Genomic DNA, 144,179 nt, shown 5'->3' with positions numbered 1-144,179 from the left:
ATCCAATGCGATATGAAATTCTGCTTATGTATAATTAAGTGAAGTTGGTTAGCTTTCGTCTTTGTGCCAGCACATTTGGGATGCTAAATCCCAGTACAGTTGTAAGGGAAGAGTACCAGGATTAAATAAAATAATGTCGCAAAAATGTACAAATCAAAATTTACAGTTATGCAAAATAAGAGAAGTCTGCCCATAATTCTACTAGCAGCAAATTTTATAAATCATACTACTAAAGACAGTTTTAAAAGTGAAATATTGGTATACTGAAATGAAGCTAACAGTAACCGGCCAAATGAAATTTTATTATTTTTAAAAAATAAATTTTAAATACATAGAGCCACGTAATCCATATATATCTACATTAAAGGAAACAGTCAGTGTTGTTTTGCAAATGTTGCATTACATTGTATCATATCACATTACAATACGTCGGTTTTCATGCATACTCTACACACTGACCGCCTTTTCAAAATCGAAGTCATTGCGAGATGGGCCTTCATTATTAAACATCAGAAGTTTACTAATTACTTCTGCTTTTATATTGTTCGTGCAACTGAACTTTCGTTCCCTGTGAACTCTGTGTAGGGAAATACTAGTGGCGTGTTCTATAATTAAATCCATAAGAGGGACTTGTTCACCCATCTTACTAACATAAATGAACTCTACCAGCTCTTTGAAGTTCATTCCATTTCATCTACTGTTCAACACCATCTTAAACAATGCTCACTCCAGTACCAGATCATTTAAATTTATAAATGTGGCAGAACTATTTAGTGCATGTATTTCTGTTATTTGCTTATTGCCATTTTCTCTGTTATTTCTGTGGTTTTTAGGATACAATGTACTAAATACTACTATCTTATCTAGTCTCTCACTTAAATTTATAAGCAAGTTATCTAAGGTTTGTAAATCGTGTACCTAATAATACTTCTTTGCTGCAGTGAATCTTGTGCTATGTTTCCACGAAACTCGAAACCACCTTCTTGAAATTCTGGAGGTACCTTATCAAGAAGAGAACCTTAATTTGGACCAGGTTAGGACACGATTAGAGAATTTGTTATTTATGATAAGGTTTTGGTTGTCTGGACATGGCCCATCTGTGATCTCGATGATCACAATAACGTTTGAGTAATAATTAAAAAATGCATATTGTCTTTTTAGAACGATGGTCTTTACATTGGTGTCCCTCGATGGAATATTTGGACATTATGCCTAGTGTGGTTACGTTCTTCATATATGTCCCACGACAAGCTATTCATAAGCTATACTGTTGTATCCTTTCATTGACGATATGATGCTTATTATATTAAAAAACTGGACGTAATGTGGTGAGAGATATTTGTTATGTTTTGTATATTGTAAACTCTGTATCCTGGTATTCTTCGATCTTTGAGATTAACGCCATCTGACGCCAAACTGAAGTAGTATGGTTCTCGAGTTTGCTGCCCACAGTCTGGCAAGCGACGTCTCAAAGTAGCGTCTTTTGAAAACACGTTTAACGGCAATTGCACATGAGTTTGTACATTTTTCTTGTATTGGTCAATTGTATGAGCTTTTCTAAGCGTGTTGTAAGAACTTATTCGTTTTTGATGTTTGATTGGTTTTGTAGTATTTATATATAAGCATTTCTAATTTTGCCTTGTGTTAATTTTGACCACATTTGTCTGATGATGATTACTCGAAACACGTCATAAATAAAGTATTTAGCGATCAACACGTTTTCAAAGGATTACTGCACGCCAAGTCTGAATAGTCATATATTTTAAAAATGGATGACTTCATCAGTCAAATGGAAGTTTTGTATTTTCATTTTCAGTTTCACTGGGGCTGCGAGCTTTCCCCTTTCTTCCTTAAAACCAATTTATCCATCACTTCTTAAAATGAACAAACATTTATAATGCGCGTTTGACAAGAATATGTGAACCACGCAGACAGATCACCATGAGATCCATTAGTTGGGAGGGAAAGCGGAATATCGTTTGATTGACGATACTGTTGCGGTCTGTTGCAACCTGAAAGGTTGTGTTTTCAACTTCTATTGTTTGGTCCTGTGGCAGATTGTTGACGCATTCTGGGAGTGAAGGCAACTTTTCGTTAGTTTCTGTAACAAATGGCTAAGGCTTGTTTGCGTTTATAGTCCAGTGCCAGCTTTCGCAATGTTCGAAACAACAAAGTTCTACAAGCGCCCACTCTCTGCTGTTGGAGACGGAATGAAAGATGAGATACAAAAATCATTTGTTTCTGTGACAGGATGTTTTGGAATTTTTGCTAATGCTATTCTAAAGTTCGTCGCATTCTTCGACTTCGAGTAGTAAAAACCAGCAAATGAGACTGTGGCTTAAACCACCAACAGAACCTCTACAAGTTGGTATGTAATATCGATGATGCCAACAGTGCACAGTGGCGCATGCAGAAAAAACAGAGGTTGTATGTGATGGGAGCAAAGCAGCCGTATACGGTCAATAATATTTACAATATTTCCCGGATGCACAATAATATTGACCCTCTAAGGGTGAGATTGAGAGGCTGCGCAATGATACTGAGAACATCAAGTACTTTTATTGGATACCTGGGAAATATTGTGCTGTCTGTGTGCAGTATTGACAATACTGGTATACAAGGAGTAATCAAAAAGGTTTCCAGAATGAAATTTTCACCCTACAGTGGAGTGTGCGGTGATATGAAACTTCCTGGCAGATTAAAACTGTGTGCCGGACCGAGACTCGAACTCGGGATCTTTGCCTTTCGCGGGCAAGTGCTCTACCGGCTGAGCTACCCAAGCACGAGTCACGCCCCGTCCTCACAGCTTTACTTCTGCCAGTACCTCGTCTCCTACCTTCCAAACTTTACAGAAGCTCTCCTGCGAACCTTGCAGAACTAGCACTCCTAAATGAAAGGATATTGCGGAGACATGGCTTAACCACAGCCTGGGGGATGAAATTTTCACTCTACAGCGAAGTGTGCGCTGATATGAAACTTCCTGGCAGATTAAAACTGTGTGCCGGACCGAGACTCGAACTCAGAACCTTTGCCTTTCGCGGGCAAGGTCCCGAGTTCGAGTCTCGGTCCGGCACACAGTTTCAGTCTGCCAGGAAGTTTCAAAAAGGTTTCCGTTCGAGACCGTTGCTGCAGCGTACATGCAACGTAGAGTATAACATGAGAAGTATATAAGCAACGACATGTAGGCAAGGGATTACTGTGGTATTCGTGTCTTTCCGAACTACGAACAGTAAATGCGGAAACGTGAACTATGGCGACGTTATTACCAATTGTACCAATTGCGTCTAAACAGGACCACCGCGCTGTTAATTCTTTTCTTGGCTTCCTAAATACAGATACCGGTAGACATCCAGCAGACAATGAAGAATGTGTATGAGGCAGCATGCCTGTGGAAAACCACCATTGTGGAATGGTGCGACTAGAGGTGCTGCCACCCCATATAGCACATATCGTAACGCAGAAGTTACGCCAACTCAAATGGGAGACATTCGAGCATCCGCCATATAGTCCTGATATGTCACCTGTGATTATCACGCCTTCGATCCCTTAAAAAGACTTTGAAGGGTCGACTTTGCCTGTCGGATGAGGATGTTCTGCAGGCAGTTAAGGACTATTTTACGCAGCAGGACACGGTGGTTTACCAAACGGGTATCTTCAACATGCTGCGTCGGTGGGATGATTGCCCAATGAGAGGGGCAGTGACAAGGGGGGGGGGCTATGGAGGCTATAGACCCCCCCCCCCCCCGCCCAATGGAGTATCATATTACACTAGATAAAATGACTTCTGAAATCAGCGAATATATTACTTCAACAGATTCAATGATTTTTTTTAATAATTATGTAACAATATAGGTTGCAATCTATTTCAAACATTTTAAGAAAATAATAAGAGTGGCAAATAGCTTACTAACTAAACCAATAAATATCATTTAACTTAAAATGGGCATCTTATTATTCATTAATATACACTGGATGGACATTAATGTACGATTACCACTTACAATACTCAAGAAAGCTAAATATGCCGGGTATGCCTACAAACACTCAGATTGCTGACCCCCAGACAAAAACTTGGAAATCGCCGGACATCTGGATCAAATCATATTATTTTCCCGGGCACACACATTCTGAAGACACATTTTTACCCTTAACTCCAAAACAGTTACCAAAAACTACTTTAAGCAAAACGAAATTTTACCAATTTGTAGGTGAAGGACCCCATCTCTCCTTTTGTTTAGCGATATTCCATTCCCCCAATACACCTACCCCCTGCCCGCTGCCCCCTGCCATTAGCGCCCCCCCCCCCCGCCCCCATCCTCCTTGACCGACTTCTAGAATCGCCCCTGCTCAATGATCACCACTACTTTGCCTGAACGGCATGCCCATTCAGGACTGCACGGCCTTGTAACGGAAACTTTTTGATTGACCCCTACAAATCAGATATGTACACGGGTTCAGGTGATTGTTCTATGGATTTGCACCCTGATGATATAGGCACGACTACGAGACAAAATACTGCATCCCGTTTTTAGCAATTGATCGCACAATTGTGACTAGATGGATAGAGCAAAAATCGGGCAACGTCATACTCACATCCCATATAAATTACGCCATCCACTGAGTTCACAGTATCATAATGTCACTAATATAGCGTTCAGTTTATCTTTAGTGTATTTGTACTGCTTCCTACACGTAAATCTCATACGCCTTTAAGTGAGGGAAATGTCTATATGTCTACATCTTTCTCTCTCTTTCTCTCTCTCTTACCATCGCCGTAGTTAATAAGTACTATTAAGAAATTCTGACTTTCTATCACGTATCTCAACTAAAAATACAAAAAATATTTAAATCCAAACACCATGTTCGGCAATCTGCAATGAAGAGTAATTTTGCAATATGTAAAGGCAAACATGCATTGGCTTTTTATGGGCTGCAAGGCAGCATATGATTGGCCTTTATTGTACATCGACGCGCAGTTAACCTTCATGGCACACTTTACACATGTATCAAAAAAATGGTTCAAATGGCTCTGAGCACTATGGGACTCAACTGCTGAGGTTATTAGTCCCCTAGAACTTAGAACTAGTTAAACCTAACTAACCTAAGGACATCACAAACATCCATGCCGGAGGCAGGATTCGAACCTGCGACCGTAGCGGTCTTGCGGTTCCAGACTGCAGCGCCTTTAACCGCACGGCCACTTCGGCCGGCACACATGTATCTAAAAATAAATTTGTGAAATACTCTTGAGCACAATTTATCACAATTTTTGTAAACTGATTCTTTCATGTTCTGCTTCATGAAATAATGTTGATCTCGTGGACGAAAATGTCGTCTCTTAAGAGGACTGATACACAATTCAATACAACCGAGTGTAATCCTCTACTAACTAGTAATCTCAACAGATTTTGAAAAACCTTTCCCTTTCCCAGAGAACACCTAACGTCTAACCAAGTGCTATTGCGAAAAATAATCCATGTTTCACACAACAGAGCTGAATAAATCTGAAGCCGGCCGCTGTAGCCGAGCGGTTGTAGGTGCATCAGTCCGGAACCTCGCTGCTGCTACGGTCGCAGGTTCGAATCCTGCCTCGGGCATGGATGTGTCTGATGTCCTTAGGTTAGTTAGGTTTAAGTAGTTCTAAGATGTTATTTAAGTCCCATAGTGCTTGGAGCCATTTGAACCATTTTGAATAAATCTGAGTTTACTTTCTGGAAGCACATACAGCATCACAAGGCGAAACATGAAAATCTTCATGTTGCATTATTTGCGCCTTGGAACGTGTTTTCGACAAGAATAGACACATGAGAGTACAGCTGAGGCCTTCACATATCGTCTACTCCGAGACGGAAAGATGCCTTACCTACTTACCGTTACCCACACATGACTATATCCAGGTTTGTGAGCCGATTTCACTTCCTACAAACTTCCTTTCATGTAACTTTAAATTTCTACACTTCTTTTCAATGTTTCTGTTTGACTGTCGATGTATGTTCGATGCCTGTAACACTGCTCTGCTTCAAATATCGCATCAGACAACCACCGTATGATTCTGGCAGTTTTTTCGTCGCAGCAGGTCCACCTGCGGTATCCGAAGAAGAATCGCCAACAGCAATAAGGAACCTAAAGACATTGGAGTCCATGTTCAATATTTCTGTATGACTGTCGATGTATGTTCGATGCCTGTAACACTGCTCTGCCTCAAATATCGCATCAGACAACCACCGTATGATTCTGGCAGTTTTTTCGTCGCAGCAGGTCCACCTGCGGTATCCGAAGAAGAATCGCCAACAGCAATAAGGAACCTAAAGACATAGGAGTCCATTGTCTCAGCACAGTCTCTACCTCAATGTAGTGTACAGTTTCTTTCGGAAGACCGATCAAGATTGGAAAGGCTTGCTTTCAGTTCACTGAATTATATACTTCTTTAATTAGATCACTACTTCCGAGATCGCGTCAGACGTGATCGAAAGTATCCTCCTTCGAGTGACCTCGTTGTCAGCTGGGAAACAAGTTTTCGACGCTAATTTCTGTTTCGCCATTGATTGCCGTGACGATGGTCTGTGAGATTATAGGCAGAGCCTTAGGAAATGACCAGTATTCAAGAAGTCACTCAGTTTTGTGAAATATTCATTTTTTCTTCTGTTGTTTGAGGCAACAAGTGAATAAAAGATAGAGTTCTGGACGAGAAACATCTCAAAAGTATATAAACACAATGCTTAGATCACAGGAAAAACAGCACTGCAGTTTATTACTAATTAACTAGAGGCTACTTCTCGGCTCCAATACGCAATTACATTTTAACTTATTTGATCTTCTCAAAATATCGTAATACACAGATGACTCGCTCCTAAGTCGGTATCTCAGCACAAGATACATCTATTTGTAACTTGAAAATGCCATTATGGAAGCAGTCGAATTTTGCTTCCTGTGCATGCGAATTCTCAGACCAGAAAGATGAATATCGACATAAGCGCGAAAAAGTCTCGCATCGTTTAAGGCAAACATTTGGCGACGGACTTGCGCCAGCGATGTATTTACAGTAGTAGCTTTTCATCGTCGACGATTAATTTACTGGATTAAAATTACATAATTTACATAAAAAATACTCATGAGTACTACACCATTCTCACACTGCCGGAGTAGTTACTTTTCAACGCGCCTTCGTAGTATTTGTACTTCATTTCCTTCGTTACTTAATTTGTCTGTAGATAAAACGTAATACGAATTTTCCAAAACAATTTACTCCTCACTTTCTGCCTCAAATCTCTTCATTCCGTGCTTTAATTCCTAACTTAATTTTCAACCTTCTTTTGCAGTTTCGTATATCTAGAAAACCTCCAGAACTCTCAGTACCGACGGTTCACTTTCATAATGAACATTTGGAGAAATGTAATTTTCTGAAACTTCTTTTCAGCTAATTCCCTGCATAAAGAGTGTTCCAAGCTGCTAAACGTATTTTAAATAATTGTGGAAGTGCCGATTTATGACAGAGTTCAGAAAATATACGATACTAGAAAATTTCATTTAGAGAAAAATTCTTTCCTTCCCTTGTGGTGTCTAAATTAGTAGCCCAACTTCTGAACATAACATCGGATGTAGCCGTACCCGATTTTTGACTTGGCAAGTGCTATCGTTTCTAAGCTGCACTCTCTTCTTCGCTTGTAACTGGTAGCCCCTCAACATCTTGGGTCTTCAGTTGGATGGGGGTAGGAGCTAAGATGTTATTTAATTAACTCACATCAACACTACACGTCGCTCAACTCAGAATAGTAAAAACAACTAACCCATCAGTCCACTACTGAGACTGACCAAGCCCCAGTACTAGGGCGCCAAAATGTTCTGGTGAACCAAAACATTACGACCGCATGCGTATCAGCGTGTTGGTCCACCTTTAGAACGCATTATAGCCTGCGTGGCATGGAATCGACAAGACCTTGGCAGGTTTCTGGAGGTACGTAGCTACGCACAGTTCACGCTTGGTGGCCAAGACACAATGTGAGTTTACTCTCATACTCCTCAAACAACTGTAGCGCGGTACTGACCTTGTGACACGTACAATTATCCTGCTGAAACAAGCCTTCTGTGTCGGAGAAGACATCAAGCATGAATGGATGACATGGTCCGCAATAACATTCACGTAGTCCGCAGCTGTCATAGTGCCTTTGATTACTACCATAGGTTCGATGGAAGCCCAGATGAAGATCACCCACAGCGTAATACTGCCCCCCCCCCCCCCCCACTTGCGAAGTTCATGTTTCGAGCAGCGGGTAGCCTGGATGAATTCTTGGTTTATAAAACCTAGCTGACTTTTAAAATCCCTGAAAATTTTTGTCGTCTGAACTTTCTTCTTTTTCTTTTTCTACTTCTTTCTCTTTGTCATCATCGTTGTCCTCTTCACATGTAAGTTGCTCTTCATTACCACCGAGGGCGTTACTTATGCCGCACTTCTTGAGTGATTCAACGATAATGTCTGATGTTTGATGGTAGGTCGTTTTAAGGTTACCTTCGGCGTAAATTCATATTGGGTTTCATCCATCAATCATTTGTTCCATTCCTCTCTCGTATACACTTTAAATGGTTTATTTATCGAGACATCAAGAGATTGTAGTTGTGAAGTAAGTCCTCCCTAAATAACAGCAAGCTCTGTATTTCCCTGTCTCAGTTTCTCTTTCACAGAATTTTACAGATGACTGCTAAACTGATCTAGCACACGAAGGGAACTCTTCTTCGATAAAGCACCTTTCCTTCTCTCCCACACTCCGTTTATCTATAATTTCATACCAGCCTCATCCATCCAACCCTTGTGATGTACGTTAACAGCAACACCTGGCTGAATTTCAAAAGGTTTTGGCATTGTTTTGCTTGAAAATGATAACTGGACTAAATTTAATACCGTCAGCACAATATGAAAGGACAACAGTATAGTGCATTTTTTCTCGTCTACTTGTTTTTATAGTTACAGTTTTAGAATCTTTCATGGCAACAGCTCTGTTACTGGGTACATTAAATGTCAGAGGAGTTTCGGCCATATTCGCTATTTGGCTTACTTCCACACTGAATTTCTTTCGATGTCGAAGAATAAAGAGAGAGAAAGATAATATTTCCTCTTCATACTGTTTTGGTTTTGGTTGGCGTGATAAGTCCACCACGCTTCATAAACGTGTAGCATCAACTAACTCCACCCTTAAAGTCTGTCAAGTTCCACTGTAGCGCTAGCTTAGGAGCTGGTATTTGAATCGTTTTTGTATTAATTCCAATACCGTTTTGACGATGTCCTTGAATCCATTTCAATCTTCATCTTCTCGTTTTGGTCATTTTTCATTCAGTCCTTTATCGCACATTTAGTCTACCTCATTTATTCAGTTCTTGTTTACTATCCTCCCAATGGCGAATGGCTTTTTCTGTTGATGAAGGGCCGAAATGCCGCTCAGCTGCTTTGTTTCCATATTCTTCTGCATTGCTATTACTTTCAATTTATAGCCCTTATTTTATGAATACATTTTATCTCTTTCCGTTACGTAACTAGCTACTATCAAAAGCCGCGCGGGATTAGCCGAGCGGTCTAGGGCGCTGCAGTCATGGACTGTGCGGCTGGTCCTCCCTCGGGCATGGGTGTGTGTGTTTGTCCTTAGGATAATTTAGGTTTTAATTCAAGTTTACTGGTAACGTAGACTGCAATGACGCATCATAGGCTAGACAGTATTCTGGGTTTTTGATGACTGGGTGGGGGAAAGACGGTGTTAGCAAGCTTGTGAATTCCCTTAACTCATGTTCGTCGCATCGGTGTACTCCTGCTGCCAGTTGTACCCATTTTTGCCAGATGGAGATCGCGGAATCGAATATATGGCTATTTTAAGACCGTCGGGAGTCTTAAATCAAACACTGGATATTCTTACATTAATTTGGAGTGTAAGGCGCACCTGAATTTTGGAGGCAAGTTCTCGAAGAAAAAAATGCATCTTATAGTTCGTAAAATAAGGACAAAAAACATGATTCATGCGACCAGCCGACACGTTTACAATGATCGACGGTCCATTCTCGATGTTTCCGTACCCAGTGCAGTCGTGACGACAATGTCGTTAGGTCAACATGTGAACTATCTGCAGCAGATCCCATGTTCGCTAACGTGGGCTAAAAGGTGTGCTCTGAAGCACTTGTGGCTGTAATTGCACAGTACTCTGTCGTGATGTTTAGTACAGATCGCCACCTGTCGTGCTTAACAGAGCGGGAAGCCCTCCCACTTCCATGTTCATTGATCTGACGTGGGCGTCCAACGCCTTGTCGCCTACTCGTGAAGTCACCGTTCTTCAACCACTTTCCACAGACGCTCACGACACCAGCACACGTCTTCGCCATTTCCTAGGCGCTAGTTCCCAGGCTCTTTGCTAAAGTCGTTTATGTCAGTGGATTTCGACATTTGCGGCCTCTATGCTCGCTAGAATGATTCCCCATTCGTCCTTGTCCCGCGTTTATGCTTTCCTTACCACATAACGTGCCCGGAACGCCACCGGGGAGGCATTGCTCATAACGTTTTGGTTAACCAGTATAGTACACTACATGTGCATTTTTCAGTACGATCTTTTGCCTGAAAAAATTTCATTCGCAGTGCCCCTCCCGTCCGCTTTCCCCCTTGAATCCAAACATAATCTCCAGATAAACTCAGTATCAATGATACCCTAAGGCTTTTCAAATCCTATTATTAAGCATGATGATTTATTGTGGGGAACAATGGTACAAGAAATGATCTACCATCGGGATAGTGCTAGATAAAATTACTTCGCTTGACTCAATTTAATTACTGTGGCGCGTCACAGGGGAGTGTTATGGGACCATTGATTTTCACAATATATATAAATGACCTAGTAGATAGTGTCGGAAGTTCCATGTGGCTTTTCGCGTATGATGCTGTAGTATACAGAGAAGTTGCAGCATTAGAAAACTGCAGCGAAATGCAGGAAGATCTTCAGCGGATAGGCACTTGGTGCAGGGAGTGGCGACTGACCCTTAACATAGACAAATGTAATGTATTGCGAATACATAGTAAGAAGGATCCTTTATTGTATGATTATATGATAGCGGAACAAACACTGGTATCAGCTACTTCTGTAAAATATCTGGGAGTACGCGTACGGAACGATTTGAAGTGGAATGATCATATAAAATTAATTGTTGGTAAGGCGGGTGCCAGGTTGAGATTCATTGGGAGAGTCCTTAGAAAATGTAGTCCATCAGCAAAGGAAGTGGCTTACAAAACACTCGTTCGACCTGTACTTGAGTATTGCTCATCAGTGTGGGATCCGTACCAGGTCGGGTTGACAGAGGAGATAGAGAAGATCCAATGAAGAGCGGCACGTTTCGTCACAGGGTTATTTGGTAAGCGTGGTAGCGTTAGGGAGATGTTCAGCAAACTCAAGTGGCAGACTCTGCAAGAGAGATGCTCTGCATCGCGGTGTAGCTTGCTGTCCAGGTTTCGAGAGGGTGCGTTTCTGAATGAGGTATCGAATATATTGCTTCCCCCTACTTATGCCTCCCGAGGAGATCACGAATGTAAAATTAGAGAGATTCGAGCGCGCACGGAGGCTTTCCGGCAGTCGTTCTTCCCACGAACCATACGTGACTGGAACAGGAAAGGGGGGTAATGACAGTGGCACGTAAAGTGCCCTCCGCCACACACCGTTGGGTGGCTTGTGGAGTACAAATGTAGATGTAGATGTAGATGTAAAAGCGAAAAATTGTGACGTCCGCTAACCGGTCTGAGACAAATTGTGATCACAGCGCATTCTCATTTATCTATTACAGTTTATTCACGGGGGACGAAATGTTCATGAATATTCGGTAAGCTTCCATTATGAAAGTTTGTCAATAGTGGCTCGGTAATGCTGTTCAGTTTCACCAATTACAGTCACTTTTTTGTCGACAGCAAAATGAGGCAGGTGGACAGTCGCTATTAAGAGGCTAGCAAAACCGCTGGCCAACTCTCAGAAGAACACGTTGTGCAACTTTCCACGGAATGTGGATCGTTACTTCGCAGCCCACCCACGCAGAGCTGTTACCGAATTCCCTCGCGATACTCGCTTTCACCGAGTCCATAAAAGTGTTGCGACCTGGCCACGTACCTCTCTACCGCACAATTTGGATGCTGTCATCCAACTAAACTGCAATACCGCTCAGCTGTAATTCCGTTCAGAAGTTAAAAATTAACTTCCCAAAAAATACCAAGAGTGGAGGAAAATAACGAATTAAATATTACTGTTGCGGTCTTCAGTCCAAAGATTAGATTGATGCAGCTCTCCACTCGGTAATGCTGCATACCCTCGGTTGTAGTTTCCCCTTTCTTTCAGTCGTTCGCAGTACGAGCATAGCAAGGCTCTAATGGCTAATTTAAAAGCGCAGGTACGTCAATCATACAGACTATTTGCTGCCCCTGCAACTTCTGGAAGGGCTGCTGTCCCTCTTGACAGATCAAATGTTAGTGTGACCTCTCTACGGATACACCTCCGATTAGGTTGCACCTACGTTGCCTCTATCTCACTGAATTCCGCAAGCCACCCTAACAACTCTGCAGCGTCCATAGTTCGTGGGCGTGCGTATTAAATAACATTTTTAAATTACGCGCCTGTAGCTGAACGGTCAGCGTACGTGAACGCCACACACAAGATCCATACACGGCACCTGTTTCCACCAGAGATTTCCCTCGTGGATCATAGCACACAGACTAGTGACAATAGCTGTCTGACGGAGGGAGCAGTAGCAGCGTACGCTTGCTGTAAAAATTTATCTCCAAATTAAAATACTGAATGTTCCTTTTTTTGAAGAACTTTCTCCTCATGTAACTTATGCTCTGGATATCGTATTCAACTGCTGAGTAATACGGACTATTGGTTGGCCTGTGTTGCGCATGTGAACAGTGTCATGTAACAAAATTTTAAACTTAGTGAAATACTGAATTTGAAATAATGAAAACTAATCTAATTAAATGCCAAAAGTAACTAAATGTGTGCTCAGTGAAAACTATTTAACTGAAACTCAACACTGAAGTACATTATGAAAGCAGCGTGGCATGAAGCGCAATTTCCGACCTGCAATGTTCACAAAAATAAGATACTGCTCTCATCAGAAGAAAAATATCTGTTTGCAGTTATCAATATTGTTCACTGTAAATTAATCTGTTTATTTAGCACAAGACCTGATAATTCTGACTGCGAACAGTTTTCTTATCACAATTCAAAGTGAGATTTGCTCTGAAATAAAAGTAACTTATCTCATGCTCAGCCTTTTGTTATGTGTATGGAGTACAGACGTCGAAAGTAAATATAAATCAACAGATGCAGCAGCTAAAGGAAACAACCTGTGGCTTCGTGTGCCGTAAGGTGCAATGCACGCAGGCCAAAACATTCAGAACTTTACTAAGAATGACGGAGGAGTATTTTGCTTTAAAGAAAGCCATTTCTGAAAATTTGAAACTCTAATTATTGTCAAAAAACACATTCCAACCAGTTGCGTTATTTGTGACTTGTGACATAATGAAAACAAAGAGATGTAATTAGCGCTAATCATGAATGTTATTAATTAGCTGATGGACAAACATTTCCTTCAATTAATAGTTCTGACAATAATTTCAGTCTTGCGCATGCGTTGGTTACCTTAAAAAATTGTCCCAAAAACTCTTATCCGTAAATATAATCAATAATATAGCTTTCATTTCCATCATAAATTATTTCAGATAATATCTCTGAGTCACAAATATCAAATCTGCTTCTCTAATAACTCAACTGCTCGCTAGTATGCTTCAAAATAATAAGAATATCCCAAAGGCGCACAACTGAATGATGCTCAAGCGCACCACAGGATACATTCAATACAAGTCAAGAACTTATTTGCCGGCCGTTGTGGCCGAGCGGCTCTAGGCATTTCAGTCCGGAACCGCACTGTTGCTACGGTCGCAGGTTCGAATCCTGCCTCGGGCATGGATGTGTGTGATGTCCTTAGGTTAGTTAGGTTTAAGTAGTTCTAAGTCTAGAGGACTGATGACCTCGTCCCAGAGTGCTCAGAGCCATTTGAAGAATCTTATTCACTACTCATGCAGCGCGCTCATTCATGTTTGTCCCAGTACAGTAAAGGTGAGTTATTTACAAAGGCAGAAATCATATGAAAACCTTATAGCGGTTCTGTTTCCGGAAGGCACCTTAATGATCAGAAGTGTTGATGTCATTGGCTATAACTTACAAAAATTAGCTTAATTTGTCTATCTGCCCACTGGCTGACGTAACACGGGAAGACTGGCTGCTAGGCTGACGGCTTGAGAGCTGTGTTGAGTGGTAGGGCGCCGGCGGTAGTCTTGGTATCCGGGCTTTGAGTCTGGCGTGCTGCTGGGACGAATGCAGCCAGTAGAGGTGACCGCAAGTGATCGGCGATACGTACAGACTAACCATGAAGATTGTTTTCGACGAACTGGCTGATCGTTGAAGATGGGCCGCGTTATATCGGCAGCTGCCGCTCATGCGGCTTCCATGACTGGCGCTGTTTCTTCCATTTCGACACGCTCGTGTCCCCTCCCGAGCAACACGCCACACGGACCTCAGAACAGGTGTTAGTACTTGGCACTGGTCTCTGGCGATTCATAAACAAAAATTCAAAAAAAATCTTCAAATGAAACCACCACTGCCGGTCCCAAGTCCGGGGCCTCATTTCGCAAGTGATGAGGAAGGAGGAGGGGGAGGAGTAACACCTCGTTAAAAAAAAACCTGGGTCCATCTGGCTCCGGATGGTAGCACCCTGTAAGGACCCCTGCCTAGGGTTACTAGGTGAAACCTGGTCAACGGTCTCAAAGGCGGAAGAGGAAGTTCAGATTCCCAACGGCGGAGAGAGCGGAAGAACTACCTCCAGGACTCACAATCTTGGTTGTACATTTTGTGGCCTTTGGGCCACACCCAAAATAACTTTCATCAATCATGGAAGTGTGTGGTGTAAACTATTTTACCCCAGGTGGACGATCCACCGTACGCCAGTACGTCAGCAGACATTCGGATTCTGGGGAGTCTGCAACATTGCACAAAGACAAGTCGGAGTGTCTTGGAATCTCATCCAAATTTCAATATAGGCAATCAACGTACCTAGCAACTTTCAATGCAAACTCATTGTTGAAAACCGGAAAACTAAAACATCTAACAGATACGCTAAAGAACCACAACATACTCATAACAGCCATTCAAGAGACACGATACATGGATACAGATACCATCGATTCCGAAGGTTTTAGGATATACAAAGGGAAAGTGGGACCGAGAGTAATGAAAAATGTACCACATCTTGGTACAGCCTTTATAATCAACAAACAAATCTTGAACTCAATAGTTGGCTTTGATTCCCAATCAGAAAGAATCTCAAGTCTTACATTCACAAGCACAAACAAAATCTACACAATTATCAATGCACATGCCCCTATAAACGAGGATAACAGGAAAAACAAAGAAAAAGTGGAGGCCTTTTGGAATCATCTAGATGACATTATTCAGAAAATTCCAGATAAAAACATCATCATTCTTCTTGGAGATTTTAATGCACAGATTGGTAAAGGAAAAACATACAAGAAAATAGTTGGAAACTATCCTGCACACAAGAGAACAAACAGAAATGGTGTGAGACTAATAGAACTTTGCCAAGCACACAATTTAATTCTTAAATCCACAGCTTTCAAAAAACTACCACGAAGACAAAAAACATGGGTATCCCCAAATCCTAGCCTTGGGGAATTTCAACTTGATCATGTGGCAATTAAGAAGATTTCTAGCAAAGAAATCATGAACGTTAGGGTACTCAGGGGTGCAAACTTGAATTCAGACCATTACCTTTCTAAAATTAAGTTCAAAGTCATCCCAAACAGGAAACGCAGCATGAAACAAATTAAGGGTCGGAAGTATAGCACAGAAAAGATATTAAAATCAGATGAATTCACAAAAGCAACAGAAACCATTCAGACACAAAGCTGGGGGGATATCAAGGAAAACCTCATTACTACAGCTGAACGGATAGCACCTAACAAAAAAAGTAAAAAACATGCCTGGTGGTCGCTGGAATGTGATGCCCTCATTGAAACGAGAAAACAGGCATGGCAAAATTGGCAATCACAGAAAACAGAAGAAAGTAGACTGAATTTCATTACAGTTAGAAAACTGGTAGATAAAAATATAAAACGGATTAAGAAGACACATGAAAACAAAACTCTCCTCCAAATTGATGAAGAATTTGCTAAAAACAACACAAGGAGTTTTTACAGAACTTTCAAACAAAGGTTATCAAGATACAAAGCACCCACCCTCCAATTTCGAGATGTAAATGGGACCATCGCTCACAACAACACGGAAAACTGCAAAATACTAGCAGGCTACTTTGAGAAACTCTTGAATTGTGAACCCATCCTTGAAAAATTTGAATCCATTCCAAACAACCGTGAGAAGCCGGATTCAGAACCACCGACGACTGAAGAACTACAGAAGGTCATCTCAGAACTTAAAAACAACAAGGCGTCCGGAGAAAATCAAATAGTGGCCGAACTATGGAAAAAGGCTGACAAAAATGCAGTTACATCCCTAAAGTGTGTTTTCGATCAAATCTGGAAAGAAGAAGAGATCCCCGCAGAATGGAGAACAGCTCTCATCCACCCTATCCACAAGAAAGGTTTGAAGACAGACCCCAACAATTACAGAGGAATATCACTGCTGGATATAACGTACAAGATTCTTTCTAAAGTCCTTTTGAACAGGGCAGAGCCGCAATTGGATCCGCAAATCGGGGAATACCAGGGAGGTTTTAGAAAGGGTAGATCATGTTCGGAACAAATACTAAACCTCAAAAACATCATTGCTTACCAAAAATCAAGGGCAAAGACATACGTAATCTCCTTCATTGATTTCAAAAAAGCATATGATTCGATTGATAGAGAATCTCTGTTATCAGTCCTGGAAGAAATGGGTTTGGATAAGAAAACAACTAATATTATAAAAGCGACCCTTACGAATACATTTTCGAAAGTTAAATTTGTGGGCGAACTATCGGAACCCTTTGAAATAAAAACGGGAGTGCGACAGGGCGATGGGCTCTCACCGTTGCTGTTCAATTGTGCTCTTGAGAAAGTAGTCAGAGAATGGAACACAAATATTAAGAGTGGTATAAGACTGGGTTGCAAAAAGAAGAACCTTAAAGTAAATTGCATTGCTTTTGCAGATGATATGGCCCTGTTTGCTGAAACAATGGAAGAAGCACGGGAGCAAATCCTTGAACTAAAGAAACAAGCAGCTAAAATTGGTCTTCACATCTCCTCTGAAAAAACTAAGATATTGACAAACATCAAGCACTCATGTAAATACCTCAAAGCTCAAGAACAGAAGATTGAAATAGTAAAAGAATTCAAATATCTCGGAGAATGGATTACTTGGAATGCTGGGGAAAGCAAAGCAATGGAATCCAGAAAAAATAAACTTGAATTGGCCTTCCAACTAACAAAAAATACATACAACAAAAAATCCCTTTCATGGGGGTCCAGAATTACACATTACAATACAGTGATTAAGCCAGAAGCACTGTATGCAGCAGAAACACTTAACATGAATTTCAAAGGCCAAATGGAGAAACTTGAGATAAAGGAAAGAAAAATTTTAAGAAAAATCATTGGGCCAAAATTTCAAGACAATAAGATTATATATATTAAAAATGAAACTCTCTACAAGAAAATTGAAAAACTTTCAGATTCTATGCGAAAAAGGAGAATAAATTTTTATGGTCATCTTCTCAGAATGAATTCCAACAGATTAACTAAACAAATCTTTGACTTCTTCCGTAACCGAAAAACGAAGCCCAACTGGTTTAAAGAAACTGAGAAAGACCTAGTGGAATTAAATATTTCAGAAAATTCACTTATTGATCGAACTGCTAAATTAATTACTAAAGATGAAAACATAAGGTTCCAAGACAAATCCACACAAAAGTCCAAATCCTTCATCTCGGAAGAAGAGAGGAGAAGAAGATCAGAAAGAATGAAGAAATACTGGGCCCTAAGAAAAGAACAACGCACAAAGAAATGATTGATCCAGCGTACCCCAAAGAGGGTGAAACGAAAGAAGAAGAAGAAGAAACCACAAATGTTGCTTAACTGAAACAGTAACAGTAACCAAACCTCAATCTAGATAACAGTACCTTTACGCATAGCACTGTTTTCAGGTATTTAGGAGCATTTGCCAGAGGCTAAAATCACTCACAATATTGCAGTTGATTGCACTGCCATCCACAACTTGCGCTTGATGCCTATGAAACTATTCTACAGTACAATCCTGACTGCCGTGGTTGGGTTTACGGCAGGTGAATGGGACGACACAGAATAATCGTAAGACGTGCACTTCAGTGAATCCACCTAAGGATGACGAATGTCTCCAACGTAGCGGACGGTATACTGTGTACTCAGTCTCCTTCATAACATAAGAGAGGCTACAAATGAGTCACTTCAACCTCAGCAGGAGTATAATTAATTTTATAAGAGAATATAGCCTCTACCATCAAAACTATACTGAGTGGGTTAGAGATAGTCAACATTGTGTGATTGAAGTAGTTGAGATTCCCTTGAGCATGTTGTTTTCAGGTGCACTCCCCAAGCGTAAGCTAGGAAGCAGTCCCTGCTTAGGGCGAAACACAGTAATTAACGAGTATCGAGATTTCCACTTTACTCAACCATGTAACAAACATAATATCTAGGAATAAACTAAACAAGTTCAGAATGGATATCAACAATGTTGAAAAAAATATAAGTTTGAAAGATGTTAGTAGAGGAGGAGAGGTGAGTGGAAATTTAGGTTTCACTTATGTAGAGATATAACTAGATGTCGGTAGTATCACTGGTGATGTGACATGCCGATTGCGAAAACGTGAATGAACATAGGTTAACAAGTTATGGAGACACACTGTGACATCAGTGAAATGTTATGTGTGTTATACATCCACCTCTAAAAATGTAGCCTAAGTAAGTATTTCCTGTTTAATTATTACTATTTTTTCTGAAATGTAATGCAAATTACGAAAGATTTTTACTGGAAGCCTTTATTGGTCTTTTTACATGTATTAAAGAGCTAAGAATTAGAAGCGTAGTTGTGTAGACTGTAGGGAATATTCAATATATTGAATGTGTTGTACCACTTGCTGTAGAAAAACCATAGAGCAGGATTTCAGAAAGCAACAAGTAAATAAAATATAAAAGTTATGTATCTTGAGCATTCTCTTGCTATTGTACTCACTGTTTTATTACAGTGATGCCCATATATTCGGTTCTACTTGATAAATAGACTGGTGTCCTAAAATATGGCAACAAACCGTTGTTTCCCCGTCCTGTTTTTAAATCACGATCTGATCATACAATCTGTCAACAGATGTCCGTACGGGTGTTCTGCACGGAAGATGGCATTTCGGTCAACGGAAAACCATGCCAACCATGATGTCAGGGCACATATCAAACGGAGTAGTGATTGTCGGTTTAGTCCCACATCCACAATCGCTGTGTACACAGTCACAGACGGTGCAGTATTGCACAGAGAAGACGCCTCTGCAATGGAGGACCAAAAGAAGAATGGAAGCAGGACATTTGCAAACTTATATGACACGATGGGTTAACGTGAGCTGTTCTGTTGTTTCTCGGATGTGGCGACAGTTTATAGAGACCGAAATTGTATCCTAAAGACCAAGGCACGGCCGACCACGAGTGACATCAGAAAGAGAGGGCCGTTATTTGGCTCTAAGATCACGACAGTACCGCTTAGTACTGCATAGCAACTGGCATCGGACCTTGCAGCCTCCACTGGGCGTCCTATATCGAGGCAAACGGTGTAGAGAAGGCTCCGACAGAGTGGCTTTTATTGTCGGAGACTTACTATATGTGTGCCTCTGACGCGCCTTCACGGAAGGGAACGTCTAGAGTGGAGTCCTCAACATGCCACCTGGATGATGAGAATGACACTCATCGAAACGTCGCGGATTTTCGACGCAGCTACCCGGATGGAAGCCCGAGAAGATTTCATCAGCAGTATACACCGGGAAAGTCTACATTCACGTATTACAAATATAGTGCCAATGTTAAAGCTGTGACTGTGTTGAATTTTATAATTTTAAAGTTGAAGTGCATTACTATTTCTTCTGCTTATACTTTCATTCTAAACTTTAAGACATGGTTTATGTTATTCTTAAAGTTTTGTTCGTTTCTCAGAAAATTCTGTTTTGTGCATGGTTCATACAAATACTGATAAATATCTATTAAAATAGATATCTATTGTGACGCATCCCTTACGTAGATGAAATTATCAGTTGGATGTAGCTTTGCTCTGCGATTATTTTTATAATTTGTTGTGAAAGTTATTTCTAGTACTAGATGTAGATGTAGACGTAGACAGCGATTTCTGCTTCTCCAGACAGTTTTTCTTGTGAACATTATAACAATATTTGTTCACTATGTGGCAATTTGATTGTGCGTGTCTTATTTTTGTTCTTTTTTTTGCAGCAATTTTAACGGAGTTCTTCACATTTCTGTTAATTTGTTTGAACCTCTCGACTAAATATCGTAGCGCGAATTGTGCATGTGCTTTGTAACAGCACTCTTGAAATTAAATATTGATTTCATGAGAATAACATTTTTCATAGTTTGTGCTAGCTTCGTAGTGTTGTTGCTATTAAATTTATGTGTAGTGCGTTCTGTTTCAGTATAAATATTGACCCTGGACCGATTCTAAAAAAAGTCTATAACTAACAGAGTGAGATTTCCCTCTCTTGTCATAGCGTGATCATAAAATTTAGTACCTTGTATTCCAAGTTTTCCCTGAAGCATTCCATCATTGCAACACTCGATGTAACCGGCGGACAGCAACATCAATTTATTAATTTTGGACCCATCTTTTGCAATGACTTGCAGCTGACTTCGTATTTATCTCATTAGAAATTACTAACTTCTTTAAGGCGATAAAAGCATCAGTAGTATGCAGTCTCTCATCGTGATAAATTCTCTATCTGAAATTTAAGATTACACCCATATTTATCTTAGTTTTTAGAATTCTATTCAAAATATGTTACAGGCGATACTTATGTCAGCAAAGTCAGAGTAATTCCGGGATGTTATCCTGAAAGCCTCTGCAGTTAACTAGTATTAGCTTTATGTTTCCCTTTCTGAAGTGCGCAGAAGTCGTTACTACTCTATTAAAAGAAAACAGAAGTGGTCACCTCTTCATCTACTACCCCCAAGCACCCTCTGAAATGAACAATTTCTCTAACGTGTTAAAAACATAATGACCAAGTCACGTCTAGTCTGCTACCAAGAAACTGTTTCCTGTAACGTGAACGATTATAGGGCAGTTTGTAATTCTGACCCACGTGACTAACACCCGAGACGACAAACCTAGTGTTGATCGGTCATGGATAATTGAGAATTGTACAGCCATGTCACGCACCTAGGGTCAGGAAGTGGACTGTTTGAAACATGAAAAGTGTAGACACGGACCTTGCGACGGCGTGAGGAACACCATGGATTGTCAGCCCGGAGAACTTTTTTGCAACTTCCCTCGACAAGGCAGTGGTGAGCCTAACGACAACACTGGACGCAGGAGAATCACCGCGTCGTCTTTACAAACGAATCCTGGTTCAACGTACAGCATCACAACGGATATGTGTGTGTGGAGGCTCCAAAGAGAATCAAGGTTTCCGGGTTGCGATCATCATCATATTGGCCGAGCATCTGGCGTGATGGTATGGGGTACCATTGGTTATACAACAAGGCACCTCTTTTTCACACAGCCGGTAATTTGGATTGAAACCGTTACATTTCTGATGTAAAGCCAGCGACGTGTCCTCTGTTGCTGTCTCCCTGACAGTATCTCTGAACAATATAGTGCAAGACTGCATGATCCTCGTGCTGTCCCGACCTGCCGTGACAAGGGAGGTGTTTGATTTTTGGCCTGTCCTCTCACCCACTGAAAACGTCTGGTCATGAGTTACGGAGAAACTGGAACTACGATTAATCAACTCTGGTACAGAGCTGAAGTAGCATGGAATAACATGCCCCTGTATCATCCGAGCTTAGTTCAACTTTACGCCTAGCCAGGATAGACCTGTTGTTGCTGTCACGGGTGGCAACTCTTTGTACTAAGTTTCGCAGCTTGTACACTCCAAAATTACCTACAAATTTACTAATGTAGCCTATTCTTCTTACTACAATTTACATGTACGATAAATAAAATTTCGCTATTTCGTATTCTTCCTGGTGTTGCAATTTCAATTGTTAGCGGTACAGAAGACTTCGGTGAGGTTTGTGGCTAATGCTACAAATCGCAAGGTTTGCCGCTAACTTGCAAGCAAGGATAGCTGTTGTTACTATTGTTAAATGTCGAAAGGAATAAAGACTGAAGCCCGGAAGCAGGTGATAACATCCGTAGTGGGAATGTGAACCACTGTTTGCAGTTGGTTGAAACCTAAGCCCCCAAAATCTGTCAGAAGAGCCTTCTCTATATTTCGGATGAGAGTCCCACGTAGGTTTCTTCCCTGATGTCACTGAGGTTTGCACTGGTACTCGTCGGCCTTTCAAAGGAGCACCAAGTAATAAGAAATCCCTCTATGAGTTCAGGACTATCCCTTGCCAGAAGATAGGCCCAATATGTGTTCTAAGACTCTCGAGATGGCCGTAGCAATAATATCAAGAGATCTACATCCCTCACAAGACGCTTTGCCTAAGACTGCGTCTGACTAGTGTTCCAACGACGGTTACTAGACTATCATCATCTCGACAAGTCCTTTATACACATCAGACAATCACAAGTTTCACCAGTTGTGATGACTCGGCCTGATGAAGGAGTGTCATCAGCAACAATCAGTGTCACATGTCTGTTGTTAAGGTGAACAGCTTAAGCCAGGCGACTATGCCCATGTTGACAGTCGGTCCAGAAATCCGTACGTGAACCGCCGTTCACCGTGTTCTAGTATATGTGCGATATTAAGATATGACAGGTGATCCTAGCTATTGTAAACACACATACAAGTAAATAAATCGAGCTACCTTAAAGAAACACAATGTAAAATATGATAGGTGCAACTACCTGCAATACGCCAAAAAATTTTGTTGCGATTTTCTCGTTGTGCATTATGTAATAGAGCCGACTCAACATAGTCTCGACAAGAAAATGGATGTTTAAACTTTGTAAAAGATGTGTTTTAATGTGTATTCCTTTGATATGTTATAGTATTTAGACCAAAAGAAAAAGCTGACGGAAGCCAGGTCGCAGTCAGAGATGCTCCATCACCAGAGCGAGTGGTTAGCAGCACGAGTAAGTGACGCTATTAACTACTGCAGCTGGCCACCAGAAACGTTACCGAAGGTCACGAAGAATGGACTTCACATGTTCAAGGGATAATCACCGTTCTAAGATTGTTCGAAAAATGGTTCTTAGTTCGATCCTCGAGGAAGGAAGCATGAGTAGTCGCTGTTATGACGCAGACGGGTGACGGTTTGTCGTAGTGGTGTATAACAGGACACTGACATTGTACCGATACACGGTACAAAATATTAAATCGTGCGACGACAAGTCAGATACAAAACAAAGTAAAATGAAAATTGTAAAAAAAAACTCTAAAATGCGCGTGAAATTAGCTGTCATAACGGTAATTTATAATGAAGTAAAAACAAAAGTGATAAGATAGCTGTACAGGATCTTTGTGGTAATTAATTGTTTTTTTACTCGCTGGCGAAATAAACGAAATAGACCAGCGTTATTACTCACTTTCTGTTCTAGTCTCGAAGCTAACGCACGCTACGGCGGCCATTTCGCATCGTAAGCTGTAAATTTTAAATAAAATATGGTAATTTATGCTGATCGTGCATTTTTCTTTCACATGCCTAGTGACCTTCATGAAGGAGTAAAAATGTTATTTGTAAGGTTTTGAGCACGCGAGATAAACTACAAGAACGGTCGAACAATCGACCAATCTTGGCAGACATCTTGCGTAGGAAAAATTGCATTATGATCATTGCGTTCCGCCATCAACGGAGGCTTTAAAAGACTCGTAATTAATTAGTAAGTAAAAGAAAGTGAATATATTAATTTATGTTGTATTAAGGTAAAAACTAAGAACATTCAGTTAAGTTCAGACATTGGCCGATTCTCGGCAAGACGAAGATTTTTTTTTTTTTAAAAAAAGGGGGAAATACTTTCTTTCATTAAAAGATTTCTTTTAATTAAATTTCACTACAGTAAAGATATCCTGCACCAGTATTTTAATGTGATAACACGAAATGTAACTCCTGAGATTACGTTTGGTTTTTTTGTCGTTATGAACGCTCCACGCTATCAGTTTTAACAAATTCTAAGACCTCGCGCTATCCTATATTAATAAGGCAGTGAGTCGCGGTGCTGAATAATCATAGCTCAGAGAACTATTTTACGAAAATATAGATTCCGGTCCCACATATTATCATGGTTCTTTCTTGTGTCCGCTTCGCCAAATAAGTGCTCTGTTCACGCACTTGCCGGGCGTTAATATCAGTGAAGTTAGGCCGTAAGATCTTCTTACACTCTTTTCGTCACATTCGTTGTGTACACCGTAAGTATGCTTGAGACGGTGTCCGGACCGGAGCGGTAGCGGTACAACGTGTCATAGTTTGATTCTAAATTCTCGTTCGTCATCAGTAATGATATACTCCGACAAGTTAATTGAAATTAATTTGTTGAAGATTTGGCAACCAGTCTTGAGGTCGGGAGTTTAATCGATTGGATTAGTACTGAGAAGTGTTGGTGTCTGCGTGGCAGCCCAACGCGAATGCTGGAGCTCATGATAATTTAGATTTGGAAGATAGATAGGTGGGCGTCCGTGTAACGCTACGCACTGTGGATTATAAGTACGGAAATACCGTACGCGATTATATGGTAGATCTGTTGATGAATTTTGAAGAATAGTTGGTCGTGCCGCCTATTAGATATTGTGGAGGTTTCTTGTCTTTAGTTAGGAATTTATGTGAATGTTGGAGAACTTATCCGTTAACTATCCAATATTTTGGAGTACTGGTTGCGTGCACCATAGAAGGTGACACAGCTGATTTAATAGTGGGTGTAAAGTAATACGGAGTGAGTATCGGCCAATTAGGATTATTATTATTGTGTGTTCTAAGGTATTTGAACAACGGTTGAGAATCCTAAGACCACCTACTAAGGTGAGACTTGTAGTTTTGAGGTCCGTACGGCGCAACTTTATGTCATTGTACGCTAACATACACCGCGATTGTCTTTGGAAACAGACTATCTTCCTATATTGTGGTAGAGTCAAGACAGAAAACGATCCAATCAAGAACCATTTAAAGGAGGGACGAAAGGTGATTATCTTTTACGATTCAAGTGCTGTAATTGATTTAGTAACTTCAAAATGCAGTGGGTATGCGAATGTCAACGCCTGAAGAGATCTGAATTTTACTAAAATCTTAAAATAGAATACAAAGTGGTCGTGACACGTTTTTTGTTTGTATATTTTGCGTTTGCTTTCCGATTCGAAGGGAACTAGTTTATAAACAGCACTTGGACCATTGAGATTTTCAATACAAAAATAAAGTTGTTTGGTTATGCGTAAGTTTAAAACTGTTTTCTGCGTACGGCTTTAGTAGTACAGAGAAAGTACTAAAGAAAGTTTTTATTCTTTTAGTAAAGAGAAAGAACGACAAAAAGAGACTAAATTAAAGAAAGAAATCGAGAGAAAAGGGGATTTTTTTTAGTTGCTTTAGGGAAAGTTAATTAAAATAAAGTTAATCCCTTTTATTGGACTTGGCAAGGGCCAATAATATAATATTACGTAAACGTAGTAAACCAAAGATTTAGCTATACTTTATGAGAGAAATAAATAATAGTAACTGTATTGAGAAGAAGGAATCTTTGGAAAGCAAAAGATAGTACAAATACTTAAAGAGAAGCGACATTACGAAAGAATAGGTTCGCAATAGATTTGGAACACTGAAATAAAATGATGAACTCTCAGGCTGCGAATAATGTCGCTGGTTCGCAACGGACTGTATATAAGACGTAATAATAATATCGTTGCGTCATTAGAAACTAATGGCATAAAAATGCATAATATTTCATGAAAGTACAATGCGCCTGTAGGATTCTTAAACAAGGTTGTGTATGTTCATATTGAATTGAAACAGTACTCTACTGGTGTTCGTCAATTTAGTTTCGTACTAGAAGGACGTCATTGTTTTATTTGTGCGAGTTAAGCAGACGACAGCATTGTGGTGGAATCAGCCACAGTGAAAGTTACATTTTGTTATCACTAGTAGTAAAAGTTTGTTGGTGGTAGTGGTGCATACTAAAACTCAGCAGTGCTAGATAATAGAAAAGTAAATAGAGCTGTTGGTTAATTTCATATCAGTTGATCGCTGTTAGCGTGTGTTTCATCATAATATTCGGAGAGTGACGTTGATACGAGGTATCTACGTGTCGACGTGAGTTGGTATTTTATGGACTACGAAAAGTTACGTGCTAATGAGGAGAGCATACTCAGGTTTCAACGTCGTTGTATTTATTTAATGCCTGCCAAACTAGTCTCATAGGTGGTGGTTATCGTAGGAACTCTGGAATTCTTTTTGCTAATTAAAATCAGGTGCGTTATCCTAAAACTTTATCACCCACGATATTTAACATAGGCCATCTAGTCCGAAATTAGTACATATTGTGTCAAGGTACAGATTAGAATTGTTTGTCAGTGGCACTCTTCCTTCGGAGATCAGCCATTAGTTACGTCGTTGGTGAACTCTTCGTTGTAAACGAAATGACAACAGTTCACTTTTGGCCAGGATATTACAAAAGTAGCTCGTCTAACAAATCGTAACTGATCTTCCTACAAGTTCCATCGTACGCAGTGCTGTGTACAATCCATTGTTCGTTGTCAATTGGACTGGGTGTACCAGGATTGAAAAGGTGGATTTTTTTTAATCTGACAGCTGCGACACAGGGTGTCGATACAACCTGACGGCGCACTGAATATCCCACCAAATAGCAGTAACCAAACTGGGTGCAGTGAATACATAGACATTAAAGGTGCAAAAAGAAATACTAGTAATTGTTCACCATACATACGCACGTAATAAAGTAACTAAACTTAATGCTTGGCAGCAGCTGTAAGGAGCATTATCTACGGAAATTATGTTGAAGTCCAGTGTCTTATAGTACGATGATGCGAAAGAGGTAAGTTTCTTTTTATTTTTGTTATCTTCAGGTTAAGGCGTTGTCTTAGAAGGCTAGTGCGTTATTAGCTGTACCACATATAACATTACTGACAGAAATAGAGAAATGAAATGATTCGATACTGTGTGCCAGCACCTCTCAGCAACTGTAGCTCAAAAAGCATATAGACGATTCGAATAAATATGGTGGTTAATATATCACCCATGAGTGGTCAGTTTAGATAAAAGTTCTTTATTTTCCATTTTATTTTCCATTATTAGTTACAGGACAGAGGGAAGTAGGTACTGTTTTTGATAGAATACAATCGTTGTCATATTGCAACGTGCTACAGATTAGAAACACCACAGGTGCTGTTAATGACCTAGAATATCTTCACAGTCTTACAAAAATTTTCTTCGAAATTTCTTAATCTCCTCTTTGTCCAAAAAATTTTATTTGAGTTACTTACAGGCCACCTCTAGCTTTCATTGTCTGAAGGACGTAAGTGTAAGAAAATTTTATTGCTTTCGTTAACCTTATAGGAACATGCCTTAGTGAGGCGATCTCCTAACGTGGTAACATTTTGGGAGTCAGTATTCTGAAACTGGTTCGTGTATTGGTAGTAGAAAAGCATTCAGCATCAAAATTTGCTGTAAAACTATGAAAAGTGACGGCACTCGATAGTTGGTGTGCTTATTGCGTATAGTTGCATACCAAACGTCTCCGTGGGGTCCCGTGGAGTGAAGGCATGGGACTCCGTTGATGGTCAGCCGTCAATGGGATGGGAACTTGAAGATCGGTGGCCCTCTCTTTGCCTTTTGAGAGGTGTAGACTCATTTATGTACTGACACACTCTCACTTCGATCACTGCCGTAAACATGACAATCGCAAACATCACACGCACTCGCTCCGCAAGCAAACAGTGGCAAGAGAAATATTGCGTTACAAATGGGAGCAGTCTCATCACTTTAAGTGTCGAGGCAGTACATTAACTTCATATTTAAGAAACCCTTTACACTTAATTTAGAAATCATAGTACGAAAGAAAGACTGCATAAAGAATACGTGTCACTGCATTCTGTAATGTAAATGCGATGCCGGTAGCTAGTATCTCCGAAATAGTCGCGACTGGCTGTTATCCCTTGCAACATAGTTTCGGATTTTTTGTGAATGCAGTAATCACGCTCTTCAAGTTTGATGTGGAGTTTCACAGTATTACGCTTGATCTTCAGATACTTATTTTTGCTTTATTATATATCATGTAACGATTAGAAGAAAATAAAAAGGAAAACAAAGAATAACAATGCAAAACAACAGTAGGATTTAAAAAGAAATGCAGACTACATATACAAAATTGTGCAATTTAAATCTCAGTTTAAGATATAATTGACGCACTTCACGAAGTCTTCAGGAACACGAGGCCATGCTCTTACAGTAGACTCTTCAACAATTTCTCATGTATATCTGGGAAACTGACTACTGTACGATGTGGAGCTACATAGGGCTCATAACAAAGTTCCAAGTACAGCACAGTAAACGTTGCCCAGACAGTCGTTGTGGTCACCTGGATACATATACAGCAAGAAGCAAAATTTAAATACCAAACTAAACACCTTGAACTTTGGCGCTCCTTTGTCAGCCTGGTACACGAGTTTTTAATAGACCTGGCTTCCATGTCCAGAAAGTAAGTCTTAAGAGTACCACGTGCTGTGGACACGACTATTCGCCAGCACTGGAGAAGAATGTAACAGCAATGACTGTTAAACAAAGTATAGCACAAATGTATTGTACACTTCCTCTCTGAATAAAAATATCATTAATGAAGAACATGTTTTCCTTTTGAGTCATCATTGTCACGAAATTTGTGAAAAGATAAATAACACGCAAAAGCACAATAGCTATTGCAAATCTTGTTGTTAGATTGGTCAAATCGATGATAATATTGCACTTTCTCTCGACAGATAATATTTGAAGAGGACAATGTACAGGATTTACCGCTACGCTGTACAAAATGTTAAATCGTACGCCAAGAAGTCGGACACAAAACGAAGTAAAATGAATATTGTAAAACTATAAATTATTGAAAATATCACGCGGGCACTCTGAAATAACAAAAAAAGCGAAAGACCCTATACCATAACTGTATACAGTCTATGTAGCAATGTATATGAGCTTTTACTCGCTGGTGCAAGAAACCACAAAGACCAGCATTATTACAAAAAGTCTCTGTGCTAGCCTTGAAGAAAACTCACGCTACGGCGACCATTTCGCGTTGTAAGTTGTGAATTTTAAAGAATATATCGTAATGCTATGCTAATTGCGCATTTTTCTTTCATGTATATAGTGACCTTCGTGCAGAAGTAAAAATAACGGTTATTTTTCAAGGTTTTCAGTACGCTGGATAAACAACAAGAACGGCCGAACAATCTACCATTCTTGGCGGACATCTTGCGTAGGAATAATTTCATTATAATTCCATTGTGTTCCGTCATCAACGGACGCTTTAAAAGACTCGAAATCATAATTAGCAAAGAAACGAAACTGCATAATTTAATTTATTTCATATTAAAGCCAAAACTAAAAACTTCCAGTTAAGTATACAGGGTGGTCCATTGATAGCGACCGGGCCAAATATCTCACGAAATAAGCATCAAACGAAAAAACTACAAAGAACGAAACTCGTCTAGCTTGAAGCGGGAAACCAAATGGCGCTATGGTTGGCCCGGTAGATGGCGCTGCCATAGGTCAAATGGATATCAACTGCGTTTTTTTAAATAGGAACCTCCATTTTTTATTTATTACAAATTCGTGTAGTACGTAAAGAAATATGATTGTTTTGGTTGGACCACTTTTTTCGCTTTGTGATAGATGACGCTGTAATAGTCACAAACGTATAAGTACGTGGTATCACGTAACATTCCGCCAGTGCGGACGGTATTTGCTTCGTGATACATTACCCGTGTTAAAATGGACCGTTTACCAATTGGGGAAAAGGTCGATATCGTGTTGATGTATGGCTATTGTGATCAAAATGCCCAACGGGTGTGTGCTAGGTATGCTGCTCGGTATCCTGGACGACATCATCCAAATGTCCGGACCGTTCGCCGGATAGTTACGTTATTTAAGGAAACAGGAAGCGTTCAGCCACATATGAAACGTCAACCACGACCTGCAACAAATGATGATGCCCAAGTAGATGTTTTAGTTGCTATCGCGGCTAATCCGCACATCAGTAGCAGACAAATTGCGCCAGAATCGGAAATCTCAAAAACGTCGGTGTTGAGAATGCTACATCAACATCGATTGCACCCATACCATATTTCTGTGCACCAGCAATTGCATGGCGACGACTTTGAACGTCGTGTACAGTTCTGCCACTGGGCACAAGAGGAATTACGGGATGGTGACAGATTTTTTGCACACGTTCTACACTCCTGGAAATTGAAATAAGAACACCGTGAATTCATTGTCCCAGGAAGGAGAAACTTTATTGACACATTCCTGGGGTCAGATACATCACATGATCACACTGACAGAACCACAGGCACATAGACACAGGCAACAGAGCATGCACAATGTCGGCACTAGTACAGTGTATATCCACCTTTCGCAGCAATGCAGGCTGCTATTCTCCCATGGAGACGATCGTAGAGATGCTGGATGTAGTCGTGTGGAACGGCTTGCCATGCCATTTCCACCTGGCGCCTCAGTTGGACCAGCGTTCGTGCTGGACGTGCAGACCGCGTGAGACGACGCTTCATCCAGTCCCAAACATGCTCAATGGGGGACAGATCCGGAGATCTTGCTGGCCAGGGTAGTTGACTTACACCTTCTAGAGCACGTTGGGTGGCACAGGATACATGCGGACGTGCATTGTCCTGTTGGAACAGCAAGTTCCCTTGCCGGTCTAGGAATGGTAGAACGATGGGTTCGATGACGCTTTGGATGTACCGTGCACTATTCAGTGTCCCCTCGACGATCACCAGTGGTGTACGGCCAGTGTAGGAGATCGCTCCCCACACCATGATGCCGGGTGTTGGCCCTGTGTGCCTCGGTCGTATGCAGTCCTGATTGTGGCGCTCACCTGCACGGCGCCAAACACGCATACGACCATCATTGGCACCAAGGCAGAAGCGACTCTCATCGCTGAAGACGACACGTCTCCATTCGTCCCTCCATTCACGCCTGTCGCGACACCACTGGAGGCGGGCTGCACGATGTTGGGGCGTGAGCGGAAGACGGCCTAACGGTGTGCGGGACCGTAGCCCAGCTTCATGGAGACGGTTGCGAATGGTCCTCGCCGATACCCCAGGAGCAACAGTGTCCCTAATTTGCTGGGAAGTGGCGGTGCGGTCCCCTATGGCACTGCGTAGGATGCTACGGTCTTGGCGAGCATCCGTGCGTCGCTGCGGTCCGGTCCCAGGTCGACGGGCACGTGCACCTTCCGCCGACCACTGGCGACAACATCGATGTACTGTGGAGACCTCACGCCCCACGTGTTGAGCAATTCGGCGGTACGTCCACCCGGCCTCCCGCATGCCCACTATACGCCCTCGCTCTAAGTCCGTCAACTGCACATACGGTTCACGTCCACGCTGTCGCGGCATGCTACCAGTGTTAAAGACTGCGATGGAGCTCCGTATGCCACGGCACACTGGCTGACACTGACGGCGGCGGTGCACAAATGCTGCGCAGCTAGCGCCATTCGACGGCCAACGGTTCCTGGTGTGTCCGATGTGCCGTGCGTGTGATCATTGCTTGTACAGCCCTCTCGCAGTGTCCGGAGCAAGTATGGTGGGTCTCACACACCGGTGTCAATGTGTTCATTTTTCCATTTCCAGGAGTGTATTTAGCGACGAAGCGTCATTCACCAACAACGGTAACGTAAACCGGCATAATGTGCACTACTGGGCAACGGAAAATCCACGATGGCTGCGACAAGTGCAACATCAGCGATCTTGGCGGGTTAATGCACGGTACGGCATTATGGGAGGAAGGATAATTTTCCTCCATTTTATCGATTTCCTACATCATATTCTACCGATGTTACTACAAGATGTTTCACTGCATTGCAGAATGGCGATGTACTTCCAACATGATGGATGTCCGGTACATAGCTCGCGTGCGGTTGAAGCGGTATTGAATAGCATATTTCAAGACAGGTGGATTTGTCGTCGAAGCACCATATCATGGCCCGCACGTTCACCGCATCTGACGTCCCCGGATTTCTTTCTGTGGGGAAAGTTGAAGGATATTTGCTATCGTGATCCACCGACAACGCCTGACAACATGCGTCAGCGCATTGTCAATGCATGGACGAACATTACGGAAGGCGAACTACTCGCTGTTGAGAGGAATGTCGTTACACGTATGGCCAAATGCATTGAGGTTGACGGACATCATTTTGAGCATTTATTGCATTAATGTGGTACTGAAACATCCACGTAGATAACAGTACATTTCCATTTTTATTACAGATACATATATTAATACATTTATATTTTTTATTTTTTTATTGGGATTGTTATTTATCATGTTTTTGGGACAGATGTCCATGTTCGGTTTATCTAACCGGAATGTTGCTCATAAGAGCATTTTAAATGACTTTGTAATGAAACCGCGTACGTAAATCAGTACACATTCAGATTTCGCTTCACTAGTGGTGAAAGCAGTTTATTTTATTATTTATTTATTTATTTTTTCTCAGTCACACAGCTCACACACCACCAACACTCGCTACGTGTGTGGGACTACATGACTTAATCTTATGAAAATATTTTTGTTATATCCATTCTTACACACGAACAAATATACTATTTAAGCATTTTAATCATTCCTATGCTACGTATAGAAAGGTAAAATTCCTCACATTTAATGCAACAACACTCAAGTGTTTATCAGGTTATTGATCCCTTTTAGAGTAAAAATACATTTAATATGGGGAGTCTCTACTCCTTGTTCAAATAATTCAAGAACATTACAGAGTAATACTTGACATAAAAGCTTATAAACTAATACATACATAATACTATCACATTATTACTGCTAATTATTTTACCATAAACATTATATTTACAGTTATGGTATAGTGCACTTGCACTTCTGATTGGTCCTTTGTATATTTACATCGTTTTTCTTAGTCCAGGGGACCGAGTAAGATGCTCTGCAATAGGTCTCGTGCGGATGTACTTTCATATTATACTGGTAATCTTTTATGATTCCAGGGCGCTCAATGAATACTTCGAGGTATCCGGATAATAATTCTGTTAATTGTCTAGCCTCCGAAGCATTAATGCAAGTTGCCTCCTGTACTTTCTCTTATATTGTTGTGACGATGTCACTTACGTTGCTGGGTGCATCGTTATTTCGATTTTTGTGACACATCTGTGGGTGCTTATGATCCAACACTAACAACTTCTGTTTGCTGACAGAAAGATTCATTTTTTTCATCAGCGGAAGGTTCGCACCGAACTCCCGATTCAGCATTAATGTTATGGGTCGCTGTTGGTACTTAAGTGCACATGTCCCACGGGCGAGATCAATTACAGCTTCCCTTTCCCGAAGGAACTCAAGACCCAGAAGCACCGGTACTAACAAGTTATCCATTAGTAGGAACGTGCATAATAAGCGATCATTTCCCAAGGAAACTTCCACCTGTGTCTGGTATTTTATACTCTGTGCCTTTTTCCCCAATGCCCCTATAACCTTACAATTTGCAACCGGCAAAATCGGCAATCTCCTTATCTCTGATACCTTCTTGAAAAACTGCGTGTTCATAACTGATACATTAGCACCTGTGTCAAGAAGAATAGTAGTTGTCACACCATTTACAGCTCCGGTGACACTTGCTTGGATATTTTCCCTTTGTGGCTTATCAGAGACAGCAGGTTCCTAATATAGCTCATCTTCGATCCTGTTGCCATCCTGATACCGTATCATGTTTATTTTTTTGTTCTGTCGACCTATTGCCTTCATTGTTGGTCTCGGTCACCTGGCGAAGGCCTACAGGGACCGAAATTAGTTTGTTGGCTTCTGAGTGTTTTGTTTTGTTTCCGAAGGTACCTCCACTACTCTAACATTTTGTGAGTTTTCAGTCGGAGGAGGCCTGCTTGTATCCCACCACAGTGGATATTGATTGCTTGGTATAGGCATAGCCTGTACATAATTTATTGGCTGACCTGAATTGATAGAATTTTGCTGCGGCAGCCAATGACTTGGCCCTGGCTGTCGCCAATATTCACTGTCACCCCGTATATTTTTAGGCTTGTCTTTATATGGACTGTGTGACCTGTCGTCATTTCGTCTCTTTCGGTTGCTCGGTTGCTATTGTTATTGTTTGGGTTTTCGTTGTGGTACGGCCTCTGATTACCATTCGGTTGTTGGTGTTCTTCGGCCTTTTGTTAATTACCGTTATTATTATTAGGATAACCAAAATTTTGGTTGTAGGGATTCCTACTACTATTATTATTATTGTATTTTCTATTATTACAAGCTTTACTTTTATTTTTCTTTGGACTACCTTCGCCCCTATTTCCATTATTTCCATTCCATGAATTTTTTCTATTAGGACTATTATTATTGCTGATCACGTCAGAATTTTTTCTGGCGTCTTCTTGCACTAGATCCAGAGAATCAGTCTTTCTCTCTAATATGTATGGGTAATCTAGCTTTCGGCCTCCCCCCTCCCCCCCCCCCCCATGAACCATGGACCTTGCCGTTGGTGGGGAGGCTTGCGTGCCTCAGCGATACAGCTAGCCGTACCGTAGGTACAATCACAACGGAGGGGTATCTGTTGAGAGGCCAGACAAACGTGTGGTTCCTGAAGAGAGGCAGCAGCTTTTTCAGTAGTTGCAAGGGCAACAGTCTGGATGATTGACTGATATGGCATTGTAACAAAACCAAAACGGCCTTGCTCTGCTGGTACTGCGAACGGCTGAAAGCAAGGGGACTCTACAGCCGTAATTTTTCCCGAGGGCATGCAGCTTTACTGTATGATTAAATGATGATGGCATCCTCTTGGGTAAAATATTCCGGAGGTAACACAGGCCCCCATTCGGATTTCCGGGCGGGGACTACTCAAGAGGATGTCGTTATTAGGAGAAAGAAAACTGGCGTTCTACGGATCGGAGCGTGGAATGTCAGATCCCTTAATCGGGCAGGTAGGTTAGAAAATTTAAAAAGGGAAATGGATAGGTTAAAGTTAGATACACTCCTGGAAATGGAAAAAAGAACACATTGACACCGGTGTGTCAGACCCACCATACTTGCTCCGGGCACTGCGAGAGGGCTGTACAAGCAATGATCACACGCATGGCACAGCGGACACACCAGGAACCGCGGTGTTGGCCGTCGAATGGCGCTAGCTGCGCAGCATTTGTGCACCGCCGCCGTCAGTGTCAGCCAGTGTGCCGTGGCATACGAAGCTTCATCGCAGTCTTTAACACTGGTAGCATGCCGCGACAGCGTGGACGTGAACCGTATGTGCAGTTGACGGACTTTGAGCGAGGGCGTACAGTGGGCATGCGGGAGGCCGGGTGGACGTACCGCCGAATTGCTCAACACGTGGGGCGTGAGGTCTCCACAGTACATCGATGTTGTCGCCAGTGGTCGGCGGAAGGTGCACGTGCCCGTCGACCTGGGACCGGACCGCAGCGACGCACGGATGCACGCCAAGACCGTAGGATCCTACGCAGTGCCGTAGGGGACCGCACCGCCACTTCCCAGCAAATTAGGGACACTGTTGCTCCTGGGGTATCGGCGAGGACCATTCGCAACCGTCTCCATGAAGCTGGGCTACGGTCCCGCACACCGTTAGGCCGTCTTCCGCTCACGCCCCAACATCGTGCAGCCCGCCTCCAGTGGTGTCGCGACAGGCGTGAATGGAGGGACGAATGGAGACGTGTCGTCTTCAGCGATGAGAGTCGCTTCTGCCTTGGTGCCAATGATGGTCGTATGCGTGTTTGGCGCCGTGCAGGTGAGCGCCACAATCAGGACTGCATACGACCGAGGCACACAGGGCCAACACCCGGCATCATGGTGTGGGGAGCGATCTCCTACACTGGCCGTACACCACTGGTGATCGTCGAGGGGACACTGAATAGTGCACGGTACATCCAAAGCGTCATCGAACCCATCGTTCTACCATTCCTAGACCGGCAAGGGAACTTGCTGTTCCAACAGGACAATGCACGTCCGCATGTATCCCGTGCCACCTAACGTGCTCTAGAAGGTGTAAGTCAACTACCCCGGCCAGCAAGATCTCCGGATCTGTCCCCCATTGAGCATGTTTGGGACTGGATGAAGCGTCGTCTCACGCGGTCTGCACGTCCAGCACGAACGCTGGTCCAACTGAGGCGCCAGGTGGAAATGGCATGGCAAGCCGTTCCACAGGACTACATCCAGCATCTCTACGATCGTCTCCATGGGAGAATAGCAGCCTGCATTGCTGCGAAAGGTGGATATACACTGTACTAGTGCCGACATTGTGCATGCTCTGTTGCCTGTGTCTATGTGCCTGTGGTTCTGTCAGTGTGATCATGTGATGTACCTGACCCCAGGAATGTGTCAATAAAGTTTCCCCTTCCTGGGACAATGAATTCACGTTGTTCTTATTTCAATTTCCAGGAGTGTATAATGGGAATTAGTGAAGTTCGGTGGCAGGAGGAACAAGACTTCTGGTCAGGTGACTACAGGGTTATAAACACAAAGTCAAATAGGGGTAATGCAGGAGTAGGTTTAATTATGAATAGGAAAATAAGAATGCGGGTAAACTACTACAAACAGCATAGTGAACGCATTATTGTGGCGAAGATAGATACGAAGCCCACACCTACTACAGTAGTACACGTTTATATGCCAACTAGCTCTGCAGTTGACGAAGAAATTAGAGAAATGTATGATGAAATAAAAGAAATTATTCAGATAGTGAAGGGAGACGAAAATTTAATAGTCATGGGTGACTGGAATTCGAGTGTAGGAAAAGGGAGAGAAGGAAACGTAGTAGGTGAATACGGATTGGGGCTAAGAAACGAAAGAGGAAGCCGCCTGGTAGAATTTTGCACAGAGCACAACATAATCATAGCTAACACTTGGTTTAAGAATCATGAAAGAAGGTTGTATACATGGAAGAACCCTGGAGATACTAAAAGGTATCAGATAGATTGTATAATGGTAAGACAGAGATTTAGGAACCAGGTTTTAAATTGTAAGACATTTCCAGGGGCAGATGTGGACTCTGACCACAATCTATTGGTTATGAGCTGTTGATTAAAACTGAAGAAACTGCAAAAAGGTGGGAATTTAAGGAGATGGGACCTGGATAAAATGAAAGAACCAGAGGTTGTACAGAGTTTCAGGGAGAGCATAAGGGAGCAATTGACAGTAGTGGGGGAAAGAAGTACAGTAGAAGAATGGGTAACTCTGAGGGATGACGTAGTGAAGGCAGCAGAGGATCAAGTAGGTAAAAAGACGAGGGCTAGTAGAAATCCTTGGGTAACAGAAGAAATATTGAATTTAATTGATGAAAGGAGAAAATATAAAAATGCAGTAAATGAAGCAGGCAAAAAGGAATACAAACGTCTCAAAAATGAGATCGACAGGAAGTGCAAAATGGCTAAGCAGGGATGGCTAGAGGACGAATGTAAGGATGTAGAGGCTTATCTCACTAGGGGTAAGATAGATACTGCCTACAGGAAAATTAAAGAGACCTTTGGAGATAAGAGAACCACTTGTATGAATATCAAGAGCTCAGATGGAAACCCAGTTCTAAGCAAAGAAGGGAATGCAGAAAAAATGGTTCAAATGGCTCTGAGCACTATGGGACTCAACTGCTGTGGTCATTAGTCCCCTAGAACTTAGAACTACTTAAACCTAACTAGCCTAAGGACATCACACACATCCATGCCCGAGGCAGGATTCGAACCTGCGACCGTAGCAGTCGCAGGGAAAGCAGAAAGGTGGAAGGAGTATATGGAGGGTCTATACAAGGGCGATGTACTTGAGGACAATGTTATGGAAATGGAAGAGGATGTAGATGAAGATGAAATGGAGATACGATACTGCGTGAAGAGTTTGACAGAGCACTGAAAGACCTGAGTCGAAACAAGCCCCCCGGAGTAGACAACATTCCATTGGAACTACTGACGGCCTTGGGAGAGGCAGTCCTGACAAAACTCTACCATCTGGTGAGCAAGATGTATGAAACAGGCGAAATACCCTCAGACTTCAAGAAGAGTATAATAATTCCAACCCAAAGAAAGCGGGTGTTGACAGATGTGAAAATTACCGAACAATCAGTTTAATAAGCCACAGCTGCAAAATAATAACACGAATTCTTTACAGACGAATGGAAAAACTAGTAGAAGCCGACCTCGGGGAAGATCCGTTTGGATTCCGTAGAAATACTGGAACACGTGAGGCAATACTGACCTTACGACTTATCTTAGAAGAAAGATTAGGGAAAGGCAAACCTACGTTTCTAGCACTTGTAGCCATAGAGAAAGCTTTTGACAATGTTGACTGGAATACTCTCTTTCAAATTCTATAGGTGGCATGGGTAAAATACAGGGAGCGAAAGGCTATTTACAATTTGTACAGAAACCACATGGTAGTTATAAGAGTCGAGGGACATGAAAGGGGAGCAGTGGTTGGGAAGGGAGTAAGACACGATTATAGCCTCCCCCCGATGTTATTCAATCAGTATATTGAGCAAGCAGTAAAGGAAACAAAGGAAATATTCGGAGTAGGTATTAAAATCCATGGAGAAGAAATAAAAACTTTGAGGTTCGCCGATGACATTGTAATTCTGTCAGAGACAGCAAAGGACTTGGAAGAGCAGTTGAATGGAATGGACAGTGTCTTGAAAGGAGGATATAAGATGAACATCAACAAAAGCAAAACGAGGATAATGGAATGTAGTCGAATTAAGTCGGGTGATGCTGAGGGAATTAGCTTAGGAAATGAGACACTTAAAGTAGTAAAGGAGTTTTGCTATTTGGGGAGCAAAATAATTGATGATGGTCGAGGTAGAGAAGATATAAAATGTAGACTGGCAATGGCAAGGAAAACGTTTCTGAAGAAGAGAAATTTGCTAACATCGAGTATAGATTTAAGTGTCAGGAAGTCATTTCTGAAAGTATTTGTATGGAGTGTGGCCATGTATGGAAGTGAAACATGGACGATAAATAATTTGGACAAGAAGAGAATAGAAGCTTTCGAAATGTGGTGCTACAGAAGAACGCTGAAGATTAGATGGGTAGACCACATAATTAATGAGGAACTATTGAATAGGATTGGGGAGAAGAGAAGTTTGTGGCACAACTTGACCAGAAGAAGGGACCGGTTGGTAGGACATGTTCTTAGGCATCAAGGGATCACCAATTTAGTATTGGAGGGCAGCGTGGAGGGTAAAAATCGTAGGGGGAGACCAAGAGATGAATACACTAAGCAGATTCAGAAGGATGTAGGTTGCAGTAGGTACTGGGAGATGAAGAAGCTTGCACAGGATAGAGTAGCATGGAGAGCTGCATCAAACCAGTCTCAGGACTGAAGACCACAACAACAACAACATCTAGCTTTTAACACTCGCAATAAGTCTCTGGTGGTTACTGGCTCATCCCAGTACCGGGTCATGTTAATATATTTTTCAAAGTACTTTCTTAAGGAACCTGACTTCGGATTGTACATTTCTGTATTGTAAACAATTTTACGGAGTCGCTCTTGAGTAGACGCTGACCAGAATTGATCAAGGAACGCCTTCTCAAAGTCGTGGAAAGTTTTGCAAGTTTCTGCTGCATTTAATGCCCAGAGCAACGCATCACCAGAAATATGTGAAATCACAAACTGTATTTTCTGTTCTTCCGACCATGATTTTGGAGGAACACTTTTGAAGTTTCGAATGAGAACTACTGGATGTATCCAGAATGAGATTTTCACTCTGCAGCGGAGTGTGCGCTGATATGAATCTGCCAGGAAGTTTCATACTGGATGTATGTTTTTCTTGCTTTCTTCGTTAAATATTTGAAACTGTCTATGCTTAATTAAGCTTTCTTCATGCATTTAAGTAGTTAAGTGCATGGAATTGCTATCATTTGCAGGTGGTGTGGTTACTTTATTACAAGTACATACCGTTTCACTATTATTGTTCCTTGGTGTCACATATTGCTCTGGTAATATCGGTTGATTACCAAAATTTGTCTTCCTTCTGGTGCATTAAAATTCACAGTTAGATTATCTGCGATCTTTTCCCTGTCAGTACCAGTGTTGTCATTACTGCATACTGTCAGATTTTCAAAGTTTTGATTTTCAGAGTTCAGCATCCTGGCTACTTCTGTTCGGACTTGCTTTCGGATTTCCGAGGGAATGTCCTCCTGCATTGTTTCCACAGCGGTAGCCAAGGCTTTGAATTGGTTCTCTAGTCTATCTACTTCAGTTTGAAGACTATTGACCTGAACTGGAATGTTGGTTAACGGTTCAATAGTGGTTTTTACTGCATCGATCTCCTGCTTAAAATGAGCAGTAATAGCATAATCACGATCGACCAACACTTGATTTATCCTACGGACAATTTCTTTATCACTTTCCAGAAAAATATTGTTTATATTTTTAATAAATTTCTTTTCCTTTTCTTGGTCCCTGAGCTCCTGTTGCTGTTTTTCTATAAGCTTTTCCTGTCTACGTTTTTTCTTTTCCTGCTGACGTTGTCTTTCACGCTCCCGCTCTTTAATAGTAAACTTTTCAAAAAATGCTGTTGGCATATCCTGTATCGACATAGCTTGAGCATTGCTAACTTCTGCCCCTAGCTAAGAACAAATATTTTCATTAATTCCTAACTGGTTGAATGCAGGAGTGTCAGTTTGTTTTGGCAACTCCTCGGTTTTACTATCACTCGGGACATCAGTTTCTAAATTATCATTCATAATTAGATTTTCTAATAATTCATCAGAAATATGGGTGGATTGTTCTTCCTGAGACTCTGATGTCATCTCTGCATCAGTATGCTCATTCAGTTTATTTTTCTTTTGTTTAACCATTCTATCACCAATATAGCACAACAAATATATAAATCACTGACAAGCACCAGTTGACACAAAATGATCTTATAACTAACACATATACACAAATAACACTCAAAAATATTATTTTCGCAGCCAGAATATTCAATTATTACTACTTATGGCTGCAGGTATTAATTTTAATTTAAAATTGCACATACAGCGAATGTTGTTAGTGTACTGCTATGTAATTACGGGACATGAACATCTGTCCCTACCTGTGTGAGTGGTGGACTGCACTTCTTAAATGAAGTTACTCGTGCGTCTCGCACCAGCGCAGATACACATTCGTACAGCAGTTCGATAGGAAGATATCAATGCTCATGAAACAAGTAAATAAACAATAATTAATAGTTAGTTCGGTAGGAAGATGTCAATGCTCATGAAACAAGTAAATAAACAATGATTAATAGTTTGTTTTGGTACTCCGTACCTGTAATAGATCACAATTTCAATTATTAAAATGAATAAATGTGCATTGGTGGCCCCACGTTGGGCGCCAGTGTGGCGTTCGCTGGGTTATTCAGTGGTTTGGTATTTAACTAATTTGTAAATGGAAATGATAATCTTATATATTAAATTGAGTAATTACTAAATAATTTTTCTCCCGGCTAAAGATTTGATCGAGTTGCTAAAGAACTCCAAGTTAACGTCGCGTTAAAGTGTTGTCTGTAAGTTGTGTAAGTGTCACTAAATCACAGTTCATACAACAGATTCTATACAACTATTGATTATGATGGAAACAGTTATCTTCAGCAAAATGATTATTAAAACCACAGAATATCAGCCGCTCACAACACTGACGTATGTTACCTGAAGCAATATTCTTCGCAACTCGTGCGTAATTAATTTCGGCTCCATACGTCAGCTAGAAAAATTTGTTATAAAGATCGTGCTATGAGCACTGTTTTTAAAGAACCAATCTGATTCGAATTATTTTCATTAAAATGAGTTCGGGACCACCGGTGCACATTTATTTTTACACATTTGTATTACGTTCAGCATTTATGTCTGCAGAGTTGCGTAATTTGAATTTGCCGCTGTGATAATTGTTAAGATGGCGGCAGACAATTGATAGAGACTTTCTATTGTTAGAGAAAATAAGTAAATATTTAAAATGTTTATTAAACGCTATAAACTATACTTTCATATTGTGCAGTATTTAGACCTCATCAAGCAAACATTTGATTTATTTCTAAGGAAAACACAGACAAAAACGCGATACAAATCGCTATCGTCAATGGCTGCGCTCGTTGCAGCGGAAAGAAATAATTGACACAGATAATGCTTACTGAGAGAGGACTTAAAGTTACAAATAATTATTCACTCATATTTATAATAATAATGAACTCTATTTTCAAGAAATAATTAACAAATATTTACAGTTTATTAACAGACCTCAGTTTCATATGCGTCCGCAACTTACAAAAGCCAACCAACAAAAGGTAAAAACAAAAGACAACAATCGCAGATCATAAAAGCAATTTACAATTATCATCGTCGTTGTATCATACACATCGATATGTCCAATTATATCATAGAATATTATATAAATAATTAATATTTATAAGTTTTCACTGTTTTTTCATACGTCGAATAGATAATGTTTATAAATGTTAGAGGCATAATTTCCTCTCGTCGCACTGTAGCCACAAATTTATCACGTGGATGTTACAGTACTTACAGGTAATCACGCTGTAACAGCATGCGTTCTCAGAAATGATAAGTTCACAAAGGTACATGTATCACATTGTTGTGTTGTTGTTGTTGTGGTCTTCAGTCCACAGACTGGTTTGATGCAGCTCTCCATGCTACCTTATCCTGTGCAAGTTTCTTCATCTCCCAGTACCTACTGCAACCTAAATCTTTCTGAATCTGCATAGTGTATTCATCTCTTGGTCTCCCTCTACGATTTTTACCCTCCACGCTGCCCTCCAATGCTAAATTTGTGATCCCTTGATGCCTCAGTACATGTCCTACCAACCGGTCTCTTCTTCTCGCCAAGTTGTGCCACAGACTCCTCTTCTCCCCAATTCTATTCAATACCTGCTGATTAGTTATGTGATCTACCCATCTAATCTTCAGCATTCTTCTGTAGCACCACATTTCGAAAGCTTCTATTCTCTTCCTGTCCGAACTATTTATCGTCCATGTTTCACTTCCATACATGGCTACACTCCACACAAACACTTTCACAAACGACTTCCTGACACTTAAATCTATACTCGATGTTAACAAATTTCTCTTCTTGCCATTGCCAGTCTACATTTTATATCTTCTCTACTTCGACCATCATCAATTATTTTGCTCCCCAAATAGCAAAACTCCTTTACTTCTTTAAGTGTCTCATTTCCTAATCTAATACCCTCAGCATCACCTGACTTAATTCGACTATATTCCATTATCCTCGTTTTTCTTTTGTTGATGTTCATCTTATATCCTCCTGCAAGACACAATCCATTCCATTCAACTGCTCTTCCAAGTCCTTTGCTGTCTCTGACAGAATTACAATGTCATCGGCGAACCTCAAAGTTTTTATTTCTTCTCCACGGATTTTAATACCTACTCCGAATATTTCCTTTGTTTCCTTTACTGCTTGCTCAATATACAGATTGAATAACATTGGGGAGAGGCTACAACCCTGTCTTACTCCCTTCCCAACCACTGCTTCCCTTTCATGCCCCTCGACTCTTATAATTTCAATCTGGTTTCTGTACAAATTGTAAATAGCCTTTCGCTCCCTGTATTTTACCCATGCCACCTTTAGAATTTGAAAGAGAGTGTTCTAGTCAACATTGTCAAAAGCTTTCTCTAAGTCTACAAATGCTAGAAACGTAGGTTTGCCTTTCCTTAATCTTTCTTCTAAGATAAGTCGTAAGGTCAGTATTGCCTCACGTGTTCCAATATTTCTACGTAATCCAAACTGATATTCCCCGATGTCGGCTTCTACCAGTTTTTCCATTCGTCTGTAAAGAATTCGTGTTAGTATTTTGCACCTGTGACTTATTAAACTGATAGTTCGGTAATTTTCACATCTGTCAACACCTGCTTTCTTTGGGATTGGAATTATTATATTCTTCTTGAAGTCTGAGGGTATTTCGCCTGTCTCATACATCTTGCTCACCAGATAGTAGAGTTTTGTCAGGACTGACTCTCCCGAGGCCGTCAGTAGTTCTAATGGAATGTTGTCTACTCCCGGGGCCTTGTTTCAACTCAGGTCTTTCAGTGCTCTGTCAAACTCTTCACGCGGTATCGTATCTCCCATTTACTCTTCATCTACGTTCTCTTCCATTTCTATAATATTGTCCTCAAGTACATCGCTCTTGTATAGACCCTCCATATGCTCCTTCCACCTTTCTGCTTTCCCTTCTTTGCTTAGAACTGGGTTTCCATCTGAGCTCTTGATATTCATACAAGTGGTTCTCTTATCTCCAAAGGTCTCTTTAATTTTCCTGTGGGCAGTATCTATCTTACCCCTAGTGAGATAAGCCTCTACATCCTTACATTTGTCCTCTAGCCATCCCTTCTTAGCCATTTTGCACTTCCTGTCGATCTCATTTTTGAGACGTTTGTATTCCTTTTTGCCTGCTTCATTTACTGCATTTTTATATTTTCTCCTTTCATCAATTAAATTCAATATTTCTTCTGTTACCCAAGGATTTCTACTAGCCCTCGTTGTTTTACCTACTTGATCCTCTGCTGCCTTCACTACTTCATCCCTCAGAGTTACCCATTCTTCTACTGTACTTCTTTCCCCCACTGCTGTCAATTGTTCCCTTATGCTCTCCCTGAAACTCTGTACAACCTCTGGTTCTTTCAGTTTATCCCGGTCCCATCTCCTTAAATTCCCACCTTTTTGCAGTTTCTTCAATTTTAATCTGCAGTTCATAACAAATAGATTGTGGTCAGAGTCCACATCTCCCCCTGGAAATATCTTACAATTTAAAACCTGGTTCCTAAATCTCTGTCTTACCATTATATAATCTATCTGATACCTTATAGTATCTCCGTGATTCTTCCATGTGTACAATCTTCTTTTATCACATTGGAAAAACCAAAATAAAATGTTCAAACGTACCTACGTTCTGTATTTTAATTTAAAAAACCTACCTATTACCAACTGCTCGTCTAAAATTGTGAGCCGTATGTTTGTGACTATTGCAGCGCCATCTATCACAAAGCGAAAAAGTGGTCCAACTAAAACATTCATATTGCTTTACGTACTACACGAATACGTAATAAAAATGGGGGTTCCTATTTATAAAACGCAGTTGGCATGCGTGACCTATGGCAGCGCCATCTAGCGGGCCAACCATAGCGCCATCTGGTTTCTCCCTTCAAGCTAGACAAGTTTGGTTCTTTGTAGTTTTTTCGTTTGTCGCTTATTTCGTGAGTTGGCCCGGTCACGATCAATGGACCACCCTGTAGATATTGGCCGCTTCTCGGCGAAACAAAGAATATTTTGTTTAAAAAGGAATTACTTTCTTTAATTTAAAGGTTTCTTTTAATTAATTTCGCTACTGTAAAGATATCCTGCAGCAATATTTTCGTGTGATAATGCGAAATATAATCCCTGAGATTACGTCTACGTCTTTGTCTATATGCACGCTTCACGTAGACATCAATTTTGCAACAGAGCCTCACGCAATCCTATATTAAGAATCCCTCTGCTGGGATCTTCTTCGGGATGTTTCAGTGTCCACTATTGCTAGAACACTATTGCTAGTGTCGAAACGTCAATTATTTTAGAAGAAAATACGGTTCGGCCTAACAACCGAGAAGATTGTAACTTTAGTGACAACGTCCACGAAAGCCTGCACACTTACATAAGCTGGAAGTTTCGTTTGTTTTAATGTGTGTTTGTGTAATGTAATTTTTGTAATTTCAATAATCCTTGTATATAATAATAGTAAAATTTTTGTATAATTATTATTAATTTATAATTCAGCTCATTCAATTTAATATTTTACTTTTGACTGGTAAGTGAAAGGGGCCTCACAACGCTGATTCGTCGTCGGAGTTGTTTTCGCCTAGCGCCGACACTGTTCGGGAGCACGTTTTCATCTGGAAAGGAAGTTTCTTGTAGGCTGTTAGACAATAGGCGGAAAAGTTGAAAATCTGAGGGCGCAAGGTCAGGTAAGTAAGGTGGGCGCGGAATGACTTCAGAACCCAGCTCCTGTATAGTGTTTTCTGTCAGTGTAGCAGAATGAGAGCGGTCGTTATCGTGGAATAGCATCACTTCATGCAGTCTTCCTGGTCGTCGCCCCTGGATTACGTCGGTAAAGCGTCTCAGTTGTTGGTAGTAAATGTGAGCAGTGATGCTTACACCTCGGGGAAAGAATTCGTAGTACAACACACGTTTCTGTTCCCCCAGAAGCGTAACATTATCTTTTTTGGATGCGTGCAGGTCCTTGTACTGGAAGTTGCTGCTTTGCTTGGACCCAACCACTACTTTCTTTTCCTTATGTTAGCATAAAGACATCATTTCTCGTCTCCAGTAACGATGCAGGATAGGAAAATTCGGTGTTGTTCACTAGCCAATTGATCACGAGCCAGCAGAGATGCATACATGGCCACCCGCCGATTTTTTGCTTCTGGGTTAGAGCACGCGATACCATACACCCTATTTTTCAACCTTCCCCATTGTATGCAAATGTCACACGATAGCGGAGTGGTCACAGTTCATCACATTTGCCAGTTCTCCAATACACTGACGTGGGCGTTTAAACGATCTTCATCGAACTTGGAATGTCTTCCTAGAGTCACTAATGTCAAAACAGTTCTCCAACAAACGAGAAAACCACTTTCCTGCCATGCTCTGTCCAATGGCAGTATCCTCATACACGGCGCAAATGTTTCTGGCTGTCTCCGTTGCTGTCACCCGTGTATTGGCCCCGAACAGAATAATACGTTAGATATATTCTGTAAGTAGGCTGTTTAGGTTTTTATGCCGGTAACGCCACGTAGCGCTCTATATGAAAATCACTGACTGTGCTGTGTGAAGTCTGTGGCTGGTTGGCATTGTTGCAATAGTCGCTATTGTAGTGTTGGGCAGTTGGCTGTTAACAGCGCGTAGCGTTGCGCAGTTGGAGGTGAGCTGCCAGCAGTGGTGGATGTGGGGAGAGAGATGGCGGAGTTTTGAGAGTGGATGATCTGGACATGCGTCCATCAGAGACAGTAAATTTGTAAGACTGGATGTCATGAACTGATATATATATTATGACTTTTGAACACTATTAAGGTAAATACATTGTTTGTTCCCTATCAAAATCTTTCATTTGCTGACTATGCCTATCAGTAGTTAGTGCCTTCAGTAGTTAGAATCTTTTACTTAGCTGTCAGTACTGGCGCTCACTGTATTGCAGTAGTTCGAGTAACGAAGATTTTGGTGAGGTAAGTGATTCATGAGAGGTATAGGCTATTGTTAGTCAGGGCCATTCTTTTGTAGGAATTATTGAAAGTCAGATTGCGTTGCGCTAAAAATATTGTGTGTCAGTTTAAGCACAGTCATTTATACTTTTTCAAAGGGGACGTTGCAATTCCAATTTCTCGATTTGACACTCGTTTTTCTAGCGTCCGCAGCTCCACTCACTATCCCGAAATGACAATATGTAAAGTCAGATAGCAACAGTGAACTGCAAATGAAAAATGACAATCGTTAGATAAACCCATAGCAACCGCAATACCAAGATGCAAAACAAAAACGCTACGAACTTATGCACCACCCTAATAAAAATAGTTTTCTCTCTTGTTAACTCTACTTCAGTGGCTATATTGTTGAGTGGTACAATTTAGTCTATTGTTTTAAAATATCATGGTCTGGAGCATTGTACAATACATGCATCGCTACTTTAGCGGCAGTATAGGCTGCAATGAAACGTACTTTACCTACAGTTTTAAAATATCGCGCTCTGGGACAGTGTACGGTACATACACTGAACGAAGGACGCCGTGGTAAAGCGCTGGACTGGCAATTGGGAGGAACGGGATTAAAAATATATTGAGGCAACGATGCCACATACGCGGGTGAGAAAACGATGTGTGTGTGTGCCCTGGTCTGGTAATTCCCGAAAGGCGGCCACAGCCAGGGGGAAAGAAAGTGGCGCCGTCAGCGATCGTGGGCGGCATTACAGCACGGGCGGCGCGCGGTCCATCGCGAGCTCTTGTGCAAGAACTGCATCTCCCACGCAGGCGGTGGGCGCGGTGGGTCACCAAACCGCTGGACCTGCGCACCTCTTCCGCCTGAGCCGCTGTCAGTCCACAGACGGCCGCCACCATGGACGTTCGGGTGAGTACGCGCGACTGGACCGCCACGGGGCCGCTTGCTAACGTCGTCGACTGTGCAAGCACTGAAAACTTCTAACATTTCAACCTCCTGGAGCAAATTAACGAACCTCGTCTCAGAATAGTAATAGCGCCCAACATCTTCAGTAATTTATTTGATGTATTCGAATGCGCTTTAGTTTTTCCCCTCTATAGCTTCTCTAATATGACAGACGTTATTCCCTGATGCCTTTAACATGTCCTATCATCCTTTCTCTCCTTCTTCTCGGTGTTTTTAATATATTACTTTCTTCGCCAATTGCGAGGAGAACCTCCTCAAGGCTTACCTTACCAGTCATTCTACTTTTTGAGTATCCATCTGTAGGACCACATCTCAAACATTTCGAGTCTCTTCTTCTTCGCTTTACCTACTGTGCTCCTAACGTACATTCATAGACATTTCTCCCTCAGATTAAGGTCGACGTTTGGTACTAGAATAGTTTTCTTGGTTAGGAATGCCTCTCTTACATATACTAGTCTGCTCATTGTCTCCTCTTTGCCTCGTCGCTCCGTGCGTTACTTTGCTGCGTCGGTAGCAGATTTGGTTCAAATGGTTCAAATGGCTCTGAGCACTATGGGACTTAACTGCTGAGGTCATCAGTCCCCTAGAACTTAGAACTACTTAAATCTAACTAACCTAAGGACATCACACACAACCATGCTCGAGGTAGGATTCGAACCTGGGACCGTAGCGGTCGCGCAGTTCCAGACTGTAGCGCCTAGAACCGCTCAGCCACCCCGGCCGGCGGTAGCACATTTGCTTTGAAGCCATATTCTGTAATCATTAGACTGTTTAGTCCGTTCAACACGTCCTGTAATTCTTCTCCACTTACGCCGATGGTAGCAATGCCATGTTTACCATTGATATCCTTTCACCCAGAATTTTAATCCCACTCTTGAACCTTTCTTTCATTTCCGTCTTTGCTTCTTCTATGAGCTTGAACAACAGGAGCGAGAAACCCTAGTATCACGTACTTTCTAAACCGAGTACTTCGTCCTTGCTCTTCCATTCCACTTGTTTCCCCTTGGTTCTTGTATATACTATACACGAGCCATCTTTCCCTATAGCTTACTACCACTTTTTTTCAGAATTTCGAGCTTCTTGTAACGTTTGTCGAACGCTTTTTCCGGGTCGACAGACACTATCAACTTGTTTTTATTTTCTTAAGGATTGCTTCCATTATCAATCAAATGTCACAATTGTCTCTCTGTCTGAAAGACAAAATAAGCATTATCTAACAAATCCTCAATTTTCTTCTCTGTTCTTCTGTATATCTTTAGAGCTTATACCGACAAAATCCGCATCCAACAGCATCTCTTTCCCGGTGCCGGCAGGGAGTTCTGACTTTAGGTTATGTAGAACTGTTTGTTTGTTACACGAATTCGTGTTCCTTGGCGACGGTTTTTTATGTGAATAATACACAGGAATTAATCAGTAGCATATTCTTCTGCTGCATGTATCAGCCTTTCTCTCTACTGAAATAGACTTTTCATCCCACTATTGAAGAAATTTTATGATTTTAGTCGTCACTACAAATTTGAGATTAATCTTCAATTCCCGGAATATTATTCGGTGAGAGGTTAGAAGAAGTTAAAGGCCGAAAATGCAAACATACGAATGATTCCAATCACCTCTTGGGAAAGTTCCTGGATAGGTGCTTTCAGTGGCACGTGCTCATGTGTTATCGTGTTGTGCTTCACGTGCTCCAGTATTTTCGACCTTTTTTCAGTTATGTTTTTCGTTACCAAACCAAAGTGTTGGAAACGTTTCGGGACTATGAGGTGCGATTCCAAAGCAAGTCGCTAATAGAGCATTTTCAAAGCACTGTTCAAGAATACGAAGTAGTGGTAAAGTAGACATGAGAGCAGACATCGAATGACTTCAGAGAAGCAGTGCGAGGATCAGCTCAGAACAACCCACACTGATGAGATTCTCAGGGAACTTAAACGGAAAATTTTGGTAGAAGGAAGCTATTATTCCCGCGAGATGCTGTTGGGCAAATTTAAAACAGCGGTATTCGAGGACGACTGTGCAAATGTCTACTGTCTCCTTCGTGAATCACGTGCATAGATCGTCAGGGTAAGATAAGAGACAATAGGACATGTATTGATAGTCATTCCTCCCCGTTCACAAGGCATAAGGGAATGAAATAGGAAAGGAAGTCGGGTGATATATAGTTATGAAGACTCCCCCTGTTCCCCTTCACGCAATGTGCAGTATCTGATGCTGTGGATATACACTCTAAGAGAGAGAAAAAGAAGACGCACCACGAAGGAATTATCCGAATGGGACGGAAATAGGTGGAAGTGATGTACGAGGGCTATCCACAAGTACATTACGTTTTGGAATTAAAAATAAATAAAGGATTGGAAATTTTTTTTATTATATACAGATGAAAGCCACACTTCAATACTACTTTTCTACATAGTTGCCATTTAAATTAAGGCACTTATTGTAGCGATGGACGAGCTTGGAAATTCCTTCGTCGTAAAATTCGGCCGCCTGCGCCTTCAACCACCTGGTTACCTCTTCTTGAAGCTGTGCGTCGTCATCAAAACGCTGCATAGCCAACCACTTCTTGATTGCTGGGAATAAGTGGAAGTCGCTCGGTGCCAGGTCGGGACTGTACGGCGGATGAGGAAACAACTCCCACTTTAAAATATTCGAGAACTTCACGAGTGGCATTTGCCGTGTGAGCCCGGGCGTTGTCGTGAATCAGCAAGATCTTTGAGCCAAACTTTCCCCTGCGCTTGCTTTGTATTGCTCTTCTGAGGTGGTGCAGAGTTCGGCAATACCTTTGAGAGTTTATTGTAGTGCCTCTTTCCAGGAAATCCACAAAAATCGTATTTCTACCGGGTTACTGATTAACCACATGGTTGAAGGCGCAGGCGGCCGAATTTTACGACGAAGGAATTTCCAAGCTCGTCCATCGCTACGATAAGTGCCTTAATTTAAATGGCAACTATGTAGAAAAGTAGTATTTAAGTGTGGCTTTCATCTGTATATAATTAAAAAAATTTCCAATACTTTATTTATTTTTAATTCCAAAACGTAATGTACTTTGTGGATAGCCCTCGTACATATACAGAAACACTTACAGCACAGCGGTTCGTCGACGTATTCTACGTCCCGTTTTGTTGCCCTTCATGGCAAGCCATCCTGCCCTTACATTTAGGCAAGATAGCGTCAGCCAGCACACGGCTAGAGTTTCTACTGCTTGTCCTCATGCTTGCCAAACCCTACCTTGGACAGCAGCAAGGAGTCGCTGGATTTCTCCCCAATTAAGAACGGTTGCAACGTTATGGACTGGGCCCTCCAATCAACTCGAGATTTTGACCATCTCACGCGCCAATTGGTCAGATTTTGGCAAGATATCCCTCACGAGGACATCCAATAACTCTGTCAATCAATGTTAGGCGAATAACTGCTTGCGTAAAGGTTGGGTTGGGCTGTTTGGAGGAAGAGACCAAACAGCGAGGTCATAGGTCTCATCGGATTAGGGAAGGACGGGGAAGGTAGTCGGCCGTGCCATCCCGGCATTTGCCTGGAGCGACTGTCTTGTGACAGCTAGAGTGAGAGCACCAGCAGCAGCGAGTACTGTTTGTATAAAGCGTTTTTGTACTTATTTGCTGCGCTTAGCTTTTAAATAGTTTTTCTGGGAAAACCTAGCGTAGTTTTCGCGTCTCGTATTTCAGTGAGTGTTTCTTGATTATCAGAGTAGCTCATCAGAAGATTATCTTGGGAATTTGTCACCGTATAGAGAAGGGTAAACATAGTCATGTGTAGGGACTGTGGTTGTTGTGAGCGGACACAAGGAGAATTGGCCACTCTTCGGGGGCAGGTGGTTTGTCTGTTAGGCTCATCGAGCTCGAGGCGCAGGCGTCGGCTCGTAGTGGCGTTGGGGCAACTGTGGTGAGACCTATGCCTACTTCGGTGGCCTTGGAATCACATGGAACCCCTGATGTCGCTGCGTCTTCCGGCAGTGAGCATCTTACCGGTCAGCCATCACTCCAGGGTGAATGGCGGACAGTGGTGGGCTCGCGCGTGCCTGGCCGAAAGGCAAAGGTGGGATCTGGCCGCGTGGCAGCTGCCTTACCCCTTTCCAACAGGTACGGGGTGCTTCCTAGTGGTGATGACATCGTTTCCGAGCCACCACAGGATGCCTCGCCTGTTGGGCCAGTGGCCGATTCTCCGGCAAGGTCCCGACAGTCACAGAGGGCGGGCCTATTAGTTATAGGGAGCTCCAACGTTAGGCGGGTTATGGAGCGCCTCAGGAAAATAGGGGGTAGGTCGGGGAAGAATGCCAGTGTGCACTCGGTGTGCTTGCCGGGGGGTCTCGTCCGTAATGTGGAGGAGGCCCTTCCGGCAGCTATTGAACGCACTGGGTGTGACCGGCTGCAGATAGTAGCACATGTCGGAACGAATGACGCCTGCCGCTTGGGTTCTGCGGCCATCCTTGGTTCCTTCCGGCGGCTGGCTGATTTGGTGAAGACAACCAGCATCGCACGCGGAGTGCAAGCTGAGCTTAATATCTGCAGCATAGTGCCCAGAGTCGATCGCGGTCCTCTGGTTTGGAGCCGTGTGGAGGGTCTAAACCAGAGGCTCAGACGACTCTGCGACTATAATGGTTGCAAATTCATCGACCTCCGTTATTGGGTGGAGAACTGTAGGGCCCCCCTAGACAGGTCAGGCGTGCACTACACACCGGAAGCAGCTACTAGGGTAGCAGAGTACGTGTGGCGTGCACACGGGGGTTTTTTAGGTTAGAGGGACCCCCCCTTGGGCGAAACGATAAAATACCTGACGGCTTACCAGAGAGGACATTATCATCGTTGATAAAGAACGTCCGTCCTCAGAGACCAAAAACAGGAAAAGTTAACGTAATATTGGTAAACTGCAGGAGTATCCAGGGCAAGGTTCCTGAATTAGTATCTCTTATTGAAGGAAATAGTGCGCATATAGTATTAGGAACGGAAAGTTGGTTAAAACCGGAAGTGAACAGTAACGAAATCCTAGACACAGAATGGAATATATACCGCAAGGATAGGATAAACGCCAATGGTGGAGGAGTATTTATAGCAGTAAAGAATTCAATAATATCCAGTGAAGTTATTAGCGAATGCGAATGTGAAATAATCTGGGTTAAGTTAAGTATCAAAGGTGGGTCAGATATGATAGTCGGATGCTTCTATAGACCACCTGCATCAGCAACCGTAGTAGTTGAGCGCCTCAGAGAGAACCTGCAGAACGTCGTGAAGAAGTTTCGTGATCATACTATTGTAATAGGGGGAGACTTCAATCTACCAGGTATAGAATGGGATAGTCACACAATCAGAACTGGAGCCAGGGACAGAGACTCTTGTGACATTATCCTGACTGCCTTGTCCGAGAATTACTTCGAGCAGATAGTTAGAGAACCAACTCGTGAAGCTAACGTTTTAGACCTCATAGCAACAAATAGACCGGAACTTTTCGACTCCGTGAATGCAGAAGAGGGTATCAGTGATCATAAGTCAGTGGTTGCATCAGTGACTACAAGTGTAATAAGAAATGCCAAGAAAGGAAGGAAAATATATTTGCTTAACAAGAGTGATAGGGCACAAATCGCAGAATATCTGAGTGACCACCATCAAACGTTCATTTCTGAGGAAGAGGATGTGGAACAAAAATGGAAAAAATTCAGAAACATCGTCCAGTACGCCTTAGATAAGTTCGTACCGACTAAGGTCCAAAGCGAGGGGAAAGATCCACCGTGGTATAACAATCATGTACGAAAGGTACTACGGAAACAAAGAAAGCTTCATCATAGGTTTAAGAGTAGTCGAATCATAGCTGATAAGGAAAAGCTGAACGAAGCGAAAAAGAGCGTAAAGAGAGCAATGAGAGAAGCATTCAACGAATTCGAACATAAAACATTGGCAAACAATCTAAACAAGAACCCTAAAAAGTTTTGGTCATATATAAAATCGGTAAGCGGATCTAAATCCCCTATTCAGTCACTCGTTGACCACGATGGCACCGAAACAGAGGACGACCGAAGAAAGGCAGAAATACTGAATTCAGTGTTCCGAAACTGTTTCACTGCGGAAAATCGTAACACGGTCCCTGACTTCAGCCGTCGCACGGACGCCAAAATGGAAAATATTGAAATAAACGATATCGGAATAGAAAAACAACTGCTATCACTTAGTAGCGGAAAAGCATCCGGACCAGACGAGATACCCTTAAGATTCTACAGTGATTATGCTAAAGAACTTGCCCCCTTTCTATCAGCAATTTATCGTAGATCGCTGGAAGAACGTAAAGTACCTAGCGACTGGAAGAAAGCGCAGGTCGTTCCCATTTTCAAGAAGGGTCATAAATCAGATGCGAATAATTATAGGCCTATTTCGCTTACGTCAATCTGTTGTAGAATAATGGAACATGTTTTGTGTTCTCGTATTATGACGTTCTTAGATAATACAAATCTCCTTCATCATAACCAACATGGATTCCGCAAACAGAGATCATGTGAAACTCAGCTCGCCCTATTTGCCCAAGAAATTCACAGTGCCGTAGACACTGGCGAGCAGATTGATGCCGTATTCCTGGACTTCAGGAAGGCATTTGATACGGTTCCGCACTTACGTTTAGTGAAAAAAATACGAGCTTACGGAATATCGGACCAGGTTTGTGATTGGATTCAGGATTTCCTAGAAGAAAGAACACAACATGTCATTCTTAACGGTTCAAAATCTGCAGATGTAGAGGTAATTTCGGGAGTACCGCAGGGAAGCGTGATAGGACCTTTATTGTTTACAATATACATAAATGACCTAGTTGACAACATCGGTAGCTCCGTGAGGCTATTTGCAGATGACACGGTTGTCTACAAGAAAGTAGCAACATCAGAAGACTCGTACGTACTCCAGGAGGACCTGCAGAGGATTAATGCATGGTGCGACAGCTGGCAGCTTTCCCTAAACGTAGATAAATGTAATATAATGCGCATACATAGGGGCAGAAATCCATTCCAGTACGATTATGCCATAGGTGGTAAATCATTGGAAGCGGTAACGACCGTAAAATACTTAGGAGTTACTATCCGGAGCGATCTGAAGTGGAATGATCACATAAAACAAATAGTGGGAAAAGCAGGCGCCAGGTTGAGATTCATAGGAAGAATTCTAAGAAAATGTGACTCATCGACGAAAGAAGTAGCTTACAAAACGCTTGTTCGTCCGATTCTTGAGTATTGCTCATCAGTATGGGACCCTTACCAGGTTGGATTAATAGGAGAGATAGACATGATCCAGCGAAAAGCAGCGCGATTCGTCATGGTGACATTTAGTCAGCGCGAGAGCGTTACGGAGATGCTGAACAAGCTCCAGTGGCGGACACTTCAAGAAAGGCGTTACGCAATACGGAGAGGTTTATAATCGAAATTACGAGAGAGCACATTCCGGGAAGAGATGGGCAACATGTTACTACCGCCCACATATATCTCGCGTAATGATCACAACGAAAAGATCCGAGAAATTAGAGCAAATACGGAGACTTACAAGCAGTCGTTCTTCCCACGCACAATTCGTGAATGGAACAGGGAAGGGGGGATCAGATAGTGGTACAATAAGTACCCTCCGCCACACACCGTAAGGTGGCTCGCGGAGTATAGATGTAGATGTAGAAACCTAAATCTGGATGGCCGGACGCGGGATTGAACCGTTGTCCTCCCGAATGCGAGTCCAGTGTGCTAACCACTGAGCCACCTCGCTCGGTTGCGTAAGGGTCATAGGTGGATCAACGCGTTATAGGCTTGCTCAATTTGTGAAGCTCTTTTTCCTGAATAAAGCATCCAATTTTTCTGAAATTGTAATCAATTGTCTATGAGCACATGTACATCACATCTACCGATTTCCGTCTCTTTCGGTTGATTCCTTCGTGATGCATCGTTTTATTTTACTTTTTTTCTTTACTTAGAGTGTATATATATGTGAGGCGGATTAGACAGGCAATCGCAAATATATCCATAATGAGTAAGTATACCGAGGTGCTGTTTTCTCCAAGTTATAGCAAAAACATATGGCGAATTTTCTCACGTTCGCAAGTAATTTTTATGTTTATAGTCCACGAATTACGACACCGACTTTGTTTTCTTCTAATGAGACTATAAACTTTTTCTGTGGTATTTGAAAGAAACTTCTAGGAGAACCGCAGCTGTATAACATTTACGGATGAGACTTGATCAAATAATATCAAGATAACAGCGCCACAAAACAGGAGAAGAGGTTGCAGAATGGTCTGCCTTATTATATCAAATATAAGCAGCCATGTAACACAGATTCTGTTGGTGTGTTTGTTATCACGGCTGCTATACCAGGTGCTCAAAATGTTGACCTTAAGCATTGCTACACGCTGTAAAGTGATTCTGGAGGAACAATACTCCCTTTTCAATTTCATCTGGAGTTAATGGCAGCACAGGCTCGTGTTATATGGCATTTCATGCCTTCTGGAGTCGTCGGTATTTCCTAATAGATCGTTGTTTTAATTTTCGCCACAGATAAAAGCACTAACTGCTACGTTCGGTGAGTATGCAGACCGTTTTGCGTTTCCTGAAAGATCGTTCCAATGCTCTCCAAATGTTCTCTTAAGAGGGTCTGCCACTACACGTACCGAAGGAGAGGAACACCTGTCATATTGTTGCCACTCTGACTGCCCTGTGTCCAGTGGGACGCCTTACAATAACTGCGGCAGCAGCATTTCTTAGGAACTCGAGATACTTGAGTGTATTTAGATTTCCATCAATAAAATGGGGGCCAATGGAGTGGGTCTTAAAAAACACGCACAAATCGTTGGTATACCAAATGGTTGTTTTTATCCACTTCTTTGAGTCCGCGCTGGTTTTCAACTGATGATTAATAAATATTGCTAAGATTGACTTCTCCATGGCTTGTAAACAATGCTTCTTCCTTAAGCAAAATTTTGCATAGATGTGCCACATAGCTTTGCACTTCTTGTAATTAACATTCGGAGAAGTGTAATCAATTCTGGAAGTCATTGCCACAAAGCTGTACATGCAGTGGAATGTGAAGAGGATGAAATGCGATGGAATGCAGCTTTCGCAGAACACTTGTTTGTTTGATCCCCCTCGTACTTCCGAGATGCCTGTTAGTGACATTTTCAATGTGTGTTACTGCTGCTAAAATGTTAGTTTCGTTTCTTTCAGAGCTACTCCTCTTTTGCCTTGGCGTATTTTACTCTCCACACTTCCATTTTATAGAACTCTTTTTATAATGTTTGCAAAGACAGATCGTGCATTCTTCTCAGCATTCAACCGTACCACGTCTCTGATAGTTTAGTGACGTTCGCCATAAACGATATTCACTTTTTCACTTTCATATACATTATGAATGTCTCAGTAGTAATTGCTACAAAAGCAAGTTGCAGGAAGATCCGAATCTTCCTCATATGATATTTTAGGCTCTCCAGAATCCGATGGCCTAGTTGCATCAATGTTTCCAGTGATGAAGGATTGTTTACCTCCAGGAGTGCTTTTCCATTTAGTGTTTACCATCATGCCTTGCTTGAAAGTAAATTAGGAAAGGGTGTCACATCTGTGATCGAGTCACCAGACTGGTCTTAACAGGCCGCCAAATATGGGGACAGACACCTTTCGTAGACGACCACTTTAGTGACAGACGCTACTGATTTTTTAAGCCGCCGCCAACATGTAGATGGACGCTGATCGCGCAGCCGCTTGTTGCGTCAGACGCGACGTGAATTTTTGTTCTGCTAAATCCGCCGTACAGAATTCCATCCTCTCCGTCTTTACTATCGTTGAGGTATCACTGTCAGGAGAAAATGACACATCGGCCTTCTCTGAACGTTGACATTAGTATCTCATCGTCAGAATTCAGTGGAGCTTCGTAAGCGTGCAAGTCATCGGCGGGTATGTGAAAGTTTATACTTGCAATTCTTTGTGACGGGTGGAATGGCCACCAGAGTGCGTTAGTGTTGTTCGTGTTTACCGTTGTCACAAAGCCTGGTAGCGTATACAGGGTGTTTCAGGACCTCACCGAAAATCCTTGACGAATGATAGGTCGCAGAAAGAAGATCACTTTCTATCAAGGAACATATAGTCTTAAATGCGATCTTAATAACGAAAAACTATAACTGACGGAGAATACCGTTTATTATTATTAAACATATTGTGACTAATTTACATCAGTCTTTCAAAAAGTTCGCCCTGTTCCTCAATACATGCTGTACGCTTTCGTATCAATGCCCGTACAACTCTGAAGAATACACCAGGATTGGTTCAGATTTGGCGCAATGCTTTTGACACGTCCCTAAAAAAGGTAAAGGGTGTGAAGTCAGGCGAAAGCACGGGTCACGCAACTGGTTCTCCTCGTCCTATTCAGTGTTCCTCAAAATCGACAGTTAACTGTGCTCACACATCAACGCCGAACTGAGCTGGCGCTCCATCGTGCTGGAACCAGAGCCCTCTACGCACAGCAAGCGGTAAATTGTCCAGCAGTTCCGTGGTCTGCAGGAGCTGTAAGTAAGCCGCTCCAATAGGTGCCACTATCACAGGTCGTAGAACAGTGTTCCACAACCTTTGTTAGAGTGCAACAAGATCTTAGACCAGTGTTTCCCCAAGCTTTTTTAGACCATCATCCCTGAGCGCAACCAGATCTTAGACAGTAATCGTAAATCATGCTCCAGATCCATTCAGTTATAACAACAATATTATACTTCAGTCCTGGACTTTGCAATTACTTGTTTCTATTTTCATTGCTATCATAGACAAAAATCTGTTTTCACATCTATAAATCTAGACTCCCACATTTCTTTTCCGCGTTTCATGTGTTGTGTTCAGGTAACGAGAGAGAGAGAGAGAGAGAGAGAGAGAGAGAGAGAGAGAGAGAGAGAGAGAATGATGAAGTAATTCCGAGTGCATTTCAAGTACTAACTACCTTCTCAGATAAGAAAGCTAACTAGTGACATTGAGGGTAAGCACTTGTTACAAAACATGCTTTCCCTGCACTACTACTTTCCCTAGTGGCACTTGCTTCTCCTGAACCTCCATTTAAAATCAACCAAGTTAAAATGTGTGCACTATACCTACTGTTCGTAATTAGCTTGATTGCTGTAGTCCTTAATTCTGAATTAGCAGAAATTGGAAGACTTCGGACGGTTAACGCTTTGTGTCTGTCCACTCTAATAATTATTATCAATTATATTAATACTGTGTACAGCGCTATAGTAGCCTTATATAAGATGTTGCAGAGGAATGGCCAATATTCAGGGATATGATAGGAGTGATCATTCGGAGCAGAAAAGTCTAGTAAACATGAGGTTTGCCTTAAGAACTATAACCACTTCTTCATTTTCGATACTGAGGAACAAATATCTATCCATGTTTTGGGAGGAGACAGTATGGACCAAAATAAGAAAGAATTGTTTAGTACACTTGAGCTCTAGAATGCATAACTTAAACACTATGGGCACTTGTTCACCAGGAGAGATGTGTTCACACTAGCAAAGATAAGTCAATGTCATAGCTCATAAGGTATACATTTTACAGCCCTTATTTGCTGAACTTTTTTTCTTGTTTTGCTTCATACTACCACCTCTCAGAATATGGAAAGCAAAGAGCTTGCAGTAGAAGAGATGTGCTTCACAGCATCGAAGATGAAGAAGTGCTGATAGCTCTTAAGGTATGCATTTTAGAGCCTCTGTTTACTACTTTTTTTGTTTCAGACGATTTTTCCAATCATATCCCTGAATATTTACCTTTCCTCCTGGGACACAACTGCATACTGTTATCGTGCAGTCAATTAGTTTATTTGTCTCTCTCTATGTGAGCAATGAAGCAGTTTCTGGTCTACTGCAGAAACTATCTACAACGTGGAGAGGACATTTTCATGAGATTTTGCATTTGTTATATACAGGGTGTTTCAAAAATGACCGGTATATTTGAAACGGCAATAAAAACTAAACCAGCAGCGATAGAAATACACCGTTTGTTGCAATATGCTTGGGACAACAGTACATTTTCAGGCGGACAAACTTTCGAAATTACAGTAGTTACAATTTTCAACAATAGATGGCGCTGCAAGTGATGTGAAAGATATAGAAGACAACGCAGTCTGTGGGTGCGCCATTCTGTACGTCGACTTTCTGCTGTAAGCGTGTGCTGTTCACAACGTGCAAGTGTGCTGTGGACAACATGGTTTATTCCTTAGAACAGAGGATTTTTCTGGTGTTGGAATTCCACCGTCTAGAACACAGTGTTGTTGCAACAAGACGAAGTTTTCAACGGAGGTTTAATGTAACCAAAGGACCGAAAAGCGATACAATAAAGGATCTGTTTGAAAAATTTCAACGGACTGGGAACGTGACGGATGAACGTGCTGGAAAGGTAGGGCGACCGCGTACGGCAACCACAGAGGGCAACGCGCAGCTAGTGCAGCAGGTGATCCAACAGCGGCCTCGGCTTTCCGTTCGCCGTGTTGCAGATGCGGTCCAAATGACGCCAACGTCCACGTATTGTCTCATGCGCCAGAGTTTACACCTCTATCCATACAAAATTCAAACGCGGCAACCCCTCAGCGCCGCTACCATTGCTGCACGAGAGACATTCGCTAACGATATAGTGCACAGGATTGATGACGGCGATATGCATGTGGGCAGCATTTGGTTTACTGACGAAGCTTATTTTTACCTGGACGGCTTCGTCAATAAACAGAACTGGCGCATATGGGGAACCGAAAAGCCCCATGTTGCAGTCCCATCGTCCCTGCATCCTCAAAAAGTACTGGTCTGGGCCGCCATTTCTTCCAAAGGAATCATTGGCCCATTTTTCAGATCCGAAACGATTACTGCATCACGCTGTCTAGACATTCTTCGTGAATTTGTGGCGGTACAAACTGCCTTAGACGACACTGCGAACACCTCGTGGTTTATGCAAGATGGTGCCCGGCCACATCGCACGGCCGACGTCTTTAATTTCCTGAATGAATATTTCGGTGATCGTGTGATTGCTTTGGGCTATCCGAAACATACAGGAGGCGGCGTGGATTGGCCTCCCTATTCGCCAGACATGAACCCCTGTGACTTCTTTCTGTGGGGACACTTGAAAGACCAGGTGTACCGCCAGAATCCAGAAACAATTGAACAGCTGAAGCTGTACATCTCATTTGCATGTGAAGCCATTCCGCCAGACATGTTGTCAAAGGTTTCGGGTAATTTCATTCAGAGACTACGCCATATTATTGCTACGCATGGTGGATATGTGGAAAATATCGTACTATAGAGTTTCCCAGACCGCAGCGCCATCTGTTGTTGAAAATTGTAACTACTGTAATTTCGAAAGTTTGTCTGCCTGAAAATGTACTGTTGTCCCAAGCATATTGCAACAAACGGTGTATTTCTATCGTTGCTCGTTTAGTTTTTATTACCGTTTCAAATATACTGGTCAATTTTGAAACACCCTGTATATGTTTCACTTTTACCATGATCAATGTTTGGTACATAGCACAAAGTATCTGCGCAGTAGTTGGACTATGTGAGAAACCTGTAATCTCCACAATGCTAGTAACTGAGAAAAATAATTATTGATAACTTTTTCTTTGGGGTCATCATTCTTCTGATTGGTTTGATGCGGCCCGCCACGAATTCCTCTCCGCGCCAACCTCTTCGTCCCAGAGAAGCACTTGCAACCTACGTCGTCAGTTATTTGCTGGTTGCATTGGAAGTTTACATAGTCAATATTAATCTCACAAAATTGTGGTAGTAGTGAAGATCTTTTAAAAATAATTTTAGTTTCATTACTGAATCAAAATCAAATCCTTCTGTTTTTACCCCTCAGAAAATTTCATTTACCCCTCAGGGGGTAATTACCAGTAGGTTGGGAATCATTGTCCTAGAAGATGGTCGGCCGGGGTGGCCGAGCGGTTCTAGGCGTTACAGTCTGGAACCGCACGACCGCTAAGGTCGCAGGTTCGAATCCTGCGTCGGGCATGGATGTGTGTGATGTCGTTAGGTTAGTTAGGTTTAAGTAGTTCTAAGTTCTAGGGGACTGATGACCTCAGAAGTTAAGTCCCATAGTGCTCAGAGCCATTTGAACCTAGAAGATGATTATCCATCATTCCCGCCCACACGTTTACGGAGAACTTTCATTGGTGCACTCTTATGAGTAACCGCATGCGGGATCTCATAGCCCCAGTTGTGCCCGTTGCTGCTGTCAATGTCCCCGACTCGTCTAAAAAAGGCCTCGTATGCAAATAAAACGTGTGTGGAATGCATCATTCACTCTTTAATGGACAAACCACTGTACAAACTGCGAACGTTGTGGATAATTAACTGGTCCTAAAACGTACACCCTTTGAAGATGGTACGCGTTTAGGTTGTACACCTTCAATACTACCCACACAAACACGTTACCTTTTCTTGTAGCTTGGGCTATGGCACGCAACTACCTGAAAGTTCACTACCAAATCTATGGATCGCTTCACCCTCGAAATCTAGTGTTCTCACGACACGTCTGCTACCACCAATATACTGAGGGCGCAGATTCCTTGTTTCTCGTAAGCGTCCAAGAGTTGCAGCAAAGGTATTGTGATTTAGGTGTCTTTGTTAGGGACCCGATTTTCGTAGGTACAGAGAGCTGCTCTTCCACTTCCCCAGCCTCGCCTTAACACATAATCACGTTAGTGAGCTCATCAAATCCGTAATCCATATTTCACTGAGCACTAACAGCAAGAAACCTGAATTCATGACTAGTAAGCTGCATGACAATGAAGATACACTTTTACAACAACACGAGCTGAATGCAGCACTGGTGAGACACACACCACTGAAGATGCAGTATTACAAGACAGTCTGAGTGACAAAACTGATTTGACTCCACTTAAGAAAGCTTACTCGGAGCGGCGCAGCTGGTCGTTAGGTGGCTTTGCGCATCATGACCACACGTGTTATTCGTAAACGTCGGACCAAACCATACACAGGGTGAATCACCTAAAACTTGGACCGTAACTATTGCGGAAATGGAAAGTGCTATTGGCGTGTGGCTTCTACAGAATGGGTTGGTAATCAGGGGCACATATTGTTAGCCAATAAACAGATTGTAATAATACCTAGGTGCACCTTTGTGCAAAACATACACTTTTTTAAATGGAACAATGCCTGTTGACATTAAAAGACTAAACATAGGGCAAATTAGAATGTCAGTGGTGTTGGTTGCAGGATTCTTCTACTAGTCGTTTACGAGATATCGTATTTTAAAAAGGTTCTACACCCGCACTTGTTGTGCCATTCAACCTGCGTAGTTGCTAGGTACGATGTTGTTTCGTTTTCTTACAGTGCGCTTCTGTACCTTGAATGTATTGCGACTTGTTGGTCAGTTAGTGTGTTACAGTCCAAGCGGTACGTCGTGAGTGGGCGATGGGGTTTACCACTGCACAAAAAGCCGACATGCTCATGACGTACGGAGAGTGTAGGAAGAATGCAGTTCGTTCCTGTATGGTGTATGCGGCAAGAAATCGAAATAGACGATCTCGGAAATTATTTATTAATCTCTTCAACCTGATACATGAAAGTGGTGGAGTAACACCTAGACAACGTAACAGAAGGAGACAAGTGACGACAGAAAGAGGAAATTAATGTTCTTGCTGCTGTTGCAGTTGATCCGCTCGTTAGCATGAGTTAGGCAAGTGTCATACACATTATCCATCGACATAGGTTCGATCCGTATCACATACCTCTCAAAGAAGAGCTGCACGGAAACGAGTATGAAAACCGTGTTAACTTCTGTACATAGGCATTAAGACAGGATACTCCAGAAGTATCATGTATCTTGTTTGGTGGTGAAGCCACGTTTACCAATCATCGCCAGTTAAACCGCTGAAGTGAGCACTATTGGTCTGTTGACAAACCCCGTTGGCTTCGTCGGATGGAACGTCAGCGTCCATGGAGTGTAAAAGTGTGGTGTGGGATAGTGAACCATCAGCTCATAGACTTGTTTTTCATAGATGAAAGACTGAATGTGCACAAATGTAGCATCCTCCTAACGGACCACCTTCCATGGATGCTAGAAGACATTCCCCTACAGACTAGGAGAAACCTGTGGTTCTAATACGATGGTTGTCCAGCCCATAGTGCACGAAGTACTACAGCAAGTCTTCACGAATTGTTCCAGATCGGACCCAGAGGACCCGTACCTTGGCTAGCTCGTTCCCCAGATTTGACACCTGTAGACTTTTTTCTGTGGGGAAAGGTGAAAGACGCTCTCTACAAGGATATACAAACTACACCCGATGATATGCAACTACGCAGTACTGCAGCCTTCTCGGAGACCTCCGCTGAAACGCTAGCACATGTGCAGCAGTCGTTCCACACCAGACTGGAAGCGTGTATTGCCCCCGGCAGTGATCATTGTCTCTTTACTGGTCAGACTCCACATAACTAGAGTTGTTTTTTAGTGTGTGGTACCACAGGTATTGTACAAGTGTCAGTGTGGAAACTCTTCGAAATACTATATATAGTAAACAAGTCGCACTGGAATCCTGCAACAAACACCACTGACATTCCAATTTACTCTACTTTTAGTTTGTTAACGTCAATAGGCACTGTTCCATTTAAAAAATGTATGTTTTCACAAAAAAATACATTTTTTAAGTATTATTACAATCGGTTAATGGCAAACAGTACAACCCCCTGACTACCAGTCCCATCCATGAAAACCGCACATAAACAGCACTTTCCACTTCTACAATATTTGCGGTGCAAGTTTTGCGTGATTTACACTGTATTTTTCTTAACAAAAAATGACTAGTTCTGTGATCTATCATCCCTCAGAGTTTGTCGGTGAGATCGTGAAACATCGTGTGCAAGGGACATGAAGAGCCAAATGTTGAGTGATCACTGTGAAGAACATGGAGACGTATAGTCTTGTGAGACAACGTTTCGGCACCTGACAGAATTTGAAAGCGATTTCGTTGTAGGTGTTCATTTGGCCAGCCAGTCGAATCTTGTAATATTCATATTTGTGGGACATTCGGATGTGACAGTGGCCCGATATTGGAGTGCATGTGAAGGTGGGATCAGTCAGACTCGTCATCAAGATTCCGGTCGACTTCTTCTGACCAGCATAAGAGAGGATGGCCGTATTGTGCACAGAGCACATCATAACCCCTTGACGTCTATGCCCACCATTCGAGAACAAGTAATAGACTCCTTTCAACATTCCGTGCTATCCCACACCGTTGGTCGAAGATATGCAGCGACCAGATTAAGGAATTACCGTCCCATGCGTAGGCTACAAATAGTACCACAACACAAACAGCTGTGCTGAAGAGTAGCCGTTATGCTGACGCACATACCGCTGACGAATGGACTCGCAATGTGTTCAGTGATGAATCATGTTTCTGTGCTACCCAGGGTGGCCATTGTCGGCGGGTATTGTGGCGACCTGGGAAGAGGTGCCACTCATCTAATGTTTTGGAGAGGCACAACGGTGTTTTAACTGACGTCACGGTGTGGGAAGCCGTCAGGTATGAGGGCTGGAGCTCTGAGAGGACAATTGTGTCGCAGTTCTCGTATTTAATGGGTTTTTAATTGATTAGCTTTAACTAAAAACTGTTTCAACCTTCCATTCCCGAGCACTTCGCAAATAATATCGTTATGGAGCGGGTGGACCGTTAATGAAACAGAGGCCTAACATAAAATTCCCCGATAATTCGCAACAGAATATTACTCAAACGTCTTCTTGTGGCTCTGAATGAGCACCTGACTGTGAGCATACATGTAATTCCTACCATAAGTGTAGTTCAAATGTCAAAGAGCAATATCACTTTCAAAAAGTAATAAATTCTCTCTACTATGAAACATAGGAAAACCGGATTATAGCGTAAATTAGTAAATTAATCATCACATCTACACATTGTCACTCAAATACTGTACTTCTGTGAAGTAGAAGTCTTGTATTCGAACACTACTTGTGACATATATTCTGAAATCAGAAATACACTCAATGCGCCTTCTAATCCCCATCTCCGTATTAATAACGTTTCGTCAGTCTCACAAGAATACAATACTATGACTGACCCACTGAAATTTTACTCATGAGTTCCTTGTTTGAACAGCTACCTTCTGTACTCTCTTCGCGGTTGGGCCGATTGTCAGACTGCCCCTTACTGTGCTCGATAGAACAAGAATGGGACCACCTCGGGCGTCAACAAGGCCCCATTGCCGGTATTCAGGGTATAAAGCACCAGTTATAACAATCGTGGGCCAGCTTCCCTCAGAAGAGGACACAACGGCTTAATGACACGCTTTCCAACCGAAGCAGCGCAGCATCCAGGCCAGAGGCGGTGCAACATCATACTGATAAGTGGGCTCTTATTGCCAAGTTCTTTGTAATCACAACCGTCTCGACCAGTGAAGTTTCATATTGTTTCCTCCTGCACTTCTGGGTGCTTCACGTTTTTGCCAGCCGGCTTTATCCATTGTGGTTACAGGTGAAGTCGAACACAGTAATGACACATTTACTCTTATTTTCTTTGTACGTGGTGTATTCCAGTTAATAGCGAAAACTGATACAGGTGAAAGTATACGTAACCGGAAAACATAGGTCCGCAAACAATTCGTTTACGAAATGAATGTTAGTGCGTGGCTACGAACCGTCACTAACTTCAGATTGAAGTATTGTCCTAGACAGTACAATTCTGTTCGAAATTTAAGCTTTTGGATTAAGTCCCCACATAACTGGAGTCTAAATACGCTCATGGCTTATTATTCTCAGGGAATGTGGTTCATGCGTATATATGATTGCAGGCTTTCCCGGCGTATTTCAGCTATGAAATCTTCTCGGATTATCAGCCGAGTGGAGTCGTCGTCTTGTCGCAACGTTTCAGTGGATTCCGTATCCACCATCTTCAGGCGAAGTCACGGATATGGATACGGAATCTACTGGCTAATATTGCGCGCGAGAAACGTCTATGACAGAACCATGGTCTTTCTCTTAATCTGGAACGGTTTGTTATCAGCTCGTTGGTATAGGGATGCGACCTTATGACCTTTTGTGTTCCAGTTACGTAGCTGGACAAAAGTGTTCATAGGTTAGGCAGTGGATAGAAGGCTGTGAGGTAAGTTCATTAACCGAATCTAATGACTGTCTGTTCAGTCACTGTACCACTTATCGCAAAGAGTCATTACGAGGAACATGAGTCAGTGGTAAAAATAATTGTTGTTCGAGTTTTAGCAAAAGAGGATGTTAAACTGCCAGAAATGTTAAAAAGATGACATACTTAGCTCGGTATAACACATAAAGCAAAAGCTAGTTCAATCATTAGATGTGCCGAATCTTTACTACTGTGATGCAATAACAATCAAAGACGTAGCCCTAAGAATCCACAGTGTCAAGAGTGTACCGAGAATACCAGATTTCAGGCATTACCTCTCACCATGGACTACGCAGAGGCCAACGGCCTTCACTTACCGAGCGAGGTGGCGCAGTGGTTAGACACTGGACTCGCATTCGGAAGAACGACGGTTCAATCCCGCGTCCGGCCATCCTGATTTAGGTTTTCCGTGATTTCCCTAAATCACTCCAGGCAAATGCCGGGATGGTTCCTCTGAAAGGGCACGGCCGACTTCCTTCCCTAATCCGATGAGACCGGTGACCACGCTGTCTGGTCTCCTTCCCCAAACCAACCAACCAACCAACCAACCTTCACTTAATGGCCGAGAGCAGCAGCGTTTGCGTAGTGTTGTTACTGCTGACATACAAGCAACACTTCGTGAAATAACTGTAGAAATGACGAACGTATCCGTTAGGACAATGTGACGAAATATGGCGTTACTGGGCTATGGCAGCAGACGACCGACGTGAGTGCCTTTGCTGATAGCACATCGCATGCAGCGTCTCTCCTAGGCTCGTAAAATATCGGTTGGACAATAGAAGACTGGGAAACCATGGCCTGGTCAGATGAGACCCGATTTCACTTTGTAAGAGCTGATGGTAGGGTTCAAGTAAGGCGCAGACTCCACGAAGCCATGGACCCAAGTTGTCAACAAGGCACTGTGGAAGCTGGTGGTGTCTCCATAATGATGTTAAGCTGTGTTTACGTGCAGTGAAATGGGTCTTCTGGGTGTTCAGCTACGAGGAGACCATTGGCAACCATTCATGGACTTCATACTCGAAAACAAAGATAGGATTTTTACGGATGGCCTCGCAGCATGTCGCTGAGCCGCAATTGTTCGTAGAAGAACAGTCTGAAGAATTCGAACGAACGGTGTAGCCACCCAGATCGTCCGACATGAATTCCATAGAACATTTACGGGACACAATCGAGAGGTCAGTTCTGCACAAGTTCCTGCACCGGTTCAAATGGCTCTGAGCACTATGGGACTTAACCTCTGAGGTCATCAGTCCCCTAGAACTTAGAACTACTTAAACCTAACTAACCTAAGGACATTACACACAACCATGCCCGAGACAGGATTCGAACCTGCGACCGTAGCGGTCGCGCGGTTCCAGACTGTAGCACCTAGAACCGCTCGGCCACCCCGGCCGGCTCCTGCAGCGGCAACACTTTCGCAATTATGGGCAGTTATAGAGGCAGGATGGCTCAATATTTCCGCAGGTGACTTCCAACGACTTGTACAGTCCATGACAGGTCGAGTTGCTGCACTGCACCGGGCAAAAAGAGGTCTAACACGATATTAGGTGCTATCTTATGACTTTCTGTCATCTCACTGTACTGTACTGTACTGTTCTGTCTGTTTCTGGAGCTTGATGAGCATTTCCATGGTGCTCACGGGCTTAACAAACGAACCCGCAATGGTACAGCCTGCTCTTCTTTGCTTCTTCTGTATATTCTCTACCAATTCTGCCTGGTAAAGCATCTGCGTTCGCGGTCAACTGCCAGTTATTGCACTAGGCGCCCATTCTCTGCAGGTTTCCTGAATTTTGCAACAATTCTCTTTCATAACGTCCCTTTAGCCCTGTGCACGCTCTCAACCTTGTTTCCTTGTGTAGCCGCGTCAACTTCTTTGGAACTCATCTTGCACATGGTTTGCGGTACTTCAGCTTTTTACAGATAATTTTATGAATTCTACCAGTACTAACTTGAACCTTGTCAACTATCATTTACACAGTCACACGGCGGTCGGCACGAATTATGTCATCAATTCGACTTTCAAGTGGTCAAAACAGACTCCTGCATCTGGTCGGCCAGAACGGTGTTCGTCACTCACTGAGTCCCGACCATTTTTGAACTGCTCTACCCACTTGTAAAATTTGCACGATTCATACGACCTTCACCATAAACTTTAGACATTGTACAGTATATGTTCACTGGTTTCTAGCCTTCAGCAAGTAAAAAACGAATAACAGAACGTTGTTCAACTAATGTGGACGTTTCAAGCGGACTGGTCATCTTGAAATGTATTTTTGAGATTATAAACAAAACACTGTCGATACATCAGCTGATCAGGGCTCATCCCGGTGATGCCAACGTGAAGCCATAAAAGTACCAAACTTGCCATACTGGCAGTTTTTTTTCCCAGACCAATTTGTCTCTTTAATTATTGAATGACCCTCGTACTAAAGGGAATCTAATGAATGTAGGCTGCGGTAGCTGGGAAGGGATAATGAGATTTGTACAGGACAGACGAGATGGCAAACTTCTGAAAACCCCTCGCTCGTGGGGTTCACCCTCTGTCGAACTTGTAATTGCCTTCTGTGCCTCAGATCCAGCGTGAGGCCTCGAAGTTGTCACTTTGTCGGTCATTGAAAGCCGTTGAGGTTTGCTGTCTGTGTCTGCTCTTCCTCAGGGCGTCCGAGAATCCTCCCTAGACAAAAAAAGTATTACTGGAGTTCTGTGGCAACAGGACACAGCTGAGGCATTACGGGCCTAATACATCGTTGTCCTATATCTTTGAATCACGTGGCTATTCGAAGCATAGGATGCTTCTTTCCAGGACATAAACACGATTCCAAAATTTGAGCAACTCTTGTCGATGATTCGTACTGATTGTTCGCTTTTCATCCTACCGCTCGAATTTTAGCCTTTCAAGCTATACGAGGTGCATTCAAGTTCTAAGGCATTTTTTTTCTAATTAACTACTCACCCGAAATCGGCGAAACTGGCGTTACTTCTCGATGTAATCGCCCTGCAGACGTACACATTTTTCACAACGCTGACGCCATGATTCCATGGCAGCGGCGAAGGCTTCTTTAGGAGTCTGTTTTGGCCACTGGAAAATCGCTGAGGCAATAGCAGCACGGCTGGTGAATGTGCGGCCATGGAGAGTGTCTTTCATTGTTGGAAAAAGCCAAAAGTCACTAGGAGCCAGGTCAGGTGAGTAGGGACCATGAGGAATCACTTCAAAGTTGTTATCACGAAGAAACTGTTGCGTAACGTTAGCTCGATGTGCGGGTGCGTTGTCTTGGTGAAACAGCACACACGCAGCCCTTCCCGGACGTTTTTGTTGCAGTGCAGGAAGGAATTTGTTCTTCAAAACATTTTCGTAGGATGCACCTTTTACCGTAGTGCCCTTTGGAACGCAATGGGTAAGGATTACGCCCTCGCTGTCCCAGAACATGGACACCGTCATTTTTTCAGCACTGGCGGTTACCCGAAATTTTTTTGGTGGCGGTGAATCTGTGTGCTTCCATTGAGCTGACTGGCGCTTTGTTTCTGGATTGAAAAATGGCATCCACGTCTCATCCATTGTCACAACCGACGAAAAGAACCATTCATGCTGTCGTTGCGCGTCAACATTGCTTGGCAACATGCCACACGGGCAGCCATGTGGTCGTCCATCAGCATTCGTGGCATTCACCTGGATGACACTTTTCGCATTTTCAGGTCGTCATGCAGGATTGTGTGCACAGACCCGACAGAAATGCCAACTCTGGAGGCGATCTGTTCAACAGTCATTCGGCGATTCCCCAAAACAATTCTCTCCACTTTCTCAATCATGTCGTCAGACCGGCTTGTGTGAGCCCGAGGTTGTTTCGGTTTGTTGTCACACGATGTTCTGCCTTCATTAAACTGTCGCACCCACGAACACACTTTCGGCACATCCATAACTCCATCACCACATGTCTCCTTCAACTGTCGATGAATTTCAATTGGTTTCACACCACGCAAATTCAGAAAACGAATGATTGCACGCTGTTCAAGTAAGGAAAACATCGCCATTTTAAGTATTTAAAACAGTTCTCATTCTCGCCGCTGGCGGCAAAATTCCATCTGCCGTATGGTGCTGCCATCTCTGGGACGTATTGACAATGAACACGGCCTCATTTTAAAACAATGCGCATGTCTCTATCTCTTTCCAGTCCGGAGAAAAAAAATCGGAGGCCTTAGAACTTGAATGCACCTCGTACATACAACAACCGTTAGCTCACTTCAGCTTTCCAAACAAAAGTTATTTATTTGCGCATAACGTTGCATTCTCTTTTAAAGTCATCATGGATCAACACTACAATTTTTTTATCAGTAAAAAACTAAATTTTTAATAGGAGTTCGAGATTATGTCCGTTTTTTTATTCCAGTTTCCGTCTAGACTGCACTTTCAGTTCATATGAATATATGGAAGAATTCTGAGGTGTTTAATTTCATTTGCAGTATCTGACGACGGCTCTACGCCGAAACATGTTCTGTAATTGGAATTTAAAAAGTTAAAGATGCAGTTTAAACGGAAATAAGTGTTAATGTTGCTTTTTTTTTTTTGCATTTTGTGGTTTTTAATTTTTTCGCAGCGTCTGATATTTGCTATTAGGCGATCATAAAATTTCTACTGCAGTTGAGAGTTAATCATTAAAAATGTTTACTAATGGAATTGATGAGAGTAGCAATATCACAAGGAAAGACGGAAAGTTTTGATAAAGAAGGTGAATTGAATTAAGGTTATACTTCAAAATCGACATAGTGGTTTTCGTGGTCATTTATTATTAATAGAGTATTGCTAGACCGTTTACAGGATTAAAGGTTGAGTCACCAATGCTAGCGTGCATAAAAATGCATACAACAACTTGTAGTCAGACTTCGCAATCATTAAAAGCTAATGAAGGCAGCTGCTATGATTGGTCATGCAAATTTGTATATAGGCTGCTACAATGGTGGCCGATCAGTTGCATCACCTTATTAAGACTTCCACGTCGCCTTGTCTCAGACTAATGCTGAAACAGATCAATACCAGTTGGGACAAAGTAGATGCAGTAATTTACTTTAAATAAGGACATTTCAGAGTTTAACTGGTATAATGACACAGAATCTCTACATTAAAATATCGCACCTCCTAACAAAGGCGCGTCTAAATCGCAAGCTAAGACAGAAAAGTGTGGATGAAATAAGATTCGTCGCTAAAGAAACTAGAATCATTTCTTTCAGCAGACATTAGTTCACATTTTCTTGCTACGTCGCGCGTTCCATCTGCGGGGCGATAGGTTATTCAATTAATTTCGAAAAAGGTGTATCACACGATACATGATATATAGTTAAAATTAAGTAAGCTAACGTTGCAATCTAGGCCGGTAATTGGCATAAAGATTAGCACAACTGTTATGTGAAACCTTTTCTGTCAAACTGGCATGACACAAATGTCTGCTTGTGTATAATGTATAGCACCAACAACATTAAGCCACCAAAAATCTCACAAAACCAAATTAATGCATGGGAAGAGCCATGTGAATACAGTATATCACAGAGACGTTCTCAGCATGTATAATATATGAATTGCGGCATGTATTTGTTGATATACAACAAACGAGATGATTAGTAAGAGTGCTTTAAAATGATAGTCATTACTTTATTTCGTTGTTAGGAAGAGCTAAACCTTACGGTGCGTCTGAATCATTTCTGGAATCGAAAACACTTACACGGCGTTTAGGGAAAAGGAATTTATTCCTACCCCAGTGTTAAGCCCAGGTGGTAGTTATTTCTGTCGTTCTTTGCTTTTCCTGCGGCTACAACGTCACATTGATCGAAGGGGATTTGTGTCGACGTGTGCAATTGCTTTCTGTGTGTTTTATGGTGGTGAAGAACCCGTCCATCTTTCGCTTAAATGTATGTGGTAGAGCGCAGAGTCACCAGTCAGATTGGCCGGCGTACCAGGCCACCCGTTGTTAATCTGGCACACAGGTTCCATTCCAGTCATGTTATTTACCCGACACCAAAGCTGATCGTTTTGTGACTATGTTTGTTCCGGAGAATGATTACAAAGTTAAATGTTCAACATTTTCGACCATAATAACTAGCTATATACGAAATTTGATCAACAAATAATAGAAATTAAGGTATTGTGTACTTTTTCGGAGCTTCCAAGTTTTTTGTTATTTTCCGAATGTTGTCAGGTTTATCGAACGAACGGGAGGATAAAAATATTGGATACTCCTGGTACTGCTACGAATTTTAGATTTGGTTCTCGCGAAACACCTAACTCATATTCAAGAGTAAAAATTACAAAATATCACTTTCTTCATTATCTATCAACTCACAGAAAGCATAAGGGACGTACTCCAGTGTAATAACCGTGGCGCATTTCACATGATGGCAGGCGAACACTCAAGCTCGTGTAAAGATCATTATTCGAACTCCACGCAAAAAATTCTACATTTCTCTCTTTCTTCCTGTTTTGATTTGTGACAAGATCGATCTAAAAAACTGATTCAATAGAACGCCTGAAACTGTATGTGGGAGGAATAGAAAGGACACCATAGTCTAACAAAACAGCATTGTGTGTAATGAAACGATAACATTACTAGAAAGAATTATTAGAACAAATTATACATGTCAACAGGTGCTGCGACAGATTTAACGAGTTAAATTCCGTCATAAAATTAAATTTTTGGCTGTTGAATCTCGTAACAGATTCGAAACATACTGTTTGACGGATGTTTACTTGACAACAGAGGTTTCAAAAGTTTTGGGAAGACAACACATATGTTATGAAATGTTCCCTGCATTGAGAAACTCAGCTCCACTGTCTTTACATAACTACATCCATCATAACATTCCGTCGACCACACACATACTGATCGCGGAATCCTATTAAAATGAGGCGTACACTTCCCGTGCAGTCTCACATCTTGGAAAATTTCGTTACTGCAGGTACTGAAACTAAATGTTGTGACTTGGCAAGACAGCCGAGCCACTATGAGCCGAAAGGCACGCGTTTAAGCTCGCGCAGGCTGGCGTGAGGTCTGGAACAGTTAAAGGAGTTGAGTCTAGTAAAAAAAGTAAGGAGCTTCTGGAAATACTTAACTTTAATCCATAATTGGTGAACATCGGTCTGACGGTACATGCATCACAAGATAAATAGCAAATGATAATGGCGCCTTGCTAGGTCGTAGCAAATGACGTAGCTGAAGGCTATGCTAACTATCGTCTCGGCAAATGAGAGCGTAATTTGTCAGTGAACCATCGCTAGCAAAGTCGGCTTTACAACTGGGGCGAGTGCTAGGAAGTCTCTCTAGACCTGCCGTGTGGCGGCGCTCGGTCTGCAATCACTGATAGTGGCGACACGCGGGTCCGACGTATACTAACGGACCGCGGCCGATTTAAAGGCTACCACCTAGCAAGTGTGGTGTCTGGCGGTGAAACCACACTAAACGCTTCAGTATACATTATTATAGTAATATAGAGATAAAGGCCGCAAAGGCGTAGGAAAAGAACATCCGCGCAAATATTACGGACAGCTGGTCAGTTGCGGATGGTTGTAACACTGACCCTTCATAACAGAAACTGATTCCACCACGTACTGTAGGAAGCCCTTGAATTTTCATACAAGTAGGAGACAAGGTACTTACTAGTACAGTGCATCTGCAGATCCGGTTTCAGACAGAAAGGAGAACCAGGATCTAGTTAAACGACTTTCTCCTTGGTTGCCCTGCACTCGCTCGCAGAATTGCCCGGAAACACCCGCCAGAGACGCCTTAGGTGGAGGAGTGAGCTCTATCAATGCATCTGAACGAGCTGCTTTTTTCGCCGAGTTTCTGTCCGTTCGCGTCGTAGCGACTGGCGCGTGACACATGATCTAGGTCTACTTTCTCTACAGGAAGGTGGTTCGGCTAATACGAAACCAGCCGCAGTTTCCGCGTGTATTTGCTTTCCCGACAGTCTCTCTCTGTACGGGCAGTGCGTGTGGCCACGGAAGCCGATTCGTTTGGTCATGACAGCGCGCTAGGAATTTTCCTTGCGTAATCGTGTGGACCAAGATCGCTGCAAAACGTCTCTCGTTCCATGTCTATCCGAGCACTCTCTGAATAAAGCGTTCATATAGGCCGTAGGTGCATCACAGTACTTCTGTACACGATGTCACTAAAGTCATATGGCCGTTAGCCACTAGTCACTTGAATCAGCAGTTGTCTTGTGACAGCCAGAGCGAGAGCACCAGCAGCAGCGAGTACTGTTTGTATAAAGCGTTTATTTTGCATTTTGTTTACGACCATCCACTAAGGAAGGGATTCTATTTGTGTTTATCTGCTCTGCATAGTAACTAACAGTTCTTGATAAAACTTTACGTAGTTTTCGTGTTAGATTTCTTAGTATTTTCTTGATCGTTTAGAACAGAAAGCGCCCTAAAACCGTCTTTTGTTTGTTTCGCGGCCGTTAGCCACTAGTCACTTGAATCAGCAGTTGTCTTGTGACAGCCAGAGCGAGAGCACCAGCAGCAGCGAGTACTGTTTGTATAAAGCGTTTTTGTACTTATTTGCTGCGCTTAGCTTTTAAATAGTTTTTCTGGGAAAACCTAGCGTAGTTTTCGCGTCTCGTATTTCAGTGAGTGTTTCTTGATTATCAGAGTAGCTGTTTGTATAAAGCGTTTTTGTACTTATTTGCTGCGCTTAGCTTTTAAATAGTTTTTCTGGGAAAACCTAGCGTAGTTTTCGCGTCTCGTATTTCAGTGAGTGTTTCTTGATTATCAGAGTAGCTCATCAGAAGATTATCTTGGGAATTTGTCACCGCATAGAGTAGGGTAAACATAGTCATGTGTAGGGACTGTGGTTGTTGTGAGCGGACGCAAGGAGAATTGGCCACTCTTCGGGGGCAGGTGGAGGCTTTGTCTGTTAGGCTCATCGAGCTCGAGGCGCAGGCATCGGCTCGTAGTGGAAATGGGGCAACTGTGGTGAGACCTATGCCTACTTCGGTGGCCTTGGAATCACATGGAACCCCTGATGTCGCTGCGTCTTCCGGCAGTGAGCATCTTACCGGTCAGCCATCACTCCAGGGTGAATGGCGGACAGTGGTGGGCTCGCGCGTGCCTGGCCGAAAGGCAAAGGTGGGATCTGGCCGCGTGGCAGCTGCCTTACCCCTTTCCAACAGGTACGGGGTGCTTCCTAGTGGTGATGACATCGTTTCCGAGCCACCACAGGATGCCTCGCCTGTTGGGCCAGTGGCCGATTCTCCGGCAAGGTCCCGACAGTCACAGAGGGCGGGCCTATTAGTTATAGGGAGCTCCAACGTTAGGCGGGTTATGGAGCCCCTCAGGAAAATAGGGGGTAGGTCGGGGAAGAATGCCAGTGTGCACTCGGTGTGCTTGCCGGGGGGTCTCGTCCGTAATGTGGAGGAGGCCCTTCCGGCAGCTATTGAACGCACTGGGTGTGACCGGCTGCAGATAGTAGCACATGTCGGAACGAATGACGCCTGCCGCTTGGGTTCTGCGGCCATCCTTGGTTCCTTCCGGCGGCTGGCTGATTTGGTGAAGACAACCAGCATCGCACGCGGAGTGCAAGCTGAGCTTAATATCTGCAGCATAGTGCCCAGAGTCGATCGCGGTCCTCTGGTTTGGAGCCGTGTGGAGGGTCTAAACCAGAGGCTCAGACGACTCTGCGACTATAATGGTTGCAAATTCATCGACCTCCGTTATTGGGTGGAGAACTGTAGGGCCCCCCTAGACAGGTCAGGCGTGCACTACACACCGGAAGCAGCTACTAGGGTAGCAGAGTACGTGTGGCGTGCACACGGGGGTTTTTTAGGTTAGAGGGACCCCCCCTTGGGCGAAACGATAAAATACCTGACGGCTTACCAGAGAGGACATTATCATCGTTGATAAAGAACGTCCGTCCTCAGAGACCAAAAACAGGAAAAGTTAACGTAATATTGGTAAACTGCAGGAGTATCCAGGGCAAGGTTCCTGAATTAGTATCTCTTATTGAAGGAAATAGTGCGCATATAGTATTAGGAACGGAAAGTTGGTTAAAACCGGAAGTGAACAGTAACGAAATCCTAGACACAGAATGGAATATATACCGCAAGGATAGGATAAACGCCAATGGTGGAGGAGTATTTATAGCAGTAAAGAATTCAATAATATCCAGTGAAGTTATTAGCGAATGCGAATGTGAAATAATCTGGGTTAAGTTAAGTATCAAAGGTGGGTCAGATATGATAGTCGGATGCTTCTATAGACCACCTGCATCAGCAACCGTAGTAGTTGAGCGCCTCAGAGAGAACCTGCAGAACGTCGTGAAGAAGTTTCGTGATCATACTATTGTAATAGGGGGAGACTTCAATCTACCAGGTATAGAATGGGATAGTCACACAATCAGAACTGGAGCCAGGGACAGAGACTCTTGTGACATTATCCTGACTGCCTTGTCCGAGAATTACTTCGAGCAGATAGTTAGAGAACCAACTCGTGAAGCTAACGTTTTAGACCTCATAGCAACAAATAGACCGGAACTTTTCGACTCCGTGAATGCAGAAGAGGGTATCAGTGATCATAAGTCAGTGGTTGCATCAATGACTACAAGTGTAATAAGAAATGCCAAGAAAGGAAGGAAAATATATTTGCTTAACAAGAGTGATAGGGCACAAATCGCAGAATATCTGAGTGACCACCATCAAACGTTCATTTCTGAGGAAGAGGATGTGGAACAAAAATGGAAAAAATTCAGAAACATCGTCCAGTACGCCTTAGATAAGTTCGTACCGACTAAGGTCCAAAGCGAGGGGAAAGATCCACCGTGGTATAACAATCATGTACGAAAGGTACTACGGAAACAAAGAAAGCTTCATCATAGGTTTAAGAGTAGTCGAATCATAGCTGATAAGGAAAAGCTGAACGAAGCGAAAAAGAGCGTAAAGAGAGCAATGAGAGAAGCATTCAACGAATTCGAACATAAAACATTGGCAAACAATCTAAACAAGAACCCTAAAAAGTTTTGGTCATATATAAAATCGGTAAGCGGATCTAAATCCCCTATTCAGTCACTCGTTGACCACGATGGCACCGAAACAGAGGACGACCGAAGAAAGGCAGAAATACTGAATTCAGTGTTCCGAAACTGTTTCACTGCGGAAAATCGTAACACGGTCCCTGACTTCAGCCGTCGCACGGACGCCAAAATGGAAAATATTGAAATAAACGATATCGGAATAGAAAAACAACTGCTATCACTTAGTAGCGGAAAAGCATCCGGACCAGACGAGATACCCTTAAGATTCTACAGTGATTATGCTAAAGAACTTGCCCCCTTTCTATCAGCAATTTATCGTAGATCGCTGGAAGAACGTAAAGTACCTAGCGACTGGAAGAAAGCGCAGGTCGTTCCCATTTTCAAGAAGGGTCATAAATCAGATGCGAATAATTATAGGCCTATTTCGCTTACGTCAATCTGTTGTAGAATAATGGAACATGTTTTGTGTTCTCGTATTATGACGTTCTTAGATAATACAAATCTCCTTCATCATAACCAACATGGATTCCGCAAACAGAGATCATGTAAAACTCAGCTCGCCCTATTTGCCCAAGAAATTCACAGTGCCGTAGACACTGGCGAGCAGATTGATGCCGTATTCCTGGACTTCAGGAAGGCATTTGATACGGTTCCGCACTTACGTTTAGTGAAAAAAATACGAGCTTACGGAATATCGGACCAGGTTTGTGATTGGATTCAGGATTTCCTAGAAGAAAGAACACAACATGTCATTCTTAACGGTTCAAAATCTGCAGATGTAGAGGTAATTTCGGGAGTACCGCAGGGAAGCGTGATAGGACCTTTATTGTTTACAATATACATAAATGACTTAGTTGACAACATCGGTAGCTCCGTGAGGCTATTTGCAGATGACACGGTTGTCTACAAGAAAGTAGCAACATCAGAAGACTCGTACGTACTCCAGGAGGACCTGCAGAGGATTAATGCATGGTGCGACAGCTGGCAGCTTTCCCTAAACGTAGATAAATGTAATATAATGCGCATACATAGGGGCAGAAATCCACTCCAGTACGATTATGCCATAGGTGGTAAATCATTGGAAGCGGTAACGACCGTAAAATACTTAGGAGTTACTATCCGGAGCGATCTGAAGTGGAATGATCACATAAAACAAATAGTGGGAAAAGCAGGCGCCAGGTTGAGATTCATAGGAAGAATTCTAAGAAAATGTGACTAATCGACGAAAGAAGTAGCTTACAAAACGCTTGTTCGTCCGATTCTTGAGTATTGCTCATCAGTATGGGACCCCTACCAGGTTGGATTAATAGAAGAGATAGACATGATCCAGCGAAAAGCAGCGCGATTCGTCATGGGGACATTTAGTCAGCGCGAGAGCGTTACGGAGATGCTGAACAAACTCCAGTGGCGGACACTTCAAGAAAGGCGTTACGCAATACGGAGAGGTTTATTATCGAAATTACGAGAGAGCACATTCCGGGAAGAGATGGGCAACATATTACTACCGCCCACATATATCTCGCGTAATGATCACAACGAAAAGATCCGAGAAATTAGAGCAAATACGGAGACATACAAGCAGTCGTTCTTCCCACGCACAATTCGTGAATGGAACAGGGAAGGGGGGATCATATAGTGGTACAATAAGTACCCTCCGCCACACACCGTAAGGTGACTCGCGGAGTATAGATGTAGATGTAGATGTATACAGACGGCAGTAGTATCGCGTACACAGGGTATAAGAGGGCAGTGAACTGGTGGAGCTGTCATTTGTACTTAGGTGTTTCACGTGAAAAGGTTTCCGACGTAATTATGGCCGCACGCCGGAAATTAACAGACTCAACGCAGAATGATATTTGGAGCTAGACGCATGGGACATCCCATTTCGGAGATAGTTAGGGGATTCAATATTCCGAGATCGGCAGTGCCAAGAGTGCACCGAGAATACCAGATTTCAGGCATTAATGACCGACAGCAGCGGCGTTTGCGTAGATTTGTCAGTGCTAACAGACAAGCAACACTGCGTGAAAACACAGGAGAAGTCCATGTGGTATGTACGACAGACGCATCCTTTAGGACAATGTGGCGAAATTTGGCATTAATGGCAACAGGAGATCGACGCGAGTGCCTTTGCTAACAGCGTGACATCGTCTGCAGTTCCTCTTCTGTGCTCGGGACCATATCCGTTGGACCCTAGACGACTGAAAAACCTTGGCCTGGTTGAAGAGTCCCGATTTCGCTTGGTGAGAGCTAATGATAGGGTGCGGGTGTGTCGCAGATCCCACGAGGCCATGGACCCAAGTTGTCGACAAGGCACTTTGCAAGCTGGTCATGGCTGCATAATGATTTCCGCAAGGCGTTCGATACAGTTCCCCACAGTCGTTTAATGAACAAAGTAAGAGCATATGGACTATCAGACCAGTTGTGTGATTGGATCAAAGAGTTCCTAGATAACAGAACGCAGCATGTCATTCTCAATGGAGAGAAGTCTTCCGAAGTAAGAGTGATTTCAGGTGTGCCGCTGGGGAGTGTGGTAGGACCTTTGCTATTCACAATATATATAAATGACCTTGTGGATAACATCGGTAGTTCACTGAGGCTATTTGCGGATGATGCTGTGGTATATCGATAGGTACAATGGAAAATTGTACTGAAATGCAAGAGGATCTGCAACAATTGACGCATGGTGCAGGGAATGCCAATTGAATCTGAATGTAGACAAGTGCAATGTGCTGCGAATACATAGAAAGAAAGATCCCTTATCATTTAGCTACAAAATAGCAGGTCAGCAACGGGAAGCAGTTAATTCCAGAAATTATCTGGGAGTAGGCATTGGGAGTGATTTAGAATGGAATGACCATATAAAATTAATCGTCGGTAAAGCAGGTGCCAGACTGAGATTCATTGGAAGAATCCTAATGAAATGCAGTCCTAAAACAAAGGAAGTAAGTTACAGTACACCTGTTCGCCCACTGCTTGAATACTGCTCATCGGTGTGGGATCCGAAACAGATAGGGTCGATAGAGAAGATCCAACGGAGAGCAGCGCGCTTCGTCACAGGATCATTTAGTAATCGCGAAAGCGTTACGGAAATGGTAGATAAACTCCAGTGGAAGACTGCAGGAGAGACGCTCGGTAGCTCGGTACGGGTTTTTGTTGAAGTTTCGAGAACATACCTTCACCGAGGAGTCAAGCAGTATATTGCTCCTTCCTGCGTATATCTCGCGAAGAGACCATGAGTATAAAATCAGAGAGACTAGAGCCCTCACAGAGGCATACCGACAATCTTTCTTTCCACGAACAATAAGAGACTGCAATAGAAGGGAGAACCGATAGAGGTACTCAAGGTAACCTCCGCCACACACCGTCAGGCAGCTTGCGGAGTATGGACGTAGATGTAGATGGTGCGTTCTGTGTTTACATGGAATGGACTTTGGTCCAGCAGTATCGATCATTGACTGGAAATGGGCTGTGTTCGGGTGCGTGTTCCCAAACAACAATGGAATTTTTATGGATGACAGTGCATCATGTCAGCGGTCCACAGTTTTTAGCGATAGGTTTGAATAACATTCTGTACAATTCGAGCGAATGATTTAGTCACCCACGTCTCCCGACACGAATTCCATCGAACATCTATGGGCGTAATTGAGAGGTCAGCTCGCACACAAACTCTGCACCGGCACACTTTCGTAATTATGTACGGCTGTAGAGGCAGCTGGCTCAATATTCTGCAGGGGACTCAAACGACTTGTTGGATCCATGCCACGTCGAGTTGCTGTACTACGCCGGGCAAAAGAAGACCCGACACGATATTAGGACGTATCCCATGACTTTTCTCACTTCACTGTTCTCAGCCAATGCTTTCTTCGTAGTCTGTAATTTCTCTGTAATAAGGTTTCCGAAAATAAAGGTAAAAGTGTTACACCTTTCATTGCCTTCATAGAGGTGTACTATGCCTTCAATAAATCTCTACATCTCTGAAGCTATATAAGCTAGACGGGACTTATCGTCTAATTAGAAATGAGTTGATGAAAAAAAAAAGCCTGGCATCGAAAAGACGATATTTCTGTCATATGACCTTTGAGAGTCAGTTTCTCTTAAAAAGGAGAACCTTCAAGCTAGAATTTTCTAAGTGACTCTGACCGTGGATTTAGATATTCGTCAATGACTAAATTTAGGTTTACTTATAGGTGAAGAGAGTACAATGGTTTAACAAGAAGACAGATTGACCACAAATGTGCGAACAAAAAACGTATTAACATCTTAGAATTATAAATGAAATAAAGACCCAAGGACTCCTACTTCATAAAGATTCACAACCATAATGGACACGCCTTCATTTACATCTCAACTGTCTCAAAAGCCGGCCGGGGTGGCCGAGCGGTTCTAGGCGCTACAGTCTGGAACCGCGCGACCGCTGCGGTCGCAGGTTCGAATCCTGCCTCGGGCATGAATGTGTGTGGTGTCCTTAAGTTAGTTAGGTTTAAGTAGTTCTAAGTTCTAGGGGTCTGATGACCTCAGAAGTTAAGTCCCATAGTGCTCAGAGCCATTTGATCCATTTTTTGTCTCAAAATGAAACACTGCCCTGAGCAACTTGGCTTTTATGGGCTGTTGCAGACTGTACGCAGCAGTGAGTAACAGGAAAGAAAGCATTTGAGCTACAACGCCCAGTTCCGTTCCAGGGAGGCCAGTATGTCAATATGAAAGTCACGTACGGTACTTTGCTGAAGCACTTACGAAAAACTAACATGGATTCAGTCCTCTTTCCAATAACTGATAGGAACAGCATCACCTTTTGAGAGACACGTAATGGTGCAGAGTCGAGCACGTGAACGTTGGTATTTTATTCAGATGATACGTTCCCTGGAATTAGTCTCGAGTACACCAAGAGCGGCCTTCGTTGAAGTCACTATAGACAAATACCGTACATACAAAACCCGAAAGTGTGTTGCTTCCAAGGAACTAAGAACCGAATGGTATTCTCTATTGTAGCAACTTTCGTGGTAACGACTGGTCACGCTTCACATACACTTGCAGCTAAGTACACGGTATTGCAAAAAAGAAAAAATAACAACCCAGTTTCAGTTGTAAAATCTCTTCAGCACACGGCAATTGCATTTTTTCTTTTTTTCTTTTTTTTTTTGTAATTAGTATACGTAATGTTCGGAACTCAAGTATCAACAAATATCATTCTGCAAAAGCAGTTAATGTGCAACTCTCAAGAATTTTCGAGCAAACAGAATTTGTAGTTTTCCGAGCTTCTGTAATATTTTAAGGCCAGGTGTACTTTTCGACAAGTAGCGTGGCTCCGTGGCAGAATTTTCGCTAGCTACATACAATTCCCGGTTTCGATTATCGGCCGACGCAAATTTTTAAACAAAACTTTATGTTCAATGAGCATTTCCGTGAAGCATAAAATACATAAAGACGGAAAGCTCAAGGCTGATAATCGCTGGAACACTGGTTCGAGTATCACTTCGGTCATTATCTTTTTCGTGTCCTCCTCTTTTCAGCTTGAATACCTGCATCATTTAAATATATAATTAATCGAATATACGCTAATTAACGAATATTTGACTCCCGGTTTTAGGAAAAATGGAAATATCCACATCGTCTTATTTCTAGTTGCATACTGCATACAAAAATCCAGTTTTCTTTGAAAATATAAATTCTTAATTATCAGTCTTTTATAAAAGATTGCAATAAAGATTGTTTAAATTAAAAACATTACAAATCTATTTTTTCATCTTTCTTCATAGGAACAAATTAACACAGTAAACACAGGATTGGTTCAAATGGCTCTGAGCACTATGGGACTTAACTGCTGAGGTCATCAGTCCCCTAGAACTTAGAACCACTTAAACCTAACTAACCTAAGGACGTCACACACATCCATGCCCGAGGCAGGATTCGAACCTGCGACCGTAGCGGTCGCGCGGTTCCAGACTGTAGCGCCTAGAACCGCTCGGCCACCCCGGTCGGCAAACACAGGATTATTTCTCGAAGTATATGAAAACTCATTACAAATAATGCACCAAGAAACAGAGCCCAGCTCATGCAGTAGTAACAACGATGAGCTCTCTCAACTGGAGCACGAATGATGGTTGGCGGAGCCTCGACTTGGGGGGGGGGGGGGGGGGTAGAGTTTGCGTAACGTCACGTAGCGAAGAGGCACCAAGTGCGAGTGGGCTGTTTGGCTGCCGCCGGCCGTCCTATACTTTGTTTTTGTTTTTTTTGTAACTTTCATTCCTTCACCAGATGGGTGCAAGCGGGCTCATGTCCTTTGCAACCTTAGCTTAAACTTACGTCTTGCTGTTGTGGCACTCTTTATTTGTTAGGTTGGGTAGGGACCTCCCTATTATCTGAACCTACCTTCCTGCTTACTCTCCCACTCTCTCTCTCTCTCTCTCTCTCTCTCTCTCTCTCTCTCTCTTACTCTGCCTGCTTTGACGCCCTTGGGGTGGTATCGATACAAGATACCACGTTAAAGATGTTCAGAAGAGTTCAAAGTCGATTTTTTGAGGTTTTTTGAGAGAGGTGCAAATTAATTGCTTACGCAATTAATTTACACTTCCCTCAAAAATTCTTAAGAATTTGAGGTCGATTAATATTTCAGTTCTGAACTTCCCGTGCCATAAATATACAAAATTACAAAAATCCGATAGCCGTGTGGTCTCCTTGTTAGACGTAGATTGTTTGTCATGCAACCAATTTATATACGTGACGGTTAACATGACACCTCTATCAAAAGCTCATTATTACACGTTTGTGTATGGTAATATGAAATTCTTTCCGTGTTGTATAAGTCCTGGTTGACTGATCTCAATTTTTTCTTTCATCACTTGAAGCAACGAAAGGTTTTCATTTTCCACTATAAAATCAAATTATCAGAATCATATGTTAGGTTTGTGAGCTTGTTGTGATATTCTCGTGTGTCGTCAACATCGGCACCAGACTAGTGCGCACACTCTGCCATGCCTCCTGAACTTAGTGCTCGCTGAGCTTCTGACAGGCGTTCGACGGAGTGTCTGTGTACTTGCCATGTTCCATAAAGTGCCTTTAACGTTATTTGAGACAATTAGACAAAATATTTTCATTCAACAAAATTACGTTTATAGATAAAGTGAGCTGTCAAGACACTGATTAACCTGACAGAAGCATCGCGGACGAACTAAAATCCCTTATCCCGTTTTTCTGTCTGTATGTGAAGGCTAATCTGAGGAACTACTGTAAAGATTTTGATACGATTTGCGCTGATAGATACACTGATTTACGACGCTGGTTTCTGTACGTAATTCATTACTGCTACGTCAGACAAGTCATCCGTCAGTAGATGCTTAGTGCCACCCGTGTGAAGCTGCGGCAGATCGGTAGTTACATTGTAAAGAAGGTTCTACAGAGTGAAAAAGTCTAGAGAATAACTTAATAATCACAATAGACATAGTATGTTTTAGGTCTAATTTTCGTCACGATAATTATTACTTAAAACACGTTTGCGTTTTACTGATCGGAATAAAAGTTGTTATTGCTGTTGGCACAAATGTCCCAAAACATGTTATGTGTTAGAGGATAGTTGTTTGTATAACAGATGACCCGAAATTCTATAAAAGGTGCACATGTTGGACAACGGCTTCTGTTCCACGCAACTGTTATGTTATTCTGGATGGTAAGGCCACATACCGGTTGTGATTGTCCAGGAAAGGACATGAAGAGACTAGTGCTTCTTGACGTCGGACATGTACTTCACATACGACAGTTACCCACTGAGTGGCAGAGGTGAGACACGCTAACGTCGCGCCTCTTGCCCATCTCCCATTCGGCTGTCACTCTGACGGCCAGCAGAAGATCTGACGGCATCCCAGTCATCTAAAATATCGAACCATTCCATTCATTATAGCGATAGAAGTACTCTCTCCAACACGCAGGCTGTCTCTAATTCAGTTGACCTTGAAGTATAGATTTTCTTTTCGGCTATATCAAAGCGGCTGAAAGTGGGAGTAGTACAGTAAAAGCGGAAGTGCTTAACTCCCTTTTTAAAAGTTCCTTTACCCAGAAAAAATCCAGTTCAATACTCGTACCATTGAAAAGATGAACAAACAGATATCAGTGTCAGTTGAGTAGAGCAACAGCTGAAATAGTTAAAACTAAACGAAGTTCTAGGGCCTTATGGTATCCGTATCAGATTTTGTACTGAATCTGCAACTGAGTTAGACTCTTTTTTAACTATAACCTACCGTGGACCCCTCGAACAAAAAACCGTGCCCATTAATTGAAAGAAAGCACTGGTCCATCCTTCTACGAGAATGGTAGAAGAAGTGATTTGCAAGACTACGTCCACTACTCTTGACCACCATTTGTTGTAAAATGTTAGAACATGTTCCTAGCGCAAACGTAAAGATGTATCTCGGACAAAATGACCTCCTCCATGCCAACCGGCATGGAACCCGGAAACGCCGATCATGTGTAACCCAACCTGCATTTTTGGATGAAGGCACTCAGGTGGATGTAGTATTTCTTGATATCCGAAAAGCATTTGACGCAATACCATATCTCTGCTTATTATCAATGGTGCGGTCGTATAAGGTATTAAGCGAAATTTTGGTAGGGAGGACGCAGTAAGTTGGCTGGAGAGTCATCTACAAACGTAACTTCGGGTCTGCCGCAGGGAACTGTTTTGGGACCTTGTTGTTCATGTGGTATGTTGATGATCTTGCAGACAATATTAATGGTAACGTCATGCTTCTTGCGGATGATGCAGTTATTTATAATGAAGTACAGTCTGAAAAAAGCTGCACAAATATTCAGTCAGATCTTGATAAGATTTCAAAGTCGGGCAAGGACTGGCTACTTGCTCTAAATGTAAAATTATGCACATAGCGAAACGAAAGAAACGTAATATCCCACTACTATAATATCAGTGATTCACAGTTGAATTCGATCATCTCATACAAACATCTGGTTGTAACAGTTTATAGGGATATGAAATGGAATGATTAGATCGTTGCAGTCATTGGCGAAGCACGTGGCAGACTGTGGTTCATTGGTTGGATACTAGCGATGTGCAATTCGCCTTCGAAGGAGACTGCATACAAAACTCTCTTCCGACTCATCCTAGAATATTGTTCAAGTGTGTGGGAAACGTAGCAAATAGGGCTAACAGGCGACACTGAACGGACACAAAGAAGGGAAACACGAATAGTCACAGGTTTGTTTGACCCGTGGGAGAATCTCATGCAGATGCTAAAAAACTGAACTGGCAGACGCTCGAAGATAGACGCAAACTATATGTGAAAACATACTTGGAAATTTTCTAGAACCAACTTTAAGAGATGAACCTAGGAATGTTCTGCAGGCCTCCCTACGTGTCGCTCCCACATCACCGTGACTAGGGCTTACTTACTCATGTTACCCTGGACATGTACCAGGATGTTTGTTTTAATATCGAAGCAGTCGTTCAACCTGCGCTCCATATTCGAATGGAACTGGAAATGTCTCTAATGGCAGGTACGAAGGGACGTACCCTCTGCCATCCACTTCATAGTGGTTTGCAGAATATAAATACAGATATAGATGTTGACAGAGCACAGACATTAATCAAGTTCCTATAAAGTGTATTACAAAATACCTGATATAAACACTGTGCACTTACGCGAGTGGATGTTATTAGGTAATCCCCTGTTAGCAATACATATCCCGCCAGACAAAATATTAGTCACTACAATAAAAGAGCACACTAGTTGCTTTGGAGCGTTGTGCATGCTGTAGAACTGGGACGTTGCAGTCATGTGACCCTCCATCACTGACGTAAGTTATGACAGTAAATGTGTGTCAGCAAGACGCATCAGCGTGGAGAAGTGACAGAATTGGAGAAAGGAATCAACGTGTTTGGTGAAACGCCTGGTTAAATCCGCAGAACAGAACAGGTAGCTGGAATTGTGGAAAGGGTACAAAAACCCAACCAAGAGACAGTCAACGGACCCACCGACAAGACGACTTGCTTTCCACCCGACCAGTGCACAAGGAACTCCAAAGCTAAAACATAAAGGGCATAGCCGCCCACAATCAAGTATGCATAAGCTGTCAAAGCTACACACACGTGTTCGACACCGACAACACGGTGAGGAAAGGACACTGCTTGAATTTTACGTCAGCGGCCAGGGCAGGTAACCGGGACGCCAACGGCCACAAGGCAGAAAATTCCGCTGTTGCACTTGGACTTCAAATAATCGAAATACAGTTAAACTCCACTGGATGGTGGTCAAACTTTCGCCAACTCAAACACTCGCTGTTGCTCACAGGAATACCCCCAACAGCCAACCATGAAAACCAAAGGCACAATGTGTACAGACTGGCTTCGGTAATTAAATTATCACTCAACTTTGAAGTCCTGGGTCGGTGAGCCACGAACCTCGTAGCAATCGGAACAGCTCCCACACACTCTGACACTGTAGAGACCGCCAGCGGGCCCGGCCCACCGCGCCGCGCGGAGATTTCCTGGCTGATCCACACCAACCGACCGACTTCTCAGAGCCAGTACGCCGACAACATTTAAAACAACTTGTCAATCAAAATCACACAAACTACACACAGTTTCACGAATACTTGCACGAAGAACCAAACAATGCTAAAGGCAGTGACTGAACAATAACAGGGACTAATCACGAGTCGGCACATGTAGCCAACCCATAAGCGATCACCGGCCAAATGCACGTCGTCCGGCAAGACGACGACCGACGACCAACCAAAGTCGTCCCCACTCCAATCATGTGTGCCGGCAACGGTCCGGCGAGTCATGGCTATCCAGGCCTCACTACTGCTCCAACCCGACCGACTTCCGCCACGTCCCAGGTCCGAAGTGCACTACAGACGCGTTCCAACTCGCTGGCAGATCCGAACTAACTCCGAACACACGACAACCAGGAAGTAATAGCAGTCAGCAAAGATAATACGCCAGGGCTTATATCAATAAGCGCCTCTGTTGCCGCTCACGGGCAGGTAAGGCGGCAACTCGGTGAGACCAATAATTGAAATTAACACATCGAGGCGGTAGTACAATAAAAACAGGATGTTTTGGCACGAACACGAGCCACGCACGGCTCATTTGGACATGCCCATGCCCACCCAACAGGAACCAATGATGTCAGTGAACGCGCGTCCATCTCAACTAATGTCCTATCAGACAATGAGAAAGAAGGTGCATGATACTGATTGGACATATTGCTCACAGCGCCACATGAAGCTAAACGTTTCCAGTGGGCCCAGATTCACAGAAATTAGACGGTAGTTGACTTGAGGCATGAATTTTGGTCGGACGAGTCGCGATGTTGGCTCTTTTTTTGTTTGTAATGTGTGGCCTCCAGTGCACCACTGGCCCGATTACGCGTTTAACCTGTAGTGTGTGGAGGCTATTCTCATGGTGCCCTAGACATCAGAAGCCAACGGCACCGCGCGCAACTGATTCATAGTGTTGGTTGCAGCAAGCTCAGCCCCTATAGTTTAGATGACACGGGACGTCGCAACTCCATAACTCAGTAGCCACGCCAGCATAGGGCGCTCTGGCCAAGTCACCAGGAGGCAGGGTACACGGCACCTCTTCACGCACGCGCCTTGTACCGTGCGTAAAATACGCCCGCAAGTGTCCATCCGCGAGGCAGCTATTTAGGCTGGTTCACGAGCTCTGGAGAGCAGTTCCGTCGCTGCCAGTAACCTCACGATCTCCACCGCCCCGCGCCAAGGACTGGGCTGTGTACTTTCGGAAAACACTCCGCCTCCTTAGCTGGGATTCTATGTGACTAGCTACGTACTCGTTGACATTTTATATAAATGTTCTGTTGTTCTTCTAACCGTGAAGATAGTGTCAGACGGGAAGTTTCTATCCTTGTTGGACTTCGATATTTCGTTACTATTAGCTCTCAATACTTCTTTAGGGCGTAGAACACCGTAAGAGTTTCTAAGTGTTTATTTTTCTTGACTGATGCTTTGGTTTGGTCTTGGTTTTAAGCTGGAATGAGAAACTTATTTTTTCGTTTTAACCTGAAGTTATTAGTACTTCAAGACTCTTTCAAGTACCATTTACATTGTGATTCCTGAATTCTAAGTGGCTCTGTTATTGACGAACATCCTTTTACTTTTGTTTCACTTACTGAAGGACTAGCATCCATTCTGTTTCACTTGTAGAAGAACTATCCTTTCCTTTGTTTCATCTCGAAGAATATTGTTGTGGAAATTTTGTTGAATAAACTTTTGTTTGTTCCCTATACCGGGGCTGCTTACTTGTGCAGACGCATCAGATATAGTTCAGACCTGATGTCGTACTGTGATTCAAATTCAAATTGTTCAAATGGCTCTAAGCACTATGGGACTTAACATCTGAGGTCATCAGTCCCCTAGACTTAGAACTACTTAAACCTAACGAACCTAAGGACATCACACACATCCATGCCGGAGGCAGGATTCGAACCTGCGACCGTAGCGGCAGCGCGGTTCCAGACTGAAGCGCCTATAACCGCTCGGCCACAACGGCCGACTCGTTCTGTGATGTTTGGGGGATGTTTTTCGCACCGTGACTCGGGCCCGCTTACTCAAGTTACCATGAACATGTGTCAGGATGTTTGTTTTAACATTATCACTGAACAGGTGTTGCCCTATCTCCATAATGAGTAAGCTGTGAACTTTTCCGTCTTCTAGCAAAAAAGCCGAGTTAACAGGACTGGACTAACGAACACCCAGACTCCTTATTGCAGCTCGACAGGCCCGCTGCATCACCCGATCATAATCACATAGTCGAACTATTTGGAACAGTGAGCGAAACTTGGCTATCAACGACGCAGCATTCTGGTAACTCTACGAGTTGTAATAATCAGTTAGTGACTTCAGCTGGATGTAGCGTCCCCGAAGATACTTGTCGACTCTCTTTCTCGCTGAATAAAGACCATCATCAAGGTTAGAGTATGTATTATGCGGTATTTTCGTGATATCTCCTGGGGATTACTAACATTTTGTCCAACGTGGTCATGTACATACCGAATAGCTTATAGGGAAGTCTCTGACTGCTTCAGTCAGTTAATTAGAGAAATCTGCAAGCGAAGTGTGGCTGCTACGATTACTCTCGTAACACACCACTAACATGGTGTGATGTTAACCAATATAGGATCTGCAGAAAAACGTACCAGAAATGACATAACATAGCTACCTTGAATGATGTCTTCGAAAGATGACAGTGTTTTAGTGATATCTTGACAGCTGTCCCCACCAGCCCCTTTACGTAATAAGAGTTTCCCGTTGGCTTTGCGCTGACACACTTATCAACAGGAAGTGGCCGCGTTTAGCGGCTATCCCATAATTCTGAATACGTAATCACTGGAGGCTGCTAGAGAGTGATTCATTGACTTGGTTGTCGGAGAGCCTGGAACATTTTCGTCCGTGAGATACAAGCACAACCGGTAGAGCCCTCAGTTATGCAAACAGGACTGTAAAAGTCAGCCTAGGTTCTGAACCGTTCGATAGCGACTAACAATACACCCGTTACAAAATTAATAAGTACTACTTATTTTCCTTACTGACGATCATTACTCACGGCAGCCCTGACTTGTTGCTTTCGCGAAGCAGTGAACGTGCAGATTTTTGTTGACTAAAGGAATCGTACGATCGGGTAGTGGAGAGCAGGAAGAGCAGAGGTGTCCGCAAGTATACTCCATTTTAAAATGTTGTAGACGATAGGTGAGTTGTTTGCATACCTCCTGTGGCTGCTGTAAGTCATTAGAATTAAGGTATTGCTACCATTAACCATCACGATTGAACACTATCTATGCTGCTAAATTCTGCAGTAAATAGTAATCCAGTATTAAATTGTATTTATGGTCTGCTGTCTCAAACCTTGCAATAAGTGCAGACTATATATGCGGCTCAATGCGCATGGCTGACGCCTTCGACGGCTCTTGCTGTTAATGCCTACTGCTGTTATCTTCAAATATTTGTCAAAAGAGCTACACTGTTATTTGCAACAAGGCATCAGCCAATGTTTATGTATGGAACATACGATGGGCGTCCAACAAGTAATGCGACACATTTTTTTCTGAAAACAGGTTTGTTTTATTCAGGTTTCCAATACACCATATTATTCCCCATTCTTTTATTCCCCATTTCTCAACGTAATCTCTGTTCGATGCGACGGCCTTACGCCAGCGTAATGGGAGGGCCTTTATTCCTGCATGGTACTGCTTTACTGGTTGACGTCGGAGCCAACTTCTTCCTGTGTCAATAACCTCGCCATCATCTTCGTAACGCGCAAGCAATTTCTCACAGATGGTCCCTCGTTACACTTTACGGTCTTCAGTTAGGTCGTGAGGAACCGAGCGTGCTCACACCTTTGAGTACCCCGACTGGTGGACGAGTGTTTCAGCACTACCAACAGAGACGTCCAGTCGTGCAGTGAGGTGTTTGATTGTGATCCGTTGATTACCTCGAATGAGAGTGTCGACACGTCTCAGCATTTCAGGCGTCACAACTGTGTGGGGACGATGAGCATTCGGGAGATCTTGACAGGTTGGCGCGACCTCGTTGCGACGATGACAGACGCTTTGCCCATTGACTCACCGTGCATCTGCTCACTGCTAGGTTTTCGTAGATATTCTGCAAACGCCTATTATGGTATGTGATGTTCTGATTTTCCGTCAAAAGTAAGTCAATGACTGCTCTCTGCTTGGAACGCACCTCCGTTACAGACGCCACTTCAAAGTTTACGTATAGCGCCGCCAGCTAACGAAACTTCATGAAACTACAGTGGCTGAAGCAGCAATACTCCAGTTGTCCTTGTCCCATAACAAAATCCGCATTTTTTTCAGCCGTAACTGACCGAGAGAAAAAGTGTTTCATTATTTATTGTACGCCGCTCGTATAAAACTCGAAAACGTACACGAATTAAAACCAATAACGAAATAAATCTACATTCCGATTACTGTACGAACAGAACTGCTGTTGTGGTGCATATATGTAATATAAAAGCCTAGAAAAAAATGCTCTTAACAAGAAACGCGCTAAGACTTTTACGTCTGGTGGCCAGGAATGCGCATAGCGAAAACTAATACAAGAGACGAAGGTAACACTTCTAAGAGCAAAATACTCGTATAAAACTAACGAAGAGGACTGAGTTGAGTGCGAGTGTGTCCGGTAAAAAAACTTGAGCTAGTAACGAAACGTATTACCGATTACCGAATCGCTGCGTCGACACTCATGGAACACCCTTTACTCACAAGGGAACCTCCCCATCGCACCCGCCTCAGATTTAGTTGTAAGTTGGCACAGTGTATAGGCCTTGAAAAACTGTACACAGATCAATCGAGAAAACAGGAAGAAGTTGTGTGGAACTATGAAAAAAATAACCAAAATATACAAACTGAGGTGCCCATGCGCAAGATATGCAACATCAACGATAGTCTCAGCTCCTGAGCGCCGCGGTCCCGTGGTAAGCGTGAGCAGCTGCGGAACGAGAGGTCCTTGGGTCAAATCTTCCCTCGAGTGATAAGTTTATTTTCTTTATTTTCGCAAAGTAATGATCTGTCCGTTCGTTGTTTGACGTCTCTGTTCACCGTAATAAGTTTCGTGTCTGTGTTTTGCGACCGCACCGCAAAACCGTGCGATTAGTATACGAAAGGACGTGCCTCTCCAACGGGAACCGAAAACATTTGATCGCAGGGTCATAGGTCAGCCGATTCCTCCACCGGAAAACACGTCTGATATATTCTATATGACACTGGTGACGGCATGTGCGTCACATGACAGGAATATGTTGTCGACCCACCTAACTTGTACACTTGGCGAATGGGTAAAAAGATTCTTCTACCTTGCCCAATTTAGGTTTTCTTGTGGATGTGATAATCACTCCCAAAAAGTGATGGAAACATAAGAGTTTGTCACATAAACTGAAAATAAAAGATTAAACTTTTCACTCGAGGGAAGACATGAACCAAGGATCTCTCGTTTCGCAGCTGCTCACGCTACCCACGGGACCACGGCGCTCCTGAGCTCCAGTACCCTTTATGTTGCTTACCTTACGCATGGACTACACAGTTTGTATATTTTGCTTATTTTTTTCATAGATCCACACAACTTCTTCCTGTTTTCTCGATTGATCTCTGTTCAGTTTTTCAAGGCCTATCCACTGTGCCAACTTATAACTAAATCTGAGGGGGGTGCGATGGGGAGGTTCCCTTGCCAGTAACGAATATTCAACAAATTTAAAAACCGTATTATGCAAGCACAAACTGTACAAGAGAGGAATCGCGTCAGTTATCTGCGACAGAGACGTATGTGTCACCCAGCAGTTAGTCGGCAGTGAACTGACTAATTGTTTCTTTTGGAGGAATGGTCCTCAGCAAGATATGAAACCAAAAAGCTGTCGAAAATCTGAGACGAAGAAAAATGAGTGGTAGCTCAGCTCCTTTAATCGTGAGCTGTATCTGAAAATCATATGTTTTGGACGATGGCTGTCGGTAGTTCGAGACTGCTTTCTCATTTTCATAAGACGTATTAAGTACAAGTTGCGATATTTCTTTACTACACCGCATGACAAAAGAAAGTGAAGCCCTCAGAACGGGAGGAGGAAAAGGAATGAAACTTAACGGGTTGATAGGATATACGCTGTTACGTCACTGATTACGAAATAGAGTCGAACTTACAAAAGCATGGCAGTATGAGCCCACTTATCAGTATGATGTAGCATCCCTTCTAGTCTGGATGCATGCACTGATTCGGTTGGGCAGGTTGTTACAAAACCAGTTGTCTCCTCTCCTGAGGCAGGATCGCCCACAACGAGGCCCCATTTCACATTCTGCCTCACACGAGTACGCGGCACCTGAAGCTATGTGCCCTACCAGACCTAGCAACGACACTGTTGTACTCTGATGGCCGTTCAGCCTGTCTCAGGGAATGACAACTCTAATCGTATACATGTCCTCCGCTGATGCGTACGTGTACGAAGTTGCGTTAACATCAGACCAACAAAGTGAATTAAAAAGAACCATTCCAAATAAAATTGGTGGTCTCCCTGTTATTTGCCGTTTTCGTAGTGTGCTCTCCGATTGGCTAGATGGTCTGCAAGGTGGAAAACTTGTCAAGCAGATTAACGTGTATTTTGAGAAACGTGTAACTGAACTATAATCAACGATACTGGAAACTGGAAAACGTATTTTTCTCACATACATCCAGGAGCACATGTCCTTAGCGAGAGGCGGGAGACGATTCAATGTTCTGTGTAGATTACTGCATTCGATGTCTCTGCAGTGTAGTGTTGTCAGCAACGAAAAAAAAAATTAAGAATAATGATTAACATCCCTTCGACGATACGGTCATTAGCAAGTCCAACTGGGTAAAGAGAGGGCAGAATGTCGGCATTTGTCGTAAGCTGTTTAAGAAAAGCACAGATGTCGTAAGTCAAGATGGTCATGTAGGTTTCTAGTCACCGTCCTTCAGAATGCGAATACACAGATCTTCATAGAATAAAGAGAGAAGTGGGACTAAAGGAGGCAGCAAACTAATAGAACGCCCCTCTTCCAGAGCTGCAGTGAATGGCTGTGTTAACGTCTCCAATTGATGTCTGCATCAACATACACAGTATTACATTCCTTCATTGATAACGAATTGTGAAGAAGTCAAGAGTTGGATTGGAGAAATTGTGTGAAATCTCTTATACAATAATTGTCCACTACCGTCTCTGAACCATATTTCTATGAACAGCCGTCCTCGCTCACTGTCTATTATACATCGTGTTCCACCGAAGGTAAACAACTGCGAGAGACGATTATTGGATAGAGCAACTTGCGACAAGGAACTTGTTCTCCAAGCCTACAAAAATATTTCCAAGCTTTGCTCGTACTTCAGGCATTCACCATGCCCCCAGTGTCATTTTATAATACCGGGTTATGTGGTCAGATGCATTTCTACTGGCTCCTACCAACTGTATTGACAGATAGCAGTGGTGTATTGCAAATAGTATTTTGAACTGGCAACCGCGGGTCAGGTGATGTCCTCATATTGATCCCAGTTCAGTGTAGCAGTGGACACCAACTGGTGTGGAGAGATCGCGTAACACATTAAAACTCAACAATTTTCTAGCACTGTGGTAGTGCAGCCGCGATTTGGGTGGATCTCATATTTATTGCAAGAATGTCACAGCGTATTTTTGAGCATAATCAATCATGAGATAACGATATTGTACCGATGTAGTGGAGGAATACGTTCGAGGATTCGGGCGTACTTAGATACTGTCTAAACAGATCCACACCCGTTCAAGAAATTAATAGAGTGTGAGGACATAGAGTGTCCTGTACACTTACGTCTCGATCGCATTAAGCGCGCACGTGTCGCCCTTGTGTTTCGAAAGTAATGTAACCTCTTCGGACCAACGAGGACCTACAAGTGGTACTGAGGGACGAACGAATAACGCATCTATAGAACTTCTGCATAGCCTCATGGAAGATATCTTAAACAATTTCAGATCGGGTACCCCTGTCCAGTATGGACGTTGCTTGTACTGAATTATTAGTATGTTAGGGCAGTTCGATCGAGAGTACGCATCATCTGTGAATATACACTTCAGGTTTTTCTGGTGGGAAACTGGCACTGGACTGCCGTTGTAGCAGTGCGTATTGACTTTAAGAGCATAATTCAGACAAGAATGCGTTTTTGTTTGGTGAGAAAGTAGCATGCGCACCTCATAACCAGTCCATGTGTCATGTAGTGTCTATGACACAGTTTTCTACTAGTGGAATGTGGCTTATTAATCAGAAGTACGTACTGCGGTACAGCCAACTGCATAGAAAGCAGCAAACTCATTTGAAGTAACGGAAATATACCTTCAAAGTCTTAATGTTTACGCGCCGGAGGATTCTGCTCCTTCTCGTATAACGGCAATAAACGAAGCTGCAGTAGAAATCATCCAGCATAACAACACGATGGAGGTAGTGGTCCAGAGAAGGAAACCCGACAAGTGACCTTCTACGGGAGTGCTAGGATTCAGTGCCAAAAGCGGGAAAGCGCATACGCTCCTTTCTGACACGCCCTCTGCCAAAACTATCAATTGACAGAAGGAAATGCAGGGCCCAAGAATAACAAATGCTCTTCTCATCACGGATGAATAATGCTTTCGAACAGAAACAGAAGAATGAGGAGGAGGAGGAAAACCAAAGGGCAAAGAGAAAAAGAAAACGAGGTCTTCAGGAAAACACCTCGTTCTGAGAAAAGAAAACTGGTCATAGCTCGTCAGATAACAGATCCCGCGAGAAAAATAATTTTTTCTTGGTGTGGAGGTGTTTCTGGTTATGACTTGGTACAATGTGATAAATGTAAAGAATGGTGGCATGAGGATTATGAGGGGGTAGGATGATATCTCTGTGGTCACTGCAAAAGAATATCACGTGCGAACTCTTGTCCGTCTAAAAGCTTGCTCTTATTGCCCGTGTGGATAAGGGTACACAGTTAACGCTTTTGTATTGTTGTTCTTTTGTGTCTTTCACAGAACTAAAATACGTTTCTTTTAAGAATGATTAAGATGCGGAAACTTAAAAATGACATATTTGTGCATAAATAGTTGTATGACGATAAAAGATTGAGTAGAAACCCACACTTGTCCTTAACTGCGTACTGCCCGCAAGATTTTTGTTTCCGTTCCTACGCCCATCCCTGGATTGTCTTTCGAAATGCTAGTGAAATGTTGTTATATCGCAGTACCAATATTAGCAAAAGTTGAACACAATACAGAATTGTTCCTTATCAGTTGTCAACTATTGTAGCTCTACATTCTCTTTTGTTAAAGTTTTCCGTTCTATTTGTTAGTATATGATATTTTCATAGTTTTAATTAGCTGAAATCCCTGAGGTTTTTTCAAGCTGATAACGACTGGAATCATTTTTGTGATTTCTGGTGATGGACACCGGAACTGGAAGCTGCTACCGAGAAAGACGGCGCAGAGGTAACGCAATGGACTGGCACACTGGGGTACAAATTTAAAGCAACAAATTGCTATTTTCCCGTCCAATATCTAGTTCACAATATAATCATACAAACTGTCAACAGATGTCGCTACGATCGTGTTCCGCACGGAAGATGGCATTCCGATCAGTGGACAACCACGCCAGCAATGACCTCGAGCGCCTATCAAGCAGGCTAGTTGGTGTGGCGATTGCACACTCTAACCTTGTATACCAGTAACACAACCAGTTGGTAGTTGCAACACTTCTTTATTGATTGCACATACACATGAATTCATCAGCAGTACTAATCAATTAACAACATTTGCTTATCAAGACCCTATCCACAATTAGAATTTACAATATTAACCGTCACACTTGTGACAACGGCCCCTTTGCGTGCCGGTAACAACAATCAAAATAATAGATGAAATAGATAACCAAATGTTTACAATGTCGGCTGTCACCTTTCTCACTCAGTTTTACGCTTACTGAAAAGGTAAAATTAATTTGATGCTATCTAACCTGAAGGGTGCTATTAATTGTTCTGTTTACACTTAGCATACTACTACACTCAACGTCCGGATGATTCTAGACTTCATGCAAGCTTAAGGCAAAATGTCAATTTGATGAACATGTGATGGACGCGAGCAAACGTTAATCTATTACGTTATCACAAATACACGATCCAAAGGGTGAACTAATACTCAACTTTGGGCAGCACGAAATCTCCTGCCTAAAACAAGCTTCTCGTTGAACGGAACAGAGAAATCGCGCGTTAACGGGGTTCGGACGGCCCTGAGTTCAAATCCTGAGATTTCCGTCACACTGCAAGTTCGCGGGGCGAGGTTTGCTCGCGTCGACCACTATACACGTTCCTGAAAACAGTAAAACCTGAGCGGAAGACACGCTGTAGTATATATATATATAAGGAATACCTTAATATAAACATATTACAAGTTAACCAATGAACAGAATAAAGGAGCTTAGTTTCCTTTGATCCAATAATATATCTAGATACTACGTGAAAAGATGTGTCAGTCCACACCCAATGACTTAAGGTCCACCTTACAAGATAATCTGTGTTTGCTGAATGGCTGACACCACATAAATCAAATGTGCAGTACCTAACGTGACAATCAACCTTCAGATAGGTATTTGAAATTGCAATAGAAAACTAATGTCACTTCAGTAGGTCGCTAAAGCAATAAGCACGGCCCCTACGGCCACAGACCAAACTGCATCATCCGTTTCTAAAAAAACATCCACCACCCGTGCTCTATGAAGTCGAACGTTATCGTCCATCAATACGGTCTTGGCCCACAGCGCCTCGTAGCAACCGCGACATCCGACCATAAAACATAATGTGACCTATATTTATCATGGCCACTTGGCTTTCATACACACAAGAAATTATTAAGAAACAACAACTACCACTAATTCGTAAAACCAGAAAAGTCTAAATCTATAACTAAATTAAGAAATGACATTCAAGTGAACCAGCTACCTTCAGCGTGCCACTAAGCACCAAATCCAAACTTACAAATGCGAAGCGCTATTTCTAGCAAGTTTAGTAACATAATTTCATGGCCGTTCCAGTACATAACTCGCCTCGGCACTACTGCAGTGAATGTTTTGCTGGCCACTAGCACGAGCAACTGCAACAGTCAATAGTCCTTAAGTACACAATAATATTCACTATATATAGAAGAACCCATCACAAAAGCTTGACGATTAATTGTTTCTTCTGCATGTGAAATTCACACCCCATCCATCCACGTAGCTCTCGAGGTATTAGCAAATCCTCGTCGCCAAAGGCCAGCCGTGTCAACACAACTTAAATACTTTCCGGCAGCGGTCCATGCTTCTTCGTTGCTCCAACTCAACTGGTCCTCACGGCATACGGCCGTGCCACGTGACATGGTGTCGCCAACACTCCACAACGACAACATCGAAAGCACGTCACGTCACAGACTGACACGGCTCATGCGCGGGCCCACTCTCTCGACTTGCCACCATAAATAGCCTCCCTCAAAGACGCAAAGAGAAGAAGGCACAGGGACAACGATCAAAGACGGAAGTAAGAATCTATATCGCCTGGCGCCAGAAACCCACCGGCTCATTAGTGTTTGCAGGGTGGTCCCACATCCACAATCGCTGTGTACAGTCATAGACAGTGCAGTGTGGCACAGAGAAGACGCCTGCAGACTCTCTGGTGTGGAGGGCCATAGCGGGAATGGAAGCAGGAGAGTCGCCAACTAATGAGGCCCTATGGCTTAACGTGTTTCTCGGATGAGGCGACATCATAGCGATCGAAACTGTTTCCCAGAGACCAGGACAGGGCCGACCACGTGTGGCATCAGAAAGAGAGGACTGTTGTTTGGCTGTAAGGGCACGACGGTACCGCCTTAATACTGCACTACAACTGGCAACTGACATCGAAGCATCACCTGGACGTGTTGTATCGAGACAAACGGTGCGTAGAAGACTTCGACAGAGTGGCCTTTATTATTGGAGACCTGCTGTCTGTTTACCTCTGGCGGCTCTTCACAGAGGGGAACGTCTAGAGTTGAGCCGACAACATGCCACCTGGACGGTCGAACAGTGGGCCAATTATCTTTTCGCAGATGAGTGCCGATTTAGTACGGATTTGCATATGGAGGGCACGTGGAACACGATTTCGAGACCCAAACATTGCGGAAAGCGACCGATATCGAGGAGGATTCCTAATGATGGGAACAGGAATTATGTTGACATAAAAGTTTTCTGGGTTTGGTACCGCGTCATAATGTAAAAACTACTGCTGCTATAGAAAAGCCAGCGTTTCGGCCACGATTGCAGCGGCCTTCTTCTGGGTCTAATGGTGCGTTCTAGCTATGCAGTGTCCTTTATATTTTGTTGTTAGTGTTCACTGTGCATGCCATTACGTCATAATTTTAAAAAGGTAGTTGGTTTATTGGTCACTTAAGGAAGAAGGAAATTTATTTTAATAGGTTATTGCGTTGGAGGGAGAACGTGACCTCTGTTGTCCATTGACTCTTGTGTTATGTGCCATGATTGGTGGCCACCGTCGAATGAGAAGTTTGCTGTTGTTTACCAACTGCTGGAAGTCGGCCGCGCGGTGGCAGTTACTCGCCGGTAGTGCTCGTGCCTCGTGTTGACAGTGCGGTCTGTTGGGCTCTGATTGCTGGCAGCCAAGATGGGGCAAGCCTGAGTTCATCCTCCCTGTTCATGTTGTTAGGGTGTTTGAGTATTTCGATGGCCTCTCTGATTTCGCGTTTCGTCATAATTGGCTGCTTGGCCAACACACAGGCTTCGCTGAATTTTATTTCTTTTCCGCAGTCATGGTGATGTTCTGCCACTGCGGATATGTTGTGTTGCCCTAGACGAATGTAACGCTCGTGCTCCCGAATGCGCGTTGCTATTGGCCTACCAGTCTCGCCGATGTATGCCTCTCCACATTCGCATTCCACCTTGTAAACGCCTGCAGTGTGTAATGCATCCACCTTGTCCCTGGTGGAGCCTAGCACGTCCTGGATCCTACGACCACTATAGAAGACAGGCTGGACTCCAACGCGGCGAAGGTGTTTGCCTATTCGGTCAGTGACGTTTTTCACATACGGTATGCGTACTGTTGGCTGCAGTTTGTCTATTTCCTGCTTATCTTTCTTGCTTGTGTTGGTCGACAAGGCTGTGTTTATCGACTTATGGCTACAGCCATTGGCTAAAAACGTTGTGCTTAACCTTTTGAGCTCAGGTGTGATGTTTTGAGCATCACTTAGGCGCTGAGCACGGATTGCCAAAGAGCGGATGACAGAGTTCTTCTGAGCTGGGTGGTGGTAGGATTGGGCGTGCAGATACCTGTCAGTATGTGTAGGCTTACGATATACTGTGTGCACCAGTGTGCCCTCCGTTCTCCTGTACACTTCGACGTCTAGAAACGGGATGGTACCATTCTTTTCTACTTCCAGCGTGAACTGTATCTTCCCGTGCATACTGTTCAGATATTCGTGGAACTTGTGTAGCTCCGTTTCACCATGAAGCCATATAGCGAACGTGTCGTCCACGTATCTAAACCAGCAACGTGGTCGTAACGGAGCTAAACTGAGGGCCGTAGCTTCAAAGGCTTCCATGAATATGTCGGCTGCCAGCGGAGATAGGGGAGACCCCATTGCTACGCCGTCTGTCTACTCGTAGTATTTTCCTTGTTGACCACTCGAACATCTCTTCATGAAATTGTACGGGTGAATCAGCAAGATTTAACTGCTGCCTGGTACGAGGAGGTGATCTTGGGATCTCATGCGCGGTTGCTACGAGGCGCTGTGGGCCAAGACCGTATTGATGGACGATAACGTTCGACTTCATAGAGCACGGGTGGTGGATGTTTTTTTAGAAACGGATGATACTGCAAGCATGGCGTGGCCTGCTCGCTCTCCCGATTTGAATCCCACAGAGCACATCTGGGTTGCATCCGGAAGACGGGTTGAATCACATCAGCATCCACCAACCATTCTCCAAAACTTGCGAGCGGCTCTGCAGTAAGAATGGCCGTTATTGCCTCAACAAGAGATTGATGACATCAGTCACAGTATGTCACGTCGTTGTCAGGCCTGTATTGGCGCCAGAGGCGCTCACATCCCACACTGAGCACATTAACCAGTTGTCAGAATGTGTGTGCAAATACGTTAATTCGAAAAAAAAAAGCGAAGAACATTTTTATCTACCATTATGCATGTTTCAGTTGCCTACGTTCTGCTTTCTTTACATTTTTTCTACTTTACTGTCACTTGGTTATTCTGTCTTGTGGCCAAATAAACGCAACCGTTTGTTGCTTTAATTTTGAAAACCAGAGTATTTAGGAACTCTCTTCTAGATTTGGTCCACAAGAGTTTTCCTAAATCGCCTAAGGCAAATACCGAGACAGTGCTTTTGCAAAAGACGTGACCGATTTCTTCCGTCATCCTGGCCCAACCCGAGCTGGTGCTCTTCCTCTGACGTCATCACATTGGAGCGTTAAACACTAACCTTCCTTCCCACCTTCCTGAAGCAATTTCCTGAAAAACACAAATTAACACTCGGCAACTCTAAACTCTGTCTGGAAGTAACATTACGACAGCCCTCTTAACAAGTTTTTGGATGTCCATCTTTGTGACTGGAGGTCTGAGGGATTTCGGTAGTTCACTTATGTAGTAAGATTGAACACCTACAGCAGTCCTTACGATGTTATTTATCATATGGCTTCCAGTTTCGGTGCTTCAGTGCACATCTTTAGGACTTAACTTACGCTGAGGGGGGTTAACACCATACGTATACATTATTCATCATTGGCCAACATCTATAACAGGTTTTCGCAGACTACCTGTAACAACGCTATTGTCTCTCAACCATGTTGAGTTTATAGTTGGTGGATGGAGAGACAAAATCGTTGTTACAGGTATCTGCAAAAACCTGTTATAGATGTTGATCACAGATGAATCTTGTACACGGATGGTGTAACCCCTTCGGCGTCAGTTAAGGCTTGAAGACGGTGCACTGAAACGCCGAAACTGGTAGCTGTATGATAAATAACATCTTCAGGTCGGCAATAGGTGTTCTGTGTGTGTGTGTGTGTTTGTGTGTCTGTATGCGTGTTACTATTTCTATTAAACAAAGAAGTCAAACTGTGTATGCAATTTTTTTCTGGGACATATGATTTAGACTCATTGCAGAGATTAGAAGTTTCGAGCTTAACTATCACTACCAGTTCACATTTTCCGTTTCGTCTTCGCCACACTTTTTGTTGTCTGCTCACTCTAGGTCTATTTTGACCAATAACTGCCCAAGCAGGTGTTCCCTCTCAGCATTTGGCTGCACACGGACTATGTCAGATCTGTAGAGATGAGCAAAACCGTTCTTCTCAGAGATCAGTCCAGATCCACTTACTCAGTAGAATGAATTAGCTCTTTTTCGTGACTCACTCACAAAAATAAAGGGAAGGAAGACACCCTGCTTATTTAATTCAGTTTACTGTACCACAACTTTATCTTATCTGCTCCTGTTTTAAGAGGACATAGAAAAAGGAGTAATAAGTTTATGTTGCATCCCAGTAGTTTTGAGTTTTAAACATTCTACATTTCGTCTACCGTAAAAATTAAAAGTATTACAAAAAATTCTTAATATTTATTATCAAGTGGGAAAATTACAAAATTAAGACTGATTCTTGTTCTGTGTTCATAAGTGTTATGAATGTAATTAATGTAAGTATATACAGTCATCATTTTCAATCAGTAGGACCATATACGTATCCAAGAACGAAAATTTAATCAATATTATGATTTATAAATAAAATTGGACCTATTATATTCGAAGTATGCCAGTTTTTTTTTTTTTTTTTTTTTTTTTTTTTTTTTTTTTTTTTTTTTCCTTGCGCAGGCCACTGATGTAGCTGGGATACATAATATTTTCAGAATCAATTGATATAGCGCTGAGTACTGCAGTTTTCTAGTTTACCGCCAGTTTAAGGGATCGCTGTTTATAGACAAATAAGCCTCAGATATATATTTGTCTAGTTTCTACAATTGCCACATGACACGATTCATGATTTCCTTGGAGCTGAGAACACACTCCAAACGACTGTTCATATTTTATCTACAACAGCTGATGTATAATTTGTTGGTACCTCCATAGAAACCAGAAGTTATCTCTTTCAGAGGCCAGAGACAAATTCTCAGAAAAATAGTAATAAATGATCAGAAAATAGGAAGAGTACTCATTCGAATTAGGGAATACTAACCACACTCATAACAGAAACAGCCATACAAAAGAGAGCAGAAACGTTGGGTTACATTAACAGAACAATCTATGGAACCCTAAGAACTAAAGTAAGGAAGGAGACTCTACCTGAATTCTACAAAACGAGGTCAGTGCCAACTACGACAGTTGGAAGTATATAAGTGAATCGTGGAGAGTAAGAAAAAGAAATGAAAAAAATTACAGGCACTGGAGATGTGACTCTTTAGAAGAGTAGTTGGGCACACACTATCTGACAGGAGGGTGTATACTTGCATAAAAAAGAACTGGGAGTAAAAAGCTTAAATCAGCAGATCAAGGAACATAGGAACAACTGCAAAGACTATGTCACAAGAATCGAAGACGACAGAATACCAGAACTAATGATGAATTATTACCCAGTTGGCAGAAGATCTTTAAGAAGATCGAAGGAAAAATATAAAGGTCAACAGCTTCGACCTAGAGGGTGTAATAAACAAATGCCTAATACACACAGGAAGAAGAAGGAGACATGTCATATTAAAACTATTATAATTTTTTAAGTAGTTGTGGTTTAATAAGTACTGAAACTACATATAAAACCCTAGTCCAATGTAAGAGGGATCCTGAAGGCAGTAATCTATCAGGTTAAATAAATAAATAAATAAATAAATACATGCACATCATATATGTAAAAAGTAATTATATAAATATAAACCATTATTATTATAAAGAGAAAGACATGCAAAAGAGCCAATGTCGGATGGAGATATGCTTAGTCAAGAAAGGGAGCTGGTCAGACAGTGAACTAGGGCAGCCAGTGACTCAGATCAGCTGATGAGGTGGTCCAGCCAGTGAGCTGTTGAGAGGGAAATGACTTCTGAATGGCTTCATGATCCACTCTATTCAAGCAGTGGCTGAAGATCACTGCTCATGAAGCTCACATCATAGCTGATATCACATCCCAACTGTGATGCTCTTTCAAAGAATGAGAAGTAACAACTCTCTCTAACATTTATTGGATTCATGAAATTTGAGATTTTCTATTCAAATCTTTTCTAACTGTTTACAATGTTCCACAGTAGTGGAGGGGAAGCTGAGACAAAAAATTTAACATGTCACATTTATGGTCTATCAAGTCGGGAAACTGCTTCAAATTGGCCTATAAAAACTACCTAAGCTAGAGCTCGTCGGTGTCACATGAGATTTTCAGTATTCATTCACTCTTTTTGTGCAAGCTATTAGTTCTACAGAAAAAATGAATAGTATCTTCTTTGTAGGAAATGTAATTTAGTTTAATTTCATACTGGGATATGTTTTGGCTAGAGGTCGCGTTTTCCGAGTGATTCAAGAAAAGCGTACAAACCTAACACTCATCACCCTCCCCCCACTCAGGACATCTAGTATGTCATTCATAGCATTTCCTCCTACCATTGTAAAAAATGTGGAACTACAAATTATTTCTCATACCTTTTTTGGTTTTCAATTTTTGAGCAATTAAGCCGATGGATTAGTCATCTATTTTGTTAATATTATTAATTACTAACAGTTTGCGCAAAAAGAGCAAGAGAATATTGAAAACCTCACGTGACGCACATACATTGTAGCTTAGGTAGTTTTTGTAGGCTAGTTTGAGGTAGTTTCTTGACTTAATAGACCATAAGTGTCTTATGTCAAATCGTTCATGTTGACTTCCTCGACATCATTGTTGCAAACAGTTGCCATTTGCACCCCACATCAAGTGGGAAAGTATTTTGTGCATTAATGTAGTGCTCTGAAGAACAGATCTTTCTTCCTTTTCTATGCTTTTCATGGTTGAGAATAGCTGCACGCATCAGCAAGATTTGGAAGACCATACAGGCATATTGTCAACAGCTCGTTTTTTTGCGGCTTCAGAAATGTTTCCTCCGGTGTGGAACATGGGTCTCTGTTGCAGCAACCGCGCGACTGCTACGGTCGCAGGTTCGAATCCTGCCTTGGGTATGGATGTGTGTGATGTCCTTAGGTTAGTTAGGTTTAAGTAGTTCTAAGTTCTAGGGGACTGATGACCACAGATGTTAAGTCCCATAGTGCTCAGAGCCATTTGAACCATTTCTGTTGCAGCAGCCTCTCGCAGAATCTTCGTCATGCTCACTACTGTCACCAGACACTTTGAATTGGGTGAGCCACTGCTCCTTTTTTCCAAATCACTGATCGCTCACTCCTTGGATCTGGCTTGTTGAAGCAGTTCAGGAGCGCATCGCTCATATTTACGAGGCCTGTTCAGAAAGTAAGCTCCGATTGATTGCCAAATTGAAACCACAGTGAACATCAAAAATGATTTACTTGTAACAATTAGCTACACCTTTCAGCTACTTCTCTACGTAGTCGCCGTTCTGACTTAGACTTTTGTCATAGCGTTGTACCAACTTTTCAATAGCCTCATCATAGAAGGCAGCCGCCAGTGCTTTCCGCCAATTCTCCACGCTGGCCTACACCTCGTTGTCTGTGTCAAAATGTTGTCTTCAAAGACAGCGGTTCATGTGACCAGAGATGAAACTCAGGGGGAGACAATTGCGGACTGTATTGTGGGTAATCTCACATTTCCATTTGAAAACGATGCAGGAGCATCTTCATCGCCCCTGCAGAATGCGGCTGAGAATTGTCTTGAAGAAGAAACAGCACGACAGTTATGTAATGTTAGCTGCATAGCTTCAGGCGAAATTTCTCACCAGGCCCTCGTACTTGGCGGCAGACACTATTTTCTAGACATCTTTACGCACTCACTGCGAGCTCAGAAATGAGAAGAGCGACGTGATGCTAACTGGGGTTATACTAGAGACACTACCCAACACATCTGTGCAAAGCTTTATCGGATTTTCATAGTCGTTTCCATTTCGCGACCGATCGGAGCTTACTTTCTGAACGCCCCTCGTACAACTCTGTAGGGCGTTACTGCAGATGCCAGCGCTAACTTGATGCACATGTGTGATTGTTGCAGGTGCTGTGGGCTGGTGTGCTGGTGGCACTGCTGGTGGCAGAGCTCGTGCTGAGCGCACCACAGTACAGTGGGGACCCAGGCGAGGGCCGCACATTTGGCCTGCTGCACAAGAAGAAGAAGAAAAAGCTTGGATGCCGTGGACGCTCCTTGCAGGTGAGCCACGGTTGTGTATCGCTAACCAAAGACTCGCTCTTGCTCTGGCAAAATTCTGCCATTAGCATAAAAGCTTCTGTTTTCAGCCCCATGCAGTTGTACTTATATCAATGTTTCGAACAATTTTTTCCAAGGATCCTGACGAGAGAGGTTCTTAGAAAAATGTTTGGGACACGTCAAAGTATTAGATTAGTAGATGTAATACACATTTCAAGTGCGTATGTAGCTAGGGCTGTACATCTGAATGGTGCTACCTTAGCTTTTGTACCCTAAGGTTAGAGCCGCGCGGGGTAGCCGCCTGGGCTAGGGCGCCATGCAACGGTTTGCACGGCTCCCCCGTCGGAGGTTCGAGTCCTCCCTCGGGTATGGGTGTGCGCGTGTTGTCCTTAGTGTAAGTTATTTTAAGTTAGATTAAATAGTGTGTAAGCCTAGGGATCGATGACCTCAGCAATTTGGTCTCATAGGTACTTGCCACAAATTTCCAATTTCCTAAGGTTACAAGAAAGTATAGGTTTAGATCCCCATGTCTGAACAACAAACGTTCTTACACGCTGTCTGATAAAAATGTCAAGCATGGTTAGATATCAATATAACATCGTACATTTAAAAACCATTGGCAGGTGCGTAAATGATTACTGTTGCAATTCTCCGTGACAGCTGAAACGGCTACCAGAGTGCATTAATGTTCTTCATATTCAGTATTGTTACCAGGTCTGTTAGGGTAGGATAAGCTGTCCTAAAATTGATACAGCCGAAACTGTCCAAAAAATGATACACCCAGTCTGTTCATAAGAAAATCATACCTATCACAAATATTGCTACAGTTAATTAGGAATACTTAGTCATAATTTGTTTTTCCGTTAGAAACTTCAGTTTTGAGTTACATTTTAACGAACAGCACTTTCAGACTGAAAATAAACGTGCACACAGCTCTAGAATATTTCCCATACTTAAGCATGTATTGACTAAGTACCCACCAAATTTGTGTTACATACACAGAAAATTGTTCTGTGTCTACCGAGTTATTCATTTTGTTACATTTATTACATGGAAATAATTTTAGGCAGTCAATATAATCCTTAAATATGAAACGCTCCATTCCAAAATACCGGGTGAACAAAAAGTCAGTATAAATTTGAAAACTTAATAAACCACGGAATCATGTGGATAGAGAAGTAAAAATTGACACACATGCTTGGAATGACATGGGGTTTTTTTAGAACATAAAAAAACAAAGTTCACAAAATGTCCGACAGATGGCGCTGGACAGCAAAACTGCTACCGCGACGGGTGAGAGGTACGCCGATATGTTAAAGAATCGCATCATCCCCAGCCTGGCTGATAAACACCTGCTGGGACGTACGATGTTTATGCAGGATAGCGCTCCACCCCATATTGTTACATGCGTGAAAGATCTCTTGCGCGCGTCGTTTGGCGATGATCGTGTGCTCAGCCGCCACTTTCGTCATGCTTGGCCTCCCAGGTCCCCAGTCCCTGCTATTATTGGCTTTGGGGTTACCTAAAGTCGCAAGTGTATCGTGATCGACCGACATCTGTAGGGATGCTGAAAGACAACATCCGACGCCAATGCTTCACCATAACTCCGGACATGGTTTACAGTGCTGTTCACAACATTATTCCTCGACTACAGCTATTGTTGAGGAATGATGGTGGACATGTTGAGCATTTCCTGTAAAGAACATCATCTTTGCTTTGTCTTACTTTGTTATGCTAATTATTGCTGTTCTGATCAGATGAAGCGCCATCTGTCGGACATTTTTTGAACTTTCGTATTTTTTGGTTATAATAAAACCCCATGTCATTCCAAGCATGTGTGTCAATTTGTACCTCTCTATCTACGTTATTCCGTGATTTATTCAGTTTTCAAATTTATACTGACTTTTTGATCACCCGGTATTATACTGTAGATTCCCATAAGTGATACACTATCACCTACAACCCAACCACCAACCACACAGCGGCGTACCGCGGGTTACCACTCTTTCCATATGGCAACAACACAACTGCCGGAAGCCACACTTCCAGCACTAAACTCATTGCAGAAACAGAAAAGCCTCCAAACAAAAAAGGAGCAGACCGAAAGCAGGAGAGGCAGAAAGCTATGCCTGTGAGCGAAACTGTTGCAAGTGTACAAAAAAGAAAGGAAACTGAGCAGACAAATCTGTTTCCAGCACCTCTTTGAAGAGTTACAACAGCAAGGATGATGTCGATCCCTTTGGATAATCCACGTTAGATCCTATTGTAATGACTTAATAGCGCATGTGGGTGGAGGAGATTATATCTCTGCTAGATTTTGGGGAGGAAAGAGGAATTCATAGAGCTACAGATATGTCTGCACGTTACAAAAAACACTGGACTGTGACCTAGGAGTTATGTCTCTTACTTCTGAGCACAAGGACAAAACAGTTTTCCAGACAAATGAAAAGATATTTCTGTTATTAATAAGAGAGATGTGATAGGGAAACCAGCAATTCGTCATGCTGCCACTGGAGTGGGAAATATCAAACGAGAAATCTGCTGTGTGTTTAAATGTCCTTGTGATCTTCATGAAAAATATAAGGTAGTGATTATCTTTAGTGTATCCCATATTGTTGTATTAGTTTCAACAAATTAAGAATAACTGTAAACAGTTCCTACCCTTGCCGGCCGGTGTGGCCGTGCGGTTCTAAGCGCGTCAGTTTGGAACCGCGTGACCGCTACGGTCGCAGGTTCGAATCCTGCCTCGGGCAGGGATGTGTGTGATGTCCTTAGGTTAGTTAGGTTTAAGTAGTTCTAAGTTCTAGGGGACTGGTGACCTCAGTAGTTAAGTCCCATAAAAAAAATTAAAAAAATAAAAAAAAGTTCCTACCCTTGCTGATGGACTTTATAATATTAAAAATAGGAAAAACGGAGTAAAGAAATTTCTGCAGTTCTCTCTGACGTACATTTCATGCCGTAAATATCCTAGAAATATCCCCGCAGAAAAACCCTAGTTATATATATATATATATATCGTTTTTTTGTGTTCTCTAACTCATTTTCTGTATTCAGTGTACATAACAATATCACATGTGTATCATATTTTGAACGAGCTGTATCATATTTTAAAGTATTAAATACAGTGTCAACTTAAATCAGCTTAAACTCTCTAATAATTACTATTTTTCCTAATTATTCATCGTTTTATTTAAAAAAAAGATTAATTTTTCAATTTTGTATCGTATTTAGGTCACCTTATCCTGTATAAGGAGCATGAACACCATCAGATGTCGAGAGATCACTGTGAATAACACAGAGATGTTGTGTGCAAGTGTCAGACTGTGTAATCAGCACCTCACAGAGTTTGAAAGAGGCCTCATTGTGAGTCTTCGTTTTGCCAGCTGACCAAATCGTGCAGTAACCAGGTTTGTGGGGCATTCGGATGTGACAAGGCCTGATGTTGGACTGCTTGGGAACAGAGGACAGACGTACACGTTGCCAAGGATCCGGTCGACCACGTCTGATCTCCACAACGGAGCATCATTGTACTGAGCACCAAGCACGTTGTAAGCCTTTACATCAGCACCTGCCGTTCGAAACCGAATAATAGACTCCATGCACCATTGATGGGAGACTAGTAACAGCCACAGTACGGAATTACCGTTCGAAGCGTAGCCTGCAGTTTACACAACAACACAAACCTCTGCCCTTGGAATGGTGTCGTGACTGGGAAGCACGGACAGCTGATGAATAGCTTCACATTGTCTTTAGCGATGAATCACAGTTTTACACTACCTCAGATGATCATCGTCGGCTTGTATGGCAGTGGAGCTTGGGAGAGGTCCCGTTCTTCCAGTGTTTTGGAGAGGCACGGTGTTGTAACTCGTACCGTCGTAGTGTCATGGTGTTGGGAGCCATGAGGTGTGAGTTCGGGCCACGACTGGTAGTGACTGAGGGAATTCTGATGGCTCAACAGGGCGTCATGGTCCTGCGTCCTCATGTATTACTTTTCAAGCGACAGTATCATGGTGCCAGTTTTCAACAGGACACTGCTCATCCGCACCATGAACTGTGTGTGATGTTGAAGTACTCCCGTCGCCACCAAATTCCCAAGTGTGTCCCAAATAGGGCACAGGTTATAACTGTTTGGACGGCAACTGTTTCCCGCGCCAGTATCTAGAATATCAAGGATCAGATACGACAGTTGTGGGTCAGCTACACTCAGGAGAGGATACAACGGTTTGATGAAACAATTCTCAGCCAAATCGGTGAATACATGCGTGCCAGAGGGGTTGGCAACGTTAAACTGATAAGGGGACTCATTCCGATAAGTTCTTTGTAAATTTTACTTGATTTTGTAATCACCGAAATAACGTCATATGCACATCAATCAGTGAAGTTTTATTTGGTTTCTTTCTCCGGGTTCTGTGTGCTTCACTTTTTTTGTGAGACAGTGTATGTTGAATTACCTGTTAACAATTTTTCTAGGCAACGCTGCACAACTAATCCTTTAGGTTAGCGACTTGCGTGAGTATTTACGTAAATCACATTATGTGGTCCTATTTCATCCTCCACCCCCTCTCCAGTGTATGCCCTCTTTGCGACAGCAAGATCTGCGCTGAAGGGTGCATCCACAACTTGTCGACATCGTTGACATGTTTTCTGTCAGAATGTGTTACCGGAGAGAACCTGAACGGAACATGGTGGTAGACACCCACGGGATATCCTATCAGTTACAGTGCTAGATATTTTGTTCTGAAATGAAAACGATAGAGAAACACTGAATTTATTGTAGGCATCAGAAATTATGTTGTAGGTACCAGTAAACCAGTAAGACGCAATTGCCGAACACCGTTGTTAACTATTCCAGAGGACTTTCGTTGTAGCTGAGATACCGAGGTCTGCGTCGGAACGTTTAGTCGAGAAGCGATAAAACTCGGTCTACACAGTCGTGCTGCCACCCGGAATTCACAAGACACATACTGCCACAGATAATGAAAGAGCTCCTCAAAAAAGAAATATTTTGATGCCAACCATTAACCTTTTAATGAGAAAGACGTTCTCAAAAGTGTATATTTACAGAACATAGTTTTTCTGTAACTGCCATAAAGACTGTAGAAACAGTAAAGAAGTAATTTGGAACCTGACAAGTTACAAAAGAATAAGTATGTAGAAAAGGTGATACGGTAGGAGAAAAACCATCTTAGCAAGAGACCAGTCTCGAAGGATAGACGAGTGGTGGGTCTGTGGGGGAAGGTGGAAAGTTAAAAATCGTATCCACAAAGTGGATTGCCCATGACACCAAAAGAGAAAAGTCTAACACTGAGGAAAACGAATGCGCTAACATCAGAGATCCAGGCTTCGGCTCTAGTATTCGAGACTTTTCGACGCTTGCTGTTGTAATTTCAAACGACGGTACTGAATCCTTCACCGGCTAACTGTAAGGTTCCGCCGGAAATAGCGTATGTAAACACACGGATCGAAGTCCCTCATCAGCTCTATCTAGAGCACAAGTTGAACGACATGTGAAAGTAGACGACATGTTGCCGATGACGTCATGGTCCTCAATTTTTCGTCACCAAGATCTACACTGGCCGACAACCTATCATCAATAACGACCATGGCGAAATGTACGTCAGTGTACTATGGTTACGGATTGCAGAAGCCACTCTGCATAAGCAGTATCGGTAAAGATAACAAGAGAAAAAAAGTAGATTAATCAAATTTCGTGAATACATTTTTCTAGGTAACATATTTAAGTGATTAACATTGCAAGATCATAGCTTAAAGAAAGCGCGAGATAGTCCATTGCAAATGTAAAATGCTGGTACATTAATAACCGATGCAACCGCCAGAATATTGAATACAAGCCTGCAAACGTGCATGCGTTGTGTTGGACAGGTGTCGAGTGTCAGTTTTGCAATTGGTCGGGCAATACGGCGGCGGATAATGCTGTTTGTGGATGACGCTGTAGTTATCCGATGATGTCCCATATGTGCCTGGTTGGAGACATATATGGTGACTAAGCAGGCCAAGGCAACATGTCGATACTCTGTAGAGCACGTTGGGTTACAATAGTGATCTGTGGGCGAGCGTTATCCTGTTGAAAAACACCTCCTGGAATGCTGTTCATGAATGGCCACACAACAAGTCAAATCACCAGACTGACGTAGAAATTTGCCGTCAGGTTGCGTGGGATAACCACGAGAGTGCTCCTGCTGTCATACAAATTGCACCCCAGACCATAACTCCAGGTGTAGGTTCAGTGTGTCAAGCAGGCAGACAGATTGGTTGCAGGTCCTAAAATGGCCTCTTTCTAAGCGACACACTTTTTCATTGGCATCGAGGTAGAACCAGCTTTCATCTGAAAACGCAACAGGCCTCAACCCTGTTCTCCAATGAGCTCTCGCTTGACACCACTGAAGTCGAAAATGGCGGTGGTTTGGGGTCAGTGGAAAGCATGTTACAGGGCGTTTGGCTTGGAGCTGTCCTTGAAGTAACCGTTTGTAACAGTTCGTTGTGTCACTATGGTGCCAATTGCTACTCAAATTGCTGCTGCAGATGTAGTGCGATGCCCCTCAGCTATACGCCGAATACGATGGTCTTCCCTCTCGGCAGCGTCACGTGGCCGTCCAGAGCCCGGTCTTCTTGCGACCGTACATTCTCGTCAGCACCGCTGCCAGCAATCATGTACAGTGGCTACGTTCCTGCCAAGTCTTTCTGCAGTATCGCAGAAGGAACATCCAGCTTCTTGTAGCCCTATTACACGACCTCGTTCAAACTCAGTGAGGTGTTGATAATGGTCTCTCTGTCGCCTTAAAGGGATTCTTGGCAACATCAGCTCACCACATCCAATCTCAAAGGTATCTAACTCCCACGAACGTACAGCATGTGTTTAAACCAAACCTGATTTTCATCGTTATAGTGCCCGTATTAGCGCCAGTCTTATGTGATTGGCGCGAAATTTTAATAGACATTGTCTTTCAGATGTAGAAACACACCTACCAACTTTCGTTTATGTCGCACAACCCTTTCTTGGTGTTGTAAACTTTTTAGCGTCAAGGTATACGATGATTTTTGTAGCTGTAACTTACCTTGAGTCGCCAGTTGTCTCGGCAATTGTATGTCATGTCGGTGACGAAGTCTCTGATAGCTGGACAGAAAAGTAAACACGTGGAACAGCACTGACATTTCTGCAGCAACACTTTGGTGACGGCGATCAGCTCTCGAATTTGATCATCACAGACTGTTCACTTAGCGTTGGCAAATAAGCAGAAATCGTGAACTGCTCATCTTACTCCGGAAAAAAAGAAGAAGTCAATCGTGTCGTCGTATTGAATATTCATGCAAGAACTGCCTCAGGCAGAGCATGTTGTTGCGAATCGATGTGGGTTACAGGGCACAGAAGGGTCTTGGCTTCTTACTCAGAGATGCAGCAGTAAGCACTGAACGTTATTATAAAATCTGTAGGCTTTGCGAAGGGTCATTCATATGACTAATGCACAGCGTAAATATTGTGCTGACCCACAACACTCTTGTCCACATCGCTTGTATTTTTTTATACCAGGAGAAATTCCTCCTATTCGTTCAAGTTACTGATAGTGATAAGGAGGTTCCTATGGATGTCACTCTTGTTTCCAGTCTCAGGTAAATGACTTCTGTGGCACAACAAAACATATGTTGGTCCTTTGATAAGTACTTTGTTCTTCTAATGGACACGTTCACAAACACGCTAATTTCTCTAACTGCATGGATAACTCTTTCCTCCAACTATTGTTTCTTCCTGTCTATGTTCCTGGGAACACTTTCTGCATAATCATCGAATACTGACGGACACCGTGGTGATCAATGAAATCTACCTGTATTTATTTTCTGGCATATAATCGAGGTGCCAGCAGTAGAGACCCATATTTATAAGTCTGTTCGATGTACTCACCTCACGTAATGTAGTTCTGTCAAGCGTTGCCGGTCCACGGCTTCAGTTGAGGTCTGAAATGATATTGAGGTTTGAAAAACAAACAAAATGTTAGATAATTTTTGCTTACTTGCTAATATATATCGAATGCATTCGAATATGTCCATCATTAGTGCTGCTATAATACCGTTGGTCGAACACTAATGGCACCTGAAACTGTCAAATCAATCACCCTGCCCCCTCCCCCTCACCCCATGGCTCCCGTCACTACCAAATTTGCCCATAGCTTCCCACGTTAAATAGAGGCCGTTTATTTTATAATGGTTGCTTCTCGTGTCACTGTTATACTGCCAATCAAGCCATTCATCAAGGTTAGAAAGGGTTTTAGGTTCGGCTGATGTTTTATACTATTTCAAATTATTCTAAAGGCCAACACTAAGCAAGATTCAGTAAATCAGAATAGAATTTGGGAATCATCACGGACTGGCGGTTCTGTTCGCTTACAAATCATGTTTATGACATACTGATTTAATTAGGCTCACACTGCGTTGTAAGGGCTGAAACGTTAAAAACATCTCCATAAAAAGCCAAAACAAAATCTGAACAGAATTTAGTTGCTATGTATGGGAAATAATTCCATTTAATTAGTAGAGTACAAATCTGAAGGATTTCGTCAAGGGAAAGTATTGTGAAACTTATGCACTTTCATCGATGTTTTAACTAGTTAATATTAATGAACTCATCAATTTCAAGAAAAACCAGTTTTCTGAACTTAAGTATTTTGGCCATGTCCTCTGACTGACGTACCTCAGTACCCCCAAAACGTTTTTAAAGAAAGAAAAAGAAAACCTGAGATGTGCTCAGTACGAGGCTTGGTGGGATTAGTCCACGGAAGCCGTCCGCCACAAAAACCTGTTATTTACCTGCTAATGAGAGCTGGTTCTGATTTTGAATAAGTGTTATTAATTACGGGCGTAATTTCCAAAAATAAAGGAGGAGATTAGGGTTTAACGTTCCAAAAAGACAGCCAAAATCCAAAACACAAATCACAATACAGCCAAACAAAGCAATAATGTGACCCACACTTTCTTGTGAAATGCCGATTGTAAAACTGCTAATATAAAAAGAGTCGGAGCGTTTCACACAATTTTATCTTCTAGCCGAGATAGTCTGCTATGTATGTCACAGCGAAACCAACTTTTATGACATGAAAATTTGAATAATGACAAACAAACAGCTTTATCTCTAATGGAATCGGTTAACTACAGATCGAGTGCTTACATTCGAACTTAGACTCACAAAAAGAGCGGAGAATTCGATAGAGTTACATCACAAAACGAATGGGTGGAACATGTAAAGCGTAGCGTTGTGGGTATTAGATGTAACTGTTGTTAATGTATGAAGAGAGAGGGTTAGGTTAATGAGGAAAATTAATAACATAATGATATAAGTTCAAAAGCTGACTATTCAAAATACATCTTAAACTAACGATTATTAACTGAAGCTCTCACCCCATCTCACTACAGTCAGATTTGATTTAATAATGTGAAGTCTTTCAAAAGAAGTGCAGCGAACATAGTCTGACCATACCTGCTACCAACAATAAATCTGACACTGTTCGTGAACCCACAAACCACAGGAAGTTGATGAAAGGGTAGATAGGAGGGGAAAGATTGTCCAAAAATAAAAAATAACATCAAAATTGACTTTATCGAACATAGGTGGAAAGAACAGCAAAGCACAACGTCACCACCCCCACTCCTCCAATTTATATGCTAGCATAGCTGTAGTCTACTCTTCACAGCTATGTTTACTATCCTAGAGGTAGGTAAATACTAATACTCTGAGATGACAAAAGTCACGAGATGGCGATATGCACATATAAAGGTGGCGGTGGTAACGCATGCACAAGGTACAAAGTGGCAGTGCAGTGGTGGAGCTGTCATTTGTACTTAGTTCATTAATGTGAAAAGATTTCCGACGTAATTATGGCCGGTTGATGGAAACTAACAGATTTTGAATGTGGGCTGTTTTGAACGTGGAATGGTAAAGAATGGTTCAGATGGCTCTAAGCACTATGGGACTTAACGTCTGAGGTCATCGGCCCCCTAGACTTGGAGCTGCTTGAACCTAACTAACCTAAGGATATCACATACATCCATGCCCGAGGCAGGATTCGAACCTGCGACGGTAGCAGCAGCGCGGTTCCGGACGGAAGTGCCTAGAACCGCTCTGACACAACGGCCGGAGTGGAATGGTAGTTAGAGCTAGATGTATGGGACATTCCATCTGAAAAATTGTTAGGAATTCAGTATTCCGAGATCCACAGCGTCAAACGTGTTCCGAGCATACCAAATTTTAGGCATAACCTCTCACCACGGACAACGCAGTGGCCGACGGCCTTCACTTAACGACCAAGAGCAGGAGCATATGTGTAGAGTTGTCAGTGCCAATAGACAAGCAAAACTGCGTGAAATAATCGCCAAAGTCGACGTGGGACATACACCGAGCGTATCCGTTAGGACAGTGCGGCGAAATTTGGCGTTGTGGGCTATGGCAGTAGACGACCGACGCGAGTGCCTTTGCCAACAGCACGACATCGTCTGCAGCGCCTCTCCTGGGCTCGTATCCATATCTGTTGTACCCTAGACGACTGGAAAACTGTGGTCTGATCAGATGAGTCCCGATTGCAGTTGGTAAGAGCTGATAGTAGAGTTCAAGTATGGTGCAGACCTAATGAAGCCATTGACCCAAGGGGTCAACAAAGCACTGTGTAAGCTGATGGTGACTCTATAAAGGTGTGGGCTGTTTTTACGCGAATGCAGTGGGTCCTCTGGTTTGTTCGGCTATTTGGAAACCATTTGCACCTATTTATAGGCGTCATGTTTCCAAAGGACGATGGAAGTTGTATGGGTGGCAATGCACCATGCCAGCGGCCCACGATTGTTCGCGAGTGATTTGAAGAACATACTTCACCATACGAGTGAAAGATTTGGTCACTCAGATCGCCCGACATCATTCCCATAGAACATTTGTGGGACATAATTGAGAGGTCAGGTCGTGTACAACTTCATGCACCGGCAACACTTTTGCAATTATGGAAGGCTGTAGAGGCAGCACGGCTCAATATTTCTGCAGGGGACTTCCAACGACTGGTTAAGTCCATGCCACGTTAAGCTTTTGCACTAGGCTGGGCAAAAGGAGGTTCGCCACGATATTATTAGATATCCCATGACTTTTGTCACTTCAGTGTAGTGAACAATAGTTAATGGTGAGTGCACATTTCGATTTTATACAGTATAAATTACGAAGATGCCAACGTTACGAAAGTTTGTTACTGCCATCGTTACGAAAGTTTGTTACTATCATAATTCTTAACCCAGCTGCATGACATAGGTACGGTGTGTTCAAAAAAGCTCTCTGCAGTGCCGTATGATTGTTAGCCGCGCGTGCCGTATGCCGCAGTGAATACACCGATATGAAACTCAGTGAAATACAAGTTATTAATTTACTGAATATTAATTTTTACTTGCAAATTTTCACATTAAGTGTTGAAAGCGTCCCCCCTGTAGTTCAATACACAATTCAATTCGTCTAACCATGTTTCCAAACACAAGATGTAACATTTCTTCTGTAACAGAAGCAGTGAAAGTGGATATTGCAGTTTTCACTTCATTGGTGGATTTTGGACGGTTTTTATAGACAGTTACTTTCGCTGCACCCCAGAAGAAAAAGTCAGGTGGTGTTAGATCAGGCGATCGTGGAGGCCAAAGTCCCTGTGAAATTATGCGATCACCAAAAACATCAACAAGCAGTGACATTGAAACGCGAGCTGTATGCGCGGTTGCATCATCTTGTTGAAAATAACCGTTCAGTATTTCACTTAACACAAGTTCTCCTATGAATGGGTACAGAATATCACTACAGTATCGTTGTGCGTTTATTGTTTCTTTGAAAAAAGTGAGATCCACAATCCGACGTCTATAAATTGCAATCCAAACTCCTATTTTCACAGAATGAAGTGGTTCATCACGAATACACAATGGATTTGCAGTACTCCAATTACGAGAATTTTGCGAGTTCATGTACCCGGATAAGTGAAACCACGCCTCATCAGTGAAAAACGTTTCATTAAGAATATCCCTTCCATTTTGTTGAACGAAATTTTTGAACCATTGACAATTATGCAGTCTCTTGCCATCATCAGTATTTTTCAGTTCTTGCACAACTGTCACTTTCTGAGGGAAAAGTTCTAATTTTTTCCTTAAAGCTGTGTGGGCCGTTCCGACATCGATTTCCAGGGCGGGTTTTCTTACTGACTTTTTCGAACTCATGGATATTTTATCGGAAATATCGAGTAGTTTACCCTCAGACAAAACGCTAGGACGACCACTTCTCGGTGCATCTTTCACTGAACCCGTACTTCGAAATTTGTTAATCAAATCTCGCACAGTATCGTTATGTGGGATTGTTGTCTCCGGGAAAACTGAATGAAAAGTTTGACGAACTGAAACTCTGTATTTACCGCCAGCTTTGAATACTTGTACGACTAAAAACACACGTTCTTCAATGATTAGTGTAGTGGTTAATAAAAAAGAAAAAGAGAAGAAAATAAAAGAAAAGGTTGAATATGGTGGGAAGAAATGGTGAATAAAAGGTGGTTTTAAAATCGTAAATGACCGTGAAAAAGGAAAAGAATTAAAAGCAAATCGGACTTCGTATTACAGAAAAGCTATCGGACTTCGTAATTCGGAAAAGCTATTGTTGGGGTGCTCCTTGTGACGTTTTTGAGCAAAAGTTAAACCAATTTCCACTACAAAAATTATTGAAAAAGAACAGAGAATAACAAAATGTAACTGACAGGGGGAAATGGCGTAGATAAGAGTTCATCCTTTACCAGGTTAACAAAAATCTACATCTACATCTAGATTTAACTCCGCAAGCCAACCACGGTGTGTGGTGGAGGGCACTTTACGTGACACTGTTCCAGTCGCGTATGGTTCGCGGGAAGAACGACTGCCGGAAAGCTTCCGTGCGCACTCGAATCTATCTAATTTTACATTTGTGATCTCCTTGGGAGGTATAAGTAGGGGGAAGCAATATATTCGATACCTCATCCAGAAACGCACCCTCTCGAAACCTGGACAGCAAGCTTCACCGCGATGCAGAGCGGCTCTCTTGCAGATTCTGCCACTTGAGTTTGCTAAACATCTCCGCAACGCTATCACCCTTACCAAATAACCCTGTGACGAAACGCGCCGCTCTTCTTTGGATTTTCTCTATCTCCTCCGTCAAGCCGACCTGGTACGGATCCCACACTTATGAGCAATACTCAAGTATAGGTCGAACGAGTGTTTTGTAAGCCACCTCCTTTGTTGATGGACTACATTTTATAAAGACTCTCCCAATGAATCTCAACCTGGCACCCGCCTTACCAACAATTAATTTTATATGATCATTACACTTCAGATCGTTCCATACGCATACTCCCAGATATTTTACAGAAGTAACTGCTACTAGTGTTTGTTCCGCTATCACATAATCATACAGCAAAGGATCCTTCTTTCTATGTATTCGCAATACATTACATTTGTCTATGTTAAGGGTCAGTTGCCACTCTCTGCACCGAGTGTTTCTGATGAAGCTTTGCACAGAAATGTTGGACAGTGTCTCTAGCATGCCTGTCGATTGCGTCACGTCGCTCTTTTGAGTTCTGAGGCGCACAGTTAGTAGTCCACGTAACATAACTCTCATGAGTTTCCTTCTTCATCAGAAGTATCGGCATCTCTCTGCAGGGACAATGAATAAGCTCCTGCAACGATTTCGGTGGGAAGTATTTGATCACCCATAATACAGCTCGTAATTGGGTCTCACTGAGTTTCATCTTTACGCACATGAACCGCTGGCAATGAAGACATAATTTATGCACAGACATTGAGCTGTAGACCAACGTAGAGAATAGCCAGAAAGCACAAGCTGCTGCCTCCTATGGCGAGGGTATTGGAAAGTTGGTACAACACTAAGAGAAATGCCTATGTCGGAACGACGATTATGTAGGGAAGTAGCTGGAAGATGTAGCTAACTGTTGCAAGTAAAACATTTTCGATTTTTGCAATGATCTCCATTTCACGACCGATCGGACCTTACTTTCCGAATAGCCATCGTAATCGTCCATACTCTCACCTGTTAACGTGTGCACTTTGCCTCGTGAAATATCATTTCATCACCAAGTACATATAACTCCGGATAATCTCATAAGTTATTTCGTGGGAGTAGTCGATTATCAACGAAGCCAAAGAACATTACTATACACCGATGAACAAAAATATTATGACCACCTGTTTAATAGCGTGTTGTTGCACTTTTCAAACACAATACAACAGAGATACTGCTTAGCATGGATTCTACAAGTCCATGACAGCATTCCAGAAGTATGTTCCACCAGATGTCTACGCGCAGGTTAAGCGGTTCCCACAAATTACGTAATGATGGTTTACGGGCAGGCAGCTGGCACCGCTTACGTGTTCCAACCGGTTCGGATCAGGTACATTTGCTGGCCAATATTAGTTCGCTATAATGCTCCTCGAACCACTGTATCACGATTCTGACCTTTTAACACGGACAGTTATCGTGCTGGAAGATGTCATCGCAGAATGGGGAGGCTTCAAGTATCAAGCAATACAAGCGATCGGCAAGAATGCTAACGTAGTTCACTGCTGCCAAAATGCCTTCGACTACCACCGCAGATTCCATGGAAGCGCAACTCAGTGCACCCCATAGCATAATTCTGTTCTCAGCGGTCCGCATCTGTGGCGCGGTGCATGTTTCGCGAAGCCATTCGCCTGGATGACAACGTGTAAGGACCCAACCATGACCTTACGTAATAAGAAATGCGATTCATTCGACAGGCGACACGGTTCTATTGATCCACTGTGAAAACTCAGTGAAGCTGTGCCCTCTGCAGTCATACCTGACGATATCGTCGGTTCAACACAGGAACACGCAGGGGTCGTGTGATGTGTAACTCCATGTTCAACAATGCCATTTGAACGGTGTGCTCCGGAACATCTTTCCCTGCACCAGCTTTGTACTGTGCCGTCAGATCTGCCACAGATCGCTGCCTACCCTGGATTACACAGTGGGAATCCTCCGATCTCTATGCTTTGTGATGAGACGTGGTCGTCAAATACTATGCAGCCTACTCATTATTTCATCATCCTTATACCACTTTCCACGGGTGCTCACGACAGTAGTACCAGAGATTCTCATTTCCAGCAGCAGTGCCTCTGTCAAAACCGCTCATATCAGTGGATTTCCGCATTTTTGGGCCGTATATTTTCCATATTGACTGCCCATTCGTCTCACTTCCGCTTACATTTTTCCTTATTGTACACGCGCCGGCAACGCCACCAGGAGGTATTCATCCTCGCGGTGGGTAGTGGTCATAATGTTTTGGCTCATCAGTGCAAAGTCCCAATGGGAAAAAGAGTGTCGACGAAATTGTTCCTTTAATATGAAAGACGTCGTCGCGACAAGTACTCCCTGCAGCCAGCCACTAGAGCGCTCTACTCTCCGCTCTCATAATTCAACTCTCTGTCTCCTACAAAAATCTCGCAAAAGTCTAAAATTGATGTAGAGCTTAGATTTCTACAGCATCTTTAAGAACGATGGAAGTTTGCTCCACATTTTAATTGGGGCAAGAGGTAGGTTAATTTTTTTTTTAACGGATGGTATTTTACGGTTCGGAAAATAGCTTAAAACCTGTCACGCCATGTCTCGAAAGCTATGGAACTGAGTGATTTCGCATTTCGTTGATTACTGAATTATCTTACTCGACCATGCATTTTGTAAAGTAGTGCATTACATTACGTCTGATATGCATAAGCTTCGGAAAACAGCGTTCTTTGAAATTTTGTCAACGAAATTTAAAGTGTCTAACTCCTACAAGAAATACCGTAAAAATTTTCAAGTTCGGATATGGTGTAGATCTCTATAATGTTAAAAACATGAATGAAATTTTCACACTGAAGCGGAGTGTGCGCTGATATGAAACATCCTGGAAAATTAAAATTGTGTGCCGTGCTGAGACTCGAACTCAGAACCTTTGCCTTTTGCAAAGGTCCCGAGTTCGAATCACGGTCCGCACAAACTTTTTATCTGCCAGTAAAAAAAAAAAAAAGCGAAGTTTTCGCGTCCGGAGAAGTTCCGTACTTGACGTGGTAAGTGAAAGAGTTGTATACAGCCAAATGGCAACACACTAGGTAGAAGCTGACAGTACCAATCTCTCAGTGATGCACTGGTAGCAGGAGCTTCCCAGCCCTCCAACTGTCAAATGTCAACTACGAGGGGCATTCAATAAGTTATGCAACACTTTTTTTCGGACAGTTTTGGCTGAAAAAATGCGAAATGTTTTGTGGAACATCGTGCAATATACTCGCTTCAGCTCCTATAGTTTCCCAAAGTTCCGATAGGAGGCGGCGCTATACGTAAGCTCCAAAATGCCGTCTGTAACGGAGGTGCGTTCCAAGCAGAGAGCTGTCGCTGACTTTCTTTTCGGCGAAATCCAGAGCATAGCAGAAGTTCATAGGGCATGCAGAATGTCTACGGAGACCTGGCAATGAACAAAAGCACAGTGTATCGTTGGACGAGGCGTCTGTAATCCTCGCAACGAGGTCACGCAAACATGTCTGATCGCCCACGCGCCGACAGCCGCACAAAGCTGTGACTTCTGCAACGCTGGGACGTGCGGACACTCTCATTCGAGGTGATCCACGGATCACAATCAAACAATTCCCTGTAAAACTGAAGTTCTTTATTGACTGACACAGCTCTGCGTACCATAGGAGGAGTTCACAAAACTTTAGTGGTCTGTTCTTCTTCATCCTCGCTACAGCCCAGATATCGCACCTTCGGACTCCTATCTGTTTGGTCCAGTGAAGGGTGCACTCCACGGGCAGCAGAACATGGACGATGGGAAGTTTATTGATGCAGAAAGATGTAGGCTCTGACGTTAACCACTAGTTTCCTTTAATTTACGTCTATGGTCACAATCTTTTCTGTTTAACATATTGCCGGTTTCGGTCTTTAATGACCATCATCAGATATGCAGCAAAATTGGGAAAAAATATAAATACACTCGCAAACTGTGTACAGCTTAAGAACAATACATAGAGCATATTGAAAAGTAGTACTGACAAAATTTACATTTGTGCGCTTTAAATGTGAAGAGGCATACCTGTCTCATAAAAACAAAGTCCTAATGCACTGCAGCCATAGTGGCATAGTCAACTGTTAAATGCGGAATCAGCACCAGCATCGTCAAATACATATAAATAACATCACATGTACGAGTCATGTTGTCAGTAAAACTACTGTTTAAAACAAGCTGCCGTATAGTAGCCAGAAGATGTTTGTGTAGTAAGTTGACCAGATGTCGCTAATGTCAGCATGCACCAGTTTTCAATGATTAATTGAAACAGCGAAAATAAAAGGTGGATACAATAGTTAAAGTCTGTAATAAGCTTATAAAGTATTAAAAGTGTTACAGTAATGAAAAGCAATAAAAAGAACAACACGGCAAAAGTAATATTGTTAAAAAGACGAAGAGTTAAAAAACAGTGGTTGCCATATGCTCTAGTGCCAATATTCTAGGCAATGACATAAATATTAAACACCGTTGATATTGCGCCGGGTAATATTGAACAGTATAAAACAAATCGCTAAAGGAGCCACAAATGAAAGGAAATATAGTTCTGCACATAATCAGCGCCCTCTGTTAGCGCTAACTCTAGAATTCCGCACAGGCGGGAAGTAGTTGGAGGAACGTGACCGGCAGAGGGCCCCTCATACCCTGCGGTACTTCGTTGCAAGCAAAGAATGATAAAATTCCATAACAGTGGATGATCTACATTATCTGATTGATGCAGTCCTTTAGCGATTTGTTTTATGTCACATATACGGGTCACTGTGTTTTTTTCGCGACGATGTCGCAGCTTGTCAACCACTAGAATGGTACCATGCGGGCATAAAGGTCCCCCAGTAAGGTGGCGTAAGGCCGTCCCAGAGAACAGAGATTATGTTTAAAAACAGGGTGTTATAGCCGAAAGAGTAGGGACTAATATGGTATATTTGGATGCTGTGAAAACCATCCATCTTTCAGAAAAAACATGTTTTGCATTACTTGTTGATCGCCCCTCGTACTTCAGATCGGACTACAGCGCTCCTCATCCAGTAGCCGTGGAAATGATAATAATTTCGGTGCTTCTGGATCAAGTTGCGTGCTTGTTTGCAGGAGGGCCGCACGTTCGTGGTGGTGTACAACAACGTGAACGGCGGCGGAGGCGGCTACGGGGGCGGCGGTCACGGCGACGGGGGCGGCGGCGGCGACGACGGGGACGACGTAGACGAGGGCCCGGGGGACTACAGCGACCCCGCCGCCAGCAACGACGATTGCGACACGGGGGGCGGAGGCCTGTTCCACGGTGGCCTCCTCGGCGGCCTGCTGGGTGACCACGGTGGGGGCGGAGGAGGCGGAGGGTCCAGATACTTCAACGCCGACCGCTACCTGCGCTCCTTCTACCGCGCCCTCAGGCCCATCTACAGGCTGTTCTGACGCGTGTACGGCTCAGCGCGAGGCGTAGCGTTTAACAGCAACTCATTTTCGTCTGCATCCTTACCACACACCACGAAGAATAATTTGTTTCATGTCCCATACATTATTTGCTCTACGTATCGTAATTGTTTAAAATGATTCACTTTAGTACCTAGCAACGTAACTCATTTATGTAGATAGTACGCACTGTCCATTTACAAATAAATTAATTCGCCATTATAAACATCAAACGCAAATGTTTATGCTATCTTTCACATTTCGTACGATAGATATTCCCAAATAAAGATAATGTATTGTGAAGAATTGTCGAAACTAGACACTTTCCTTTTGTATCCTAACGTAATATCTTCTTATCCAGTATGTACTGGCAGCCGACATAAAATTTTTATCATACATTAATTTGCCGTTTTCGAACCAATATCAACTTTCAAGATAATTCGTTTAAAAAAATATTCTTGTAATTGTTGACGTTATTCATTTGATTTTCGATGGACCATTTACACGAAATTTCATAAGAAAAAATCGTAGTCTTTAACATAAGTGTCCAAAAGATGATTGTGGATGAACACCACATGTTATACGCATACATAAATTAAAACTGTTTTGGTAAGCATATGCGACACTAGCGAATGAAGGCAGGCGATTGTGTTGACTTACTGATTTGTTTCCTTCAGAAACATACAACCCCTCGAAATAAGGAAGGAAGATTAGCGTGTTAAGTGCAGCCGGCGAAAAGATCATTAGAGACAGAACACAGTGTTGGTTGGACTGGGCTAGTGAAGGGAAGCACATATGCTGCAGCCTTTCAGAAGAAACCATCCCGACCTTAGGCTTAAAATGTTTGTGCAAACGACGAAAAATAATTCAGAATGGTCAGGCTCGACTATAAACGCTATTTCTCCTGAACGTAAATCTGCTGTCTTTCCTACTGCTACGCGATCTCACGCGAACCAAAGTGTTAAACAAGATGTAGTGTTAACGTTGCACCGTACTTACAGGTAAAACATTGACTTTAGATGGTATACTAACTTGCTGTTGTAAATAAGAGAAGTCCTTCCAGTCAACAAGAAGGGACACTAGATCCTTCAAACAAAATATGGTTTACTCGTTTTAAATGTCTTTCAATAGGTTGGATTAGAAACAACTTAGGTTAACAGCCTTTCAAACAACTATTTTTACAACGCTTTGACTCACTTAAAAACTCTCCAGCAACGTGAAAAATAGCGATGATGGCAAAATCTTTTTAAGTATCGATATACCGGTATTCCAATAGATCGTCTGGGTAGTACCGATGCTAAGCGACAACATGAAATAAGAAACTACTATTATTTATTTTAATGAAAGATCAGTCATTGCTGATTTATACATAGGTTTTGTTAAGAAATGAAAACTTTATTTACAAGTAATGAAAGTATTATTGTTGTTTACTTTCAACTTAACATTAATACTGATATCAGGAAGAACCATTCAGATAACCAAGTATGTCAGCGCGTCGCGTCCAGGATATGGGAATGCACGTCACTCCTGGTAATATGCCTGACGGATTAAAGACGGGAGCTAATGTGCTGGTTTTGCACATTCGACTATGTAAATACCGGGCTGGTATCCATATCCTGCATCAGTTACGTGATATGCAAACATTTCACACTTTCACATAGGATAACACTAGATGCAGTCATCTAGAGTACACAAATTCCGCCCTGGACGGAAGGCATGGCGACAGGAATGCTACCTGGTCACCCTATTTCACTAACACTGAAAATTCATGATTAACTTGTGGATCCCGCAAAGACACGGGATAGAGTTAGAAGAAGAATACACATATCAAAAAAAGTAGTTTTAAACTGAAAGCAGTATTTGGAAATTACAATTAACAATTTTTGTGGTCATACTTACATAGTATAGCTACACCATGTGGCACACTTTCCACTTCATTGACCTTGAAGTGTCCAGGTCATAGTGTGAGTTGGGTACGTTTTGGAGATAAAAGCTTCACATCACAAGCCACACCTCCTTTTATCTACGGCATCATCACCTTCTTCTTCATCATCATTGTCGTCATCATGTGACAATTCACATCCACTTTCTATGATGTTATCGTGCTTCTCCCTATCTCCTCCCCCTTCTCCCTCCCTTCCCTGCCCACCCTCAACTCCATCAATTAATGCCTAGTATTTTACTCACTATTGAAACGAAACAGCCAGTCACAGCCCAGTATTTTACGACCTATTATAATAAACGTCGAGTCACAATGTAGCTGACATGTTCACAAGTTCTGAATGTTTTGCACCAGGTTCAAAATACGTGACAACGCATTTGTTTCACCTATTTATTGTTTAAGAAAAATGCTTATGTCAGATGCTGGCCATGTTATCTCATATGCGCATATACATATGAGATCGCCTGAAATGAAGGGACGATGGTCCTTAAAATCAAATATTTTCACATCTGAATTGTTTTATGAAATACATAATGCTTCCCAAGTGTCACAGTGTTATTTCCACATCTGAACTGTTTTATGAGAAACATGATGCTTGCCAAGCGCAACGGAGTTATTTCCACATCTAAATTATCTGCAAAAATACGTCATCAACGCAAAAATGAAATATTTGTTTCAAGCGACACAATCTTATTTCCACACACACACGCACATACGCGCGCGCACGCACACACACACACACACACACACACACACACACCCACACACACACACACACACACAAACACATCAACATCCATCAATCCCTAAAACATGATCGTGGACCCTCAAATTAAGTGCCCTTTGTTTTATTTTATGTCTAAATTGTGTGTGTATCTGAATTGCTGTCAGCTACTAGAATAATGTATAAATTACGCTTGATGCTTAAAGCGTGACTGTGAACTCTCATATTAATTGGCATTCTGCTATTTCAACATCTGAATTTTTTTACAACTGTACAAAATAAAAATAGCATGCTAAGCAGGATGTTGACATCTAGCCCTACGCCTAAAGAGAGGATGAACAGAAATAAACCTGAAGAAACACCATTTTATAGGAGGAAGGAGGGAAGTAATGCATTGCGTTCAGCACTAGAAAAATGTAATCAGTGTTATTGACTCGCTAAACAGCACATTCTAATAATATTTTGATCTATGACCTAGAATGCAGTCATGTTTCATTGTTGTATTCACTGATGTCACATTATCCGTCACTTTAGCACAACAAACCACACTAAAAATAATGTGTTTTGATGAGATGGTTATTATCGGAATTTCCATCGGAGGCTTACTTGAGGCTATGTTGTTCATGATGCAAAGATCAAATTGTTGCATAGCCGAGTAGTAATCAAGTGAAGGATAAAATTATGTTGAAACCGACTAGAACGACGCTAAATGGAGCGTGCCCATCGAGTCCACAGTGATTGCGTAACTGATCTCAAAGTTCAGAAGAGCCAAAGTACAAATAAGAAGGGAACTCATTGCCTCAGATTGTACAAGACAGAATGTCAGGAACATGTGATTCAGCATTTAGACAACAGTGCGGAGCAGACACAATGCTCTTCTGTAATGAGGCTACGTATAGTAATTACATCCATGGGTGACTCAAGAATACCTTCTGACTGCAAACTTTGTACAAAAACGCGTTCTGAAATTAAACGTTACACTAGCCAAGGATGCTGACAAGCTCGGAAAATGGGAGCACATTTGGTCCCCACTATGGGGTCATCACGCCATCAACTGCAGTGCGTAACGCGCCGACTGGAGGGACTCAAAATCTAACTCAAAACGGGAAGGGATCGTACTGTACGAACGTCGCGATGCCGCTGATGTATGGCTTCCTGCCGCGCAAAATTGCTCGAGCGAACCAATCAACCACTACAGAAATAATTAGATACAGTTTCTTTGTTGACAGTCAGTGCTATGACTGTGGATCACTATCCGTCCGCAGAAGATCCCAGTAGTGGCCGAGCGCCTGGCAAACACTTGAAACCTAGCTTGTATAGTAGTTGCACTCTTAGACAACAAATTGAGGACACATCAACCCTTTGGTGATTAGCAACTGCAACGATGATAAACATTGGCGAGACAACAAACTCAAATGCTCAGAAATTGTAATGGCGAACGATATCCGTGCTTTTGACACAGCAGAAGTGAAACCCTTGCCTTCCTTCCACTCATTCCCAGAGTCTGGCCGCTCCATCTGCATCACTGATACCGATCGAAGGCCATCTGCGCTAGTTGCATGATGACCCGACAAATACGATGAAGTGGTACCAGCCGCCGCCAGATAGGAGTCTACTGCTACGTGTCAGCAACCGTCCAGATGTGGAGGGAACTTCAACTCTGCGAGCTACATTCCTGCCAGCCACACCTGTGACTACCCAAAGATGAAGACCAGGCTGACCTTTCGTGAATGTGCGCTATTCAACTTGGGAGCAGAGTGCCTGTGCCACCACTCCTAGGCAGTACAAGTACTGCCGTACCAGCTTTATGCTAGGACCGCATCTCGAGCTGTCTTCTGTTTCACTGTTGGGTCTTCCACCTACTTGCCATCACGGCAACTGACAATGGCGGCATGCAGATTTCCGGGGTTGAGCCTAACCATACCTACGTTCAATGTAAGCACCGAGGCACTGACAGATGTCCACAGTCATGTCAGGCTGCAGAGACATGCCGACTACCGTGCCCTTGTACGACTAATCCGCAGCCCTGACCTCAATCTACACCAGTGACCACACCAGAAGAGTCCTCACTGGCCTCAATCACGCTACCCTGCGCCTCCGTGACCGCCGCTATGCAGTACTGGGAAGAAGACAGTCATTGAAAAGCTATCGGAAATAAATGGCTGTTAACTGAATGATCACTTATTGGCGCCTTGACGCACCAAAGAATTACACCCCTGCTCCTTTGCTCGACTATCTTACACATCTGGCAGCCTCCTACAAAACCATGAATACCTGACGAGTTAGAAGTTTTTCAGTAAAGCAACATTTCAACAAGCTCCAGTTCCTGGCGGAAGAAATAAAGCATCATGTTCTACACTAGAAAAATATAATTGATGATACTGACTGGCTAATATTACTTTTTATTTGCATTTGATCTAGGTCTACTGAAGATTGTGCGCAAAAGAAACTTTTGAGGAAGGCCATCACATTTAGCAATCGGAACTATGGTACCAAGGCTCTCTCAAACATCTACAGGCTGCATTTCCACAATCAACTAGGCTACTAAGTAATACGGAAATCTAACTGTAATGCTCCAAAATATTAGATGTAAACACACAACATAGCCAAAGGCAATGGTAAGGACCTAGCACCTTTTTGGGAGGAAATAAGGCATATTGATAAAAAGTTTATCACGTTGATAAACTCTTCTCAGGTTATCAGCCGAGTGGTGGCGTCGACTTGTCGCAACGTTTCAATAGTTTCGTACCCATCATCTTGTGGTGAAGATGTTTATCACACCTAAGCTGCACATTTTCGCAATACGCAAGGAGACTTCCATGGTGCTTGGAATACGAATGCAAACATGGTCAACGACAGTAGGGGTACAAGCCTCTACATACAGGGATGAAATTTCGGTATCTCATACACCACAGATCTCTGACTGTGAACTAAAATTCGATGTTGCACCAAAATAAAAGTACAAAACACCTACGGCCCTACCATCATAACTTAATTGTTCTGTAAAATTTTAAAATGTACACTTGGCTCACTTATTGGCAGTGTTAAAACTTACAGGTTAAGGTACACTTGCTATAACCACAGTTTTGCAAAGCACAACAGACCCTCATATTAAATATTTCCACATCTAAATTGCCTCTATTACTTAATAAAATACACATGGCTCACTTATTGGCTCTACTGAAACAAATTATAGATTAGTCGACGAACTTAGTTCGATCTTAGCACCAAATATTAACTTTATCAAAATACATAAAAAGTTGCTCCATAACATTACAAACCACATATTGACACTAACGCTGATCTAACAAACCGCTTACAGCTTAAAGTGCAGTTACTGACAAGAATAATATGATAGTTGAACAAAAGTAAACAATGTTATTCCTGCATCTAGTTGTTTTTTTATTATTTTTCAAAAACTCATCTTATTTTGTCAAAAACTGGTAACAAAATCGGCCAAACATTAAAATGAGCCACGTACTAGGGTATTAATTTCATCTTACAGCTCAAAACGTTTCTAATCTTCTGCTGATAATGCTCAACCCCGTCACTCAGTGAAGGCCACGTGATTCTTAAATGAAATAGCACAGTGGACAGTAGTAATACATATCTGTATATGTAAGAAATAAGGGTTACTATGCTTTCAGCTACTCACTTTCAAAGTCAGCCAAGCATTATACGTTACTGCTAGAGTATCCAGCAGTTCAAAATGTTTGTCATCTTCTGCTATCACACATTGGTAAGTACATGAAACTTCACCCCTCCCTACATCTCCAATTTACAATAAAATTGTATGAAATATCCGCATACATCACCATTGTCACAGTTAAATGGTAATAGATCGTCCCATACATCACCATGTTACAGCAGAACTGTAGCAAATGCCCATGTGCATCACAATGTTAGAAAAACTGTAACAAATTACTGCCTACATATAGACATGTTACAGCAAAATTGTAATAAATTACCTTATACCTTATCGTGTTACAGTGTGGCAATGATGGTCACTTTACAGGGGGCAATGATGGTCACTTCACAGGGTGGGGTAATGATGGTAAATTTACAGGGTGACCAACAGTATCCCAGATATTATTCTTGGGACAACAATGGTCAGCTTACAGCATGGGGTAATGGTCAGTTTACCAGATGACAACTATTACCTCTGGAGCAGTGATGGTCAGTTTACAGATGACCAACATTACCCCAGATACTACAATGATGATCAGTTCACAGAGTGACTGCAATTAGCCCCAGATACTAGTGAGCTGGGCAATGATGGTCAGTTTACAGATGGATAAGGTTTATCCCAGATACTTTTGGATGGTGCAACGGTGGTTATTTTACAGGGTGATTAACATTACCCCAGATATTATTGGGACAATGATGGTCAGTTGACATGTGGTGACTACCATCACTCCAACCACAATTGAGGCAGAAACAGTCAGTTGACATATGGTGACTACCATCACTCCAACCACAATTGAGGCAGAAACAGTCAGTTGACATATGGTGACTACCATTACTTTGAGCACAAATGGGCAATCAGTTGACATGGTGAGCACCATTACCTGGAACACATAGTTTGATTCAATAACTAATAAAAATAATGTAGTGATAATGAGTGTTAGCTACTGGATCAAAATAGTATTCCTAACTTCTTTATGAAGACTGAGACACATGAATGTGTGTGAATGCTCACAAAACAGTTCAGCTATGGAAGCTCCTTTCTGTGATTAATGACTTCGTCATATTATTTGGCAAGACGTCCTGCGATTTCTCTGTACATGGGAGAATAAACAACAGTATTTCGACAATACAAAACTCTTCACAGTGTTCCAGCACTAAATGCCCTGTTCTGCAGAATTCTATCTGATAAACAGTGCTTCATATCCAGTGTACCGTGAGTCGTCATGCATTGTGTTCTTGAGGTGGAGGTATATAATCGAACACACGCTTGCTTAAAATGGTTCTGGAAACTCACCTAAAACACATTTACAGGCTGTCCCCTGTACCAGACCAACTGTCGTCAGCCAAGCTCACGAATTAGACTCGGTTCTGGTACAGCCATGTCTGGTAAGGTAGGACTTTACGTAGCACACTACACAAAAAAGTCTTTCATCAGCAACAATAAAATATTTACTAGAGTGCTGCTCCAAGATGCCGAAACACGACATGACTTATACTGTCTGTCGTCAGAATTCACAAAAGCGGTCCTCAACTACCGCAAGTGGAAAAATCTTAGATTATCAATTCTCTCTTTCGCTCTTTCATTTTACTGAGTGATTGCCTCAAAAGTTGTACATGCACCAGGGAAGAGACCCCAATTAACTAAGGCTTTACATCGGAATTAATGCTGTCGTACAAGTGCTGATATAAGAGACATTTTATGAACAGCTAGACTTAGATCTAGTAACCAGCGTTCCGTTAAAGAATGGGGAATGGCGCTTTCACTATCAAAAAACTATATAAGTTCGTCGAATAAATGGCTCTGAGCACTATGGGACTTAACATCTAAGGTCATCAGTCCCCTAGAACTTAGAACTACTTAAACCTAACTAACCTAAGGACATCACACACATCCATGCCCGAGGCAGGATTCGAACCTGCGACCGTATCGGTCGCGCGGTTCCAGACTGAAGCGCCTAAAACCGCTCAGCCTTTCGTCGAATATTACAATTCAGAGACAATTTCTGATATAAACGTCATTAATTTCCAAACATACGAGATTCAAACTGACTACGTGTCATATTTTGGAAATCCAACATCTGACAACACTAGTCGATAGTGAAAACGTGTCTCGAAAGGATACATTATTCCTCCGTTAAAGCGATCACGGTGCCCACGCAAGCGACAATAAAAATTGATTAGCTCTAATTTACAAGATAATTGTAAAGGGGTGGTACAGATTCAGTTCACATACATGAAATTCCTTTCAAAATCCTGCATACAGAGAGCTGAAAATGGTTGTTGCTGGGACAGTAGTCTGTTTTTAACGTGAGGACCTAACAACACGAGCTCTTGTGTTACAGTAAATGTCAGCACGTGGTTGTTACACAGCTGTGGAACCAACAAGGAATTACATATGCTAACAGGTATGCAGATACAGAAAACAAAGAAGATAAATGCATTAGGAGACCCCCATAGGCCCAATGGAATCGTAGTTCTTTAAATATTCTCCTGCCTACAATTTATCACGAAAATAAGAAAAGAAACATCGACTTTTAATGTCACCCAAACAGGAATTCCCCACGAATACTGCAATACTGCAATACTGAATTGTCAAGAACAGGATAAGTAAGTCCACCGCTGGACAAAGACCCCTCCAAACGCTTGCACGTTTTCCTTTTCTAATCAGCTGTTATCGAATTTGAACAGCTGGTTTTGAGATCGTTCGTCCATTTCGTCGATCGTCTTCTCAGGTCGTTCTATCTTTTCATAGTCACAACCCTAAGATTCGTTTTTCTGTGCAGCCATCTACTTCGATTTCTTTTTGAGGGCCTCATTCCGTAATCTAAGCATTCGTTTCTTCATGTTTTATGGATTAATTTAGAATAGAATAAATTACACTTTTTGTTCCATAGATCTGTAGTGAGGAGTTAAGGTGTGGCGCCTTATATCGCTCCTGTCTAGAGCCTTTGTATCGAAGGAGTGTCTCATGCGTGCTCAGTGGCAGATGGTCTGAAGCGGGTTCACTCGAATACGTAGTTCCAATTTTCATTTGCTAGAGGACAGTACCGGACAGGACTAAACAGAAAGAACTATAATGTAGTTAAGAATTTTGATCACCAGAGTCCAGTAGTGCCCAGAGACATTCAAGACACAGGTAAAGAGAATGCTTTTGTGAATTGTTCTGTTTATTTCTTGAAGTTTTTTTTATTTATTTATGTTAGTATAATTATGTATATGCTCTTAGTAGTGTGAATGATGAATGAATGTGGTCTAAAGTAAATATGTAGATCATTGTTCTACTGATGAACGCTGTACGAACTAGTGCGAGAAATTTTTAAGACAGTATGAATGCAAACGACGGGGAACTTTGTACCATAATATGATAAGTAATTTTTTGGTAAAAGGAAAGCTAATTCGAGTGCAAATGAAAATACTTAATAATATAAAGTATAAGCAAACATCAGGATGTTAAACATTTCTTTCGGGAAAAGGTACAGTTCGGAAGTGTGTTATTTGTTGATTGGTTAATCATGAAAAGCGTGGACTGGCGCGGAAGAATAATGTTTTTCTATTGGCTTTAAAGAACACTGACCAATCAGAAAGGAGTATTCTTCGCGCGTCTTTTCTCTTGGAGATATAGAATGCTTACAGCAGTCTAAACAGTCGGAGTAGAGCCTTTCAATGGTACGGTTGTGTGTTGTATGAGCTCCGAAGGAAGTTATAATTTGCCGGTTTAGTTGTGCTATATGTTACAAGAGTGTTTTACAGTGAAGGTATATTTATTCCGGTGTGTTTTATAGAAAGTACGGATTTTTAAGCAATTTCGTGTAAGAGAAAAGACAGTAATTCTTCGTGGCATATTGAGCAAATCGGTGTCTAAAAACTTGAGTGCATTAGACACTGATAAACTTAATATTATATCGAGCATTTTCATTAAAGAACAATGGGTGCTTAGTAGCGGTTCAGATTTAGGGAAATATGTTACCATAAACTTGCTAACGTGAATGAAAGGGTTTGTGCATGACTTCAGAATATACCGAAGTTTTACCAGTATTTCCTCCTTTCGTTCAAAATTAAGACCTTTTCCTGATTCTTAGAATAGTTACGTTCTATGCAGCCTGGCACGAGTTGCAGTACGGTAGGTTTCTGCTCGACTTTCCTACCGGCGATGTGCTGCAAGAGTTCACAGGTAGGTGCAGGTAATGGACGAACGTAAACCGCGCCGCCGCTGAGTTCTTCAGATGTGTGGAGCATTTCACAACAGAAGGATTTACAAAAAATTTAGGTATGAAAATGTGCTTTCCACAGACCAAAAGTGAAATTGTCCTCATAGACGTAGAATAATTCAAAATATCTTAAATATGTTCTAATATAAGAGATAATAACAAACGTATCACAATGCATATAAATATACATTATACTGAGGTACATTTGATAATACATAGGCTATTGGAGCCACGTATCATCCAACAGAAAATCACTTTACTACATTTATTTACATTGATCACATTGCTGCACTGTGGACGGGCAGAAGTAAGATTTTACGTGAAACTCACGTTATTTGATTTTCTTAACTACACGTACATCAATCGATTATACTAAGAAATTCGCAGTAGAACAAAAGTAATTGGCCACCGATAAATCCATTAGGCTCCTCTTAAAATGAATTTTAGTAATAGTTGAACTTTTTACAGCTGCTGGCAAATTATTGAAAATGTGTCTTTCTGAACTCCTTTCTGGACCAAAACACGTGCTTTAAATCTTTATGAAGATCCTTCTTATTTATGGTACTGATTCCAAAAACAGAGCTTTTGGGTTGAAAAACGGATATGTTACTTATGACCAATTTCATTGAGCAATAAAAATATTGGGAAGTAGTAGTTAGTATTGCCAGTACCTTGAATAGGTGAACACAGGCCTATTTAGGGCGTTTAAGAGTTCACACCGCAAAATAATAATAATTCGTATTAGACGCCTTTGAACTCCCAAAACGTAAGCTTGGCTTGATGAGTTAACCCTTAAAAAGTAATTTTTTTGCAGTAGTGAATGTGAGAGTTGGACCGACTGCACTCATTGTTTGAAGACTTTTAATTCTGAATTTATCAGTTTAATAGTCTTGTAGACAATTGTATCTATACTGCTGGTTTGTCGCTTATTCACCTGATAATTCACGTGCTTCGTTAACTATACTCTATTATCACCATCCTTATGTGTAAATTTTTGAACCATTCTTATTTTAGAACCATTGCTTTTGTTGATTATGAGTGACGGTACAAATCTGTTCGATATCTTGTTAACAAAACGCGTTTCTAGGCAATGCGCTATCAAGACGATACAAAATACCAGTCAGAAATGTGTCCTGCTGTCTGAACTACTATGTGGCATCTTTTGTCATACTACTAATGTGTTGTTCAGAGACGTTCTGACAGTACTGTAAGTACTACGTAAGACTTTTGTTAGTCTGTGATTTCCTTTTTCGTGGTTACATGTGCCTCTTTACGTTCACGTTATCCAGAAGACTAAATAGTGAACTTCTGAAAAGCCTTCGACACAGTTCCACGCCGTCGCCCTGAGAAAATGTTTGATCTTGCGAAGTATCAGTTTGAATATGCGATTATCTTCTTGTACTTTTTTGCGGCGACGGTTACAAAAGTATTTCAAAGTGCAGTTACCGGTTTCGACCATCAGTGGTCATCGTCAGTCTGTCTATAAACAAAAAAAGAACAACAAGACTCATGCTAAAATGAATCAAATTTCCTAAGTAACTATTTACATAATGATAAAACGAGGATAAAATTATACATAAATTCGGATGCACAATAATTAAATGTCAAGGTTTTGTAAGCGAAGTGCAATCTCTTCTTTGTGTTTTCACATATGACTTCATCCGCGAGAAGAATAGACACTTCGACAGAATATATGCTTACACTCATTAAAGTGTAGTGATACAGTTTTTAACATTTATTTTTAAAAACTTAAAAAAGTAAAATATTGGCTTTACCCTTTTGTAAATGGTAGTGCATAGAATGGCTTATTACGCTAGTAAGTTATTGGGTAGGAGCAATAATTAAGCATAGCAAAGCGATGTAGTATGGAAGGTTAATGAACATCACAGAAGATTCTAGAAACGGCACCGTTGACGTCGATGGAGCTGCATGCTCAATTTATCTGACTGTAAGACATGTGTAGCAACTCCACCTGAGGGACAGCAACAAACAGCGTTTTCATTGTTCTTCTTAGCTCTCCCAGTTAGGAGGATTATTGAAGTGCACCGAGCCCTCAGTTTGCCCACAGGTGAAAATCTCAGAGAGAGAGAGAGAGAGAGAGAGAGAGAGATAGAGAGAGAGAGAGCAGGCGATCGAGGTGGCCAGGAGATTTCACTGCCTCTTGTAACGAATTTTTTACCTTTCCCACCTTCTCCAGCAACTTGTTCCTTTTCTAACTCAATAAATTTGGGGACCATTGTGTTGTTATACAAAACAATTTGAAAGCAGTAAAAAAAGGTATTTTGAACAGAAGTAACGAAATAATGATTGAGCCTGTAAAAACAGGACAAATATTTTTCATGTGCTTTTCCTTTTCTTGTTTTGTTAAGCAATGAAAAGATCCCAGGGTTACATGAATATCCGCTAACAAGCTGAACCAGAAATCTTAAGAGAGAATATAAAAAGAACGTGATAACTTTTCCTCAACGATACTGAATTAGATAATACTGGTTATTTAACATGGAAATGAATACTACGAAGTGTACTATTGTAAATAAAATATCTGTCAATTGAAATAACTGCTACACCAAATGTAATGAGACACTTTTCTTTTATTTGTGTGATACATTAAGTCTAATAACAATAATAAACATTAAATTAAACTTGTAGATTATAGAAGGATTGTAATTAGTTATGTAAGTCGTCTTTCACGGTATCTTTCATCTAAATGGGAGGAATCTGTAGTGTAATACGAGATTTCTCAAAGTAACATGTTCCACTATAATCCGCCGAGGTCGACGTAAGGAGTCCGTGAAAGTGTGAAACGTATTTCGAGTAGTTATAAGTGGAGAATGTTACACTGTACGTACTCTTGTTTTAAATCTGTGCAGATGAACCGTAATAACGTCAACTCCGGACATTGGCAAGGTGCGATGGCGAATAAAACACTCTACCTGCTGTGGCGCAGTATTTGCTTTCTGAGACGTAGCGGCTTGGCGGTGCCTTGGAGGACACGGATCAAAAAGGAGCCCAAGAACGTCAATGAAGGAAACAAATTATGAATAGTTACTAGAATGCCTCAGCCGTTGGTTAATGTCAAAGCAAGATGTACGTACGTTGTCATTATCTGAGATCTGAACTTTCGAAGTTGTCATTGAAGCTGTCTGTGGAGAAAAAGTGAACGTAAAATACGGAAGAGTTTCCGATACATTGTTTACGTCATTTCGTAACCAGCTGGCATAGATCTGAGCTCTCTTACAGCACTCGACACTCTGCAAATGGAGAGGAAGTCATATGGACAGAAGTAATGGCACTGCATAGCAGGTCCACTGCATCAAGAAAGCTACAAGAAGGCGACTGTCAAGTTCTAATAAGGAAAAGGTGACCACGCGAAGCGCCAGAGTGATAGACTGATCGAAATGTGAGTACTTGATTACAACCTGTAACCAACACCCTATTATCTCACTTCAGCATCCCCACCTTGCTTGTACCTACGAGTAATAGCTCCTACCCACTCACCCAAACCGGCAATCTTTCCACTCTCTCTGTTCCTTGGATGACTTCTCTTAACCCCTGCTTCTCTAAGGTCTTCATCCCCCCCCTCTTTAGTATTATCTCATCTTCGTACCCACTCATTTCATCCGTGGCACATTTCAGTTCTCATCCAACTGAAGTATAGAACACTGTTTTAATTTGTTTCTCAACTACTCTCGCATTTTTTTTTATTCACAACCAATTTTGTAAGTACATTTGCCACGTCTCTTTCTAATGACTGATTATTTTCTACCACTATCTTCACAGTCCTAGGTACCTCCTACCATAAAATAGATTCAATTTAATTAATATTGGAACCTACAGCCCCACACTTTATCTTTTCCACCTTGGCAACTTTATGGTCTATTTCTGATTTAAAGCACGCTATTTTCGAATACGTATTACTTTTTATTTCTCTTTTAATTCCGTTTCTGATTCTTCCAGATAACAAGTTTCCCTTCCACTTTTCCAGATTTTTTATTTAACGCGCAGTATCTTTTGTCACCCTCCACGTTTAACCCTTATGACGTCCTATCCTATATGTCAAAGACCCTATGAAACTCTTACCATATTCTTACCATAATTTTTCCATGCTATCATTTAATCTCTTCTCCACATTCATTAAGAATTGCGTGATCTGTTGGTTTCCCATCTCCATTCTATCGTCTTCTTTGTTTCATTTTCGTCGAAGATTCCATTGCCCACACTACATAGACCAGAGAGATCATTTTCGTGCCTTAAATTCAGATTTCCCCCAGCTCTATCTATTATACATACAATTACAGTGTCCGCCTCCATAGCAGAGGGATCAATTAAAAACACTTGGACCAGGCGGCCGGGCTCCTCGCGGGTGGGGCTCCAGGTCTAGCAACACGAGTTACCATTATCACAATTACAGTGCTCTCGAAATTTATTTCGACTCCAGATAAAAGGACCCCATCGAATTCACAAACAATACATGCACATAAGTCACCGACCCAAATTTCACAGATGAATCTATACAAAATACCGCTCAATTGTGTATCCAACCCCAGAATAACCAGAAAACCAAAATTTTGTATGTTGCCGTTAACACACACGACATGGACGAGAATTAAAAATAACCACGATGAAAGTAATTCATTTTTCGTACTTTTACCGAAGTTCATTCTCCTGAAGCAACGAGCTCGCAGTTTTCTCTAGAGGTTTATTGCCACAGCATGAGATTTTATGCCCGCGAAATTTAGATATCACAGCAATAAGCTTGCATCGGCGAGTAACCACGTTACCATTCAAAAACATAATGCCACAAACAACAAACATATGTTAAGTTTTATATCAAAAATCAAACTCTGACGCTCCTTTCTCGAAAGTAGCAAATAATCCCAGTGTACTTAACAAAAGACTACTAACAATTAAATACAAAAAATAGCGTTTACTCGACAGTAAACGTTACTTCTTATTAATTGCTTTGTGATCACATTTAACATATTAATAATGTAAGTAGGCTGTTCAGGTTTTTATGTTGGTAACGCCACGTAGCGCTCTGTATGAAAATCACTGACTGTGCTGTGCAGTCTGTGACTGGTTAGCTTTGTTGTAATATTTGCTATTGTAGTGTTGGGCAGTTGCATGTGAACAGCGCGTAGCGTTGCGCAGTTGGAGGTAAGCCGCCAGCAGCGGTGGATGTAAGGAGAGAGACGGCAGAGTTTTGAGAGCGGACGATCTGGACGTGTGTCCGCCAGAAAAAGGAAATTTGTAAGACTGGATGTCATGAACTGATATATATATGATGACTTTTGAACATTATTAAGTTAAATACATTGTTTGTTCTCTATCAAAACCTTTCATTTGCTGAGTATGGCTATCAGTAGTTAGTGCCTTCCGTAGTTAGAATCTTTTATTCAGCTGGCAGTATTGACGCTCGCTGTATTGCAGTAGTTCGAGTAACAAAGATTTTTGTGAGGTAAGTGATTCATGAAAGGTATAGGTTATGTCTGAGTACGTTCAGTTTTGTTCAGCTGTTTGAAAATCAAATAACGTAAGAAGTTTACCAGCACAGTGATTCATAATTTTTTTAAGGGAACGTTTCAATAAAAGCAACATCAACGAAAACTCTTAAGTATCTTTTACGAACCAAGTTTTTGTGAACTCTACGTGCTACCGATAGTCTCGCCCAGTGAGTACCATACTTCTTCCACTTTCTGGCTTTTTCAGCGTCGCTGCTGCAGGTTTCCTGCTTCTCGTTCAGCTTAGTCAACCTTTGAATGTATAGTACCGACACACTACATTTCTTCGCTGCTTTTATTCTCGACTCCAGTTCGAGAGTTATCCATTGCTGGGGTTTTCAGGGTTCCATTTTAACGTACTAGTTAAATGTAAATGTCGTGTGACTAGGGCCTCCCGTCTGGTAGATCGTTTGCTGAGTGCAAGTCTTTTGATTTTACACCACTTCGGCGACTTGCGCGTCGATGGGGATGAAATGATGATGATTAGGATAACACAACACCCAGTCTCTAAGCGGAGAAAATCTCCGACCCAGCCAGGAATCGAACCCGGGCCGTTAGGATTGACATTCTGTCGCGCTGACCACTCAGCTACCACAGCAAACATCGTTTCTTGGATAATATATTTCACTCGACACGTATTTTACATAGAACAGTGAAGTGATCGTTCCCATCAGCCACTTCCTACTCTGTTCCTCACATAAGTGGTCGCCAAAACACGTGCACGAGCAATATTCTTTTCACTGTCAACTTCACAGTCTATGTCACATGGCCACAGATATCGCTAGTCAGTGGAACGCGTTTTTAAAAATATATGTTTTAATACATGGAAGCATTTAACTTCATGAATTATAATTATTACGAACCGTTGACAGTACTCAAGACGTTACATTCTGTTTATTGTACTCTCCTCATCGAAAAACTCATATATTCGTGACATGGTTGTCAAGGCCCGTTGCGTCTATCTTGCTAAAAATGAACTGATTAAAAGAATAGATCCACA

General features: G+C 42.3%; 1 protein-coding gene across 1 annotated transcript; it reads left to right on the top strand.

The window, feature by feature from the left end:
* The first annotated feature begins 48,536 nt into the window (after window positions 1-48,536).
* LOC126458063 (uncharacterized) lies at window positions 48,537-127,329 on the top strand. The gene is made up of 3 exons (XM_050094867.1): window positions 48,537-48,559; window positions 108,462-108,614; window positions 126,800-127,329. The coding sequence occupies exons 1-3, from the start codon at window positions 48,548-48,550 to the stop codon at window positions 127,118-127,120; spliced, it is 486 nt and encodes a 161-aa protein (XP_049950824.1). The 5' UTR covers window positions 48,537-48,547; the 3' UTR covers window positions 127,121-127,329.
* The last annotated feature ends 16,850 nt before the right edge of the window (window positions 127,330-144,179 follow it).

Source organism: Schistocerca serialis, chromosome 1 (genome assembly GCF_023864345.2).
Source record: "Schistocerca serialis cubense isolate TAMUIC-IGC-003099 chromosome 1, iqSchSeri2.2, whole genome shotgun sequence".
Lineage (NCBI taxonomy): Eukaryota > Metazoa > Arthropoda > Insecta > Orthoptera > Acrididae > Schistocerca > Schistocerca serialis.
Note: the sequence above shows the minus strand (reverse complement) of the source record. Positions and strands in the feature narration are given on the sequence as shown.

Coding starts and splice junctions, on each gene's coding strand:
- LOC126458063 (XM_050094867.1), top strand. Junction 108,615..126,799: donor GCCGTGGACGCTCCTTGCAG/GTGAGCCACGGT, acceptor GCTTGTTTGCAG/GAGGGCCGCACGTTCGTGGT.